Raw genomic sequence first — 114,137 nt, 5'->3', positions numbered from 1 at the left:
ACTTCCATACTCAAAAAAACCATTTTCGAGGTTTTGTCCAGCTTTTTTCGATTTCAGCCCACTGTGCGCCGCCGCGATAGGAGCTCGACTACGACTCCTGGGACGGGATAGGAAAGGAAGAGATGAGGATGAGGAATACCGCACCGTCACAAAGGCGGGCGGGTCCTACCATCCTAGCGAAACCAGGCAAAACCATTAATGTTCTAACGACCTTGGAGGATTATTCTATGAGGAAGAATGATACAACGATCAAATCGTTAGATTTCATCTTAAGGTCTGTTCAGTTATGATATTATTACGCACAAAATGTTTTTTTTCTCTCAAGGTATTGTGTATTTTGGTTCTGTGTTTTTTCATCTCCGCCATTTATGAAATTTGAAGTTGGCCTAAACACAGGCTTATTGCCTTGCAAGCTTCCTTACTTCCTTGAATGGATACAACAATCTGCAAAAAAATATTTATGCATGGAAGAATAAATTATATTATATTATTATTACCTAACTCTGTTGAGAAAAAAATCACTCGCACCCTTTGGCTTCCAACCCACTAAAATATTAAGCTTTCCTTCGATTTTTTTGTGAATCAGGAAAAGTCATAATAGGGTAGTTTCCTTCATCAAAGAAAACGAAAGGCATTGATTGCGATTCGTTACCAACCATTAGTGTATTCATAATATACAAATTGTTTGGTTTTAGAAATCCCAGTTTAGACGAATGTTGATACTCAATTTTTATCCTCATTTGAAAAAGGCCAGATTGGCGCCCATGCGATTCCACTCCAAGTGACGTCACAGGGACCTAGTTTCTCTACGAGTAGATAGGAGTTATATATCGTATGAGATTACCAATGCATGCATGAGGCACAGAGCTCACGGAAACATGTCTTAATAATCACATGTTAAAACAGGCTAAGGTCGGAAAGTTTTCTTCGTTTGATAAGGTATTAATAATCCTCATTTAAGCCAAGCGCTACCAGCTAGCAGGGTACTCTGCTACCTGCTAGCATCCTGCATCATATATCATCGCCCCAAGGCCACCTCACACGGCGGAGCCGGGAACCATAATGACGTCACACGGGCTTTTCCCAGCATTCATACTTAGCTGTCGCGTTTTCGCGCGCTTGAAAATTTTCACTTTTCATTTAATCGCGAAAAATAGACATCGTCATTAAAATACCTGAAAGCGTCAAACTCGCACTGCAGGAGTAATAAATTTTCGATTTAGGCAATAAAAAATTATAGGAAACTACCCTATTGTTGGGCGAGACGGATTGTTTATATAGCGACGGCGAGCTCTCTCGAACTCCGCGCCGGAACTTTCTGGAACATTCTGGATTTTCCCCGAAAAGGCCGGCGCCGGGAATCGAACGCGGGTCGGCCGATTGGTAGTCGAACAGTGTTGTGGCGGATACTGCGCCACATATATGATGATCATTGCACTATAGTAGGCGTACTACTAGGGTCTACCAGAGTCCTCTAGATTGCTCTCTCAACACTACTCTCTCATCATGTCGAGTCGTCGCATAGGCTTCCACTATGGCAACCACGACGTCCGCCATTTTCAGTACAAATACCCCGTTTTCCCATAAGGAGATGTGGGCAGATTTCTTCGTTGTTTTGGTATGCGAAGAATGTTGGTAATTTTAGGATAGTTGATATTAATTCCCGAAACCTTCGGTAACATAAATACAAATTTTCTAGACATGACAACAATGGAAACGGCGAAAATAGAAATAAAACCACAGCAAAGAGTAAACGTATTACGACCTAATAGAACCCTTCTTTTAATGGGTTGACATTCAGATGCGCTAAATGATCTATTATATATTATAAATTATTATATTTTTACAGTCAAGGACCACCAAAACAGCTTAACACAAGAGCAACCAGTGACTCCGTTTAATTACTCCAGGAGTATTTTGAAAACCATTTTTCAATGTAAAGTAGCAAGGCGGATGCTATGGAAGTAATGAAAAATGGTATAACTGAAAATTTTCCAGGATATAAACAAAGGCAATATGAAATAAAAAAACTTGTAATGGATAGTTCAACCTTACATTAAAACAAACACGTCAATTTGAGAATCTACCTTATTTGATAGATGATAAGCATTAACAAAGATTTCGTGTCTATTTTTCAACAACTGTGCTGATTTCTCAAAAAATAATAGATAAATGATAATGTTAACAAATACCTCATTTAAAAATATACATATGTAGTCATATCTCAGCAAAATACCAAGTGCAGGTGACACGTATGGAATATGAGAAAGAAATGACTTATACCACCTAAAGACACTAAAATGAGGCGTATTAGGAAAAGACAAACTACAAGAGATTTTAGAATTCCATGACTCAGGCTTAGTGTTGCCGCGAGACTCGAGACTTTCTCGTCTCGTCTCGAGTCTCGTCTCGTTTTCGAGACGAGACTCGAGACGAGACCGTAGGGTAGAATTCGAGACGAGACCACCTTTTGACGAGACGAGACGATACTACCTCCACGAGACTCTCGAAAGTCTCGAAATTTAGATACACGTCCTTAATTGATATTTGGTATAGTTTTATGCCTAGAGGTTTATAGGTTTATGCCTAAAACTATATCCTTCAGTTAGGACGAAATACATTTTACGTTTTTCTTAAGCATTATATTTTAAATACAGCTGAATAATAACTTTTCGATAGATGATCAAACTATAAACTAGAATATTTGCTGAAAAACCGATTTCTAAATGCATGAGCGACACTTATGGAGCCAAGTAAGGGAGTGTTAATGGCTGACTACTTTTCCTTGTTTCCCGGGATAATTAACTTGGAAAATTGGAGCCTTATTTTAATGTAAAAAAGTTCTGGCTAAACTTTCGAGAGCCACAGCCTTGTGTTACAAAAATGTGTTACGTTGGGTGGTCAGCCCCTCGCTCGGTATCTTTTGCTTTGGGTAATTCCTGCAATTATTTCCCCTTGATTTCTTCAGGGTTCAAAGGTCTTTCCTCATTCTGCATTTGTGAAAGCATCGGTGTATCGTAAACAAAAGACTGCATTATACAAATATAAAATTAGGACGCATGACGAGACTTATTCCGCGTCGGTAAGCGATACTGCACAGTATAATAGATCGTAACGAGAACGCCAGAAATCGTGTATGGCTTTCGTAAATTGCAGTTTCCTTTTTCTTTCTACCATTTTTTTTGTAGCAATCCATCACAAAATTCACGTTTATATTACTTCAGTAATAAATATTACTGCGCCCTTCATATCTAAATTTTTCCTAAGATTGCAACGACAGTATAATTTTTATTACAGCTGAGAGGAATCCTAAATTACCTCAATTTCATAAGAGACATAAACGTGTTTATAATTATATTCATTAAAATTCTTATATAGTTATTCAAGCTGAACTCCCCAGGGATCCTGCCAACTTCATTTTTTTCTTAACTAGGAAGTCTGTGGTGCTGTCATCGGCACTAAAATCTCAGTAGGCTGAAGAGTCATAGTATCCTCAATTTTTATCTCACTCATTTGAAGATACTCGGAGAAAATGAAAGTCGTGCGTCAGCATTTTAACTTTTCTGAAAGAAAAACTTCGAATCGGTTCATAATCGGTAGAGGGTATTTCGAGGTGGTATTAGTACCTTCGTGTATTGCGATCTCATTACCCTATTGGAGTTCCATCTCTAAGGCTATGTCCGGAAACATTTCACCCGCATGTTATTGCAAAACAATGTGGCTCGCGTGGATGTTAGCTAATAATTATTTCAATGTATTGCATATTGTAAGAACTTATGGAGAGAAAGTCGTACTTAAATATGTTACAATTATAATTAATTTTTAAAATTTATGGTGAAAAAATGTGTCCTACACAGTTATTCCACACTTGAGATAATCCGGAAAAAGCCTGTGGCGAGGGCAGGAGGCTGCTGTTGGCCGCACCGCGATATACAGGGATATATATGTCACCATATTTTGTCTCCGGAAGGCGTGTAGGCAAGGATAAATATCTGAGAGGAAATTGTTGGTTCAAATGAAAAAACATCAACTCGGTACAATTATTTACTATAACCTGATGCCTTCTGGAATAGTTTGCGCATCATAGAGCTCACGTAAAACTCCTTTAATTTTACCATCATTTCTTTGGCCCAAAAATGATTTTCCCTCAGTATTCAATTAAAATACCATAAGGATACCACCAAATAAAATCAAAATATTTTTATTAGATATTTCTAGCTGTCTGCACTTGGTAGAAATATCTTCTTCTTCTGCGTAGCTTATAATTTCCTTCTTGTATTTCCATAAAGGTAACTTTTATTTTCAACTTCTTCCTCAGGAGTAATATTTGTACGACCAAGACCTCGCCATCAAATATTATCCCATCAGGACTAGCAGCCAAAAAAGTGCATTTTAATCAACAAAGACACCTCCGGGCAAACCTCTATTTTTGCTTGATCTTTCATATTCCCTGATGGCAGATTTTTCATTGGCATTCCCCCAATCGGTTGCCTAGATTCCTCTAAAGGAAGGAAGCAAAACATCGTCAGCCAATTTTGATGTTTGATTTCCTAAGATTACACATACGACCAAAGGAAGAGGCTTGAACCTCTTCCACTTTTCTGACTGCCACGTCCCATTGAGCATTTGATCTCTAGTTTCCTTCTCTTAATTTTCACGCCACCTTTGTTTCATTTTTACTAATGAAAGGAAATCACTCATTGAATCGTGGTTGGACAATGTTACGTCACTTTGAGCATCACGAAATCACGAATGAGTCAATAATGATTGTCTGATCCCTCTATTCGATGACGTTTATTTTTGGATGTTGCAGATAACTCCATACACGTTTCCTCATATATTCCTTATCCCTTTCTGAGAAAACAAATTTTTTTGTAAATTCTCCTCGGCTCTTGCCCATTAGTTCTTTGTGAAAAATGCACATTGTCTTTCACATTGGAAGTTACTGATGCAATGGGGCACCTAGTTTCGTAGGACCCCTTAGACATAAATTTACTCTCTTCCCTCTTATGTACTTTGCCACGTAAGAGTTGTAGAACTCCGCAAGATTGTTATTGACATTATATATAATAAAAAAATAGGGGACTGACTAGATAAGAGACTGTTAGCATAAGCGATATCCTCCCATAAAAACTGATGAAATGAGGGATCAAGTTTTCCTCTCCTTCTTTGGGCCCTTTGCAATAATATATATCACATTTACCATGGTTTTCGAGGGTTATATTTCCTTTTCTTTAGCCGGTTACTCTCCGATATCTCCACTTCACGTAAATAGTCGGTTGTTCCATTTTCTACTTTCCCAGAATCAAATCACATTCGACATCAAGGTGGAAAAACAAAAGGGCCTCTCTTAGAGGTTGAGGAAAAAATACCCATAGGTAGTACCGAGAGTCCGGTAGTACTTGGCAGTATTTAAATGCGGTAATACCTTATCGATACTAGAAATACCGGTACTTGTATAGAGGTACTTCGACAGATTTGTCATTTTATGTTTTATCAATCAGCTAACTACTAAAGTAATTGAGTGTTGATAATATTACAAGCGAAAATAATCTTGAAGAACATAGCTATTAACAATGACGGCATAATTTACAGTACCTATTCATGACGATTTGATTACATGATTTAGATTTTTTCTGCATGTATGTTAAATGACCTTAAAGTATCAATTATAAATGAAAATATTCGCATTAAATATGACTTGCAAAGTCATTTTACGAGAATTTCAGCCAAATATCCAGTTCAAAATTATTACGTGTTTTGACCATGGCTACATGCTTCACTGCTTTGACTGTTTATCACTATGGCCATAAAAGATTTTTTAGCCACAGAAGGCAAGAGAATCAATGTTATTGAATCGTACAATGTATATATTTTTCTAAACTGAACAGAAATGTGACCTACATATCTAATTTTATTCGATCGCAGTATTTTAGGCATAACTTATTCCTATTCTAGAGATGTAAAAACTACTATACCTTTACATGAGACAAGTGTAAAAATATTTTTACACACATAAATACAGCAGAAATTAAAATGACAAAAGCTTTCTCGGGCACCAAGTGAGTGGTTGTTATATAAGTAGCCAAAGTTTGTGTCGTATTGCCACCATCGGGTGTTTGAATAAGAAGACGTTCTGCTGTCAGTGTCTGACTCTTGTCTGAGAGAACTTCAAATTTATCATTCGCTAGGAAAACAACAAAAATTAAAACGCGTACTCCGAAATCGTTTGTATAACGTTGCCTTTGACAACTACATCGCTATCACAGTTCCACAATTAGATTATCGAGCCTACGATAAAGTTTTCCGATGGATTTTCGTATAAATGCCTGTGAATGACTTTTTCAGTGTAATCCTCCTGTATAATAATCTAATTTTCGGAAACACCTGATAATTATAATAGATTAATACGAAAGTTTATTTTCAACTTATTAACAAATTTTATAAATTACGAATGTACCAGTATACCGGTATTTTTTCGCCGGTGCAAACGAGGGAGTACTATTATTGTTATTTAACCCCTCAAGCGTGACTTTAAATGCCCGTGGTTGTTCACTCAGCGTGCGCAAAACCAACGTCTGCGTCTTCTGAATGCCAAGCCTCAAGCGTGAAAGACACACAGTATGAGTTTGAAAGTTTCATTAGGTATTCATATCTCTTAATCTTCCATGTATGTACTTCCAGTGAGTATATATGTGAGACATATCTGCCTGATTTCGTTCTGTGCCTATTAATTGCCTCTGTGTGCTCGAATTTTTTAAGAATATTTTTTCCAGCTGATGCCAGGATGGAGCGGCGTCTAGTGGACACGTATGGAAGATAGTCTTCCACTTACGCTCCGATTTATGTGCTTTCTTAGCGATTGTGTGTTCCATGTGGGGATGCTGAATGCCTTACTCTGTGGTTCATTATCATCTCATCTTCTGTCTCATCTTTTCCTTTCTCTTTCATCGAGGCAATTATAGTGAAGGCTTGGACCGTCCAGGCATTGTCACTCAATAGTTCTTGGAGCCTCGAAGGCCTGCCAGCATCTGGTATCTTATTTATGACGTTGGAAGCTGAGGGTTGGAGTTTTTTTCACGCTTACGTTTGCTTTGGTGGTTTTATTTTTTTAGGCCTTGGGCCCCTTCCGTACATGAACCCCTTCTTAGTTGAGCATGCCTTCTAGCTCTCGTGAGTGGTCCGATCAGTGTGTGCTTGACTTTCTGGAACAAAAGAGTGCAGAATGTTCTGATACGACTTCGTAAGTTTCAATTGGATACTCCCTTGACTCCAGGTTCGAAGATTTATAACATCTCATTTTTCTGTGAATTTTCAAGAAAACAATTGGGAAGATATCGGCTGTGAAGTCGCGCCTGTAACCTTTGCGTGTGATTTAGTTGAAAAGAAATATCGCCTATTCGTGTAAAAAGGATCCTTGGAATTGGAGTTATTTTTCGAAGATGGAATAATTACAATTATAGTTACAGAGACAAACCGCTACGTGGCATAGTTTCTTTAAATTTACAAAGAAAATTCCAAAGCAAAAAATGCGCTTTTAAAAGTGGGTTCCCACAACTCTGGTGGAAATAAAATTATTTCTAGGGTTGCTCATATTGATGAGAATAAATAAGAAACCAACCTTAGAATGTATTTTATCGGAAAACATGTATTCGAGACTCAATTTTTCTCAATGTAATGGGAAAGGAAAGGTTTTCATTGCTCACCAACTTTCTCTGTTTTGTAGATAGAAAGAGGAAGGAAGTTGTAAAAAAGATCCTTACCACTATAACATTTCGCCCATTATTGAATATTTGAATCTTAGTGAACAAAATTATAGCGGGACAGAATTTAGAACAGCACAAAGGACGGCTCTCGGATACCGATACGGAATGTGCTCGATTGACCAGATGGCATATTTTGTTCAAAAAACCCACAAATTGAAACATATAGGGTTGAAAGAAGAAAAAGTGTAGTGAGTGAGATAAACATAAAGAGATACGAGACAAGATACAGATGTAAAACTGCCCAGGAACCTGTGTTTTGAGTAACCCCACAGACTTTTCAGCTACTAATCACGGCATACAGGGAGCAGGCAAAAGAAATCGGCGCTGAAAATGGTAAGTACGTATTAATAATAATCAAGTTCAAACAATGTTTAAGAGAATATAATTTAAATTGAATGGTTTGCGGCGTAACTTCGTGAAATTTCCTCATAATGGAATGAAAAAACTTTGTAAATTTCACATGAATTTTATTGGCACGACCAGTTTCATCGCTGCGCGACATCATCAGGTGCATATACAGGAGAGCACGGCCTTAAATACCCTGGGATACAAGGGAACGGGTGTTGGACAAGAGGTGGGTGGTTGAGTGAGGGCGAGGGAAGGTGGGGGGAAAAACCCAGGAAGAGGAAGGCTGGGAAGGCGGTGCGGTGTGTCACACTAAGTCGTTAGGTGGGGGGTGGGATAAGGGTTAGGATTATGGTCAGTAATGACGGGTGTGAGAGGTAGGTTGAGTAATGGGGAGTGGGAAAGGAAAATGACATCGTTAAGTAGCAACTCTTTGTCATGACGTACCGTTTTTAAAATTTCCATGGACTCTAAGGCGTCCAGCTTGGGTCCTTTTCTCTCCACATGGAGGATCTCCGGCTCAAAAGTGCTGGCATGATTGTTCATTCCCTCATCATCCAGACATCATTTTTCTCATAAGATGGCTGCTTTTCACTCCCTCATACACAGACTGCTCAACATCCCCATGTCACAGGCCAACATACAAAAAGAACTCAACACCATTAAACTAATAGCCGCCAACAACGGATACTCCACCAATCTAGTTGAAAACCTCTATAAAAAGAAACGCCGTAAATTAACAATGAAAAACATCTTCCCATCCCTCCTTCCAGAAGAAAATAGCAAAAAATGGCGTAGTATCCAATTTTTGGGAAACATTTCCCATAAAATAACCTCTTTATTTCCCAAAGACAGAATAAATCCGGCCTTCTACAACAAAAATTCACTACGTCACTTCATTAGTCACGCAAAAGACAAAACAGACCCACTACTCAAGAGCGGAGTGTATAAACTCACGTGCAATACTTGCCAAAAATTTTACATTGGGCAAACAGGGAGGAAATTCCAAACACGCATCAGTGAACATAAAGCATGTTTCAAAAATAACAACCCCACCTCGCTGTTCGCCAAACATTTACTCGAGAACAATCATGCCAGCACTTTTGAGCCGGAGATCCTCCATGTGGAGAGAAAAGGACCCAAGCTGGACGCCTTAGAGTCCATGGAAATTTTAAAAACGGTACGTCATGACAAAGAGTTGCTACTTAACGATGTCATTTTCCTTTCCCACTCCCCATTACTCAACCTACCTCTCACACCCGTCATTACTGACCATAATCCTAACCCTTATCCCACCCCCCACCTAACGACTTAGTGTGACACACCGCACCGCCTTCCCAGCCTTCCTCTTCCTGGGTTTTTCCCCCCACCTTCCCTCGCCCTCACTCAACCACCCACCTCTTGTCCAACACCCGTTCCCTTGTATCCCAGGGTATTTAAGGCCGTGCTCTCCTGTATATGCACCTGATGATGTCGCGCAGCGATGAAACTGGTCGTGCCAATAAAATTCATGTGAAATTTACAAAGTTTTTTCATTCCATTAGAATATAATTTGTTGAATTTTTTTCGGTGATCGATTACGATTATGTCTACATTTCATTTTTAGAATTTTTTAGTTTTATGTTACTATTTTATTCATTGATTATCAATAAAATCAATGATTTTAGCACCAGTTTGATTCAATTGGTGTCCAGATAAATATGTGTTTGCAATTTTTATTAATGGCTCTCCTATTTTTAAGACCTTCGATTCAGCGAATAAGCACGCAATGGAAACGACGCTAAATTTATTATGGGGTAAACGAGACGAGACGAGAGTCTCGTACGAGACTCGAGACCGAGACGAGACTGGGGTTCACGAGACGAGACTTGAGACGATACCAGAGGTCAGGAAACGAGACTGAGACGAGACTGGCGAAAGTCTCGTCTCGTCTCGCGGCAACACTACTCAGGCTAATAGGTGCTTGTGACATGAATAAAAGCACAAATAAAGACATGCTCAATATCTCCAGCTCCTAAGACTGTATGCAGCCTTCAAAAACACTCAACACCTCCAAGAAACCTGGGATTCATCCAGCCATTGACTATGCCAAATATGAATTACACACAGGTGATTTTTTCCAACGAACACTATCGAGAAACCACTGGTCAATGCTTTTGGTTTCATACAAAAAATTTGTAACATTTCACATTTTAATACAACATACTCTCTTAAAGAAGTAACCAAATAGGACCTTTAACAATGAAAATACCAATTAGGTACTTCTTAATTAATTACTAAAAAGGCCTCTTTTTTAATTTTAGCCGCAGATAGTTCAAATGTGGTACCACAAAATGAAGGTAGTTTCAGCACCATTCGATTTGTCAATATCAGCAATGTTTTTGATTTGTAAATTAGTTCACAGTCCCCAAAAATACAATGAAGCTATGAAGGGAAAGTCGAGATATCACTGGCTTGTGCATGCTTGCCACTTTTTACTTAGTACAAACGTGAACGAATAATTAAATAGTATGTTTAAATACCACTTTATTTTACTTATAATACTTCAGACTGCGCCTAACAATGACAACCTAAACTATTGAATGAACGATGAGGATACATGATAGCTTTGTCGATGCCATTCCCTAATAAATGCCCCGGCATCACTTTATCAATCCACCAGTTGTTTGATACGAAACATTTCCAATGAGCCCATTCATAAAGAAATCGAAATTGTACAATCATATCTAATAGGTAATTGTCTCTCAGGCTGGTTAATAATCTAAACGGGACAGCCTTTAGCGCTACTATTGAATAACTCCAAAATTTAGTCAGCATTAGAAGAGATAAGTGGGCAATAAAATTGTGCTACCTGTTGAGCGAAGGTATGTTGGTGAAAGCAAATGATGACAGAATTAAAAATGCTACTCAAGATGAACAAAAGAAAACAAAGCCCAACAACCAGATTACTTAAAGACAATAACCCAATAGAACGGTGCCACAATACTTCGTTATTACCTATAATAATACCTTTCATCACAATGCACTAACACTGATAACAACATAAACACACTCTCCCAGCAAATGCCAAGGATGGAATGAATAACAGTACAAACTTAATATGTACACACCACACTCGATGGCTCTTCTACTTCAGCTAAGGAAAAGACTTCAGGCGACACCAGTGGCACGTCCTTATCAGCCGGCAATCGAATGTGAGAGGTCTCCTCTTTGGTGTAATAGGCTTAGGACACTTGGCGACGCCGAAAATCGTCGGAACATCATCGGGCTTTTAATTTTTTCCAGCCGTCCTTCCGAGTGATTTCAAATTTTGATTCGTATAAGTGAACCTGTGGCAAGGAAAATGAAGATAACTCGCACGAAAATGTTTTCATAACGATAAAATGGCTAAATAATTACGGGCATGTAATGTATGTTGCCTTTCCCTGGCCTACAACCTTGTCACAGTGGAAAGGCTTACGCGTTCCTACGACTCCTAGAGCTGCACTGGCGGGATTTATTCTAAATTATTCCCGGTAGGGCTACCCATGACAGATATGTGGAATGGTAGGAGCCAGACGAAATGTAGTCCACGTGATGGTGTCACGTGAAAAACACTGTTGCAATGGAAGTGGGAAACCCTACCAACTATCTCTTCCCTGAAAACATGGAGTACAATCAAATGAGCCTCGGAATCTCATTGAACGGGACCCATCCGCAAAGGGCGGGTGTCAGTCACGGCAGCGAGGTCGGCAAGATAAGGTAAGAAAAGATTTTTCGAAATAGTACGCAGGACATATGAGGAGGGATGTTGGCCGGAGGATTTCGTGAAGACGGTTTTTATTCCGCTACCGAAAAAGAAGAAAGCTGTGGAATGCGGAGATTACAGGACTATTAGCTTAATATCGCACGCGACGAAAGTGGTACTGAGGACATTGAACAGACGAATGGAGGCGAGGGCAAACGAGACGAGTATTTGGGCGAAGATCAGTTTAGTTTCAGAAAAGGGAAGTCAATTCGTGATGCAATAGCAGTAATGAGGACCCTCGTCGAGAGGAACCTAGAATATGAGCAGGACGTGTATGCGTGTTTCGTGGATTTGGAAAAAGCGTTTGATAGGGTGAACTGGGTAAAGTTAATGGATATTCTCAATAGAAAAGGTCTAGATTGAGGGATAGACGACTGATTCGTAATCTGTACATGACCCAGACTGCGCAAGCGAGGGTAGCGGACGGAGAATCTGGGTGGGCAAGCATGGGCCGAGGAGTGAGGAAAGGCTGTCCTCTATCGCCGCTGCTATTTAACGTGTACGCTGAGGAGATGGTACGGGAAGCGAGGGATGAGTTAGAAGCTGGAATAAAAGTGGGAGGAATGATGTTCAAATCAGTGAGATTTGCGGATTATCAGGCGTTGATTAGCCAGTCAGCGAGGGGGCTTCAGGCTCTAGTGGATGGGTTAAATGAGCTTTGCGAGGAGTATGGGATGAGGATTAATCACAAGAAAACTAAGGTTATGCGGTTTTGTAAAGCATCACGAGCGAGGAATGTGAGACTCAAGATAAAGGTGGGTGGGGAAAAACTTGAGCAGGTTGAGCAGTTCAACAATTTAGGCAGTACTTTAGAGGAAAACGGATACAGTAGTAAGGACATTAGGAAGAGAATTGCATGAGCAAAGGAGGCGTTCATGAACAGGAAGGAGCTTCTGAGAGGATCGTTATGTAAGTGTTTAGAGAAAAGGTTAGTGAAGATTTTGATCTGTAGAGCATCTCTCTACGGTGCGGAAACGTGGACACTGAGGAAAGAAGACGAGAGAAGATTGGAGGCATTCGAGATGTGGGTATGGAGAAGAATGGAGAGGGTGAAATGGAGGGAGAGGAAAAGGAACGACGAAGTGCTGGATATGGTTGGCGAGGAGAGACAGCTTTTAGATGAGATACGGAGGAGACAGAAGGTATGGATGGAGTTAGTGCTTAGCGGTGAGGGGATGTTGAAAATGGTGTTAGAGGGTAGAATGTTAGGGAAACGAGGGAGGGGAAGGAATAGAATAGGATTTTTAGATAGATTGAAAGGGAGTAGGCCTTACTGTGAATTAAAGAAGGCATCGCTGGAAGGAAAGGGAGGCTCCCAGATCACTTCTTGCGTACTCCATGGAAACCTACCTTAATCGGTAGAATACTATAATAATAATAATACCTTTTAAGGCCTTAATAATACCTTTTTTGGAGTGTAGCTCTCTACGGTGCGGAAACGTTGACACTGAGGAAAGAAGACGAGAGAAGATTGGAGGCATTCGAGATGTGGGTATGGAGAAGAATGGAGAGGGTGAAATGGAGGGAGAGGAAAAGGAGCGACGAAGTGCTGGATATGGTTGGCGAGGCGAGGCAGCTTTTAGATGAGATACCTACGGAGGAGACAGAAGGTATGGATGGTGTTGATAGTGTTGATGAGTTAGTGCTTTACGGTGAGGGGATGTTGAAAATGGTGTTAGATGGTAGAATGTTAAGGAAACGAGGGAGGGGATGGAAAAAGAATAGGATTTTTAGATAAATTGAAAAGGAGTAGGCCTTACAGTGAATTGAAGAAGGCAGCGCTGGAAGGATAGGGAGTCTCCCAAATCACTTCATTAGTACTCCATGGAAACCTACCTTAATAGGTAGAATGCTATAATTATAAACAGTATGTTGACTATTATTTTAATTAAGGAAGGTTTCGCTTTTTAAAAATCGTATGTAATTACAAGGTGTAAAATCCAACATGAATTCGAATACAATTACCTGCAAACATTCGTTACCAATAACGTAGTTTAAAAAGGGACATTAAATATTACATGATTTCAGTAAGTCCTATCTATATACAGCCCTTGTGGTGACTGACTGACTGATGGATACAAATTCCCGACCACTTCTAGAAGTGCTGGAGTGCTGAAATTTGGCACGCGTGCGGGGAACCCGAAATGATTCGGAGGAAAAATCCGAAAACCGGAAGTTTCCGCCACGTGTCGTCGCTAGGACGACAAAATGGCCGAAATCGGGCTTTTTTCGGGGACCATCTTTCGGTTTTTATTTTACTGCGCGCGAATGGTGTGTGCCACACGGATCGCTAATGCATTTTCTGAAAGCTGATGAACGTTGGCACGTAATAACGTAATGTTGTAAATTTCTTTTTCAGAAAATTGCAGCCAAAATGGCGTCCAAAAATTCGTTTTTCTATTAAAATTTCATAACTTCCGCTCCCTTCGACTTAATTTAAGGTATAGGATAACAAAAATGATTATTATATATGCTTATATCATCATCTACGAAATGTAGGTAACAATTTTCTTTCGTCGTCCTTGGTTACTGAGAAAAAAATTAAAATATTCCGAAAATCACCGAAAATTACGATTTCCAAAAGATTAACACAAGATTATGTCAATTTTAACCTGACCGATTTCTTTCAAACTTTGTAGTTACATACACCTATTTATTGTTTTTCAGAAAACATGAACGTTTAATAAATGATTCAATATATTAAACAGCGAAAAAATAAAAATGGCGGGCACTACTCACTTTTTTCAGGGACTGGTTTGCTTTTTATTGTATTACTCTCGAAATATAGATGTCATAGGGCACACTTCTGTTACATATGGCAGTAAATGAATGTGACCATATATTATCGTCATCTTTAAACCCCCCGAAACCCCCTAAAAAATTAAAATTTGCACATAAGTAGCTTTTTCGGGTACTTTTCGTCACAATTCCGCCGCTTTTCCAATCCTTACCACTCATCGCTACGGAATTGATGTGGACGATTGATGACCGCTGGCAGTAAAAACCTATAAACCCCCGGTAAACCCTCATACACCCCCCCAAAAAATAAAATTTTGCATATAAGTCTACTTTTTGGATACTTTTCGTGACTATTCCACCGCCCCAACGACTCATCCCCACGGAATTTATGTAAATGGATGGTGACCGCCAGGAGTACACAAATTTAAACCCTTGCTATCTCCCTGAAATCCCTCCCAAACGTAAAATGTGTCATTTAGTCTCCTATTTGGGTACTTCTCGCAAACATTACGCCACACTACCCGTCCCCTCTGAGCTCAAGATCCGGAATATTTGGTGAGGGCGAGCAGCCGTAAACCATACGGGAAAATACACCAGAAACCCCCGATCACCTCCTGGAACATCGCTGAAAAAAAAATTAATGAATTTTAAAGTCGCCTTTCCGAGTAGTTTTCGTCACAATTTAACCGGTGCCCAAACCACTTATTAAAACCCCCGATAACCCCGTGAAACCTCCCAAAATATTCTAATAAATCGCCTCTCCAGGTAAAAGAATCGTCAGACAACTGCTCCGGACCCCTAGGACTTATCGGCACGGAATTTATGAGAACGATTTGTGACCACTGGTTTAACACAAGTATACCCCCGGTATTCCGTTGGAACCCCCCGCAAAAAAATAAAAAACTTGCCTTTAAGTCTTCTTTTATGCGTATTTGTCGCCACTATTACTCAGCATTGCACTTACCCTTTAAAATCATCGCTACGTGATCACTGTGGACGATTGGTGACCGCATACATAACACATTAAAACCCCCGAATCCCCCTGGGCACCCTTCCAGGTGGGGAAGAGCATTAATGAGGACTAAGCGGAGCAGCCGCGGGGGGGCTCCTCAACCTCAAGGCGGCGAAGCCGCCCCAAAACGAGGAACGGCGAAGCCGTTCCGAGGAGTTGCTGGCGTCAGCGAGGGGGAGCTTCAGTAACCCTCGGGCGGCGAAGCCGCCCCGATGTTCAAGCGGCGCAGCCGCTGTGGACTCCCCCCATCTCTGGGCGGCGAAGCCGCCCCTCAAACGGATAACGGTGAAACTGTTCCGAAATGCCCTCGCCCTCTGGGCGGCAATGGCAACCCCAGACGAGGAACGGCGAAGCCGTTCCGAGTATTAAGCAGGGTAGCCCCGGGGGGGCACACTCAATCCCTGGGCGGCGAAGCCGCCCTTCAGTGAGGAACGGCGAAGCTGTTCCCAGGAATGAGTGGGGTGCCTCCCTACCCCCTGGCCGGCTAAGCCGGCTAGCTGAGATGAGATTATTTGAACTTCAAAAGTCTTCGAACGACCAAAAATAAAGACGGCGAAGCCGGAACCGGGGTTTTTAAGGGGCGGAGCCCCTTAACGAGCGCGCGGAGCGTGCGAGTCTTTAATATAAAAATGATTGATTGCATCTCACGTAAAAGTTCCTCATGGTATTTCAAACGTGAGAGCACTTATATAGTTACAGGTATAGCTTTCAAGGACACTTACAAGTATAACTTTCACGCGACGAAATAATAACAATTAACCACATTCCATCCTGTGAATAGGTTGCGTATTCTGATGTTTATTATTTAAATTAATCACTTGAATTTATATCGGGTTACTTGTATCAGTTTTAAGACACTATCAACGTTTAAAAACCATCTCCACAAATAACCATATAAGCATGAAAATCTCTCAAAAATAGCAGGAATTATTAATCATTCTTTTCTGTTTACATTACGTACAACGTGAAACTGAGTACCAAAGGTATTAAAATTTGAAATAAATCACAGCCTTTCATGAACTTAAGCCAAAACTAAGTAAGAACATGATCTTCATATGAATACTTACCCAATACATTGAATTAAATCAACTTCTAACTCACCCCACAAACAGGGTAGTTTCCTTCATCAAAGAAAACGAAAGGCATTGATTGCGATTCGTTACCCACCATTGGTGTATTCATAATATACAAATTATTTTGTTTTAGAAATCCCAGTTAAGACGAATGAAAATATACGAGTAGATAGGAGTTTTACATTGTCTGAGATTACCAATGCATGCATGAGGCACAGAGCTCAGGGAAACGTCTCTTAATAATCACCTATGAAAACTGCCTATGGTCGGAAAGTTTCCTTCGTTTGATAAGGTATTTATAATCCTTATTTAAGCCAAGCGCTACCTGCTAGCATCCTGCGTCGTATCAACGCTCAAAGCCTTGCTCAAAGTTCACCTCACTTGGCGGCAGCGGGAACTAGAACGACGTCACACGGGGTTTTCCCAGAATTCATACTTAGGTGTCGCGTTTTCGCGCCCTTGAAAATTTTCGCTTTTCATTTAATCGCGAAAAATAGATATCGTCATTTAAAAATCTAAAAGCGTGAAATACGTACTCCAGGAGTAATAATCTTTCGATTTAGGCATTAAAAAAATTATAGGAAACCACCCTATTGTGGACGACGGCTACGGTTGCCACTTATCCATCCCGCACATTTGTAACCATTTTGCCCTTACCTCAGGATTACAAGGAAAAACAATAACACAGAACCCATCCCTGCAACTAATGGAACAGTTTGGTGCAGAAGAACCGCCCATCTCTTTTATTAATCAATTACACAAATGGGAAAAACTGCACCAACTTGACGTTACGCCTATGCTACAACACAGCCCGCCACTAATGATTTGACTAACAATGGCGGATTGCCACGACTCAACTTCGTAGTTATTATATGGCAATATAGAGGACTCTGGGGTCTACTAGGGACTGATCATCTGATCAATTTAAATTGCCTCGCGAATTAGTCGTCGGTGATAAAATTTTTCTTGGCCTTATACTTGCGTTTTCGATTAAAGTATAACGAGCGTGCTACGCCCGCTCCCAGCGCGGGCTTCCCCCGCTCTTTACAATGCAGGTCCACTTGAGGGATAGGCGCGTTTCTAATTTTAAAATGTAGAAAAAAAGGCAGGGTCTTATGTACAAATTCAATTGGAATGTTCATGTACAAATTGAGGTCAGAGGACTCTTTAAACACAACATTGGAAGTAATTACAAGTAACTAACCTCTGTTAAACGCACATGATGACTCATACTTACGTATCAACAGGAGACCTGAATGTGGAATCAGCCGCAATTTGATAAAAGTTATTTGAAGAATGCCATATAAGGTTGCAAATGAACAAATGTATTAGTTTGTGCGCCGTTTACGTCAGGAATATTTACCATTTTTTTAATTATTTAAAAACCAATTTTATGAAACAATAGCAATATTTAGGAAGTAAGATAAGCCGTCGCATGTTTTCTGATAAATTCTGCGAATTTTGGTACCTCATTTGTAGAGTTTGGTTGCGTATGAGTTGAGAAAAAGGTATCTATACTTACAGTATAAATAATATAGAAGATGTCCTTCTTCAGAAAAGGACTAATAGCTGAAATCAATCGAGTACAGCGCAGAGCGGCCATATTTGTGATGAATTGTTAAGAAAAAAAAGTGCAGCGTTTACAGTATGTTACACGTGAGTTAGGATGGGAATCTTTACAGGAGCGTAGATCGAAGTATAGGCTTAACTTACTTAGAAAATTCGGCGAAGATATTTTCTCAGACGACGTGAATCATATCCTTCGTTAACCGCAGTACTATGGTAGACGTGATCATGAGAATAAAGTAAAAGAAATAGACCGCAAAACAGAGAGATTTACAATGTCATTCTTCCCTCGTACTATTAAGGATAGCAACGTTGTCTCAATTGATAGGATTAATGGCGTCGCTCGCTAGGATCACTCAATGCATGTTTTTTCATAGTTCTAACCTTGCATGTATTTGCTCTAGAATTTACTAACCATCATCAATTTTTTAATGAATAAGCACGTATATTTTACTAGTATGCGTAATATTTCTATGACCGTGCGGTGTGCATGTGGCGATCCTCTTGCATGCTGCATGTTGGTGATTGGTCACCCCCTGCCAAACACCCTCGAGGTGGCTCGCAGGGTATTATGTAGATGTTTTTTCTGGGTGATCGGAGATTGAAAACTACTACTACTACTTCCTTGGCACTACAGCCCGGTATGGGCTTTGGCCTCCCTCAAGACGCCTGTCCATTCTCTCCTGTTCTGCACTTTCTCCCACCATCTGACACCCCCTCGCTGGTATCTCTATCTTGTCGTGATGAGGGGGCTTGCGTGCCTAAGTGAACCTGAGAGCTATGCCGGCGGGAGCGATAGCTCCTGGCAGGGCCACCCAAGCCGGACAGGTCGAAGGGGATAGGCCCGACAAAAAGAGATACCCCGGTCCTCCAGGTTGGGGGTTGGGCGTGGGGCTAACAATCCCACACCGTAAAAAAAATGTTCTGTTACGATACCCATAAAGAAGATTGAAAAAAAGCCCTCGTAAAATCTCACCAAAGGGACAAAAGCACTCATGTCCACTAATTTTTGCAATAATTTTCAACAAATTTATCGAGAAGTTTTCTTCATTTTCCCATCTTCAAAAAAAAAACACAAATCATCAACAGATTTAAGTACAAAAAGTCCCATGGCTAAAAAAATGACGAAACTCATGGGAGAAAATAAGAATATTGCACATTACATCTTACAATAATAGCAGTGATACAGTGTCAGTCTTAGAAACATCAGCTTATTGGGTTCCCAAAAAAATGGAAAACCCTTACACATACGAGGTGTGTTCAAAAAATATCGCGACTTTTGTGTTTTTTCAAAAATTATTTATTTATTCATGAATATCTATGAGTTCTTGCCACAGGGTAGAACGGTCAATAAGGAATATTACCTGCAAGTTATGCGCAATTTGCGCGAAGCAATCCGCCAGAAACGCCCGGATTTGTGGAAGAAGAAAAATTGGCTTTTGCACCACGATAACGCCCCTGCTCACACATCGTTGCTTGTGCGCGACTTTTTGGCCAAAAACAACACACTGATGATGCCGCAGCCACCGTATTCCCCAGATCTGGCCCCCTGTGACTTTTTCTTGTTCCCTAAACTGAAGAGACCCATGAAAGGACGACGTTACGCTACGATTGACGAGATAAAGACGGCATCGAAGGAGGAGCTGAACAAGATAAAAAAAATGATTTTTTGAAGTGCTTCGAAGATTGGAAAAACCGTTGGCACAAGTGTATAATATCTCATGGGGATTACTTTGAAGGGGACATTCATGAATAAATAAATAATTTTTGAAAAAAAAAACACAAAAGTCGCGATATTTTTTGAACACACCTCGTATATGTAGTACTATCTCAGATTGTCCTCTTTGTTAAAATACATATTATAGCAATGTTATCTGTTAAAAGGTGCTTTCTAATTTCACAGATAATAATACTGATGGTAAACAACTTGTGATTAATAGGCCTATAATAAGGCATCACACAATCATAATCCAAAAGGGGAAATTAAAAATTATACTTTAACTTAAGTATACTTTAGTACATACTTTGTATTTGCTAGTTTTCGCGCTCTTGAAAATTTTCACTTTTACTATTATTCACTTCCACTTTTCACTAGCATATACAAACTAGAAATACTCTAGCCACATATTAATTGGGTCATTATTAACAAATTAGATTAAAATAATCTGATATTCTACTAGCAACTAGAATTGGTGATGAATGTAGGTGATGTAATGTAGGTGATGTTTGATATTTTAAAAATGTGTGAACTGCGATAAGATGTTTTACTAATGTGATGCTGGATAGGCTTCTGACATTGTATTTTCTGTTTTTTTTTCTGATTATCAGTGACAAGACATCAATTAATTAGTACCTTCAAGCTAAGAAAAAAATAAATGCGATGCCATTAAATCATTTTTTTAGCTTCTTTTCAATTAAAGAATTGAAGCATTTTGACTTTTTTCATTTCTTAAATTAGAATTTTTTATTAAATTTTTGATGCATTATTCTGATTTATCATGTTCTTTGTTTAATAAAGTTTAATCCACGGAAATGGTTATCATAGCCACTTAAATAATACTGATAGCTCACTGTACGTAATCAATTGTCCACTGTGGGGGAAAATAGCTCCTTGATCATTTTTTTTTCATCAGAATGGCATTATCTGTTCAAAACCTGAAACTTCAAGGGTACCTATAAACCATTTATAATATAATATCAAATAAAATTTAAAAGAAAGCTGTAAGAATCACATTAAAACTAAATTATAGAGAATCCTGTCAACCTCATTTCAACGCCGAAAACATTTTTACCTTGCCTTCACATTATACTTGAAACCTTATGCTGTTTATAAAAAAGCATAAGGAGGGCTTTTATAAAAACTTTCGTTATAATTATTTTCTACTTCACTTATGATATCATATTTCATGTTTATACTTATAAGGGTTTTTCCCACAAGAAATGAAGACATTATGCCACGAATAAATATGAAATATGAGTCCAGGCATGAGTGATCAATGTGTAGGGGAGATCGGGGCAAGTTTTCGCATGGGGCACGTTTTCGAATTGACTTTACCTCCTAAACTATCCGCTATAGTGCATCACCAATCATACTCGAATGATGCGCCTATGCATCAACGGCTGTTTTGTGAGTTTCAAGAACAGGGACGCAAGTGCTGTGGAGGAGTGTCACCTTTTGTTGATTTTCGCTCAAGTGAGTAACTTTTTATGTCCTACTTTAATCTAAAAACAAACATACCGTTTCAGTTGTGCCTTGTTTTAATAATATATTTCGATTGAGCATTAACTGATATGTTTAACGATATAAGTATTGGACAAAGAATTATTTATTATCACCATTTTAAGTTGGTTTAAGTAAAATAATGGCGACGGGGCAGGTTTTCGAATACGATGCGGGGCAAGTTTTCGCAAACGTGCCCCGTCCTTTTTCACAAACATTGAAAAATAGATATATTTGCTGATGTTTTAGATTATTTTTAAGACAATGGAGTGACTTTGCTGTCATTTTCCCCACACTGCACTGCCCCTAGCACTGACTCGAACCAATATTATGGCTGCTTTTAAAACATCGGGTATATGCCCTTTGAATCATTTGGTGTTTACTGACACCGACTTCATACTAAGTTATTTCACAGATAGGCCTGACCCAACTGGGATCAATGTTGATAACTGTTCCACTGAATCTAATTTGGATCAGTTGGCTGAAAACATCTCTTCAACAACTGCTGCCTCTTGTATATCGCCAGAGGATGTCAGGAAGTTCGAAAAAGCTCGACCCCGAAAGGAAACCAGGTAAGGGTGAAAGGAAGAAATTCGGCTATTTTGACGGACACCCCTGTTAATAAACAGGAAAAAATATGGAACAGGAACAAGCTAGGCAGAATAGGCAAAGGTTCTAGCAAGGAAAGAAGAAACAGAAAAAGGTTAACAAAGAGACCATGAAGAACGACGGAAGAATGGCAAAGATAGTAAACAAAAATCTGTTTCAAAGCCATTCCAGTGATGAAGATGAGACCGGCTGTACGTGCATTTACTGCTTTAAAAAATTCAGCAATTCCAAATCTAGCGGGCAGTGGGTCAAATGTACTCGCTGCAAAAGATGGGCACATGATTCTTGCATCAATGGGGAATAATTATTTTTTGCTTGCCTTAGATGTGCCAGCGACGATGATTCTTGAGTTTTATTAAACTTTTTTAATGTATTTGTATTAAATATACAACTATTTCCTAACATATGTGTTATTATTTTTCCATGAAGTTATATTTTACCATATGCGAAAACTTGCCCCAGTATAACATATTGCTATGCGAAAACATGCCTCGGCCACGGGGCACGTTTTCGCACGCGACTTACATTTATATTTTTACTAACAAGTATTTACATTTCATAAGTTACACTACTTTCAAATTGTAGCTGATACACTACTAATTGTTACGGCACGCCTTTGGTAATCGTAAATATGCAGGGGAATAAAATAAAAAAATAAATGTGAAAAAATGCGAAAACCTGCCCCGGTCTCCCCTACTCTCTTAAGCACGCAAAAAGGAAAGATATATTCGCACTTTTCAAGAGGAAGAAGAAATAAATCAGCACAGCAGGTTTCCGTGAACATGTTGCATGTAGTAATTCAGGAGCGAAGGTAATTGTCGCCGTAATCTAAATTTAGCTTCCACCGGACCATACTTGGCTATCATGGATGGCACTGCGACGATCATTAAAGTCTCCCGCGCCCTAGACGTTTTCCAAGTCATGGCGCTGTTGATATACTCATCCAGATTCTCCTTCTTTCGATAACTCTCCACCTCTTTCACAATCACTTTGAACCTCTTCTCGTGTTCCACATCGCCAACTGCGTACGGCCTGCCTCCGTTCTTGAACAAGTGGAACATTGTCATCTCCGCAAAGCAAACTGTCAGATTCCTCAAAAAAGTCCTGCCCCCGGTACGTCCCAGGAGGCGACCACCGAGGTATACGTACTGATTGTCGAAATCGACGATGAGGGAATATTTCCGACAGTCGTCTTCGATGCCGTCTAGGTTTTTCAACCCGAACACCATCTCCCCCACGTGAGAACGGTTACAGTCTATGAAAACTTTCGCGTCCGTACGGAACAACATGTACAACAATATAGACGTCGTGTCGTTGCTCAGTTTCAGGAGTTTTTTGTAGCACTGTCTAGCATTCGAAACTTTCTCGGGGTTATCCCCGAACAATGTTGTCCTCTTCATCATTTCTTCGGCCAAAACCTCAACTCGAAAATCTCCACCGACCGTTTCCGCAACGCTTGGCTTTTTCACGTCGCCGACTGGTGAGTTCTGCCTCGTGGACTCAACCGCGGATGCATATGTCGTCTTCGTTTCCGTTTTCCGATGATTCAACGCGGCGCACGTATCAGTAACCCCCGGAAGGACATCCGCCGACACAGAATTTGTCATTCGCATGGATTCTTGTGGAGACGACGGGTCTACAGTTGAATTCTGGTCTTGCTCCGTAACCACTTCCACTCCCATCGATAACTCCGCCACGAGATCTGAGAGAACGTCGACTTTTTGCAGGATTTCTCCGAGTTGTGCACTGCCCGAGGCTCGAAACGAAGAAAAGTCTTCAGACAGTCTGCAGAGTGATGAGGCTACCTTCTCACCATATCCCTCCCTGAAACCTGTTAACGAGAAAAAAATGCTTCAATTTCATTTTCATTTATTTGTCCAAAGCTTTGAGATACAGGGTGAGACCCGAAAAAGACCAGACTGATGTTAGATAAAAAGGTGAGCTCTACAACCTCATGGTCAACTGAGACATGAAAAAAACTCCAATGGCCGTAACAAGGGGACCTCGTCATAGGTATAAACAAAACACTGTGTTATACTCTGTTCGTTTTATCTTTGCGGGTGAGCTGGTGTGGCCAAAGCAGGCGGAGATGAGGGGAGGGAAAGTTTCTCGACTCGTGACTCTGCCATTGCCAATCAGCAAACAGCAGGCGTGGCCTCAGTGAGTCGCTCTCAGACCTCCGCCGAGTGAATATCGTGAATCTGCTCGTGGAGCAGTGTTGCCAAACCTCACGCGTTCTCTTGTTATGTAACTAAATATGCCTTCCACCAACGGTGCCTCATTCAGCGCAGCATGACAATGTCATGGGCTTCTGTGATAGGATTATCCACCAATGCCTTCCAAATGAGTAGGTATGAGCCGGGGCCAGAATACCTTTGGCCACCCATGACTCACACGTTTTCAGTGACAAAGTAGGGCGGCTATGTACATTTGGCTACGTTATATTCGCTCCTCCTCTCTCTCTCGGTACTACCCCTCCCCTATCAGCGAAGCCATCCGAGAGTGTCCAGGCTCTCACGAAAGCTCACCCGCAGACATAAAGTGAACAGACTATAGTATGCTGGAAAGGGAAGATTCGCAGCAGTGACCCACCCCAGCCTCTCAACCGGAAACGCTTCACAAACACCAGTTCAACAGTGAAGATCATCACGCAACCTATATTCTGTTCATTTTATCTCTGCGGATGAGCTAGTGTGGCCAAAGCAAGTGGAGATGAGGGGGAGGGAAAGTTTCTCGACATGTGACTTTGCCTTTGCCAAACAGCAAAAAGTAGGCGCGGCCTTTGTCAGTCGCTCTCAGACCTCCGCCGAGTGAACATCGTGAATCTGCCCGTGGAGCAGTGTTGCCAAACCTCACGCGACCTCCTTGTATGTGACTAAGTATGCCCTCCACCAACGGTGCCTCATTCAGCGCGGTAGCTGACAATGTCATGGGCTTCTGTGAAAGGATTATCCCCAATACCTTCCAAATTAGTAGGTATATTTTCTCGGCGCCAGATCCGAAATACCTGTGGTCACCTATGACTCACACGTTTTAGTGACAAGGTAGGGCGGCTATGCACATTTGGCAACGCTATGTTCGCTCTCTCTCGCGGTAATACCCCTCCCATATCAGCGAAGCCATCCGAGAGTGTCCGGGCTCTCACGAAAGCTCACCCGCAGACATAAAGTGAACAGACTATAGTTGAAGTGAAGCTTAAAACCTCAGTTGCGTTGAGAAGGGAATCTTGGATTCCGAAACCGGTACGCTTCTCCCGTCCAGGTGGCAGTTCCATCGCTCATTTTCGAGCAATATCTCCCGGAGTATAACCCACGAAGTAAGTGTTGTGTGTGTGTGATTCCTTAACTGAAGCAGCCTTATGCCTCATTCACATTACGATTGTTCCAGCAATCGTTGGAACTATCGTGCATTCACACAACGATGGTTAAAACCTGTGCTGCTCTCTAGTGCTGACATCTAAAGTGAACGAGAAATTGACGGTTAGCAAAGCTGTTGATGTATGCATGTACAAGATATTACTGTGTTCAACGTGTATTTACCGAATATTTTTTCTTCCACCCGTATTCTTCCTTCCTATGACAAATCCATGAAAAAATAGAGCTACACGAGCTTTTCATCTTTCTCTTGTCGCTTCCGTTTCCGGTCTCCCAGTGCCTAATGCCCCGTTCACATTACGATCGTCCGAGCCGTCGTCCTAACGATAGTTGACCGAACTAGCCGTGTGAATGCAAGTTCTGACTATAGTTGACGTAGTTCCGAACGTTGCCACTTTACTATGGTTAGGCGCTGGGAGACCGGAAACGGAAGCGACAAGAGAAGGACGAAAAGCTCGTTAAGCTCTATTATTTTCATGGATTTGTCCTAGGAAGGAAGAATATGAGCGGAAGAAAAATTATTCGGTAAATACACGTTGAAAACAGTAACATCTTGTCAATGCAAACCTCAACAGCTTTGCTAATCATCAATTTCCCGTTCACTTTAGATGTCAGCACTAGAGAGTAGCACAGGTTTCAACCATCGTCGTGTGAATGCACGATAGTTCCGACGACGGCTCGGACGATCGTAATGTGAACGAGGCATAACCATCGTAAAGTGGCAACGTTCGGAACTGCGTCAACTATAGTCAGGACTTGCATTCACACGGCTAGTTCGGTCAACTATCGTTAGGACGATGGCTCGGACGATCGTAATGTGAACGAGGCATTAGCGAGGTCCCCCAAAACCCTCGCGAAGGCTTCTTCACTGTTGAAGGGGTGTTTGTGAAGGGTTTCCGGTAGAGAGGCTGGGGTTGGTCACTGCTGCGAATAGACCTTTTTATAAAGTAGATGGCGCTTTCCCCTAGCCCCAATGCCTGTTCTACACGCTCGAATCAGCTCATCCGGCTTAGCTCAGCCAAATCGCTCAGCGCGAACCCATTCTTAACGAGGGGCTTAAGTCGACCCCTTGCCATCTGATGGCAATAACTGAAAGCTTAAGAACACTTGAAAAACGGCGAGCGCTGAAGCATTTTATGGAAAGTTTTCCAGCAAAGCACATAATTACCAGATTTATTTTGGCAGATCAGTGTATTCCCGAGTTATTATCAGTGGTACTTCTACGGAAGGAGATGAATTTACAATAATTAAGATGATTTTTCGTCGGCTAGGGCGATAATACCTTTTCAGGTTTTGTTACATGTTAAGTAGAGAATTTTGAAGTTTTTACATCGAAAAAAATCCTAAATATATATATGGTACATTATGACTCTGTTAATTAAATATTACGACTGTTTTGGATCATCAAGGGAATGGTTATGAAGGTGACCAGGGGAAGATGGCAAGAACGCTGACGAGAAGGCTACGACGGTAAAGGCTTTCAAATTTCTTGTTCACTGGGAACGTATTATAATATTCCAGTAAGAAAGTGTGTGACCATTTACTTTGTCATTTATGGGCTCAGAGAGAAGAACCACACTCAGAAGAAAACCGAACGCAACCAAATACACGCGCCATGTGAGAGAGAGTTGATGACAACAGCGCAGCGCTTAACTTAAGCTGGGGGTCCCAGGCGAGATGATCCGACCACCTCGGCTGAGCCGTGCCAACGTCTCTACACGGTAAGATCAGCCGCCAGGACGGCTGATCCTAAGGTCTGTTCACTTTATCTTTGCGGGTGAGCTGGTGTGGCTTAACCGAGTTGGGGTGAGAGGAGGGAAAGTTTATCTACACTTGACTTTCCCTCTTCCAATCAGCAGACAGTAGGCGTGGCCTAGCACTTCGGAATTTCAGTCGCTCTCAGACCTCCGTCGCGTCAACTTCGTGAATCTGCTAGCTGTGTTGCCAAATCTCGCGCGTTCTCTTGGTGCTCTTCGAGTCTTCCATTTAAATTCAACTTATAACTTACTGTTCCTTATTCTTCCACATCAATCCCCTCTAAATAAGTAGCTATACATTGTATGCATTGTTTCGCCGCCGGGGCCAAAATATCTGTGCCCACGTATGAGTCACACCTTTTCAGTGGGACACTAGGGCGCCTGTGTACATTTGGCAACGTTAAGGTCGCTCCTGCTCTCTCTCTCTCTCGGTACTACCCCTTCCCCTTCAGCGAGGCCCCTCCCCCTTCAGCGAGGCCCTCCGAGAGTGTCGGGGATCTCACGAAAGCTGACCCGCAGAGATAAAATGAACAGATAATAGGCGCTGAGCCGAGCGTGTAGAACAGGCATTACGGCCGGAGCGCGTAGCCAACATGTAGCCAACATGCCGCCCCCCTTTCGCTCTCGGAGTCACGTGGTTCGGGTCAAATTAATGGCGGCGTTTGAATTCTCTGTTGTGAATATCGTTCCCGCTCCGGTAAAAGGCATGTTACTTTTACTTACAGCGCTAGGGAAGTACGTGTCTATTTCGCTACTTATTTTTATTTAAGTATTGCTGTATTATATATGAACCTGATAGCAAAATAGAGTTCATATCAATTCAGTTCAGTCCTTAAGATGGAATAAGGTTTAAAAGCCAAGCGGAATTAAGCGAGACTGATCGTTAAATGCAAGGACCATATAGACCGATTGGATAGATGTGGAGTATATTCTTTGAAATACAGCGATTGCAATGGTGTATACGTGGGACAGACAGGAAGAAGTTTTGAAATCAGGAAAAAAGAACATTTAAGTGCTTACAAACATAATAAAGATGAAAAGAATAATTTTGCTAAGCACTTAATATGTAACTGCCAAAGAAGCGATTTTAAAATGAATATTTTAAATTTTTGCAATGACCGCCGAGAACTGGATTCTAGGGAACAGTTAGAAATTTTAAAAATTATTGAAAATCAAGATAGTACCCTTATAAATGAATACCTCTACCCATCATTTTCACCTATTCTGGCGTCCGTTTTAAAATTCATCAAGTAACTAGGTAACAACAAGATTAACAAATTATAATTAGCGCCTGATGATGATGATTACTCATTGAAACTCGGGTCGCGCTCTTATAAAATAAGTGGTATAAGTAACTGTCTATATCCAGGAAAGAAGCTCCATGGAATGCCTGGTTTCGAAAACGACACATCTGTGGCTGTGTGATAACGGATACAGAAAAGTGGTTTGCACGAATGCTTATAAACCACTGCTCGACGACGTAATCTACACTGTCAGGCACCACGCCACGTAGTCTCGTCTGGCACTAGTTGCCTGGGTTGCAACTGCTGTGGGAAGTGTATCAGTGATCTTAAGGGCCATTTTGTATTTCACATATATTATTAGGGTTTAAGAAGCAACTAGATGTTATAAAAATCGCCAGTTATAAAATTATTTTGACAGGACATGAATTTTCATCAGTGCTTGCAGAGAGTGAAATTCATAACTAAAAAAGAGAAATTTAAAGTTAAAGCTTCTTCCATGGTTAAGGCATCTCACAAAAGTTACAAAAATTGGTTTGAAAACCAATATCCACCTCTTAACTCACATTCAGAGAAGTGAGCCAGGGGCCGTTTTAGGAGGAAATGCAGCTACTGCTTCCCATGCATGTGAGAAAAGAAAGAGATAAAAAACTTAATGTAGCAGACTCCCGATTATCCGGCTGCGGTTTATCCGTGTTGCGGCTTATCCGTGGATCGATGTACTTCATCGATGTTTTCCGCGATCTTTATAAAAAAATTAATCGGACGAATAAGCATCAATATATTTGTGTTTTAATTCAAGGTTACAATTGGATTGCTTCTTCCATTAGAATCCTCTTCGTAAAGGGAATTATTTTATTTACTATTAGACAAGAAATGTTTCGAGTTAACATGGACATCAGCCCTAGCATGCAGACGATGATCAGCGGCGGGAAAAACTCTTGATTAATTTTAGAAGATTATTCAATGATTAACCAATAGGGTGGTTTCCTATTATTTTTTATGGCCTAAATCGAAAGATTATTATTCCTGGAGTACGTATTTCACGCTTTTAGATTTTTAAATGACGATATCTATTTTTCGCGATTAAATGAAAAGTGAAAAATTTCAAGCGCGCGAAAACGCGACGCGTAAGTATGAATGCCGGGAAATTTGCCCCTGTGAGGTGACCTTGAGGCGAAGCTTAGCGCTGATACGACGCAGGCTGCTAGCGGGTAGCTGAGTACCCTGCTGGCTGGTAGCGCTTGGCTTAAATAAGGATTATTAATACCTTATCAAACGAAGAAAATTTTCCGACCTTAGCCAGTTTTAATAAGTGATTGTTAAGACATGTTTCCCTGAGCTCTACGCCTCATGTATGCATTGGTAATCGCAGACAACGTAAAACTCTTATCTAATCGTATAGAAACTAGGTCCCTGTGACGTCACGTGGAGTGGCATCGCATGGGCGCCAATCTGGCCTTTTTCAGATGAGGTTAAAATTGACCATTGCCATCCGTCTAAACCGGTATTTCTAAAACCAAATAATTTGTATACTATGAATACACTAATGGCGGGTAAGGAATCGCAATCAAAGCCTTTCATTTTCTTTGATGAAGGAAACTACTATTGCAAATTAAGAGATGTGATGTTCTATGGTTAATCATTCGTTAATTCACACAAATGCTACTTACGATCTATAAATCTTACGATCTTACATAAATTCGGATGGGAATCTCTGTCAGACCGTAGATTGAAAAATAGACATAACCTTTTAGATAAATTCAAGAGCAGTGTCTTTTCTAACGAAGTTAGCCATATCTTACGGACGCCAACATACTACGGAAGATCAGATCATATAAATAAAATAAGAGAGATAGATTGTAGAACAGACAGGTTCAGAATGTCATTTTTTCCACGATCAATAAGAGATTATAACGGCAGCGATAGAACACACTATTCGATTTGATGAACTGTAGTGTAGCCTACCAACCTATGTAAAACTTAATGCATGTTTCTTAATTTTATTATTATTTCTAACAACATATGGTAGTATAACTTGTTAGTATGCGTGACGTGTTTTTTACGGTGTGGTGTGCATGTGGGAGTCCAAATGCATGCTGCATGCTTGTGATTGAGCACCCCCTGCCAAATACCCTAGAGGTGGTTCGCAGGGTATTTTGTAGATGTAGATAATTGTATATTTCATATCGTAATTGCGCAATTATTACCAAGGCCTCGCATTCGGTTGAATACGACCCAAAGGAACCAGAGATTTCGTCGCACTCGGACATATCTACGCCGTGACCAGTCCGACACTGGCAGTCCGTTCCGGCACTGGCTATCAAAAGACACAATAGTCAAATGACACTTTTATCGATTTTTTCGTTTAGTTTAGTTTTTTAGTTCTTAAATTTCTAATACAGTTGATTACCTAAAATCCGGTATACAGAAAACCCGGAAAACCAGAAATCCGGAACGTCTGAAAATTCCTCTGTGTAGTGTTTCCACTTGCCACATCGTGGCACCACTCTCTGAACCTTGTTCTGGGACGAGTAGGAAGTTAGCACACGCTATGAACATGATGTAATGATGATGGCTAATGATGAAGAGAGACGGTACGAATGATCGGAAAACACGGATAACCCAAACTTTCACTTCAATGTCTTGTAATGTAAATAATTTACCTAAAACAAACAATACATTATTATTTATGCAGTTATTCTTTTATTTTAAAGTGCTTCCCGGACTCATTGAGAGCTTTCTTCACAAGTTCGCGATCTTTTTTGCGGCGATAACATGGTTGTACTCGTATTGTTAATGCTCCGTGTAAGGCTTTGGTTTTGAAAACCACACATCCGTGGCCGTGTGATCACGGATACAGGAAAGTGATTTGCACGAATGCTTCAAAACCACTGCTCGATGTCGGAAACTACCCCGTCAGGCACCACGCCACGTAGTCGCGTCTCTCACGATCTGCCCGGGTTGTAACTGCTGCGGGACGTGTATCCGTGATCACGGTGCGCAGTCGCGCACTGCGAGGCTTGAAAAACGGAGACGCGGTGCTCCCGTGAATGCAGCTAGTTCGCGATCGCTTCAGATTTACGAAGGGGATTCTAACGGAAATAAGAAGCCCTGTGTATCCTAGCATTAAAATGGAGTAATTCCTGTTATTTTGAGTCCTATTTTAGTTTTTTAAGATATCGCGGAAAATATTGAGGGAGAGTGAAAAATCATGCACGGATAATCCGCAACACGGATAAAGGGCGGCCGGATAATCGGGAGTCTGCTGTATTATTATTAATATCGTTTCAAAGTATCATTATAGTTATAGATGACTCACCGATTAACTCTCTGCCTGCATCCGGCGAAGAAAACACACCCTCCACCATTCCAGCATCAACCTGTAGCCCTTTCCTGTCGACGCCGGGTTGCATCAAACCAGCCTTACTGGAAATCACGTCCAACTGCGCGGAAACAGACCTCCGGAACGCGGACATATCCTGAGACATTCTCGAAAGCAACGAAACCAGCAGGAAACTGTCGCTGGACCCCCCACCAGCCGCCTTACATCCAATCTTCGACGAAACTTCATCGAGTCGGGTCACAATGGATCGCAGCGACGAATCCATCGCGCACGACATTTCGTTCAGGAGCGAAGAAAGCGAGACGACATTTCCGTCTTCGGCCCGAGCATCCATCAGCTTCTCGCGGTCGTCCGCCACTTGAATCATGCGTAGGATAACCATGCGATCCGAACTGTCGGGGTACTTGGTGCACATTTCCTTAGCCGACTGAAGTGCCGTCCGTCCCGACTTGTCTTCGATCGAAAGGCTAGCTGCGAGTCGGAGAAACCTCTCGGCCCAATCGGCTTTCCCGATCCTCACGGCGACGTGGAGGGGCGTTCGACCGCTGGCATTGTTGAAGTCGACGTTGGTCACCCTTGACAACAAGTCTTCGCTTTTCTCGACGGAAGTTTCCAGCAACGCGTGGAACAGCTGTTCCTCTATGTCCAGTTCTTCCAAGGTTACGCGGCCAGCCATTTTAACGAGTGGTACCGCCGCCTCGTTCTGCAATGCTGACAGATTTCCGCTTCATTCACTCATGAACAACCCTTGACTCCGCTGGCAAGGTTTATGGTAAGTTGCTTCACCTGAAGAATAAAAGATTATGCAAGATTTAACACTTTCCCGGCGAACAACTCTTGAAAACTCTTCCCAGGATACCGCGCGGGTAAGATTATATGAGAGCGCCGACTTTTCGTGTACCGGTAAAACGGGGTGAATAGAAACAATTTACAACTTTGGTATGAAATTTTGCATATTTGTAGTTGTTCCATATAAACAATTTTTTGCCCAATAACAGGTCTCTGTTGGACCTATTTGTCTATAGTATTTAATTTTTTAAATTTTATTTGAATTTAAAGAAAAAAATTAAAACATGGTGTTTCTATTCACCCCGAAAATGGGGGTGAATAGAAACAGTACTTCAATTTCATGTTTTTTTCTATTGAAACGAATCGGGGGTAAATGGAAACAGTTGAATATGGTATTTTTAATTTGTAATGGATAAATACAAATTTATTTCTCAACATAATGATTTAATTCAGTGCATAAACAAAAGAAGTTACATAACTGTAAGTAAACAAATTGAATAGGTAGACAATTACCGTATTTAACTAGATTAAATTATGATAAATAAATTGTGAATCCGACCGGTCATCCTTGAAAAAATTTTCTTGCGGGGTGATAAAAACACTAAAAATGATTTGTTTCTATTCACCCCATAAATTCTGAACACCTAACCTAAAAAATATGAATAATTTTTGAAATAATTACGTTAAAGTTAACGCTTAAAATAAGCCTGAATCTTTTATATGAATAATTAGACTGTTTTTTTTACAGCTATATACTTTTAAGAACACTACGTATTCTGACTTACCTGGAAAGTTCAAAGTGGATAAAAAAAACAAGAATCACGTGGTAAAATTCAACATGACAAACAAACAGGAACCAGTGCTGCCAACCAAACAAACCATTATTTCACTTTCAGCCAAAAGTGTACCAACCTTAAAAAATAATAATAGTTGCCGCTATTTACCCATAGTTATGTAGGAAATAGATTATGCATAAAAAAGAAGTTTCGTTTCCATTCACCCCAATGTTTCTTTTCACCCCGTTCTACGGTACCGACTCGCTAACCATTCTCAGTAGCCGTGAGAATGGTTAGCGAGTCGATACCCGAAACGTCGGCGCTCTCATATCATCTTACCCGCGCGGTATCCCTAGAAGAGTTTTCAAAAAAATGTAAAATATTAATTTAACACGTTGCGTACACGGATGGCGAGAATAGTCCGTGACGTCATCGACTAATCTGCGAAAGGGATCATGCCGTCGCTACTAGTACGTGGAATAGGGTAGTTTCCTTCATGAAAGAAAACGAAAGGCATTGATTGCGATTCGTTACCCACCATTAGTGTATTCATAATACACAAATTATTTGGTTTTAGAAATCCCAGTTTTTGACGAATGGCAATGGTCAATTTTATCCTCATTTGAAAAAGGCCAGATTGGCGCCCATGCGATGCCACTCCGCATGACGTCACAGGGACCTAGTTTCTACACGAGAGGATAGTAGTTATGCATCGTCTGAGATTACCAATGCATGCATGAGGCACAGAGCTCAGGGAAACATGTCTTAATAATCACCTATTAAAACTGGCTAAGGTCGGAAAGTTTTCTTCGCTTGATAAGGTATTAATAAACCTTTTTTAAGCCATGCGCTACCATACAGGAAGGTACTCAGCTATCCGCTAGCATCCTGCGACGTATCAGCGCTAAGCCTCGCCTCAAGGTCACCTCACCGGGCGGGAGGGGGAACCAGAAATACGACGTACGGAGATATTTCCCGGCATTCATACTTAAGCGTCGCGTTTTCGCGCGATTGAAAATTTTCACTTTTCATTTAATCGCGAAAAATAGATATTGTCATTTAAAAATCTAAAAGCGTGAAATACGTACTCCAGGAGTAATAATCTTTCGATTAAGGCAATAAAAAAATAATAGGAAACCACCCTATTCTCGTCATCTTTCTCCCGAACGTTCCGGACGGATGACGAAGATTCTCGTCACTTAGGCGCGTCAACCTAAACAATTTTAAAGCATAACAATACGTATTCGTTAGTACGTTTTCAGTTGTTGTTCGTTATTCATAATGAATTGATGCATCATAACGTTTGATTGGGTAAAGTTATATTCTTAACATTAGCTTTTTAACCCATTAATTCCCAGCGTAGCGTTAACGCAACATTATTGAATTCTAATTCTCAGAACAAGTTTCTATTTCAGTATTTTTTTTCTTCGATTTACTGACATTTTTTTAAGTATCTCTAGTTCCAAATTTGTATTTTCCACCAACATTTTCATTCATAAAATTGTATTTTAATGACTGATGGCGTTTGGCATAAAAATCGATGCGCACATACGAGACACCCTGAGAAAAATGACATACCCCCAGCATGTCCGTTGAAAGGCAGAATGGGGCATTTCCTCCAAAGGAATACTGATAACTCCCGGCGAAGATGTCGAGTGTTGAAATCAAGTTAAAAAATAAAAGATGTAACCTAATTTAAAAAAAATTACTTTTCCTATATTTATTTACCGGAGTTTTCCCAGCGTTGCGTATACGCAGCATCATGAAAATCATATTATAAGATGAAAATATTTTTTTCTATAAAAATTCATCTTAATTAGGCCAAAATAAATCGGATAGTGCGAAACAACAGAAGTTAAAAGCCCTGAATACAGTCTGGGGAATTATGGATTAAGCGCTCGCTCCAACACCGCCTTTACTCTCTGCTAAATCCATTATGTAAGGAATAGAAGGAATAATAACTTTGCTATTTCCACATGGTAATTTACTGAGACAGACCATGGGCTGGTCAAAAAGTAAAAAATAGCGTTATTTAAACCCACTTACTTGACAAGTCCACCAGCTCACTCCTATCTTCTCTATTAATCACTGATCTCTGCCAATAAAGGATTAAAAGAGATTTAAAAGTTATGTATTTACATTTATTCTAAATTGACACATTTAAAGATGTAACCTAATTTTCAAAGAATTAATTTTCTCATATTTATTTACCGGAGTTTTCCCAGCGTTGCGTATACGCAGCATTTTGAAAATCATACAATATGAAAATATTTATCCAAAAATTCATCTTAATTTGGCCAAAATAAAACGGAAAATGCGAAGCAACCGAAGTTAAAATCCCGGAATACAGTCTGCGGAATAATGGGTTAACAATGATTAAACCAAAGGCATTACGCCCTAATAGGCACATATTCCCAATTTCGGCGTTGCTAGGATTTTAAACACCCCGGCGCGCAACGTAGGGATAGGTGCTTTTCGATCTCGAGTCGAGATCGAAAGTTTTCAACTCCAGTTTTCAACTGCGAGTAGTTTTCATCTCGAATCGAGTTGAAAACCACTCGCGAGTATCGAGTCGAGTCGCATCTGGACACGTCTGGATCTGGCAATATGATAAGCACTTAATATGCAACTGCAATCGGAGGGATTTCAAAATGAATATTTTACTTCAATTTTCATTCATCTTTGAAGTGTCATTTGAAAGTCCCATAAGCACTATTGGAATGAATTAACCTCTAATGTAATATGTGGTCAATAGGGTGGTTTCCTATTATTTTTTAAATTGCCTACTTCGAAAGATTATTACTCCTGGAGTACGTATTTCACGCTTTTAGATTTTTAAATGACGATATCTATTTTCCGCGATTAAATGAAAAGTGAAAAATTTCACGCGCGCGAAAACGCGACGGGTGAGTATGAATGCCGGGTTATCTCCGTGTGACGTCGTTCTGGTTCCCGCTGCCGCAAGTGAGGTGACCTTGGGGCGAGGCTCTGAGCGCTGAATCGACGCAGGATGCTAGCAGGTAGCAGAGTACCCTGCCAGCTGGTAACGCTTGGCTTAAATAAAGATTATTAATACCTTATCAAACGAAGGAAGCTTTCCGAGCTTAGGTAATTTTAATGGGTGATTATTATTAGATGTTTCCCTGGGCTCTGTGCCTCATGCATGCATTGATTACCTCAGACGATGTATAACTCCTATCTACTCGTATAGAAACTAGGTTCCTGTGACGTCACGTGGAGTGGCATCGCATGGGCGCCAATATGGCCTTTTTCAAATGAGGATAAAATTGACCCTTGCCATTCGTCGAAACCGGTATTTCTAAAACCAAATAATTTGTATATTATGAATACACTAATGGTGGTTAACGAATTGCAATCAATGCCTTTCGTTTTCTTTGATGAAGGAAACTACCCTACTCTCGCCGATTACACTGTAAAGCCGATGTCCCACCGTCAAATTTGCATCAAATTTTGATACATCTGACGCGCACCGTCTCCCACGGTCAAAATTCATCCAACTGGCTTTTGGTCCTATCGTTTGGACCAAACTCAGTTTTGCCCGAATGTATAGGACAGGTTCTAAAGTTTCATCCAATTGTATGAAACCAACCAATCACAGGGCCTTTGACAAAAAAGCATCGCCAAGCGCTGACTCACAGGTTTAACTTATTTATCGTCTGCATAAATAATGAACACAAAAATAAACTTTGTTGTATTCCACACAGTATGCATAAAAAGCCAACCGGTTTCGACCTTTTCAGGTCATTATCATTATCGTTCACCTCTAGATAAAGACCTGAAAAGCTCCAAACCGGTTCAGTTTTTTCACAAATACTGTATGAATACTAAAAGGTTTAGTTTTGAATCTATAATGTCACCATACCACGAAGTGAACTCGAAAAACATTATTTCAAATATACACACGTTCATGATCGTCTATTTAATCGCCTGGTGTGGTCCTGAAAGTAAAAATGAGCAAAAATTGGTCTCGAAAGGCGATGGAAACTCTCAACTTGGAAATCCCTAAAATGAGTTCATTTTTAATAAGAAGGAAGCGATCTTTTATCACTATGATTATAGGACAAGGACCTATATTTTAGCAACAGGGTAGTTTCCTTCATCAAAGAAAATGAAAGGCATTGATTGCGATTCGTTACCCACTATCAGTGTATTCATAATATACAAATTATTTGGTTTTAGAAAAACTAGTTTAGACGAATGTTAATGATTAATTTTATCCTCATTTGAAAAAGGCCAGATTGGCGCCCATGCGATGCCACTCCACGTGACGTCATAGGGACCTAGTTTCTATACGAGTAGATAGGAGTTTTACATCGTCTGAGGTTACCAATGCATGCATGAGGCACAGAGCTCAGGGAAACATGTCTTAATAATCACCTATTAAAACTGGCCAAGGTCCGAAAGTTTCCTTCGTTTGTTAGGATATTCATAATCCTTAATTAAGCCAAGCACTACCTGCTAGCAGGGCACTCTGTTACCTGCTAGCATCCTACATCGTATCGTCGCTCATAGCCTCACACCAAGGTCACCTCACTTGCGGCAGCGGGAACCAGAACGACGTCACACGAAGATTTCCCAGCATTCATACTATTGCCGCCGCGTATTCGTGTGCTTGAAAATTTTCGCTTTTCATTTAATGGTGAAAAACAGATATCGTCATTTAAACATCTAAAAGCGTGAAATACGTACTCCAGGAGTAATAATCTTTCGATTTAGGCAATAAAAAAATTATAGGTTACCACCCTACTGCTCGATTAGGAGAGAAAAAATGTGACTTCAATACACGTTTACAGCACTATTCATAACATCATCTCTACTGCAATGTCCATCATTTATTAATGACATTTTCTTTGCGGGAATAAAGTGCATCACGTTCGTATCCTGGCGTTTTATTCTGCTCTCAACCTTGCTGATAAAAGACATGTAAATATCCTCACTCATCGTCAATTAATGTCGATTATTTACTGGAACTTCGGCAACCAACTACTTCTCCAACATTATTAGCAACATTATTTATTCCAACGCTTTCATATCCCCTTTCCAGCGAAAGCCAAGTTCAGCGTTCCTTCTGTTTTCTTTTTTTCGCCTCTTTAATGTTCAAGAGGCCTGCGCAGACAATTTTGCCAGCTAAAAAAAAGACAGAATCCTCCACTTCACAAGCTTACACATTTGTTTACATAAATATCGTCTTTCGTTTGTTTTTCGTCCAAACAAATGCATCGTGGGAGACTCCCATCCATGGCTCTTATAAGGACCATGCTCCCATCCCGTTGCATCAAAACTTTTAGTCCAAAAATTTTGATGCAATAATTTTGATGCGAATTTGACCGTGGGACACCGTGCGACTCAAACCGTATATCCTCCTGATGCGTAGGCACACTCAATACATAACGGCTTACTTGTAGTCTAACTACTAAGGATAATAAAGATCTTTGTGATAAAGTCATCATTTTATTAACGCTAGAGTTCCGTTTAAAATTTGGAACCGATCAGCAAAACATCCAGAATGTATTTCTTGGCATTGCTTTTCAAAAAATGCAACATTTACGTTTTTAGTTATTCCACCTTATAAACAAATAAGTGACCATGAGCACCTTCCTTGAGTGGGTCACTAACTGCCGGGATGGGCCGAGATAATCCTCACGCGGACAATAAGAAAGGGTCGGACCTCTCGCACCGAGGGACCCTAATGGCGGTTGGGACCCACTTGGCATGCTTGACCGCTAAACCGTGAAAAAACGGCCTTTGGCCTTTTGCTTAGAAAAATTCAAGCCGTGAAAACCCGGCCTTCATCCTTTAGCATCGGAAAATTCAGGCCGTGAAATCACGCCCTGCGTAGGGAAAAAGGTTAACTTTAGACTTTAAAAAAAATTCAGATCTTATTTTCCTGTCATCTGCATACATTATGTTGATTTTCAGGACGTCTCTTTTAAAAAGTGAAAAAGTATAATATATTCGGAATCGAACCCTCCCAGAACTTTACCTCAAATGCCGCCCACATTGTAGACCTACTCGGCTACGAAACCACGTATTGGTAAGAGATAAACGGTGAGTCCAAATATGAATCTAAAGATAGGAAAACCTCACCACGGAGCCCGAAAGAAAACACTCCGACGGCCCAACGTGAGTGTGGACGAGAGTTACCCCAGGGCATTCCATCCGCTAATCTTAATTCTGATTGGGCTTATGCTCCTGTATTTTGACTCCAGCTTCGTTAGCTAGGTCGCGTCCACCTCCGTCATCGTCAGCTCTTGGTGGCATACGAGTGAGGGATGCAGGTCGCTTTATGTGACAACCTCACAAGTTTTCACCGACCCGGCCCCATCAGTTAAGTGGGACTCCTGGTTGTCCACATACTTTTGAAAACGATAGTACATCTGCTTTAATAATTACCCTAATTTCACTAAGCCAAAAGAAATAAGAAATTATTAAGAATGGGGTGGTTTCCTGATATTTTTTTAATTGCCTAAATCGAAAGATTATTACTCCTGGAGTACGCATTTGACGCTATTAGGTATTTAAATGACGATATCTATTTTTCGCGATTAAATGAAAAGTGAAAAATTTCAAGCGCGCGAAAACGCGACGGCTAAGTATAAATGCTGGGAAAATCCCGTTTGACGTCATTCTGATTCCCGCTGTCGCCATGTGAGGTGACCTTGGGGCGAGGATATGTACGCCGCTGCGATGCAGACTGCTAGCAGGTAGCAGAGTAACCTGCTAGCTGGTAGCGCTTGGCTTAAATGAGGATTATTAATACCTTATCAAAAGAAGAAAACTTTCCGACCACAGGTAGTTTTAATAGGTGATTATTAAGACATGTTTCCCTGAGCTCTGTGCCTCATGCATGCATTGGTAACCTCAGACGATGTATAACTCCTATCTTCTCGTATAGAAACTAGGTCCCTGTGACGTCTCGTTGAGTGGAATCACATGGGCGCCAATCTGGTCTTTATCAATTGAGGTTAAAATGGACCCATGCCATTCGTCTAAACCGGTATTTCTAAAACCAAATAATTTGCATATTATGAATACACTAATGGTCTGTAAGGAATCGCAATCAATGCCTTTCGTTTTCTTTGATGAAGGAAACTACCCTATTCGCGGTGGTCATTGCAAAATTTTAAAATTTTCATTTTAAGATCGCTCCTATTGCAGTTGCATTGTAAGTGTTTAGCGAAATTACTTTTTTCATCTTCGTTATTTCTGTAAGCATTTAAATGTTCTTTCTTCCTGATTACAAAACTTCTTCCTGTCTGCCCTACGTATACACCATCGTAATCCCTGCATTTCAATGAATATACTCCGCATCTATCCAATTGGTCTAACTGATCATTACATTTAAAAATAAGTTTGCACAGAGTGGCATAAGGTTTAAAAGCCACGCGGAATTTGTCCTCGGGTAAATGATGAGCCGTTTTCAGAGAAAGTGCATCGATCACTATGTGCACCACTGTTTCTTTTTATCTTCGTCCGCCGAAAACATTTGGTTGATAGCCAATCTTCTGTTTTTTTCCTTATATCTCTCTGGCTTTTTTCTCTTTTGAATATCTTTACCCATCCTTTTCCCCTATTCTGGCGTCCGTTTTAAAATTCATATCGTCCTCCGCTTGATAACTAGGCTAAAATAATAATTATGATAAATACATCATATTTTCAAGTGCATCGAAGGTACGTCACTGTGCACCACTGTTTCTTTTTATCCTTGTTCGCCGAAAACATTTGTTTGATAGACAATCTTCTCTGTTTTAAAAAAATCAGTTTGTCCATTAAATTTAAGTGAATTCAATTCTTAGTTTATATTTTTTGAGAAAGGAACTTCTTCCATGGTATGACCTCACATCATATGATCCCCCAATGTTGGGCCGTGGTTGGGCCGTGGTTGGGCACAGTGGCGCAGCGAGGGGAATCATGAGCACTCATTTCTGTGGTTTGTGGCCCTAAATTTGTTGCCACTCAGGCATTTGTATTTATTCAAAGTGCTCAAATTGTTTTATGCCAGAAGTGGTATTATGCCACGTGGATGTGATAAATATAAATATAACTTAAGGACTGAGTCATTTATAGTAGCAAACAGACCCAAGTTAACTTTATATAAACGATGTTTTCTTTACATGGGGCCAAAGATGTATCGATGTTTTGGGGGATAAACCCCCCTCCAGACCTCAGAGAAATTTTTGTTCAGTCCATTTTACTTAATTGGATTGATATCGATAATAGAATAGTGTAAGGATTAATAAAATATCTCTCAGAAAGCAGTAAAACTCACAATTTTGAACCATTTATCTTATAATTCCGCAGCAATTTATTAATCTCGCTCCTACCGCTTATCCTGGTGGGTATTCCATACCCCCACACACACCGGTATTAGTTGCACCTAAACCCCCCCCCCCCCCAACCATAATTCCTAGCTCCTCCCTGGTTGGGCAAGTGGTAATCCCTATCGTAGGGCCATAATGAGGGATTTTGATTGGGCAAATAGTAATACATAATTGTTTTGTTGGGTCCTTGCAAAGGTGTATTAATAAATTTACATTTCTGAAGGCAAGTCAATGACATTTAAGAATAAAGGAAATTTCACTATCCTCAGAAACTCGACTTTTCACCAACTAACACCACACACAAAATCCCAAAAATGTAATTAATCGTAGAGGGCGTAACTTGGTGGAAATCCATAATAGCACGAATACAAGGATCAAGAACTTTGCTATTTCCACATAATATTTTATTAGCACCGACCATGGTTTCGTTACAGAGTAACATTATCAAGGTCTTGATAATACCACCTTGATAATGTTACTCTGTAACGAAACCATGGTCGGTGCTAATAAAATATTATGTGGAAAAAGCAAAGTTCTTGATCCTTGTATTCGCCCAAAAATGTGTTAAAACGTAACGTAAACAATGTGGTCTCCAACGGCAGCCAGCACGTCAGGGCCAAAGCCGATTAATTAACGATGTAACATTACAATCAGCGTTCATTCAAAAAAAATAAGTTCCGAAAAAGGTGCCAGCATAAAAATGGAATTATAGGTCAGACATAAATCTCAGTATTAAATGATTATTACCTGAATATTTATTCAGGAATAATAGAGGCGATGATGACTTCATTCTTGCGTAATTCGGCAGCATTTATAACTATGTATAAAGGGGTGGTTTCCTATTATTTTTCATTGCCTAATTCGAAAGATTATTACTCCTGGAGTACGTATTTCAGGCTTTTAGATTTTTAAATGACGATATCTATTTTTCACGATTAAATGAAAAGTGAAAATTTTCAAGTGCGCGAAAACACGACAGCTAAGTATGAATGCCGGGAAAACTCCGTGTGACCTCCTTCTGGTTCCCACTGCCGCAAGTGAGGTGACCTTGGGGCGAGGCTCTGAGCGCTGATACGAAGCAGAATGCTAGCAGGTAGCAGAGTACCATGCTAGCTGGTAGCGCTTAAGTATGGATTATTAATACCTTATCAAACAAAGAAAACTTTCCGACCTTAGCCAGTTTTAATAGGTGATTATTGAGACATGTTTCCCTGAGCTCTGTGCCTCATGCATGCATTTGTAATCTCAGACGATGTTAAACTCCTATCTACTCGTATAGCAACTAGGTCCTTGTGACGTCACGTGGAGTGGCATCGCATGGGCGCCAATCTGACCTTTTTCAAATGAGGATAAAAATTGACCATTGCCATTCGTCTTAACTGGGATTTCTAAAACCAAATAATATGTATATTATGAATACACTAATGGTGGGTAACGAATCACAATCAATGCCTATCGTTTTCTTTGATGAAGGAAACAACCCTATTGCTATATTTATACAACTGTATTACATGTGAATTATTTCCACACGAATAATACATATGTAATACAGCTGTACATATACATGGATACAAGAAAAATACAGGTGTATTACAGATATGTGTGCTATCTGGTTAAGGGGGTGAGGGGCACATGCCCTCTGCCCCCCCAGTCGCTTAAAAAATAGTCCAGATTTCTAACATGGTCCTGTTCTCATTACGTTCCTTTTGATTTGCATATTAAGGAGCCTCAATCATCTAAGCCAAACTCAAGAGGACAGGTCGTTGGTCATTCGCTAGTCAGCACTGGAAAAGAAATATATCGCCCAAGTCGGAAAGGGCTCAAGAACTGTTATTATTACATATGTAACTAATTAATATTGTAATATTAATCAATTTTATACTAAAAAATAAAGATTATATTTTATACAGTAATTTTTTTACACTGTTTTTAATCTGAGAAGATCATTTGCATACCAGACCCTCGTGTTTTTCCCATTGGGCCAAGGCCGTAGCCAGAAAATATTTTCGGGAGGGAGGGAAAATATTTTCGGGTTTATGGAAAAGTAGACAAACATAAAATTATTTAAATAAGATAAATAAAATAGCTTAAACGGTTAAATATACATATTCATTATAAACCCTTAAAGGAAAATATAAAAATAATATTATAAAATTTAATTTTGCCTTATAGCTTTTTTTTGCAGCGACCAAATGAATTGACTCCTCGGTGTCGATGTCAATTCTGCGGTCCCTCAGGAGAGGCTCATAAGTCACTCACCTCTCTACTTATTCACAGCACTATTATTTCACACACTGCACTACAACTACACACACTGCACCTACAAATTCGCTTAGATAATTATTGACTTGAGTCGCATTGGACTACTAGATGTCCCTGCGCCGCTATATAATATCGTCGTGTGAGCACCAAGCGAGCATAAAGTATCTAGTATTTAATTTTTTTCATTTCAGGGGGGATCAAGCGCCCTTGATCCCTCCCCTGGCTACGGCCTTGCATTGGGCCAATAATATTTGGGTCATTCTACCATAATCGTACAATATTATGTCCATGGAATGCCATGAAAAAACTATTAAATCAAAACTAAATTGGCATATCATCTTGTGTACTTTTCTACTAATTTTAGTGACAAATATGTAAAGAAAAAAATATATTCCCTAAATTTAATGTCCACATACTATGATTCAAAATCACTGTACGTATTGAGGAAGCTAAGCTTTCTAATCCCCTCAGAACATCTCAAGTCCATTTACTATGCTCTTTTCAACAGTCACTTGAGTTATGGGCTAGAGATCTGGGGTAATGCCCCAGCTACAAAATCTGTTTTTCTGTTACAGAAAGAAGCCATAAGAATAATAACTCATTCTCCCTGTACTGAACATTGTAGTACATTATTCAGGAAACTGAATATACTGACTGTCTACAGTCTGTGTGTATAGAGTACTTGTACATACGAAAGACAATCTCCAGTCTTTCACAATTAGATCCGACATACATGACCACGACACTTGAAGAAACAATCACCTATTTGCAGGTCAAATGAGACTAAATATAACACAAAATTCCTTTTCAAACATGGGCATTAAGCTCTTCAATCACTTACCTGCGTCTGCAAGACGAAGCAACAGTACTAAATTTAAATCTGTTGTACTTTCCTGGCTAGCATCTAAAGCACTGTACTCCTTGAATGAGTTTTTTACTCAGGAAGCAGATATGGTTTTCTAAATAATCCTGTCCTTTATTTAAGTTGCAAATTGTAATTATATGTATGTAACAGTGAACTGACGAGGTCAAGTGTAAATTATTTACTTAACGACCAATAAATCTATTATTATTATTCATGTCCGTGGACAGTCCTGCATAGATTTTCGAAGAGGTGTTCATTGTATTAACAACCTTTGCTAAATAACTCTTTATAAAATCCATCATCAAAATAGAATTGTTTTTTCGTTGAGCCAGTCTATAGGCAGATTTAGGGGAGGGGAGGAGCACATGCCCCCCCTCAGTAATAAAATAAACTCAAAAAATAGTCCAGATTTTTAACATGGTCCCATTCTCTTTACGTTCCTTTTGCTTTGCGTATTACTGAGCCTCAATCATCTAAGTCAAACTCAAGGAAACCGGTCATTGGTCATTCGCTAGTCAGCACTCGAATAAAAACATCGCCAAGTGGGAAAGGGCTCCAAAACTGTCATTATTACACATGTAAGTTATTGCGAAAAATCCACAGAGGAAAAATCATTCGCCTTGACCGGGATTCGAACCCGGATCCCTCGATTTCCGGCCGAGTGCTTTAGCCAGTTAAGCTACCGAAGCGTCATTCTCCCCTGTGGAAATTTGTGGACTATACCGGACAAGGTGGTATGGACTGCTGAGCATATGATGCGACTAGCAGTCCAGGTCGTGCGCATGGCGCCACAGCCGGAGAGCAAAGCCCGAACTTTGAACACAAGAGGTGTTCGCTCTGGACTTATTAAAGTGTACCGGGACTAGCCACGGTGATAACTTTTTACGGAGTCACCCGCAATGCACAAATAGTGCGAAAAATCCGTGAGGGATGGGTGGGAGAAAAGCGTGGGAGGGGTGAGGGAAAAGCGTGAGGGATCCGGGTTCGAATCCAGGTCAAGGCGAATGATTTTTCCTCTGCGGATTTTTCGCACTATTTGTGCATTGCGGGTGACTCCGTAAAAAGTTATCACCGTGGCTAGTCCCGGTACACTTTAATAAATGTAAGTTATTAGTATTTTAAAAATCAAGAATAATACTTTTCACTTTTCCAAGTAAAAACTTTTTAATTTTAACAGAGTTGACATGTTTAACTGCTCTGACTAACCCTGGCCAATCCGGATGAAGAATTCATTCGTACGTTGACAAATTTCGGGATAAGTTTTTTGATAGACAACCACTGCAAAATGTATGTTTATCATGACGAATCTCCACAAAGTATCTGCCTCTCCAATTCAATTTAAAACTTTAAGCAGATGCAGATATTATGTATATCATAACTATGCACGCATTAGTGAAGATGTATTTATTAATTAATATAAACAGAAAGCGAGCATTATCGTGTGATTTTTACTATGATTCAAGACGTGAAGAATGAGTAAAGAGTCTCTAAATTCAACAGTCACTTAAAATGGTTGGGATAGTAGGATACCTATTTTATTATTTACTGTTAGGCATGCTCTCTTATGGAACAAAATGGCCATAACTAATGGTTTACGTGAAAATTACAGCATATTAAAGGTGTACAAGAAAAAGATAAGCGTGAAACATTTATCGCTGAAAATGTCATTCGATATAGGTAATCATGGCTGCATTAACGGTCTCTAGTTGTCTCGGTACGATTTGCGGAGGTAGTTGCAGTCTTGGGGGTGTCTCCTTGATATGATAAGTGGAGGTTTTACGATATAAAGAGGTTTACTACAAAGAGGTTTGCCCATAAATTTATATGTAAATCTGACGGGACCATAGGGCTGGTATGAAGTATGGAGGTTTATGAAGTAAAAGGTGTTCACTACATAGAGATGATGATTACTTCGTCATCTTGTAATGGCATTTGAATTTCCGTATGAGGGAAGATAAAGAAATCGTAGAGCAGAGGGATTCCCAGTCATCGGGCCATTGTGAAGAATTCCCATTGGGCCGAAGATATTTGGGTCATTCTCCCATAATCGTACAAAATTATGTCGATGGACTGCCATAAAAAACCAAAACTGTCAAATCAAAGCTAAACTGGGTTATTATTTTATGTACCCTTTTACTAACAGTTAAGTGACAAATTAGTAAAAAAAAAATTATACTATCCAAATTTAATCCCCACAGACAATATGATTCGTCATGCCCGTGGACAGTTCCACAAAGATTTTCAAGGTGTTTTTTGCATTATAAACCTTACTAAATAATTTATCATGAAATCTATTATTAAACAAGTTACAACATTATAAACAATCCAAAACAGCCTTTTTGGGTTGCTTTTATTTCATAACATTTATTAAAAATAAAAAAATTGTCCCAACGAAAAAAAGCAATGTCCGTGGACACAGGAAAAAGTGGGAGTTATTCATAGGAGAAGTTGGCAGCCCTGAACAACCAGTGTGTAGAGAAAAATATTGTCAGCTATAATGTGTTGTTTGAGTTTACACTTGGTTTACGAATGTTTGAACGCTGGAAGAAAAATTTTAGTTCAGTTTTTTGAAAGAACTAAGATCATCAGTCATGTCCGTTGACAAGTAAAAATTAGTAGAAGTAAAATCTTTTTATCTAATTACAATTGAGATGTCTTTTACAGCTATAAGATGCAAGTTCAATGTTGTAAGGGGTGCCCTAACTTATTGTAAGTCCCAACTATAAATTAATTTAGAGGAAATCGCCATGTCTGTGGACGTCATGTCCATGGACATAATGTTCGTGAACTTAGGAGTCCATGATGACATGACAGATGGTAATGGACATGATGATACCCTATGACTATAGTCATAATGTATCATAGTCATAGTGCTAAGGCAACTGTACTGTGACTGTGCTATGACAACTCCACTGTGACTGTGCTATGGCAACTGCACTGTGGCCGTGCTATAGCTGTACTGTGATGTTTCAATTCAAGTGCAGTCTAAGTAGAGTTACAGTACAGTCCTTTTCTCACAGTTACAGTGCAGCTTTAGTACAGCCACAGCACAGATTTTTTTGTATGACTAGTAACAGAGTCTCCAATGGCAAATAAAACAAACTTTTTCCCTTGAGTCGAAACACAATATTCCTCTTCTGCTGTGCCCGTGGACTTATATACATATCATGTCCGAAAACAACACAGAAGTGATAATTTAAAAAAGTGTGTATATCGCTATAATGAACCTGATAAAAATAAACTCACCCATGGTGGGTAAAGGAAGGGTAGAGGAAAGGTAGTACCCATCATGGCGGGTATAGTTACCCTTGCACAACCCATGCCCTACCCACCATTAAGGGTAAGGGAAGGGTACGAATAATCCTTCGTCTACCCTTCCTAGGAACTCCTTCCCTTACCATCAGTCTACCCTTCCTCTACACACCGTTAAGGGTGAGGGAAGGGTAGGAATATCCTTCGTGTACCCTTCCTTGGAACTCCTTCCCTTACCATCCGTGTACCCTTCCTCTACCCACCATTAGGGGAAGGGAAGGATAGAAAAATCCTTCGTGTACCCTTCCTAGGAACTCCTTCCCTTACCATCCGTGTACCCTTCCTCTACCCACCATTAAGGGTAAGGGAAGGATAGAAAAATCCTTCGTGTACCCTTCCTAGGAACTCCTTCCCTTACGTAAGTCCTCAATCTCCTCAATCATTAGATTGTATTATCGACAAACTTCAACTAAACAATTTCGGTTCTTATATATACAAAAATTAATTTTTTTTTAATTTCACCTGTAGAAAATGCGTGCTTTTTCGGGATTGGCCCGTTAATAGTTTCGTTGGGCTGATGGCTCACGTCTCTGTTGGACCAGGTGGACATATTCATCCATACTGAGCCAAATATGCCTACACTTCCTCAACCGTGGGTCAATGGTCAACGTTACTCGGATAAGAATAATCTAGACTACTCTTTTCCTTGCAAACTTATGACATCAGATCTTGGAGAAACTTTGATATACCTATGCCGACGACTGAAATCGACAGTCATACAAATACTTAGGGCCTAAATTATTTAGTATGTTGCCAAGTAATGAGGCAAACTCAGAAAAAAGATGGGGATTTGCATCCGCTGTAAAAAGATGGCTTATGAGGTATGCGGAAGTAGAGTTTCTACTAAGAAAGGTGGCGTAAAAAGTTTATAATAAAAGGTATATTACGTATATTCTATGTATTTAATTATGCATTTATATAAGAAAGATAGTTATCCTTGTGTAAATATTTGAAATATCATATTATAATAGTGAATGCAATCGGTAAGATAACAAATAACTGAATGCAAAGAAATAAATTTACTTCTCATGATATGTTAGCACCAGACCTGTGCAAAAAGTGTAAGATGGTAGCCCCATAACTATTCAATAAGGGGTACCTATATATTCCACAATTATTTAAGTGTTTTCTAATGTAATATATTTGAATGTAAATGGAATAAAGTTATGTTATTATTATTATTAATATAAAGCTTAGGTATCAAAGGGTACTGATCAGTAGTTCAGTTCTTCAAAACTTCAGTTCGATTCAAGGAACTGGATCATATACCTCAATCATATGTAATCTGCATTCTTATTTTAGCAAAAATTCCAACCTAAAATGGATGCTGACGCATTATAACAACACTTTCACCATAAGAAACGAAACCAAACAATTAACTTGAAAGCAACGAAAGTGGATGATACATTGATCCCCGAGTATAGAAATTGTGGAAAAACATTTTGTCATTACTGCAGTATTTGTGTCCATTTATTTAGAGCGTTTAATCACCGACTTCATTAATTCATACTAAAAGTAGCAATCTCTGGCAAGACAGATATCAAGGCACAACAAGATGTTGGTACGATCTACTCCTCTTTATTTTTATCATTTTATTGATTACTAAAAAACCTAAATAGATTGGAAAAGATTGCTTTCTGGATATCCAAATATGCAACAGATATCACGAAGTAATGCAGAAAATATGACACAGAAAACATTTTACAATGCGGCGATGTAAATTTTGAAAGTAATTTTTAAAATGTACACACCTTTCATTCGAAGTTCTGTCAACTCAAAACTACTCGAGATAAGTATATAAATCAACTGCAAACTTCGGTAACAAATTAGTTGCCATATCTTCCTCATCTTACAAACAAAAATATTACATAATGCATATTCCTTTACGTTGATCTTCAACAAAAATACCAATATAAAATACATGTTCTTCCCGCTGTCATTACCATTAAAACACCTTTCAAATGCAAAACAGGAATTAATGAAGGACACAATATATGAACAAAGTGAAGATTTTGAAGTCACCCTCAAAGGATAAGAGAAATACTTACAGAGACACGCCCAACAGTACTAGCCAGCAACGCTGTCACGAAGTCTGTCATCAACTGACAATGAAATCGCATCACCAGCAGTTTTTCATGGTCCAGACTGCTTATCAAGTAAAGTAGGTATGGGATTAGTCATCGCCGGTAATTCTAGCACATTTGTCATAGAAGAATTAATCGGATCCACAAATTGCTAAGGTTGACTACGGGCAAAGTTTCTGTTTCTGAGGAACAAATAAATTTTTCACACATCGCCACAACAAATACAAATAACTTTTGAACATGGCAGTCCCGCTATCACCGCTTCTCTTCTCATAAAGTTCGATTAATCACCGTGACTGACGTGATGGCAGCACAGTCAATGAACAGCGGAAAAGCGGCAAAAATAATTTCACTTACTCAAATGGTATTCGAAATAAACCGTGAATTATCCCTTTACGCTAACGGTGAACGTAATTATGACTATAATTTCTGATTAAAAAAATGACTGAATGCTTCGAGAAAACTCGCCAATCCAGTCAATTTTCGCAGAATTTGCGACATGCTTAAATATGCATTGAAAATACTTGATGAACACCTAAAATCGACTTTTCTACGCATATTGGAAATCAGGGGGTCTATTCTCTAACTCGAAGCTCCCGTCGTGGTAGCTTCGAACTAGCTACCAGAATTGGCTACCAACCTTATTCTCTAACAGGGAGTAGCTTTCTCAGACCGAGAATTTCTGGTAGCTTTCTCAGACCGGATATGGGGTATGAGAAATATTTCGTGCGAACTCAGATTTTACTCTTAGAACCAATGAAATCGCTCGTTTCATTTCGTAACCTGCGGGAAAATCATAATGTAGTCGTTCTCGGCTGACTTTTTCTTCTAGTTGAAATTAATGTGCTTTGTAAATTACGAAATGCTGAGTGCCTTCAGCTTTCATAATAATAGAAATACGTAGAAATAATTATATTTGGCTAAGCGGCTTTTATATCAATTCAATAGTTTCGATCGATGCAGCAGTTTATGTCACGATTGATAATCATGTAGGCCATGTAAATATAATGAAGAGAAAATGTTAATAAACTACCAACACATTAAACCAATGCTATCACATTGTCGTTCTAATTCCCGAGAACTTTACACTCAGCGCTCCTTATGCTTATGCCTGTTTGATGCAAAAATTTTGATGACCAACTGTTTCTGTGCAGAGATTGTTCCTTCTTGCACTGCGAGAGAATATCGCAATAACATGTGCATACGATAAGTGTATATTATTTCGGGAATATCTTCAACAAAGTTAATGGGAAGGTGGAGAAAATTATGTTTGAAAGTTACGTCATTTCACCCAGATTGGCCTAAGCAATCATTTTAGGCTCACAATATGCTTCAATCGATATATACACAAAACTCTACTGTCGTGCCGTTCTCACGACGGCTAAATTAATATTTAAATGGTTTTATGAACAAGTGTTATATGCCAACCGCCAAGCTTGCACTATTGCAAGCGAGGGCGATTCATTAGAACTTGACCATCATTGTGAAAAAACAACCTATTAAACGTAGTTCCTTCTCCCAATATTAAAGCCATATTATATTATTGTTTTTGTGATGACTTCCTCCGTGGGCTTCTGGAATATCCATGGCTACACTTTCTCAAAATTCAAAACAAATACACCAACTTAACTACCGGCACTGAAATTAAATTCGTATATACGGCCAAAGACACACAAATGAAAGCAGAATGATATCATGAACACATTTATTCATTGGAAGAGCAAAAAATTTATTAATAACTATCATGAAACACCTTACATTGCATTATAACACAATAATATATCCACCTCTCTACGGTCTGCATCTATGTAACTTTAAACTCTCTTCACACAATCACTTCACAACAAAGATCGTTGCTAATAATGCACGGTAAAGTTAATCATAAATGTATGAACACTTGCAAAAATAAGACATCCATCTCTGTGCAGTGGATACATTGGCATTGGTAATGATTTCAACGCATCAATTTGTACCGTCACTACAACAGTCTCTCGCAACATCAATAATAATCACTGTTTTCGGGGTTTTTCTTCTCACTAGTAATGACTTCATGCAAAATAAGATTTCACGTGATATAAAATGATTGAAAGCAACATTTTTCTTCTCCATTAAATGAAATCAACTAGTTAACGCGATCGATAGTTCACTCCGAAACATATATGTTTAGTCACGAAATTTGTCACTCATGCCCACTACTTTGTTAAGAATACAATAATTGAAGGCTTCAAATAATTTACGCAGCATTCCCGACCTCATTAAAGAAAATAATTACGCAAAACAACAAAAATAGTCAACACTTTTCTTGTTTACCACTCAATCGCTAGCCGTGTCAAGAAAGACTGATGGGATAGAACAAAAGATTAGCGACACGCGCCACTTGGTTCACGGCGGTTCATAGGAATTCCCATGGCCCTATGGGAATTCCCTATGTATTTTATGGTAGCTAGCTGAAGCGCGGGGTTCGAGGGCGCGCTTCGCGAAGCTACCGCCCTGCCGATCTTTTGCACATTTTCCCAAGAGGAATGCAAGAAGTGGGATAATAAAAGCAAAGTACTTTACATATATTCGCAGGATTTAGTGAGAATAAGAAAGCTTATAAATTTAGGGATCTTACTTCATTATATGAAAGTATAGTCTATGCTAGAGACATTGTCTTCTTAGAAAACAAATTTACCGGTGAAAGCTGTGTTGATGTTCAAATGCTATTGGATTCTCACATTGAAAATGGCTGCGACTGCCTTTCAAATTCCAATGGATTGTGAAAATACATATTCAAAGAAGATTGACGCTGAATCTGATGTTAAAGAAACTGATAAAAGTCCTAGATATCCACAAAGGGTAAGTAGAAAGATACAGTTTCCTGATTATGTTGTCTCACAAGATAAACAGAGAACAAAGAGAAAATGGTAATGTAAGTGTAGAAATTGTCACCACTGAGGAAATGACAGCAGACATGATTACCAAGGGATTAAATCACATAAAAAATAAAAAGTCATCTATGAGTTCTACACGTTTTGCCGATGTATGCCTGGCCGCAACCATACTTCACCTCATATGCTTCGTGGATGCTTTCGGGCAGTTTGTCTTTGCTATTGCTGAGTAAATCCGCTGTCTTGGTGACGGAGGCATATCTGGTCACCACATCGTGTCTCCTGAGTATTCTCATGGTGTTTTCCGTGGTTCCAGCCACGTAAGGCAGTGGCACATCTAGAGCTCTTAGATTCCGCCTTCAAGAGCACCAGAGAGCCATTAAAAACAGGCAGTACACTATTATCCGAGACTCATCAGAGAACAGTGGCGCAGCGAGGGGGGTGTTTTGGGGGATAAAATACCTCCAAGCTCAAAGAAATTTTTAAGTTTAATCCATTTCACTTAATTGGATTGATATTACTAATAGAATTGTGTAAGGATCAATAGAATATCCCTCAGAAAGCCGTAAAACTCACCATTTTGAACCATTTATCTTAACATTCCTCAATTTATTAATCTCGCACCTACTGCTTATCCTGGTGGGTATTCCATACCCCCACACACCCCAGTATAAGTTGCACCTGAACCAGGGACCTGGAGCGCTCCTCCGCTCCGCTATACTCCGGCTCCATTGTCGGAGCGGAGCAGTTCAATTCCTGCTGCTCCGCTCCGGAGTGGAGCGACGACAATGGGACCTAGGTGCTCCACTCCGGAGCGGAGCATTTCTTGCGAGAACTCCACTCCAGCAGGAATGGAACTGCTTCGCTCTGACAGGTCCAGGTTCAGGTCCTGAACCATCTCAAGCCTTAATTCATAATTGCGCCCCTGACAGAGAAGTCATTGAAATAAAGAAAAACCCAAATGATTTAAATAGAGCAGATGGCTACACACTGCCCAGCTGTTGGAAACGAGTTTTCAGTGAAAACAAGAAAGCGCACCAATACGAACCGGCCCACTGGCCGAAGGAAAGGTATATAAGGAAATCACCAACCGCATCCTACACTTCAGACCTGAATAAGGAAACTGCAACGTTTGCGAAACATGTCGTCGCCTGAGATGAACAGAAGCGGGAGAGATCCTGAAAGCAGCCAATCATCGTCACCACTCCGCGGAAGCCTTCTTTCCAACATACTTACAAAAGGTTTAAATCGCATCAAACATAAAAAGTGTATGCAAGGTTTAAGCATGTTTCAATAATAGGGTAGTTTCCTACAATCAACTTTCAAACAAGGGGTGCCCATCCCTTACCCCGGCCAATGGACTTCACCCTCTTGCCCTATCATAGCACGAATCGACAGTACTCTTACTGCGTTAACAGTGTTTTTTTTCAACCAAAAATTGTATTTGATTTTCAATAATTTACTCTCCTAAAAGAATTACTAACTTTTTCTTCAGCATTGTGGAATTTTAAACAGGTTTCTAGCATTAATAACAACAAAGTTAATAAATACAAGGTAATGAGGCTGTAAGTCTGGAAGTCTGTTATTTTTAACACTAAAATTTAGCTTAAAAATTTCATACGCACAGAACAAAATGAAGAATTCATTTCAAAGTATAAAAAAATGTGGTATGCACAAAATATTTCATTGAAAAAAATAATTTGACAATGTAACCATCTCGCAACGGAGTCCTGCAGTGAGGATGATCATAAATGAGTGGAAGGGTCGGGTCTTTATTGCCTACGAGTAGACCTAAGGACTCGCTAATCTGGGTCTCAGGCCGGGCCTGAATGCATCCGACAATAGGGTGGTTTCCTATTATTTTTTTATTGCCTTAATCGAAAGATTATTACTCCTGGAGTACGCATTTCACGCTTTTAGATTTTTAAATGACGATATATATTTTTTGTGATTAAATGAAAAGAGAAAAATTTCACGTGAGTGAAAACGCAACGGATAAGTATGAATGCCGGAAAAACCCTGTGTGAAATCATTCTGGTTCCCACTGTTGCCGTGTGAGATGACCTTGGGGCGAGGGTATGCGCGACGCTACGATGAAGGCTGCTAGCAGGTAGCAGAGTACCCTGCTAGCTGGTAGCGCTTGGCTTAAATAAGGATTATTAATACCTTATCAAGCGAAGGAAACTTTCCGACCTTAGATTAGCAAGTGTTGAATAGGATAGATGAGAAAAGAAAGTTGGTGGACAAAATAAATCTAAGGAAGGGTAACTGGCTGGGACATTTGATGACAGGGAATGGAATTTTGAAAGTTTATTTGGAGGAATCGGTGTAAGGGGTCAGAAGAAGGGGAAGGCTGAAGTTTATCGACAACGTAAAAATTGGAAGATATTGAGACTTCAAGGAGATGGCTGGAGACAGGATAGAATGGAGACAGCATTGGCACAGGGGACTTGCCGACGGGCAGAACACCACAAGATGATGATGATATTACACAAGTTTACAAAAACTTTCAACGATACTTATTGTATGTTGTGAAAGTTATAAATTATTGAATGACAGCAGTGGCGCCAACTCCATGGGGCCTGAGGGGGCCTGGGCCCCCCAAAAATTCGTTACAGATGTGAGGAAAAAATGTGTCAGGCTTGTCGATTTTCCCCGGAGTGTCCAGATATCGAGATTATCTAAATTGCTTGATAAACTTAAAACTCAATACTTATAAAATTTTCTGGGGCAAGATACCCGGTTTGGGCCCCCCCCCCCAATTATGTATTGTAAGTCGGCATCCCTGCATAAGTGATGACATAATTATGCTGCTTCTAGGGGCTTTTTTCACGAGATATTGAGTAATGGGTATGAGGAAAAAATGTGTCAGGCTTGTCGATTTTCCCCAGTGTGTCCAGATATCGAGATTTGAGTGATCAGGGTTCTAATGTTGATCATATGACTCTTCTAAAATGCTTAAAAAACTTAAAATCCACTACTTATTAAATTTACCGGGGCAAGGTCCCCAGTTTGCCCCCCCCCCCTATACTTTTTGTAAGTTGGCACCCCTGAATGATAGTATGCCAAAATGGCGAAGACATTTAAATCTCATCCGGCCCCAGGGATGGGATTTAACACGTTGCGTACGGATGGCGAGAATTCTCGTCATTTTTTTCCCGAACATTCCGGACGGATGACGAAGATTCTCGTTACTTAGGCGCGTCAACCTAAACAATTTTAAAGCGTACAATACGTATTCGTTAGTACGTTTTCAGTTGTTGTTCGTTATTCGTAATGAATAGATGCATCATAACGTTTCATTGGGTAAAGTCATATTCTAAACATTAGCTTTTTAACCATGTTTAAACCAAAGGCATTACGCCCTAATAGGCACATATTTCCAACCTCAGTGTTCCTAGGAGTTGAAATATCCCGGTACGCAACGTGTTAATTAAATGGCCGCCGCACTTGAGGGGTTAACGACTGGGAAAAGGTGACACAACGAAATTCAAACGAACGAAGGAATAAAAACACACGATTTTGTTACCAAATTTGTTTGCCTTTATTTACAGAAAAACCCAAAACATGAAAAAATTAACACAAGATTCCTTCTGCAAATGTCACAGACGAGAAGTTGATCAAAGTTTTCGTTCAACACCTTTTTGTCTCTCTGTCGAGGTTCTTCGGCCAGAATAATTGTTACAAGAGGCAGGTCGCACACTGGCTAGGATCAATGAAGATTTCTCGACATTAATTCACGGGTAAACAGTATGCTAAGGGAAGGTTATGAAGAACAGTTGGTACATTAGGTTTCAAGAGAACTGAATTCCCAACAGGGGAACGATCATTTACCTATGAATTGTTCGAGAATTCACATTAAAAAGAGATCATTCTTATGAGCTTAACACGGAGAAAATATGCCCCATTTTAGCGATAAGCGCACTGGATTCAATGCTTCCTATTGGCCGGACAATATGCATAGACAAGAGATCAGACAGCAGTTAAATCAATCAGAGAAATATGGCATAGGGAGATCTCAAGATAGCTGAAAAATTGAGAAGCAAAGGTTTGACCACTCATTCCAGTGATTGCTCTACTTCTCAAATAACAAGTCTTTAGCAGTTGAAAACAAACTGAAATGTTACATGAAACCTACAAAATTCATTAAAATAATAGGATACTAACTAAAAACGTTCGACCCATTATGAGAATACAGGAAGTCACACTGTCTACTGAGGAGCAATATTCTGACAATCAAATTGGTCACAAGAATGAAACCAATTTGACGAGCCTGTAAAAATCAATTTAAATAAGATCGGTATTAACTATAATATCTGTGCAAACGAGGTAATTCATCGAGAGTTAATATTGAAGATTACAGTCTGCTGTAATCGCAATGTGTTTGGTGTCAAAATCTATGGTTGTAATGCAGAATAATTTTCATATAACAATAAATTTTGAATGAATTCAATCAGGTGAATCGATTTTACATATATTTCCCAGTACTTGAATAACAAAGTTAAGCCAATGAACTGATTAATGTCGGATTGTCGGTGATATTACCACACTCTGCAGCGAATGGTCCATTTAACATTCACGAATAAAATTCACTGAATAGTGACGGAAAATGTCGCAAAATGTACGATAAATATAACAACAACAACTTTGCAATTGTATATTTTTAACATTCTTTGAAGTTTGAATGACCAGCAGCTGTTAAAACGTGAACCATTTCAACTGAGATTTCCATTGAGATTTCAAAGCCACTTTCATTATGCAATCCTGCCTCTTTCGTTACAAATCTTAATACTGATGAAATCGTCAATCACTCAATACCATGTACACATCCCACTCATCTAAAATCAAATCGTCCGCAGTCACATCAACCGCGATCTCGCGCAAAATAGATCATACCATGCATTTCTTCAAGCAATCACGCGCACCCTGGCATTCCAAGCCAATCTTAACTCCTGAATTGCTTATTTAAGGCATACATGTTTTGATACCATTAAAGATCACGAAGGAAACGAAAGAGAGTCGTTAAATTAGGTTATCTCCATGTTCCCAAGATTCATTAACCACAGTATTTCACAATGAGCCAACTAAGAAAAGGCCTCCAGTCTTTGTAGATTTATTTTTAAAAATGAAAAATCAATTCCGTAAGTTGGTTAGTTTCAGCAGACAATAACAGCCTTATTTAGGACAGACCTCTCTTAATTTTCAGGACCAAAAAGAATTAATGTTATTGTTGTTAAATTCAAAGTCGTACGAAGTAATAATAAAGTTCCACAAGTACTCTTTCTTTGAATTGAAAATAATTATGTCAAATTTGCTGAGATTAATGATTTCTCGAGATAAGATTAATATATAAACTTCAAGGCTAGCTAAAAATTAGGAAATTTTTTTATAATTTCTAATTATCGCCTTATTTCACAAATACGATGATAACTAGAAGCCCAGAAGTAGAATTGAACAATCTCTCATTGAAGAACGTAATAAATGACTGTGTCAATGTCAACAATGCAGTGTAGTCAATGACAGACTCGCAAGACAGTGTAATACAGTTTCGTGCTGAGAATTATCTTACTTAAGCAATTCCTCAAAGGATAGATGCAGGAATAAGTGAATTCAATGCGACGAGGATAGAATTTGCGTGTTTGAGGTTCGATTGTAGTGGTACCGAAATTTCAAAAAGCGTGTGAAAATTAGAAAAAAAATTTAAACGTGTCCGCTAGGGACTGATCTACGTGTTGAATTCAGAGAACATTGAAAAACTATAGGAGAAACGTGAAAAATTATGCTATCAGAAAAAAACAGCCATTTGGGACGTGGTCGAAATGGAAATACTTAACACTTTGTGTGCCATGGACATAATATTGCGTCCCGTTAATCTTCCTGAAGATAGCCATGCACCTAATATATTACATCTCTTTATTTAATTGACTTTGTATGCGAGACGCTGTAATATTTCGCCCGTGGTACTTTTCCAGTTTACTACTAAGTGGTTCTGTTACTTCAAAAATCAACTGCTCGATGGAAAAAAAGAGTTAAGCTTTATGTCTTGAGGATGAAAATTCCTCTGTAGCTACCGGCACCCTTATCTTAGCCCACTCTGTGATAAAATTCTTTTGCGGAAAGAACCGTTTGTTGAGGGTGCAGTGACCCTTTTTGTCATCCAGGGTTTTGAATGATTTGCTTGGAACAATGCTTTTGTATTATTTCCTCGGTTCAAATTGTTGATATTGAAAGTAATAAAAAATTATAATGCATTTAATTTTGTACATAATTTGTTGCAACTTTTTATTTTTGAAAAAAAAACAGTAGGTTTCTATTGTTAAATTATATATTTAAAAATTAGAAATAAATTTTAATCAACTCATTCATTAACACGAGCAAAGTTGATTTTTCAATGGAGTACACATGGTTATAAATATTAGTTTTGATGCTTATGTGTTAAAAAATGTACGACTTTCGTAAAAACGGCTGGATTTTTCGATGGGGCTTTTAAATTGGCGACCGGCTCTTGAGTTAATGAGGATAAAAAGTGACAGTGCAAAATTCAAAAAAGCCGAATTCTTCTATTGGTACACCTTGCACAACATTACAACACCATTTCCTCCACTGAATTTGTGTCCTAAACAAAAAATTTTCGCGAGGGGAATACCAATGTATATTTTCCTCAGATAGGCTAGAACTCCTACGCGTACGGATGATCACCAAGACAGATTCTAGTGTTTCGCTCGATAAGGTGGAAATGTATGACAAAAGTCTCAATATTTTAATTCTGAACTTGATGAAAATCCACGCATAGTAGTGTATATCATGACTGATAAGCGTAACAATTTTGTTAAACAATACAGGAAAAATTATTCTAAATTAGATGGTCCGGAGAAATTAGCCACAAAATGCCCTTTTCTTCCCTGAAATATAACGTACGAATCTATTCCATTAAGAACTGTTTTATGTAACCAAATTGGCTACGAGAAACATTATTATCCTTCAAGAAAGTCACAAGCTCCACGTCTAATCACATAACGGGAAGGTAGCAAGGACAAGAATAAGGAAGAGAAATCGAACAAGATTTAATCAGGCTTGATTGTTATCCAAGGCTGCCACAAAAGCTTTACAACTTCCTCGTACGAATTCTCGGAAAGTAGGAAAACCATACTATTTTCACTTAACTTTGAAACTTAACTCCTGAATTGCTTATTTAAGGCATACCTGTTTTGATACCATTAAAGATCATGAAAGAAGCGAAAGAAAGTCGTTAAATTTGGTTATCTCAACGTTCCCAAGATTCATTAACCACAGTATTTCACAATGAGCCAAGAAAGAAAAGACCTCCAGTCCTTTTAGATTTATTTTAAAAAATGAAAAATCAATTCCATAAGTTGGTTAGTTTCAGCAAACAATAACATCCTTATTCAGGACAGTCCTCCTGTAATTTTCGGCACCAAAAAGAATAAATGTTATTGTTGTTAAATTCAACGTCGTCCGAAGTAATAATGAAGTTCCACTAATACTTTTTCTTTGAACTGAAAATAATAATGTCAAATTTACTGGGATTAATCATTCCTCGAGAAGAGATTAATATTTAAACTTCAAAGCCGGCTCAAATTCGGAAAATTTTTACTTTTAACTTTGAAAAGGCTTAACTGTTTTCAAATAGCACAAACTACAAAAAAATACTCGCACAACTTCCTCGTACGAGTTTACAGAGAGTAGGGAAACCATCTTGCACCTTGACTGGTGGAAGTTAATAAGAAATGCTTGGAGAAGAGAATTCATCGCATCAACTTTGAAAAAGGCTGAAATGTCTCCACAGATTGCACCAACTATGAAAAAAAAAATGTCCGTTACCTCCCACAAATTTGCGGTTCGCGGGGAGACCAAATTCTTTCCGACCGTACCTCGGGCGTAGATCAACTTTGCGTAAGAGTGCTGAAAAATTTCGATCAAAAAAAAAAAAGCAACCAGACATTAGGTTAACGTTTGGGTTTAATTTCCACAAAAAAAAAATATCATCATCCAGAATAGATAAGTTATAGAGAAAATGCAGAAGGTTTTTTTTTTTTTAAAGAGAACCATCAACAACCTACAATTATATTATTATTATTATATATAATATACGTTCACACTTTCATTTATAAAAAAACTCTTATCATTTCCTTCAGAAATTAAAAAAATACGCCTACAACATTGAGGATTGGAGGTGGAACTTCTTGTCAAATGGAGTCTTCGATGCAAAACCCTCCACGACTTCCCTTTAAGACAACTTCTTCGCCTTCTGATAGAGTGTGTCGACCACCTTTCCCATGTTGTGAATCGTCTCGAGGGCTTTCTCGTACGTCTTGTCGACGGGGGTCTCTTCAAATACGACCAGCACGCCGTCGCCCTGATCCAGGATGCCGTGGAATTTGCGGTCCAAGATCATCTGTGACAGCTTCATCTCCACCTGGGCGACGGGCAGCCGAATGGACTGCGATATGTAGTCAACCTGGTCGGCATTCGACGGAGAGAAGAGAATACGACAGTTATAGTAAAACCTCTATGAAGTGAACCTCTTTACATGCGTTGAAACCATGGCAGTGATCTAATAAATATTTTACGTGGAAAAACGTAGTTTAATCTTCATTCAAGTAGTTTTCAACTAGATACTCAACTCAAGGACTTGGGTATGGAGAAGAATGGAGAAGGTGAAGTGGGCAGAGAGGAAAAGGAACGACAAAGTGCTGGACACGGTGGGTGAGGAGAGGCAGCTTCTAGATGAGAGGCAGCTTTTAGATGAGATACGGAGGAGAAAGAAGGTATGGATGGAGGGAGTACTTAGCAGGGAGGGGATGTTGAAGACGGTGTCAGAGGGTAGAATGTTGGGAGGATAAACGAAGTGCTGGACATGGTGGGTGAGGAGAAGCAACTTTAAGATGAAATACGGAGGAGACAGAAGGTATGGATGGAGGGAGTACTTAGCGGTGAGGGGATGTTGAAAACAGTGTTATAGAGGGAAGAATGTTAGGGAAACGAGGGAGGGGAAGGAAAAGAATAGTATTTTTAGATAGATTGAAAGGGAGTAGGCCTTACAGTGAATTGAAGAAGGCAGTGCAGGAAGGAAAGGGAGGCACCTAGATTACTTCTTTAGTATTCCATGGAAACCTATCTTAATCGGTAGAATACTATAATAAATAAATATTTTTATACAACCTGGTCGGCATTCGACGGAGAGAAGAGAATACGACAGTTATAGTAAAACCTCCATGAAGTGAACCTCTTTACATCTTTTTACATGCGTTGAAACCATGGTAGTGATCTAATAAATATTTTATGTGGAAAAACGTCGTTTAAGCTTCATTCAAGTAGTTTTCAACTCGATACTTGACTCGAGAACAAAAAGTACTACTCACACATCAATAGTCATCTGTTTTTTTTAAATGTTTTTTTCATTTTAAATGCCCAGGTGACCACGGCGGATGGTTTACCCTCAACAATCTGCGACAACTGCCAGGAGATTGTGACGGAATTCAAATACTTCAAGACAACGTGTATCAATTCACATCGGCCCCTGGCAATTTTCGCTCAACCCGCGAGGGCAGATATATCGGCCCGGTGGCAGTATAAGGGTTACAATTTTGACATATTACTAGGGGTTAATTCATTTAAACTGTGCTTACACTGTTTAAATGACACAATTAATTCTTCGTTAAAACTTTCGCGGGTGCCTGTCATTATGATTAAAAACATTTGGGCTATGTCGCCGCGTCAATTCTTTGGGTGGCCCCAACGTTTCCCGCCTGATGCTGGTTGCTTTTTCAAGGGATTCTGAAGAGTTGAGAATTTAAATTCTTATCTATAGGTATCTGTGTCAGTTGGTAGGAGGAGGGGAGCCGGAGGTCGGGGGAGTGGGTTGCCGATTGTTTTTTCTCACTACGGGTTGCCAAGTACGGCTAATTCCCATCCCCTAATAAATCCCCTAAGCCTTCTCGCATTACCGAGAGACATTTTCCTGATGCTGTTCCCCCAACAACCAAAAAGTGCCCCACAAAAAGATGTGTTGTGTGCTTCAAAGAGGGGAAAAGGAAGGAAACAAAATATTGTTGTCCAGATTGTTCTGTTGGCTTGTGCCCTGCTCCATGCTCCAGATTATATCATGTTCAAAATGATTTCTAAAAATATATATTCATTGAATTTTTAAATAAATGTTCTTTTGTAAGACAGATGCACTATAAAAATAGGTGTGGAGCTAATTTGAAGCAATGGTCATGATTTACCGCACCATTTATTTATAAATTCATTTTTCTTCGTTTATACTTCAAACATTTTCATTTTTCAGCGTTTATTTGATATTAATGTAAAGTGTGAAGTGTTTTTTGAGTAGAGATGAAGTATTGTAATCATTGAAAAAATTTTACCATAGAAGAGGAAAGAGTAAAAAAAATATGTGTAAGGTGTGGTTGTCTACATTGCCCCTTGATATGAAAAATTTTCGAACATTGTAATTTACTTGTTGACATTTTTCTAAAAATTCTGCTACCACTATGTTTACAAAAATTGTTAATATTCATTCTATGCGAATGTGTTCATCACTTGTACGAATAATTCTGGAGTTACCCTTTGTAGCTTTTTTAAACAATTAATGTTTATCATTAAAATTAATTTTTAATCCAGAAATGTTCAACATTTCAAACGAATACTGAAAATATTAATACTATAGTGAAAAAAATAATGAAATGTTTGTGCTTAATCTTCTTACTGCAAAAATAAAACTTAAAGTTCAGTGTAAAATTAAATACCCACCGTAGGTTGGACATGGGAAAATTAAACACCCAGATTAGTGGTTAAACAAACATGCATGGATTAGTGAACATATATTTATTACCTATATACATAATAATTACAGAAAGCGTGTGCTATCACATGATTTTTACTACGATTTGAGAGAAAATTATGAGATCTCTCTTAATCAGTGGCGGCGCGTGCGTATACGCATGTTAGCAAGTGCACACCCAAAGATGAATAAATTATAAAAGAAAACTATTCCTTTGCAACGCGAAGGACAAAAGTACTGTCTGCATATGCAAGAAACATGAGCCTTCGAACGCTACAGCTATCTCCTTTTCGAATTCACCGCTCTACAAGTGTGCGATCCCGTGGCATCATGCCGGGTGCATTTTCGGTCTGTGCGATCGCTTGAGAGTGCTCTGGCGGGACGAGGTAAGTGGGGGGGGTATGTGCTTTTCAAAGGGGCGATGGGAGCAGACTCATAACCATGCGAATGCGCACGCGCATGTTTTTGGTGACTGACTAGCAGGTAGTGTAGTGGTGTAGCCGCCACCTACACTACCTGCGCCCAGGATCCTAGTCCGTCTACAGAGCCATCTGTATAGCCGTTTTCTACACTACTTCCACATAGGGTGTAAGGAAAAGAGAATGAATTTCAACTACTGTCACTTGTAAACTTGTGTTGAGAATAATTATTTTCATACATGCTAATATTATTTCGGTTCATGCAATTTTAAGGGTAGAGTGTACCAGTGATATGTTTTGCTTGCTATGTATTCTATTACGATGAAATTGACGCTCATGGATTAGGATTAACATAATATAATTAAATCATCGTATATCTGCTCTAATGCACACCCTAGATAAATTACCACCAGCCGCCACTGCTCTTAATTCAACAGTCATTTAAAATGATCAGGATAGTTAGATACCTTTGTTCTTATTTACTGTTAGGTATGCTCTCATTTGGAACAAAATGGCCACAACTAATGATTAACGTGAAAATTACGGCATATTAAAGGTTTATTAGAAAAAAACTAAACGTGAAACATTTATTGCTGAAAATGTCATTCCACGTACGTGATCGCAGCTGCATTGATGGTCCCTAGTTGTCTCGGTACGATTTGCGGTGGTAGTTAGGCCGTCTTGGGGGTATCTCCTTGGTATGAAAAGTGGAGGTTTTACGAGATAAAGAGGTTCACTACAAAGAGCTTTGCCTATAAATTTACATGTAAATCTGACGGGACCATAGGGGTGGTATGAAGTATGGAGGTTTATGATGTAAATAGAGGTTCACTTCATAGAGGTTTTACTGTAATTAGAGGGTCGACTAGGAATATGGGTGGGGAATGTAAGTTTTGAAAAAAAAAAAGAAGCCACGCTTCCGCCGCACCCTGTACTGTGGGGGCGTGAGCTAGTAGCACTGACCTGCACCCTTGAGTAACCAACCGTGTCAAACCATAGGTTTTAATGGGTGCCAAAGTCAGTTAGGCAGTTCATAGATCCATATTGTTGACTTTTGACCTCCATGGGTCACAATGGGGGTCATAGAGTTAAACGTCGAGCCATCATGACAACCAAGGTGTCAAACCATAGGTTTCGAAGGGTGCCAAAGTCGGTTTTTCAGTTCATAGATCCGAATAACAGATTGCGTACAGTGCAACCTCAATATAACGACACCCCACGGTGCACTAATAAACACTCGCTATAGCGAATTGTCGCTTTACCGGAGGTAAAGCAAATAATAGCCAATATACCTGTTGCGAACAGATATACAGGAACAGGAGTGGTGCGGCGACAGATAAACATCTATCCGATAAACGTAAGCATAAATCCAGGCGAAAGGCGATGTTTTTTTGCATCACTAAATTTCCTTACTCAAATAACGACTAACTATTCAAACAATTTATAAGCGCCACACTGAATAAAAATCATGCAAAGCACTGTTTCGTCAATCATTATATTTATTGAACGACAGTTTACCACATAAATTTGAGACTGAGCACTCCATTAACTTCATTTCTGACAGATTGCTAGCAATTACAGAGGTTAAGGAGTCTTGATGAAAGTCTTCCGGCGGTGAAACCCTCGCTATGGCGAGAGCCAACTACGAAAGGGTCTCGTAAAAACGAATTTTTTAACACGCTTATTATAGGGTCAATTGATGGTGCATTGGCTATCTCTCGTAATAGCGGGGGTGTCGCTATAGCCCGTACTCGCTTTAACGAGGTTCCACTGTATATAATTAGAGGGTCGACTAGGAATATGGGTGGGGAATATAAGTTTTGAAAAAAAAAGAAGTCTCGCTTCCGCACCCTTGAGTGTAGGGGCCTGAGCGAGTAGCACTCACCTGCACCCTTGAGTATGGTTCGATGATGCGACACAGGTTCTGCTCCAGCATTGTGTCGTATAGCGTGTCGAGATGCGCCCTCACTATGGGATCCTCCTCCAACTCAGCCTTGAACGTCTTCACCGCCTGGAAAAAAGGATGAATTGAATTCAGTAAGTGCGTAAGCCTAAACAAAAAAACACAACTGCGCTATTAATTGATAGTAGCGGGAGTAACTTACAAGGGGAGACCACGTATCGCACCTTGAATATGCGTATGGGATCCGGTGCAGAAAGAATTACCGTATTCCTCCGAATATAGTCCCCCCCCCTAATTTTGAGGGTTGAGTTTAGGGAAAAAATTTTAAAAATGGGTTTGAATGTAGTTCCCCCCTTAACTTTTATCACGGGCATTTTTGGAAAAAAAAGGGGGACTATATTCAGACATATACGGTAATACATGAACTGAACAAAATACAAAGGAAGGCTACGTGGTTCGTCAAAAACTGTTACGGGTGTACAGACACCGTTACCCAGATGTTAAGCGAATTAGGATGGGAGCCGCTTGTGACTCGGAGGCTGCGCGCTAGGCTTAGATTGCTCCAACAATTGAGAATGGATATCTTTAAGAGCGACACAGAGAACATAATATTAGAGCCACACTATATTTCCAGGTCTGATCGAAGCGATAAATTAAGAGAGATGTTTTGCCGAACGGATAGATGTGGGAATTCGTTTTTCCCCCGAACCATAAAGGACTTTAATAAACGCTAGTCCCAACTTTGTTAGAGCACTTCATTTTTTGTGTGTATATAGCTGGTATCCTAACACCCCCTGCCACACGCCTTTTAGGCGGCTTGCGGGGTATTATGTAGATGTAGATGTATCTTAATAAAAGTAATTAATTTTCATGGGGTTTTTTTAAAATGCCTTATACAGAAGACTCTCGTTATTATGATGTTCCCGGGACTGAAAAACCAGAGGTTCGCAATAACGAAGTTCGTATAAACATTTGTTTTAGGAATCTTCCAAAGAAAAAAACATACTTTGTAAAAATTTCTTGTCTCTTTAAACTCCCGAACCGATAATCTTCAGAGTCAACTTTATAATATACACGATTAAATTATGTGCAAGCTCTCAACATATGAAGATGCGCTCCGAGACCTTGTTCGTTAGTTGATAAACGTATACAAGGCATCGAGGAGAGTAGCTATCCTGCAGAATGCAACACTGCATCACAATCTTGAGTTAACACGTTGCGTACCGGGGTATTTCAATTCCTAGGAACGCCGAGGTTGGAAATATGTGCCCATTAGGGCGTAATGCTCTTTGGTTTAAACATGGTTAAAAAGAAGCTAATGTTTAGAATGTAACTTTATCCAATCAAACGTTATGGTGCATCAATTCATTATGAATAACGAACAACAGCTGAAAATGTACTAACGAATACGTATTGTATGCTTTAAAATTGTTTAGGTTGACGCGCCTGAATGACGAGAATCTTCATCATCCGTCCGGAATGTTCGGGAAAAAAATGACGAGAATTCTCGCCATCCGTATACGCAACGTGTTAACTCACGATTGTGATGGGCTTATATAGCTTGCAACGTACCCGGAGCCGAAAAAAAATAACTGAGATCGGAGAGATGAGAAACTTCATTAAAACAATGGTGAGAAGACGGAACAACCTTATAGGCAATACATCTTCAGACATGATGGCGTGATGAAGACAATCCTCGAGGGACAAGTGGAATGCAAGAACGGAAAAGGAAGACCTCGGGCAAAATATATGGAACAGGATGGAGAACAGGAGAAGGATGGGTAAGAGAAGAAATACGTAGATTTGTAAAGATTTGCTGATGGGAGAATTGAATGGAGAGCTGCGTCAAAGCGATCCTAGATGCAACCAGTGATGAAAATAGAAGATGATGATGAACAAATGGATCGACAGAGTTAGTAATGAGGAAGTCCTAGGAAAAGTAGAAGAGAAGAGAAGTCTCATGAAAACCTTGATAAGAAGATGGAAAAATCTTATCGGCAAATACAGTGGAACTTGTTTAGTACGTTTCTGAAGGGACCACGAAAAATGAACGTACTAACCAGGAAAACGTACTAACGAGGAAAGTAAATAATAGCAGTCGGGGTTATTGCAATCAGTGAAAAAGTCGTCATAATTACAATTACTATCAGTAGTTCTCATAGGATCGCCTTCCTGAACTCTTTTCACATTTAAAATTAAGAAAATGAGCGCTACCATGAAAAACAATACCATGTGAATAAAAATCGCAATTTTTCATAGACATCCCGGAGAGGATTTCATGATTACGGCGTCTATCTCCCGTGATTTATCCTATATATATATTTACAGAACGAGGACGAGTGAAGCTCAGACAAGTCATTTTTCTTTCTCACAGCGTACTCTGAGAATATAACAACAACCCGGAGTAAGTCAACTGGTTTTTTAAACATCATAAAAATTGGGCAAAATTATATTGACTTTCAAATTACGGCAACAGCCGTAGACATTCGCTTCTGGAACGATACCATTTCGATTGTAAAATCGATCGATATATCAACTGATGGCACGCAAGATTATTAGATTACGACGTAATTACAAGAAAATTTTATATTAAACAGTTGAAATTTACTTTCAAAATTTGTCTAATGTCGTCTGCTTTCGTTCCCGAGATCAAGTATTTTTAAGCTAAGCTTCGCGTGGAGATCCAGAGGATCGTCTGCTCCCGCAACAGTAGTCAAGTAAATACGCACGACGTCGAGTTTATGGAGCAGTACTGTTTTAGATAATGTGGGAATTGTCTAATACCGTTAAGACTCATTTCTTCATCATGATAACTCGTGCAATAGCAACAATTGCCCACTCACGAACTTTGTGCGCAGCAGTGGGCACTCCCAGGCTCCAAAGGCAACAGAAGGTGAGGAGCTCGGGGTGGGGAAAATTGGGGCTTCTTATTGGCTGTAGTTTTTCATAGTCAGACATTCCCAAAAAATGGCCGCATTTTATTTTTCATCACGTCACAAGAATTTAGAAATGCATTTGGATAAATTACGGTAGAAGAAAGAGATGTGGAATGAATGGAAGAATGTTAATGGCTAATAATAATAAATTAAATCATGAATTCAGACGTTTGCGACCCTTAAGAAGACACTAGAGAACGAATTGCGGGTTGCGTCACGGCAAGCAATTGAGCATACTAACCAGGAAAGCGCAATTTTTTCAAACGTACTAACCAAATTCTTTTACCTGTATTTTGTTCGGATGGTACCGGGACCGAGGAAAATCGCCGTACTAAGGAGGAAAACGTACTAAGGAGGAACGTACTAACCAAGTTCCACTGTATATCATGAGATGTAATGGCATGATGAAGACAATCTTCGAGTGCAAGTGGATGGCACGAATAAGAAAGGAAGAACTCGAACAAAATATATGGAACAGGTTTAGAAGGATGTGAAAGAAATACATGGGTGTTAAAAGTTTATAGGTGATAGGAGAATTGAGTTGGGAGCTGCGTCACACTAATCTTAGGATTGTTGACCACTGATGATATAGAAGGGGATTAGGATAAAACGGATGACCGAGTTAGTAATGAGGAAGTCTTAAGAAGAGTAGGACAGAAGAGAAGCCTCATGAAAACCTTATTAAGAAGATGGAACAGCCTTATAGGCCATAACTTGAGTCATGATAGATTGATGAAGACAATCTTTGAGGAAAAAGTGGATGGCAAGAACAGAAAAGGAAGACCTCGAATGAAATATATTACATTTATAAGTTGAGAGCTGCGTCAAACCAATCTTAGGATTGCTGACATGTGTGGATGATAACTAGAGCGCGGAAATAAAGTCTCCAACTTTTCAAAAAAAGTCGCCTAAAAAGTCGTCAATATTTAAAAAAAGGTCTCTTTAAAAGTCTGAGTCTTTTCCATGAGAAAGTGGCTGGATTTAACTGAATTGATGGAGAAAAGAGGGTAGAGATGCGGATTATTGGGTTTACGTGTTATTTTATGGACTTTTAACACAGGAGATCACCATAATTTACAAAATATTTTTTTTAATCCTGAATAACACTTTCTTAGATGATCTTTTGAAATAGGGAAAACATACAGTGTAGTGCTGTCCCTTGTCAGCAGACCACCCGGGTTCAAATAGGTTGGTTCATAATGTCCCTTTGTGAAGTCTTTGGACTCCCATAGCAAAACAAAGGGAGAGGTGGCCCAGGGAAAGAAACAATATGTGAATTTAACATGCAATTGGATAAGTACGTGGTGAGCTCTACCCTCACATATCCAAACCACCTTCGAGTTGAAGCACTGCATGGGTTTATTTCATGAACGGTGGAGTAATCGAAAAAATTCATTGCAGCTTCCGGAGCTATTAATAAAATTCCGCATTACCAATTGTTGGTAGCTTACATTTTACGGTAAGTATCTGCTCCATGTAGTATGCACTGCATAAAAAACAAGTTTTCCCGAAACAAAAATGAACAAGTGTGGTCACAGCATCCAAATATTAACTTAGGCAGGTATTTTCAATAAAAAGTCCCAAAAAGTCTCTAAGAAAGTCATTAAAAACGGTTTTATTTGATGAGATTGGTGAAGATTTGTACTTAAAACCAAAAAAGTCCCACTTTTACAAAAAGTCGAAAAACATTTTTTCCGCGCTCTAATGATAACTGCTACGTCTATCTCAGGTGACATCATCTCCATCAACACGCTCAACTAATTTGTAGCTGAATCCTGTGGAATTATTAACACTTTGCATGCCATGGACGTAATATTACGTCCCACTAATCCTTCTGAGGATTGCCATGGACGTAATATTACGTCTTTCCATTTAATTGGCTTTGTATGCGTGAAGCCGTAATATTTCGCCCGTGGTACTTTTCCAGTTTACTGCTTAGTGGTTCTGTTTTTTTCAAAAATCAACTGATCGATGGAAAAAGAGTTCAATTTATGTCTTGAGAACGAATAGTCCTCTTTAGCTACCGGCATCCTCATCTTAGGCCACTTAGTGTGAAAATTCTTTGGGCCGTTCGTTGAGGGTGCATTGACCCTTTTTGTCATCCAGGATTTATAATGCTTTGCTTGGAACAATGTTTTTTATGATTTCCGCGCTTTAAATAGTTCAAATTGAGCGCATTAAAAAATTACTATGCATTTTATGACGGTACGTCATATATTGCAACTTTTTTATTTTTCAAAAACAGTAGGTTTTCATCGTTAAATTATATATTTAAAAATTAGCAATAAATGTTTTTCGACTCATTCATAAAGAAGAGCAAAGTCCATTTTTATTGAAATGCACATCGATATAAATATATTTTTGATGCTAATGTTTTAAAAAATGTACGAATATAGTAAAAAATGGCTGGATTTTTCAGTAGGGCTTTGGATTTAGCAGCCGGCACTCAGAGTGTTAAAGAAGCACACTCACCTTTTGGAAATCTGCCAGAGACCTCCTGTGGCTGGCCTGCGCAACTTCCTTCATGGCTTCGATCGCGCTGCCCGCATACTTGAGCGCCAGTTTTCCACTCACTATATGCTGCACATCTTCTGGGCTGCGTTTTCCCACGTACGCAAGTACCACGTGAAAGAAGAGAAACAAGAACAGAGCATTAGCAGACCTCACTAGATGCACTATTGTCCATGCGTGGCAATAGGGTAGTTTCCTTCATCAAAGAAAACGAAAGGCATTGATTGCGATTCGTTACCCACCATTAGTGTATTCATAATATACAAATTATTTTGTTTTAGAAATCCCTGTTTAGATGAATTTTAATGGTCAATTTTAACCTCATTTGAAAAAGGCCAGATTGGCGCCCATGCGATGCCACTCCACGTGACGTCACAGGGACCTAGTTTCTATACGAGTAGATAGGAGTTTTACATCGTCTTAGATCACCAATTCATGCATGAGGTACAGAGCTCAGGGAAACATGTCTTAATAATCTCCTACTAAAACTGGCTAAGTTCGGAAAGTTTTCCTCGTTTGATAAGTTATTAATAATCCTTATTTAAGCCAAGCGCTACCAGTCAGCAGGGTACTAGGCTAGCCGCTAGCAGCCTGCGACGTATCACCGCTAAGCCTCGCCTCAAGGTCACCTCGCAGGGCGGGAGGGGGAACCAGAAATACGTCACGCGGAGAGACTTCCCGACATTCATACTTAAGCGTCACGTTTTCGCGCGCTTGAAAATTTTCACTTTTCATTTAATCGCGAAAAATAGATATCGTCATTTAAAAATCTAAAAGCGTGAAATACGTACTCCAGGAGTAATAATCTTTCGATTTAGGCAGTAAAAAAATAATAGGAAACCACCATATTATGAAAAAAAATTTCAAATAAATTAAGAAGTGTTTCCAGCAATTTTATTTTTTCTTTCAGGGCAAAATTTAGGACTAGATAGAACAATGTAGTGTTTATGACATAGAAACCAATTTTAAGAAAAGATTATTTAAAGAAATGTTTTACATATCAAAATCAAATAACAGTTGCAATAAAAGATCGGACATCGAACACCTAAGTAAAATTTATTATTATTTAATTCATCGAAATTAGAATTGTTTAGTATAATTTAGATACCATTTGTTAACAAATGAATCAATATTTATTAGTAACCATGATTAGCCTAGTAACGAAAATTTTCTATCACAGGTATGTTGTTTAATTCTGTTCACAATTTTTAATTTACCAATGAATTTGTACTGCACAATTGTATTCAAAATTTTTGTAACCACTTAATTAATTTATTTTCTTTATTTTCTTTGTAAACATTCATCATAATTAAGAGCCCTGAGGAAGGAGAATAAATCTCAGAAACGTTGGCAAAAAGTGTATTTAATTTAAATCATGACCTATACTCCAAAATCATAAACACTACATTGTTGTAATAATAAGGAAGGTCAGGAGAAGAAACTGTATTCATTGGACTAGATAGAGTTTAAACATTTTCGTCATTTTACAACAAAATATGCGTTATAACAATACACAAAAGCCATTTTATACATATTAATTAATGCTTGCAACTTATGGTGGAAGATGAATGTTGTAGACCGAGTAGTTTTCCCTAGGTTGAGTAACAAAGTTCATGAAGTGGACTAAACGGTTAATTTTACGGTGCGCGGAGTCATTTATTGCACTTGCTTGTATTGATAATAGAATTTTTTGTAAAACAAAAAATAAATCGGTACTGAAAATAAAATTTCCTATAAAATGATGTATTATTCATTATTATGGCATGCACTGAAGTCCAGATATAAATTTGCAAAGTACAGCGGCACATCATTTTGACGCAGACAGTAGATGCACAATTGTCCATGCTTTGCAATTGAACAATATTATAAATTATTTAAAAACGTTTAAATTATTATTTTTATTTTAAATTCTTTTATTAAAAAACATTTAAAAACGTTTTTCTCGCCGATTAAAAAGAAAATAAATTTCTCTGTCCATATTGGAGATTCCTCTGTCATATACTTCACATGTAACTGCTATAGGAGCGATTTAAAAAATAATATTATTAATTAAAAAAAGATATAAGTGAAGACAGTTATATCGATACTTCTGAATATTGAATGAACTGGAGGATTACCTGATGGAATATGGGGAAAAGGATGGGAAAAGATATTCGTTTATCAGAACGCTGTCCTTGCTTTCAATAATTTTAAAAATTTCCAATTGCTCTCCAGAGGTAAATTCACGGCGGTAAACACTTACGGCCGTATTCATAGATTTCCGCTAAAACACGCTAGTAGGGCGACTAACTTAGTCGGCTACTAAGACCTTTTAGTCGCCTACTAAGATATGGTATTCATGGATTGTATTACGTGAGCTAATAAGAGCTACTAACTTAGTATGCTACTAGCCAGCTCAGCAGCCGATACTCGGTAGCGATTTGGGTTCAACCCGCTAGGCTACGCTTGACAACACTGCATCTGACTCCTCCGCGGCGCGGAAAATTCGTAACACTATCAAACAAAAGAAATTGATTCAGCAAAATGCATTGAAATTTTTACTTCATAATGGATAATTCGATGTGATATCGCATCTCAGACATATTTTTTGATTGCTGTACACAAACATTATGCAATACCTTTGGGAAAGGGTAGATATATGAGTAATACCGAAGCATTTGTATGTTTGAGATGCAGTTATTGCTTTACAAACGGCCGTATATTTATTGATCATATACATTGCGTATTGTTTGCACTTCTGATATTTGTTTCCATTAGTGTATGCGTGATTAGTATGGAAAAACATAACTAGCAACGTCAGTACTATACATATATGTATTCGGAAAGCAGAAATACACCTCAATGTCGGAGTAGAAACGAAAACTTTTGCAATGCAGAAATGAATCGTTAAGAAAATAACGTTGAGATAAATGTGTGAATGATACGCATTTATTACGTTACAAACACCTACGTGCGAGCAATTAGTAACATATGTTTGCAACTCCTAAAATGTTAGTCAAGGAAACAACAATCTGCTTCGCTACATTTAAATATTTCAAATATTGACAGCGTGCGGAAATATACGGCATATAGTTTACTAGAGGTGGTTAATGTAAAAAACAAAGCATAATTAACGTAACTTGTTTTACTTATTTATTGCTGATCATATCACAAATAGCACTTCAACACACACAACATTTCACTTCACATTTCACGAGCTGTCTTTATGACACTTATAATCCGTACATTCTGAATCAACTGGTTCAATGAAAAGCTTGACTCACACTTAATTTAAAACACTATAACATAACTCTAGTAAACAATGATAATCAGTTTTCCAATCACTCTGCACACACCAAAAGAATTTGCACTCGTTGACGTTCGAAAGAATTCTTCACATCTCACTTCCCACTCATCACTAATGATTTAGAATCAGTTGTTGTTATTTAAAATTACCATTACGTAGACAATGAAATAAATAGGCTGAAACAAATGTTTAAACCAGAAATTGTAACATCAACAAACTTCCAATCTCACTCTCCACTATCACTCGTACCGTAACCAAAACAAAAACAACAGCGCAACGAAATACGCGAAATGTAAACACTGCCGAAAGCTCACGATAGTGACTAGAATAAGTAATATAATCAAACACAAATTATAAGCGTACAAACGAATGAAAATTTATAAGCGTTTGCTGTATCCCTAAAGAACAACTGCTTCAAATATGAAACATATCCCCTTCGCAACAGCTAGTAGATACCTTTGATCGAAATGGTTAAACCAGTTTGAAAGAAATAAATAATTTTGTCGAAGCTCATACACTCACAAATCACTTCACTTGTCGCTTCACTCTTTACTTCATCGTCTATATGCAATCAATTCACTTAGGGTCGCATTGAATGTACAAATTGTGTTCACTTACACTAGAGGCACAAGTTCACTGCAAGTCGTAGCTTCCTCGCAGCTACGAAAAACTTTCAATTCCTGCCTACAATTACACTACATACGTTGCCTGCCTTACTTGAAGAATTGATTCTCGTATTCCATTTTGGCACAAATTCATAAAAACTCTATAACAGTATACAAATAAAACCGGAGTTCGATCATCCACAACGGTCCGCCATATTTAGTAGCTCCCTTAAACAAGGCCGAAGGGCGACTAAGAACCGGCTACTAAGATAGTAGCATACTAAGCTTAGTAGCCCTTACTAACGATCTATGAATACCATTTTGCTAGTATGCTACTAGTTAGAACGCTACTTGGGCGTTAGTAGCTTACTAAGGAAACTATGAATACGGCCGCTAATTTTTAAATCACTTAATTTTATTTTTTTTAAACAAATAATTTTTGCGAAATACTCAATATGTAACATAACATATGCCATAGGAGGGATTTTAAAATAATATTAGAAATTAAAAAATTTAAAAACACAGTTTTTCTCGCCGACTAAAAAGAAGAAAATAAATTTCTCTATCCAAATCTGAGTCTCCATATGAAATGTTACACAAATGGTGACATAATTTATGACAATCATTATGACCATAACGAAAAATGTTGGGTGCATGTGAGGTTACATTCAGTGTTTGCAAAAAAATATGAATTTGGATTATTGTCATTAACAGTTGGGTTTGCCATAGTAATGTAAATTTAAAGCATCTGCTACTATTTGATACTACTCACTATGGTTAAGGTTATTTAAAATTCAGTTTATATTGAATGTGAGGGAAATGCTCAGTACTTAACATCTGAGCGTATTAGAAATTAGCACCTAATGAGTTGATTGATTAATGTTAATATTCAAGTAGTTATCAGTTAATGCTTCAGTATTCAGTAATTATGCATGACTTCGTTATGGCCTGACACGCAATGTTTGAAGATTTAATATCTGAGCATTTATTATTCTGTTTTAGTTCCCAAAGATCAGTTAAGTCTTAAACTATGCCAATGTGTTGATTTAAAATAAGAATATGGTTGGTAAATCAAATCGCAGTTAAGTAAGAATTTTTAACACGTTGCGTACCAGGGTATTTAAGTTCCTAGGAACGCTGAATTGGAAATATGTGCCTATTAGGGCGTAACGCCTTTGGTTTAAACATGGTTAAAAAGCTAATGTTTAGAATACAACTTTACCCAATCAAACGTTATGATGCATCAATTCATTATGAATAACGAACAACAACTGAAAACATACTGACGAATAGGTATTGTACGCTTTAAAATTGTTTAGGTTGACGCACTTAAATGACGAGAATATTCGTCATCCGTCCGGAACGTTCGGGAAAAAAATTACAAGCATTCTCGCTATCCGTACGCAACGTGTTAAGAGTAATGTCACCTATTGCAAACACTAAATGCAACCTTACATACACCCAACGTTTTTCGTTTTGGTCGTAATGATTGTCATAAATTATGTCACCATTTGAGTAACAATTCATATCGAGAGTTTTTCCCGATAACTGAACACTATATAAACTGAGCAGTTCAGTTTTTCCAGGACAGCAGGCAACCCGGACTTCAACACAATCCACAGGGTACTTACGAGTTGAGCATTATCTTGGAGAGGAGCATGTACTTGAGTGCCGTGAGTGCCTTGGGACTTTCGACACTGTCGTACCCCTCAAACGCCTCGTAGAAGTACGAGTAGGCAGTCTTGAAGTCTCGCTCGTCGGCTGCGTGCAGGATTCCTGCGATTGGGAGAAGATGGAGACGAAAGATTACGTGGGAACTAAGCACAGGTATGGAATTTGGAGGAGGCGACCGACAGCCGAGGTCATTTGCGCCACGAGGGTGGGGTATGGAAGGAAGGGTCACAAACTCCTAATCATGAGTTTGTGACCCATAATTTTACTCTTCCAAATTCCAAATTAAAAAAGAAAAATGATTCCAATGAAGGAAAAAAATCAAAATTTTAAGAATTTCGCAACATTGATATACACAACATAGTTTCAGCATATCAACTATTAAAAAAAAAATAAAAAAAAAAATTTCTGTTAGGTACAAAAAAAAATTCATTAAAAATTAAATAAATTAATGACTTCATCAGACCATCATGTGTCAAGATATGTCCTATTGGGTTGTTCAATCTTCTTATTAAGGGTTTCATGAGGCCTATCTTGGTAAGGTATTTGAAGGAGGCAACCGACAGCTGAGGTCATTTATGTCATGAGGGAAGGGTATGGAAGGAAGGGTGGAGAGAAACCCAGTGTCGGCATTAGCCTGCTCTTAACAAAAGGCGCCAAGGGGACCACGGCTTAACGTACCATCCGACGGATGGGGTGTTGCACTTGAAATATCCTCCACACATTATTCAAGCAGGGATCTGAAGGTCTCTGAAAATTCTCCGCCACAGCCGGGATTTGAACCCGGGCCCACCGGGTGGGAAGCAAACACTCTAGCCACCACACCAACCCGATCCCCGAACTAAGCACAACAGATCCAAGATGAGAGGAGAAGTGTCTAAAAGTTGGTTTGCACCACTTTTTATTGATATTTTAGAAATGCGAGGTGAGTTCAACAAGTCATGCAACGACGTTTATACGATAAAAAAAATGCTTTAAATTGTCTCCCCAAATACCTCCTGAAGTATTTGTGATTTCTCCCTTCAAGAAGCCAAACTATTGACTGGAGATAACGCTGAAAAATAGTGTCGCATACCTACAAGATTAAGGAATAATATGGTATATTTAAATGCTGCATAAAACAACCCGTATAAAAAAAAGTGTTACATTACATACTGAACTCCCTATGTATTTAAATAAATGAAAGATCGTAGCACTTTTCCACAAAATTTTTTACTGCGTACAAAGCGCTTCGGCTCACTGAGCCATCATCTGGTACATGACTGTCTTGTGGGAGATGATGGCTCTGTGAGCCAAAACGTGTTGTACGCAGTATAAAAATTTTGTGGAAAAGTGCTACGATCTTTTATTTATTTAAATATGTCTAACTTCCTCCGATTGAAGCCTGAATCTGTTGAAGTTATTCCCTATGTATATTGCCAAGTTGATTGTTACACTTGGTTTTGCTTGCCTATGTGGAGTTTTAATTTTGTGTCAATGACAGGTGGTAAAATTTCTTGTCCTCGACAGGGTGAACACTGATAACGTCCCGTATGAAGACAACCGAATCCCGTTTCTGGATATCCTTATCCATAGAAAGAACGACGGCACGCTCGGTCACAGCGTCTACCCCAAGCCGACCAACACGGACCTCTATTTAAATGGGCGAAGCCATCACCACCCCGCCCAACGGAGAGCAGTTTTGTCCACCCTTTTCTATCGAGCCAAAGCCATAGCGGACCAAGAAAGCCTGCCAAAAGAGATAAGACATCTGAAAACCACCTTCAAGCAAAATGGCTACAGTAATGAGGAGATACACTCGGCCCTAAAAAGGAGCATTAAAAATCTAGGCTCATTACAGGAGGAAGAAAGACCAAAGCCCATCGCTATAGCCAAAATTCCCTATGTGTCTACGGTGTCCGGGAAAATTTCAAGGATCCTCAAAAAACAAAGTATTGACACCGTTTTCCAACCATGCTCCAAACTAAGAGATCTACTCCTTAAAGCGAAGGATCCTTGTGGTACCATTCTCTCAGCTCCCGTTGAATCCAGGTTCTCCTTGCTGCGTTCACTGCATGACGAGCTGCTTTTGATGTGGATCTAGTTGTGATGTTCACGTATTTCGGAGACAGGTTCGACTTGAGGCACTTCTGGTTGAAGACGATGTTTAATTCCGCTTTACGGAATTTCACTGACAAATCCAGGTAGAGTTTCGCCTGATATGCTATGCGCTCCCACCCCCCCCCCCCCATCCTCAAAGATGTCAAATCCTCTCCTTCTCCAATACTCTCCTCTCTCAAGGGTATAAAAGGGATCTTCACATGTGTTCAAGCGTCTTGTACCACCATTAGCCCTGAGGATGGAACCCGAATCGTGTTCTGAAATGTCGGCAGAATGGAGGGAGACCACCCGGCTGGAAGCCCCAATAGCCTTTTTTGAACATATTCGCCGGGAAAGCATCAGATTTTACTTCACTGATAACCTCCCGTTTGAAAAAGTTACAACACAACGTGGACTTACCTGACTGCAGGTCTAGAGCAGCTTGCAATTTCGGTGGGCAGTAGATGGCGTTGGCTGTGGTACGAGCAGAGGTGAGGGCGGCGCGGGCCTTTGGAAGATTGCTCAGGGCGTGGTATGTCTTGCTTTCAAGTAGCTGCACCTATAACGAAATGAGCCAGAAAAGGTATAGACACGGCTTTCGTCTTTATTTTTATTTTTCAAGCTCTCTTACAATCAACCTGATGGACAAACACAAACATCCATGCCCAGGATGGTGGTTAATCCACCCAGGCGGGATTCGAACCCGTGACCTCTAGGTTAGCAGTGGGGAACTTTACCCCGGCACTACCAAGGCCGACATCTACATACAACAGACTCCCGATTATCTGTCTGTGGCATATCCATGTTGCGGATTATCCATGCATGATTTTCACTCTCATCCAACGTTTTCTGCTATCTTTATAAAAAATTAAACCGGACACAAAATCACCGGAATAGGGTAGTTTCCTTCATCAAAGGTATTGATTGCGATTCGTAACCCACAAATTATTTGGTTTCAGAAATCCCAGTTTAGACAAATGTCAACGGCCAATTTTAACCTCATTTAAAAAGGTCAGATTGGCGCCCATGCGATACCACTCCACGTGATGTCACAGGGACCTAGTTTCTCTACAAGTAGATAGGAGTTTTACATCGTCTGAGATTACCAATGCATGCATGAGGCACAGAGCTCAGGGAAACATCTCTTAATAACCACCTATTCAAATGCCTATGATTCGAAAGTTTCCTTCGTTTGATAAGGTATTAATAATCCTTATTTAAGCCAAGCGCTACCTGCTAGCAGGGTACTCTGCCACCTGCTAGCATCCTGCGTCGCATCAGCGCTCAGAGCCTCGCCCCAAGGTAACCTCACTTGCGGCAGCGGGAACCAGAACGACGTCACACGGGAGTTTTTCCCAGCATTCATATTTAGCCGTCGCGTTTTCGCTTGCTTGAAAATTTTCACTTTTCATTTAATCGCAAAAAATAGATATCGTCATTTAATAATCTAAAAGCGTGAAAAACGTACTCCAGGAGTTTCGATTTAGGCAATAAAAAAAATAGGAAACCACCCTATTTTGCCATTTCAGCGCCCATTTTTCTGGTCTAAAATGTGATTGTCTTAATTTAAAATGGGATATCTTGTAAGAATTTTTATAGCCGCATTGAAACGTGGAATGTCAGACTAGGCAACACTAGCACTCTTTGACTCGAGTAAGATGAAAAAACATGAAGAATAGAATTCCAAGTGATGTCAACATCTACTTATGACAGGGTTCCCACTCAGCTGTGAGAACCTTAAAACCGTGAATGAGCTGTGAATATCGTGAAATAAACCTGGAAAAAGCCGTTAATTAAAAAACCTTAAAACCTTAAAAACCTCTCACACTTGATTGTAGATCGTGTGCGAAAAATAGATACAGGCGGTCCTCGACTTTCATACACTCGACTTTCGTACTTTTCGCACTTTCGTACGTTCAAAATTGACACCTTTTACTTGACTTCCGTACGCTAAATTCGGACTTTCGGACGTTGGTCTGTAATTTTTTAAAATTCCCGCGATGTTTAATGCGCATCCCAATATTCAATTGTTTCAAATGGCAGTCTCTTCTTCTTCTTCATCCTAGCGTTTGTCCCGCGCTATTGCAGGGTCCGCTTTTCTGCAAAGCCTTCTCCACTTGACTCGATCCAGGGCGTCTACTGGCGTGGCGTTGATGGTCTTCATGTCCGCCTTAATTTTGTCGAGCCAGCGCATCTTTGGTCGTCCTCGTGGTCGGCATCCTTCAGTATTCAGCCGCATTGCTGTTTTGGCCACGGAGTTCTCATCACTACGCACCACATGCCTAATAATACGCATGTTAATTGTTTCAAATGGCAGTATTTGCAAATAATACGAATGTATACAATGAAGGGAATTGTTGGTAATTGACTCTAATCTTTGGTAATTTATTTGGGAGAGAGACTGCCTGCTATAGGATGCTTTATCAAGAGAAGAAGAAAGCCTTCATTGGAGAGATTTTTCAAAAGAAGTTGACTAGACATCATCAAATAGCTTTCAATAAAACTAGTGACATCTTCTTTCTAATTGTGTTTTTTTGTTTGAGTGCTGTTTAATTTATGTACACCTTCAGCAACGATATTGCACGAAATATCACCCGAATTCAGTTTGTCTTTTGTCTTTTTTGAATAGCATGCGAGATATACGCGATCACGAATGTCACCTGCCGAATGTCGAATTTTGGTGTGAAAAATAAAAGGTATCCAGAGTGCGGGTTAAACAATTACATTTTGTTATGATTCTTGATATGTCTTTTTATTTATAGTGGACGTAATAAGTGGAATGTCAACTTAAACGACAAGAGGAAGTTTCACTCGATAGCCAACGGAGTTCTTGTTTTTTAAAACTTTTATTTACATTTTCTGCGTATTTTCGAAATAAATCAGATGATTTGAGGAATTTTATTAACATATTATTAAGATTTAGTGAATTGAAATAAAATCCGTGAAAAAAAAATTTTTTGTAGGTATATTCCGCTCTTTTGGAACGTAACCCCTAATTAGTATGGAAGTAAATGGTTCGACTTTCGTACATTCGACTTTCGTAAGTTTTCGGGAACGCATTGTGTGCGAAAGTCAGGGACCGCTTGTATCGTCATTTTAAAATCTAAAACGTGAAATACGTACTCCAGGAGTAATAATCTTTCGATTTAGGCAACAAAAAATAATAGGAAACCGCCCTATTAGGAACAGCGACCAATAGACGTAGAGAATTAAAAAGAAGCTCTCACCTCCACAAGCAGATTCTTGTCGTCCAACTTCTTCAGCTCTTTGAGGAGTGCTGAACCCAGCTGCAGAGCCTGTGGAAACATTCCCGTGTCGAAGTAGAGGGACACGAGCCTCGCTTCCAGCGACTGTCTCAAGAACGTCCTCCTCTCCTGTTTGGCCCAGTCAATACACTCCTGGGAAACAAATGAAAGGTGTTAGCAAAACAACAACAGGGTGGAAGCAATATTCAACAGGGATAACTAGCAAAAAAACAATACCATCTACAGTGAGTCCTCGTTCAACGTCACCCCGTTTAACGTCATTTCGCGATAACGTCACGAAAATTTTGAGACCGTCATTCGTTTATCGCACCTTCGCTTCGCGATAACGTCAAGGCCTTTAAATTTCGCGCGAGAAAAAAAACGCGAAGCGGCATATCAGGCTGTTTGTTTTGTGGGCGGTAATACAGTCAGTCTAAACGACGTGTAAGACAGTGTGTTTATTGTTAATTGCGATTACGGTTTTAGCAAATTTTCTGCATAATGAATTCTTAGGTAGGTGCGGAAGGTTTTACTTGACATAATGGTTTTCAGGAACCTAAAAAGTGATTTCAAGGAATTTTTCCGTGTAGAACTCGGAGTTTTTGTCGTCACTTTTTTGCCGTGTTCACAATAATTTTGGTTCCCGTTAACTGCAACGATGTTTCAGCGATGATGATGCCCAGGCGATGCTCGCCCGGGCGACCACCATAGCGAAGCCGAAAAGCAAATGCGGGAAGATACAAAAATGGAGAAGGATTTACGTCACTGCTGCTATTGTCGTCGATGAAGACAGGAACTCATATTTATGCCATAGCTTGGGATTCCCATCGTAAAAAATGCCCCAGATATGAAACACTAAAATTTTTTTGGCGTAGGAATTGTGAGGTCTTGGAGCCGATATTCACTTTTTACATGGTTTCTTATGGGATATTATGTTTCAATTAACATCATTTTGTTTATCGTCACATTTTTCAGGAACGGTAAGTGACGTTAAACGAGGACTCACTGTACATCTAAAGATACCCCACGAGCCGCCTAAAAGGCATGTGGTAGGGGGTGTTTGGACACCAGCTGTTTACAACTGAAAAAAAAATGAAGTGCTCTAACGAGGTTGGTACTAGCGTTTATTTAAAGTCCTTTATGGTTCAGGGGAAAAACGAATTCCCATATCTATCCGTTCGGCAAAACATCTCTCTTAATTTATCGCTTCTAACGGACCTGAAATTATAGTATGGCTTTAATATTATGTTCTCTATGTCGCTCTTAAAGATATCCATTCTCAATTGTTCAAGCAGTCTAAGCCTAGGGCGCAGCGTCCGAGTCTCCAACGGCTCCCAGCCTAATTCACTTAACATCTGGGTAACACTGTCTGTACGCCCGTAGCAGTTTTTGACGAAACGTGCAGCACCATAGAACTTCTCACCTATTTTCAAGGTGTCTAGCCAATCAATGCAGAAAAATAGATGCAATCTTCAAGATATTGCCTCAGGTCAAAATTTGATGTTTAATAGAACCATGTTTCTGACGAAAAATTTTCTAAAATCTTATAAAACTTATGAGTTCAGAGAATTTCCAATATCCCTTAGGATATTCTTCAATCAGTTTTTGGAATTCTCATGACTTCTATAGAAAAACTGCAAATTTTCATAGGAATCGGATGAAAACTATGGCTGAGACAAATTATTTCCCTCTGGAGGTACAAGTGCCTCTGGAGACCGCATTCATTGAAAAACTGCAGTTTCACCCAAACTTCAAATGGCCGTGACAAAAACACCATTAGAGATAGCCAAGAAATATTTTACACAGTTTCATTCCTACACGGAAGGATGAATATTTTCAAGATTCATCAAAATCCGAGTCGGTGGGTGTCATGCCTGGATGAACTGACATGGAATGACCCATGCACGTTAGAGAAGAACTTCTTTCACTATACACCCAGGTCTCGTAAAGCGCAATTTCGATTAGCGCAATTTCGATATAGCGCAAATTCGTTCCTCGGGGAAACATTTCAACGCAGTGTAGCCTAATTAAAAATCTTAAACGCTCTCGTGATAAAACGTGAACTTGCGCTAAGTACACACGAAATTTCTATCATTTTACGCATATTAATATTATTGCTTGCCTCAAATCTTCTTTTTAGTTTATATATTCATCGAAATCCATTGCTGCGCAATGGCCAAAAGTATTACTCGTCATTGGGTCCAGATGGCCGGCCTACCGAAGTAATTTATCTCGTCTCCTTAACAGAATGAGTTAATTTAGATCATTAAGGAGCGTCAAAGCGATATTGCGCAGAAGTTTAAACGCACGATGCCTTATTCTGAATAAAGACGAAGTTAAAACATCAGTGACCTCAGCCGCACCAACTTCAACCAAGCGGTCTACACATACGGAAAATTAATAGTGAATCAGGACAAAAAGACGAGAGTGGTAATCGCTCCGAGACATTTAGTGAAAGCTTCGGTTGGTTTCAGAATTTAAACGGCAAGCAGGTATTTTCAGTGCGGCGATATCAGGTGAATCTGCAAGTGTTGATAGCGCAGTCACCGCAGCATTTTCTGATGAACTCCAAGCTGTGATTGAAAGTGGCTCCTTTCCCCCTCAACCAGTTTTTAGTGTTGACGAGACGATATTGTTTTGGAAAAGAATGCAATCTCGTTCATTCATTTTCAGGGAAGGAAAACCTGGGTCAGGTTTCAAGGCATTTAAAGACTGTTTCACGTAGCTGCTAATGACTCGGATGACTTCAAATTAAAATTATTTATCATTCATAAACATAGCTATGAAATGGCATTCAAAGTAGCATTTGCCTGTCATTTCGATGAGCGACAAAAGGGCCTGGGTGACACAATAGTTGTTTTTAGACAAGTTTGAAAAATCGTCAACTGCCGGCAACGCATTACGATCCCCTGAGATAGCAGATGTTAGCCCACCCGCACGACAGGAGGGAATTTCAAAAGCCCGTAAGAATTTTTTTTAACGTGAATAAAAGTCTTTGAATGCGGGCATACTATCTTTAAAGATGTTTTAAACTATAAACATTTATATAAATAATGTTTTCTAAGGCTTTTTATGGGAATATAGATGTTTTAGAGGAAATTCAATACCCAAGACCTATGCTACCAGGAACGCATCCCTGTCTTCCCAATGTTAAAACGCTCTCGTATAACGCAAATTCGTATAGCGCAAAGACCCCAAGGAACGCATCCCTTGCGCTATACGAGACATGGGTGTAATTTCTACTGTGGAGGATATTTTTTTGTCGCATAATCACCCATTTTCAGTGGAATTCCCAATTCCTGATTCTACAGGAATCCCCGTACACTGGACGAAATATTCCGCAGCATGCTCAGTCACAAGTTTTCCATTCATTTCATTTCGGATGACGAAAAATTAAAACATCATCGCATGCATGTCTATCTTTATGGTTCGGCTACTGAACCACCAATTTTTTTCTTTTGCTGAAGAAGAAAGAATTTGCGGCATTTTTTAAAATCCTATCGTGCGGTGCTACAGACGTATGCCTGGACTTTCGACAGTTATCAAATTTTCCTCTTCCAACACTAAAAATATAAGTGGCATTTTTTAGCTAAATTTACACGGTACTAAGAGTTTAAAGAAAAGGCTGGTGAAGAGTTTGATTTGGAGTGTAGCTCTCTACGGTGCGGAAACGTGGACACTGAGGAAAGAAGACGAGAGAAGATTGGAGGCATTCGAGATGTGGGTATGGAGAAGAATGGAGAGGGTGAAATGGACGAAGAGGAAAAGGAACGACGAAGTGCTGGATATGGTTGGCGAGGAGAGGCAGCTTTTAGATGAGATACGGAGGAGACAGAAGGTATGGATGGAGTTAGTGCTTAGTGGTGAGGGGATGCTGAAAATGGTGTTGGAGGGTAGAATGTTAGGTAAACGAGGGAGGGGAAGGAAAAGAATAGGATTTTTGGATAGATTGAAATAGAGTAGGCCTTACAGTGAATTAAAGAAGGCAGTGCTGGAAGGAAAGGGAGGCTCCCAGATCGCTTCTCGAATACTCCATGGAAACCTACCTTAATCAGTAGAATACTATAATAATAATATGGCACTCGTAGATAAGAAGGTATTCACTTGTAGCCTTAAGGTAAGTATTAAATTAGGAGCGTAAAATAATACAAATATAATTTATTTAAAAGTATTGAAGTAATTTTAGGCATTTTAAAATTCTTATCTATCGCAATAATCACGTACGATTTACCTGGAATTAAGAAATACAGAAAAAACCGAAAAAGAGAGGCACACATTTTACTGAACTTCCTGGAAGATTATCTCTTTAATTGTAATGACCTATTAATAAAAAATGTTAGTTACTGGTATTGTTGTGTTGATGACATTTTATGCTTGTGTTCGGGTAGTTTCCGACAAATAGACAAAATTTTAGAAGCGTTGAACAGCCTTCACGATGCCATTATTTTCACTATGGAAATTGGAGGTAATACTTTTAACTTTATATATTTGACGATAGATATTAACTCTGGGATACATGAATTATCAATCTTTAGGAAACCCACTTACAGTGATGCTGTTAAAGCCTTTTTTACACGGGGCGCCGAATAGCGCAGGCTAGAACAGGGGCTATTTTGCCATCTCACGTCCACGCATTCTAGCATGTGTTCTAGCAATTCACCGCTTTACACGACGCAATTTTGACTGCGCCTTCGTACACACGTCAAATTGTGCAACTATGTGCCCAGTGAAAAACAGCCTTTATACCTAACTAGCTGACCCGGCGAACTTCGTACCGCCTAACATTCAATTAACTTATAGTTTAGTTGCACCATTAATAAATAAAGAGTATGTAGAGCTGTATCGTTTTAATCATACTTGATTTATTATAAATTAAATGAGAAAATATTGATGAAATAAATATTATACGCATTCAGCTGTTGGCTATTTGTGTTATTAACCGTAAAAAAATGCTTTTAGATCCAAGTCTGTTGCGTAAACTTGGCTCGTTCACGGGGCAGGATAACGCAACGCTAGACCGACGATTGACTGATGCTCAAAATAGTGTAAGAAAAGCCCGTATGAAGCAGCATTCGTATCAAATGACTTTAGGTGCGCCAGTTAATGTACCGCCTGGTCGCCATTCCAATGTCAAATAAAAACTTTGACAAGAAATTATCCACCATTAAATTAATTGCAGTTCAAAACAGCTATAAATTTGTTACCATTGACAAAATCCTTGATAGGAAACTTAATAAGCACGCGATAGAGACAATCACAACCATGCCCTCTACATTTCCTAATATTGACAGATCTGCAACCTCTTGGCGGAAAATACCACACCTCAGCCAGTATATCGATGGCTAAATTCTAACCACACATATCTCAAAATTTGGCCTGTTTGAGACAACAGGTACCTGAAACAAAGTGTAATGTCACTCAAAAAATAAAATTCAACCAAAAAAACTCTTTGATCTAGCTGCATTTCTCCAGGGTTTTCTTCTGCGTCAGCTTGTTCGTAGACAACAGTTTCGCTGGCTATCCTGCCAGCATCTTCAGGTCGAAGGTGTCGGCTGTTGGTTTCTGCCTCGCTTATATCCCGTAGGCTGGATGAGAGCTGCACTGTGATTGGCTGTCTGACTGGGCCCTTCCCTCTGATGGGCTCTCTCTTTGATGACACTATTCCAGGCGCTGTGAAGGAAGTATCCATCTTCTCTATTGAAATTCAAAGGTGTTTTTTGAATTCCTATTGCTTCCCTGATTTGTCTTGGGAAGTATCGGCACTCCTTAACTAAAAGTTTCTTCTCCTCAAATTTGATGTCGTGGCCAGGTTCCGACCATGCTTGTTCGGTGATGGCGGAGAGCTGAAACTTCCCAGACACCTTCGACCTTCCCAGGCAGCCGACACCTTCGACTTGACGATGCTGGCAGGATGGCCAGCAAAACTGTTGTCTACATGCTGACGCGGAAGAAAACCCTAAAGAAATGCAGCTAGATCAAACCATCGCCGCGGAAACCTACGTTCAAACAAAAAAAAACTCTTCGTTTGCAAATGTATGCTTCTTTATCAGTTTTATGATTTTTTGGTTTTTAATTTCAGCGTAAAATTTAAAATATAAATAGTTTCTTTTGCTCTCCTGAAAAGTTGCTATTTTTGAGATACGTGTTGTTCAAACTTAGCCATCGATTTGCATTGTGCAGGCAGACCTTAGAACTCCGTTTAACCCTTTCGCTGCTGTTCAATCTACGAAAACCTTCTCCTCACATGCGGCGAAAAGGTTAAAATGAGTTTCTTGGGTCCATGGAGCAGGTACTTTTAGGATGGGTGTGGTACACCCTCCGAAGGGTCGCTAATCCACAACCCTATCCTCGACGAGCTCACCCACGCAGGACCGTCTCTTCGACCCTTCCAGCGGGGGCCTACCTCCCGAAAAGTGACCGCTCTGACTGCAACTTGAAAATCAATCAATCAATCCGTTCATCAGAAATTGATTGTTTTCATCGCACTCCTACCAATCAAGCAATGAAGTACGTCTTTTAACCGTGTTTCTACGGTGAAGAATAACGATTTCGTTAACTTTTCTAGAAATGTGACTGCGGACAACTGGAAAAATGGCCATTTTAGCAAAGTTAACAAAACCGTTATTTTTCATCGCAGAAACACGGTTCAAAGACGTACTTGATTGCATGATTGGCAGGAGTGCGATGAAAACAATAAGTTTTTGATGATCGTATTGAGTGATTGATTTTCAAATTGCAGTCAGAGCGGTCACTTTTCGGGAGGTAGGCTGCCTTCTCGTAGGGTCGAGGAGACGGTCCTGCGTGGGTGAGCTGGTCGAGGATAGTGTCGCGGATTAGCGACCCTTCGAAGTGCTTCGGCGAAAGTGCTGACCGCATGGCAAGGAGGAAGAAAAAGTACGTCCACAGCAGTGAAAGGGTTAAAATTTGACAATGCTCAGAATTCAATTCAATATCTGCAATTTGCGTGCAAGCAACAATTATCCATGTGACAAATACACATAAGCATTCCGTAAGTTGACCGTGAACCAATGCCGCAGGTAGGGTCTTAAACCTGGAAAGGAGGAGCACAGCTACTCTCGGAGTCCGAGATAATGCGAAGTCCCCACTGGGAGGGGTCGAAAAAGGTTGGAGCCGAGAGCTTGGGATAATCCGGAAGACCCTTCTTAACGAATGTCTCACAAAACTGCTCCGTACCAGGGGAAAGAAAGGTCTCTTGCGGCTTAGTACAGCAGTCATGCCAAGACGAAAACTCCACCGTCTCGTAAGGGTTAAGAACTTCCATGAAATAAACCAAAACGGCCCAGACTTTAAAGCACATGCTATGCTAAGGTAACAATACGAGTCTTAAGTCTTCTTACCTGGCATAGTTCTACCTCGATACCGATTCCAGCTTCCAGGTCTAGGAACATGTCGACGAGGGCACGCACCAGTTTGGCTGCCTTCGCCTTGCTTATGTATGCAAGAAAGGGTCTGGTGGCTCGGATCAACTCTCCCAGCTCTGAAATTTGGAAAAAATAAACAATGAATACATTAAAAAAATTTTTTTTTAAACATACAGATACATTATTAGCATATACTACAGTGAGTCCTCGCTCTACGTCACCCCGTTTAACGTCATTTCACGATAACGCCAAAAAAAATTTTGAGACCGTCATTCGTTTATCGCTCCTACGCTTCGCGATAACGTCAAGTCTTTTAAATTTCGCGCGAAAAAAAAGGCAAAGCGGCAGGCGTTGCAGGTTGTTCGTTTTGTGGGCGGTAGTACAGTCAGTCTAAGCAAAGTGTAAAACGGTGTGTTTATTCTTAATTGTGATTACGGTTTTAGCATAAATTTCTGTAAAATGAATTCTTGCGTAGGTGCGCAAGGTTTTACTTGACATAATGGTTTCAGGAACCTAAAAAGTGATTTCAAGGCATTTTTATGTGTAGAACTAGGAGTTTTTGTCGTCACTTTTTTCGCAGAGTTCACAATAATTTTGGTTCCTGTAACTGCGACGATGTTTCAGCGATGATGATGCCTTGGATGATGCCCAGGCGACGCTCGCCCGGGCGACCACCATAGCGAAGCCGAAAAGCAAATGCTGGAAGATACAAAAATGGAGAAGGATTTACGTCACTGCTGCTATTGTCGTCGATGAAGACAAGAACTCGTATTTAAGCCATAATTTGGCATTCCCATCGTAAAAAAAGCCCCAGATATGATACGCTAAAATTTTTTCACGTAGGAATTGTGAGGTCTAGGAGCCGATATTCACTTTTTTGCATTGCTTCTTATGGGATATTATGTTTCGATTAACGTCATTTCGTTTATCGTCACATTTTTCAGGAACGGTAAGTGACGTTAAACGAGGACTCACTGTATTAGCTAGTCATAAGGTTACATTTATCCTACACAGTGACACATTGAAAGCATAGGATTTATATAACATTTCATTCAAAAACAATAACATGATACAAAATCAATGTCTCTCATCTTAACCCTTGCGCTGCCGTTCAATCTCCGCAAACCTTCTCCTCACATGCGGCGAAAAGGTTAAAATGCGTTTCGTGGGCCCATTGAGCAGGTACCGTATAAGCACGTGTAAGAGGCGCTTAATAACGATTTTGTTAACTTTGCTAAAAACGTGGCTGCGGACAACCGGGAAATGGCCAGTTAAGCAAAGTTGACAAGATCGTTATTTCTCATCGCAGGAACACGGTTCAGAGACATACTTGATTGCTTGATTGGCAGGAGTACGATGAAAACAATCATTTTTTGATGATCGGATTGATTTATTGATTTTCAAATTGCAGTCAGAGGGGTCACTTTTCGGGAGGGAGGCTGGAAGGGTCGATAAGACAGTCCTGCGTGGGTCAGTTCGTCGAGGATAGGGTCCTGGATTAGGGACCCTTCGTAGTGCTTTTGCGAAAGTGCATGGCAGGGAGGAAGAAAAAGTACATCCACAGCAGTGTAAGGGTTAAATATTTGATATGCTACAATAGGGTGGTTTCCTATTATTTTTTTATTGCCTAAATCGAAAGATTATTACTCCTGGAGTACGTATTTCGCGCTTTTAGATATTCGAATGACGATATCTATTTTTCGCGATTAAATGAAAAGTGAAAAATTTCAAGCGCGCGAAAACGCGACGCGTAAGTAGGAATGATGGGAAAAAGTCCGTGCAACGCATTTCTGGTTCCCCCTCTCTCCTTGTGAAGTGACCTTGATCGAGGCTCTGAGCGCTGATAGGACGCAGGATGCTAGCGGATAGCTGAGTACCTTGCTGAATGGTAGCGCTTGGCTTAAAAAAGGTTTATTAATACCTTATCAAACGAAGAAAACTTTCCGACCTTAGCCAGTTTTAATAGGTGATTATTAAGACATGTTTCCATGAGCTCTGTGCCTCATGCATGCATTGGTAATCTCAGACGATGTAAAACTCCTATCTACTCGTATAGAAACTAGGTCCCTGTGACGTCACGTGGAGTGGCATCGCATGGGCACCAATCTGGCCTTTTTCAAATGAGGATAAAATTTGACCCTTGCCATTCGTCTAAACTGGTATTTCTAAAACCAAATAATTTGTGTATTATGAATACACTAATGGTGGGTAAGGAATGTCAATCAATGCCTATCGTTTTCTTTGATGAAGGAAACTACCCTATTCACATTTTTTTACTTATATTTTCAATGTGGAGGGAAAATTTGAAATGATCATCACTTATCACACAAAGGTAAGTATATTTTTGTACCTGATCCAGTATTGGACAAGTGCAAATTTTATCCAGATCTAACTTATTGTCGTGAATACAACGGTGGGAATGCAGTTTCATCTTGACTTCTTTCCTCACATTATTCATTGAGGTTATATGCAGAGTTAACGTTTTTCCTTCATTCATAATTAATTTATTATCATACGTCCATAGATTTAACATTTTAAAGTCATTCTGTATCCTTATCTGACTTGTATCAAAATTTTTATGCGCGCTTATTAATACGACATCATCAGTATATATTATAATTTTACAATAGCCAAGTACATATCATTTATGGACATTAAAAATAGCAGAGGTCCCACGATGGAGTCTTGAGGAACTCCATGTTTTGCAATATCAGTATCACTATACATACTGCCAATTTTTACTCTCATCTTTCTATTGCAAATATAACTCCGAAACCATGATAAGATATGACCCCTAACACCAAATTTACACTATTTACACAGAAGAATATTAGTATCAAAGGCTGCTATGTTAGGATTTATGATAATAGGGTGGTTTCCTACCATTTTTTTACTGCCTAAATCGATAGATTATTACTCCTGGAGTACATATTTCACGCTTTTAGATTTATAAATGACGATATCTATTTTTCGCAATTAAATGAAAAGTGAAAATCATCAAGCGTGCGAAAATGCGACGGCTAAGTATGAATGCTGGGAATACTCCGTGTGACGTCGTTCTGGTTCCCGCTGCCGCAAGTGAGGTGACCTTGAGGTGAGGCTTTGAGTGCTGATACGAGGCAGGATGCTAGCAGGTAGCAGAGTACCCTGCTAGCTGGTAGCTCTTGGCTTAAATAAGGGTTATTAATACCTTATCAAACGAAGGAAACTTTCCGACCTTAGGCAGTTTTATTAGGTGATTATTAAGACATGTTTCCCTGAGCTCTGTTCCTCATGCATGCATTGGTAACCTCAGACGATGTAAAACTATCTACTCGTGTAGAAACTAGGTCCCTGTGACGTCACGTGGAGTGGAATCGCATGGGCGCCAATCTGGCCTTTTTCAAATGAGGTTTAAATTGACTGTGGCCATTCGTCTAAACCGGTATTTCTAAAACCAAATAATTTGCATATTATGAATACACTAATGGTCGGTAAGGAATCGCAATCAATGCCTTTCGCTTTCTTTGATGAAGTAAACTATCCAATTCCGGAATAAAGTTAAGGCAGCCAAACCCAAAGTGAGTCTGAGACCTGTGAAAAAAATGCAGAATAAGGACAAATTTTCCAGGTTGGCCGATGGTGGGGACTTGCCAAGCTCTATTCGAAGGAATATCAGAAAGCACGGTGATGTCGACTACCCTATTGGCCTTCTGTTGCATGCTCAGTCTGAAGCTGTCCACAGTCGTCAAGTTCGGATGACGAAAAATAAAAACATCATCGCATGCAACGCAAGGCATGGGAAAAGTGAGCTTCCACGAGGGAAGTAGGGGTGGGTGGTGTACCTAGAACATAGTGTACCAAGGAACTCAACTATCGCCGCAATAAGGTAGAACACTGAATAAAATAAAATGGTAAACTTCCACACAATTTTATTTACTAAGTACCGACCCGGTTTCGACACGTAGTGTCATTATCAAGGTAGTAATGTCCTTGATAATGACACTAGGTGTCGAAACCGGGTCACTACTTAGTAAATAAAATTGTGTGGAAGTTAACCATTTTATTTTATTCTCATGGATATAAAACATTTCCACCAGATATCGCCAGACACTGTGAATTATAGAACACTGAACTTTAAGCAAACGTACGAAAAACTGCCGAAGCACCGTAGGGCAGTGTCACATAAAGTTTTACCCATTGTTTCTTCGACCACAACAATTAATCATTAAACATTGTTTGAACATAAAAGTTTAGAATAGAAGATACAGTGTCCGGCGTGATGCGGTGGAAATCTTTGATATTCAGCTTATTAAAACAACTTGTCTGTTTCCACACTCTTTTATTTTCACCGATCATGGTTTCGGCAACTCGTGCCATTGTCAAGGTACATAGCCTTGGGTGACATCACCCAAAGCTATGTACCTTGGTTGATGTCACCCAAGGCAAGTTTGAGTGAGAACCCTGTCATAAGTAGATGTTGACATCACTTGGAATTAATTCTTCATGTTTTTTAATCTTACTCGAGTCAAAGAGTGCTAGCGTTGCCCAGTCTGACATTCCACGTTTCAATGCGGCTATAAAAATTCTTACAAGATATCCCAATTTAAATTAACCCCATCCACTTCGATTAATTTTCCACTTTAATTAATTAGCCAGGAATTTCGTCCGGGGGGGGGGTCCAAAACCAGGGGGGGGAAATTTTTGATAAACAGGGTACTAAGTAATGGGTTTTAAACTAATTTTAACACCTTTCATGATGAAAAACATTAATTTTTTTAAAGATATGTTTCGTAAATTCATGATTTTTTAAATATTTTATTTTCTTTTATGAAGGAAAGCAATTATGTTTTTATATTTCATGGGCGGGGGCGTAACTCATAGGCGTAACCAGGGGGGTGTTCGGACCCCCCTGGTTACGCCTATGAGTTTCTTAAAAAATATTTTTTTAAATCATGATTTTTCGATATTTTGTTTTCTTTAATGAAGGAAAATGATTGTTTTTGTATTTCGGGGGGGGGGGGGGGGGGGGGGGGGGGGGGGGGGGGGGGGGGGGGGGGGGGTCCGAACCCCCTGGACACCCCCTCCCAGGCTACGCCACTGGGTGAAGGAAACTACCCTACCGTATAAAGCAAGTCCTTTTTTCAAATCTTCAAATTCGATTAATTTTTCCGAATATCGTGCCCCTATTCTCCATTTATTTTTTCTATGGTTCTCTTTTAAACGATAGATAATTAAATGATGTTTTGTATACGTAGAACTGTGGAATACAATGTGATTATTAAACATGGAGAAGACAGCTATAGCTGCTGGAATAAAATCAATTTAATCCTTCCAATGCATCATGTTTCATTTGATGTTAATATTTTATGTATACTATGAATGTTTCAACATTTTTAAGCTTCCAAAATATTTATATTGTTCCTCTAAATAGTGCTAAAATTATGATAATCCGATGAGGAGATACCCTTGTACAGGCATCCCCCGAGTTACGTAAGAGATGCGTTCCGGCAGACTATGCGTAAGTCGAAATTTACTTAAGTCGAACCTTTGCGTTGGCGCTTCAGAGATTGCTGCATAACAAGTTGTATCGTACAGGAATGAGCGCAACCACATACGCCACCACATCCATCGCTAGAACTGCAAATTTTCACGTTGATTGCTGACTTGGGATTTATAAGCGATTTTTCTACAGAAATTAATGAAATTTCCTTCGAGGAATGACAAAAATGGGTCACTTTGTTATTTTTAGCACGTAAAAAACTCTATAACTATTCGATATTTTTTCTACCATAGGTTGTACAAGCAAACTTCTTCGCGCTCGCATTCGAAAATTAACGTAATCATTTGAAATACGGTTATCGCTTACGTAAGTACGGATTTACGTAAGTCGAGACATACGTAACTCGGGGGATGCCTGTAATTGAGCGGTTTGTCATCGAAAGTTTATGACGAGCTAGACTTGTCATTACAGAGCAAGGGGTTAAAATTTCTTAAATGTCGCAAATGCACTCGATTGCAATCATTCGAAGGGGTGGAGTTCCTCGTCCCCGTGGTGGAGCATATTCCGTGTAGTCCATAGCGATTGGGGGGGGATGGAGGTGGTGGGGGCAGGCGTTTCCCCTCCGTCTGTCTCCCTCCCCTCCGCGTCTCCATGGTAACGCAGTGCACTCACCTCGACTCAAATTTATTTTTTCGACTCAAAATATTTTTTTCTGCTGCATTGCTCTTTATTTTGTCAATGAAAAGTAATTTACACTAAAAGTATGAAATCGTTTGAGGCTTCATTTTATGGAACATTGCTATATCCATGATAAAAACACAAATGGTAATTTCCACATTATTTAATTTAACATTTAACGACCGACCATGGCTTCGACATCTTTTGTCATTATCTAGCAGGGTTCCCACTTAAACTATATTATAAAATTCACGGCTTTTTCCAGGTTTTTTCACGGTCTAAATATCATCAAATTTACGGTCTGTTGATAAGCCATTTTAGGCAGAAATATTGATGATGTAACAATCACCGCCCGCACGTTAACTAAAAATTTATCAACCGCAACAGGCACCGTGAATTCAAACGTAGCAATGAAAGTGCTATTTCTCATGACGTCACCTATCGATATCAAAATTTAGGTGAAGCTTAAGGTTGTGAGTGGCAAAATGGAGGGAGCAGTGAGGTAGGGAAGTAAAGAAGAGTCTGATTTTTCACCAGGGTTAGTGAACACTGTTTGCCTCTCTTCCAATCACAGGCCCAAGATCAATGTGTCGCCATGGCACAAGGACCAATAATTGCACTTCGAATATACGTGCGGAGATAAATGTGTAGACAGTGTCTGTACGTAGCACGGCCTTGAAACATGATTGAAATAACTTTTTCTTTCTTTTGATCTGTCAATTGTAGTTCTGTTTCTATAAGTTTGAGAGATTTTTAAGGTTTTATACTGAAATTCACGGCTATTTCCAGGTTTTTTTCACGGTAGACAAAATTCACGGCTTATTCACGGTTTTAAGGTTTTCACGGTTGAGTGGAAACCCTGAGATACACTCGTCAGTGCGCGGTTTGGCGTCGAAAGTTCATGACGAGCTATACCATTTTCTTGAACTGAAGGCGGCTGGGTGGAAAATAGAAAGTAGCCAATGGGAAGCACTGCCCCTTCCTCCTCTCCGTTCCCCTCCATCCCCTTCCCTTTTCCCCTCCGCTCCCCTCCATCCGGTCGACCAGTGTTGCCAGCCTTGTGAGGGGGGGACTTTCGGGGGCAGCAGAACGAGCGCTCGGCGATCTCCAAAGATTCGGCTTGGCAACACAGCCAGCTGTCGCTAAATGTCGATGTTCACTGCTCGGAGTTCGGAGAGAGACTGCGGGCTCTTGCACACTTTCTCTCCTGTCGCTCTTCTGTGATTGGCTAGAAGAGTGGGTGGGTTGCGAGCACGCTCAAGGTCAGCCGCCTTCAGTTCGGGAAAATGGTATAGACTCGTCATTACAGCGCAAAGGGGTTAAGATAATCACATTTTAGACCAGAAAAATGGGTGCTGAAATTCAGGGCTGGCTAAAGGTTGTGAGTGAGAAAATGTAGGGTGGCAGAGAAGTGAAGAAACGTCAAATTTATCGTGCACTAATCCTACATCTAATTTATCCCACTCTAACTAAATTATAAAATTAGCGGTTTTTTCCAGGCTTTCACCGACTAAATGTCGCCAAATCCACGGTCTGTTGACAAGCCATTTTGGGCAGAAATATTTCATTGCTGAAATGGCAAAATTACACGTAAAATGACTTCGACATAAAAGTTTTGTAATTTTAAAATAATGTTAAAACATATATATCCGCGGCGATGGTTTGATCTCTGCATTTGTTCAGGGTTTTCTTCCGCGTCAGCTTGTTTGTGGACAACAAAGAGAGAGCCAATCAGAGAGAAGCGCCCAGTCAGACAGCTAATCACTGAGCAGCTCCCAATCAGCCTACGGGATATAAGCGAGGCAGAAACCGACAGCTGACACCTTCGACCTGAAGACGCTGGCAGGATAGCCAGCGAAACTGTTGTCCATAAACAAGCTGACGCGGAAGAAAACCCTTAAGAAATGCAGAGATCATATTAAAATAAATAAAATATCGTAGCACTTTCCCACAAAATTTTTTACTGCGTACAATGCGTTTTGGCTCACTGAGCCATCATCTGGTACAAGACACTGCAAAACTACCCCCCCCCCTTTTTCACTCTTATCAACCCCCTTCCAATTTTTCTGTGGTTCTTCCCATGCGTCGTTATTTTACTGTTATGACTAGGTTCCTCCTTCCAACGTGGGTTCCCCACATCAGTCGTATCTTTTCCCACTGTCTCTACTCTGTACGCCCGTTCCCACCCCCTTCTTCACAGACATCAAATCCTTTTGCACAAATCCCTTTTTACCCTAAAGGCCGGGACACAATCAACGCTAACGTGAGACGCAAGCCGTTAACTGGAATCGGTAAAAAGATGGCGGAAGGGAAAGCTTATGGAAGGGACACAACCACCATTTACGGAGAGTACGTAAACACGAGAGGCAACTTTCATCTCTTCCCGTGTCTCCTACACGGAAAGCCGATCACAGCGATACAGCATTGTTGGCGCCCATTGCTGAATACAGCGGTTGTTGTTGTCGTGTGCAACGTGAGCTGAAGAGAAGTCAGTTAAGGTAAGCCATTACTTGATTTACTTTACGTGCATACTATCCTTGTCGATTTCGAACATTCTTCAAAACTCTTCCTACACAAAAACGAAAAGACTGAAGACCACAAACAAAACCACTGCGCGGGCGTTAGTCAATTTTCTTTCCGGCCACGGGAACGTCAATTGTGACCGCACGGTGGCGTTCCCCGTCTCGCATTCTCCCGGATCCCGTATACCATCTCACATTAGCGTTAATTGTGCCCCAGCCTAACTCCCCCCCTTTTTTCAATCTTCCCTGCCCCCCCCTCATTTTCTATGGTTCTTTCCCACGCATCGTTATTTTACAGACATGACTTAAGTCGTCCTTCCAACGTGGGTTCCCCACATCCCAGAGTTGTATCTTTTCCCACTGTCTCTACTATGTACGCCCGTTCCCACCCCCCTATCCTCAAAGATGTAAAATCCTCTCCTACTCCTTTCTCAAGGGTATAAAAACAAACCCAAGAGGAAATCACAATCTTGTTATACCTCATCACCGAACTGTCATTTACGACAAATCATTTACCGTTACTGCATGTAGGGAATGGAATAATCTTAACCTTTCAATTAGGAACTATCATCATTGGCATCTTTTAAGAGGAGGCTACACAAAGCACTTTTCACTTCACAACTAACTGGTAAAAATACATGACACTTAGCAGTGCCTGCGAAAAAGTGATATGTACCACTGAATGCTTTGTATATATATGTTATATTTTGTATCTTTATTGCATGTGTAATATTTGCGTATACTTTGTACCTCATTGATTATGTTGCATTTTGCTTTTACATGACATTAGCTTTCACTCAGTAGGTTTTCGCAGGTTTTTCACGCCCACCCTTCTTGTGTGGCGTTTTCCTTCTGTGGGCTATGGTTCTTCCCCACGTGTCGTAACTTTACAGTTAGGACTAGAACCCTCCCTCCAACGCGGGTTCTCCATATCCCGTAGTTGTATCTTTTCCCACTGTCTCTACTCTGTACCCCCGTTCCCACCCTCATCTTCAAAGACGTCAAATCCTCCCCAACCCCCCTTTCTTAAGTGTATAAAGGTGATTTTCAAATGTTTGAAGTGTCTTGTACCAGATGATGGCTCAGTGAGCCGAAACGCGTTGTACGCATTAAAAATTATTGTGTAAAAGTGCTACGATCTTTTATTTATTTAAATATGTCTAACTTCCACCAATTGAAGCCTGAAGCTGTTGAAATTATTCGGTTTTGTAATTTCAGGTCGGAGCAAAAATTCATTTATCCCTTAACCTGTGACGTGCGGTCTGAGAGTTCTGAATTTCAACAGTTGCTGCTCTCTATCCATTCTTTGGGCTTTCGTAAACAAACAAGCCACAAGCAGAAACGTTCATGCGTGCGCATGCGCAATCGTGGCGTCGGCCGCAATGTGTGATGGGGTGCAGCCGCAGCCGAAATCGCGGTCGCAGCGGCGGTCGTAGTCGCTAGTGTGATACGGCCTTAAGGTGTCGATTATTGGGTTTTAAAGGGTGCCCAAGTCAATGGCATTGTCCTATACCCTATTAATCCACTAATTGACCCCCAAGGTTAATACGGAGGATATGTAGGGACGGATATGTAGGGTCGACTAAGAATACGGCCCAGATAAGTGCATTTTTTTGTAAACCTTTGGTTATACTACAGGCTGTCCCATAGGTTGTGTGTCATTTTTGACCTCTAATTTAAGTAACTTCGCCTCCAGAAATATTAATAAAAATTGGCACACTTATGGGGAAAGGTCCTTAGTTTTGTTGAGTGTAAGCAAAATGTTACAATTTCGTCCTTTGACCTCACAATGTGGGTCCAAACTGAAATATTGAATTCGCTTTACGGGATATCAGTGTTAAAAAAATCGAGATAGAAAAAGGTCTGAATTTTATTGACCAAGATTTTATTTATTTATTTCCAACTTCACCGTAGGTTTCCTTCGGTTTTCGGACACGGGAAACCGTAAACAAACTTTTTTAACGAAAATTCAACCATTGACCCAGTACACTCACCGTCAAGTTCATAAGGGTGGCAAAAAGAATAGCATAGCAACAAAGGTGTCGATCCATGGGTTTGATAGGGTGCTCAAGTCATTGGTATTGTCCAAACACCCGTATTATTCATTAATTGATTTCCAAGCTCAATACGGAGGTCAAAGGTCATAGAGATAAACGTCGGGGCATCATGACAACCAGCGTGTCGAACCATAGGTTTTAAAGGGTGCCCAAGTCAGTTTTGCAGTTACCGTAGAACTTCACCGTAGGTTTCCTCAGGTTTTCGGACACGGGAAGCCGAAAACAAAACTTTTTTTTAACGAAAATTCAACCATTGACCCAGTAAGGTCACCGTCAAGGTCATAAGGGTGGCAAAAAGAATAGCATATAAACAAAGGTGAGATAGGGCCTTAACACTGCAAAGGTCCCTTTACACTTGTATCGCCATTTTACCCCGATTGCGCACTTTGCATAAATTCATCACCGCTGAAGGGGTGGTATATATACTAACCGGCAGTTGGACCATCCGCGGGTATATAAGCCCGTCGATTTTGAGGTGGAGGAGGAGGAGGATAGAACGTCAGGTGGTAACGAGGTTAATGGGAAGGGGAGGAGAAGGATTTTCAAGGAATAAGTTAGATTTTAACCCTTAAGCCCGGTGACGTACGGTCTGAGAGACCGCTGCGCTTCTAAAATTATGAATATTTTCAAAATTGCTATTTCAAAATATCCACAATCCTCGTGAGCATCATAATTTTGTATAATGAGGACATTGAGCACTCATAAAATTTAACGTTCTTTCTTTACTTATTTCTGAAAATTTGCAACTGAATTTTAGTAGCGGTCTTTAGAGACCTCACGTCACTAAATTCGAAATCCAATAAACGAAATGCTGGTGGAAATGATTCAAAAGTTGTTAAAAAAAATCATAGTGATTTTTGTCGAATAATAATAATAATTAACAATTTATAAGGAAGCATTTCTAGTTGCATTACGTGGATAATAGGGTAGTTTCCTTCATCAAAGAAACCGAAAGGCATTGATTGCGATTTGTTACCCACCATTACTGTATTCATAATATACAAATTATTTCGTTTTAGAAATACCGGTTTAGACGAATGGCAATGGTCCATTTTTATCCTCATTTGAAAAAGGCCAGATTGGTGCCCATGCGATGCCACTCCACGTGACGTCACAGGGACCTAGTTTCTATAGGAGAAGATAGGAGTTATACATTGTCTGAGATTACCAATGCATGCATGAGGCGCAGAGCTCAGGGAAATATGTCTTAATAATCACCTATTAAAACTGGCTAAGGTCGGAAAGTTTTCTTCGTTTAATAAGGTATAAATAAACCTTTTTTAAGCCAAGCGCTACCAGCCAGCAAGGCACTCAGCTACCCTCTAGCAGCCTGCGTCGTATCAGCGCTCAGACCCTCGATCAAGGTCACCTCACAAGACGGGAGGGGGAACCAGAAATACGTCACACGGAGAGATTTCCTTACCCGTCGCGTTTTCGCGCGCTTGAAAATTTTCACTTTTCATTTAATCGCGAAAAATAGATATCGTCATTTAAAAATCTAAAAGCGTGAAATACGTACTCCAGGAGTAATAATCTTCCGATATAGGCAATAAAAAAATAATAGGAAACCACCCTATTAAGTACTTCATTAAAAAAGTACCACAGTAAAAATAATAACTCAAGTGTTTTTGATATCAGTTTTTTAATCCTGTTTCAAATAATAATTTTTACTGAAAAAGTTGGTTCGTATTTGGAATGCATAATATAAAATATAAGTTTTATAATAGTTGAGAAGTCAAAGAAACAGTAAATTACGCAATAAAAATGACTTTGCAACGTTTTACAAATTTTTGTTTTATTGCGGTCTCCCAGACCGCACGTCACTGGAAGTGTATCAAATATTTTACGTCACTGATTAAGGGTTATAATTCATGCCTTACTCCAAGGACTAAAATTCACGCACGATCCCTGATTTTTCCCAGTTGCTGGACCCCCTCACAAGTGCGTATTACCTAGTAGACTGTTTTGATGGAAATAGAAATAATGTAGGCAATTAAATAGTTATTTTAAAAAACACTAAAATTCCCATTACTTTCCGAACAAATCTCGTATAATCAATACCAGACTAAAGTGAAAAATACGAGGATGGATCGTTAAGTAACGCACAACATATTTTTTCCGCCATTTCATAATGACTGGGGAGTTGAAATTTTGCATACATTTAGTTTGAAGGTTTGCGCCAGAGCAGCCACATTTAGATAATGTATAGCTCTTGCGGCAGGAGCGTGAACTACTAAGCCAAAATGGCGTGCATGTTAGCATCGTCAACCCGCGAAGAGCCACGAAGTGTAGGTCGTTTTTTGTGGGCTAAAGGACTAAACGCGAGTGACATACGCTGCTGAAAAATATGGATAAACATTGTCAAAGTTTCATCGTGCCATTTGCGACAAACGCAACAGGCCAAATGTGACACTGCTCCACGACAATGCTCGTCCCCATATTGCTGCTTCTGTTCGTGAAAAAATTGACCACTTTGGCTGGGAGGTACTCCAACACCCACCATACAGTCCACACCTTCGGACTTGCATTTGTTTTGTCATTTGAAGAAATCCCTGGGGGGCGTGGGCAACATTTCGACGCTGATGAAGAAGTCAAATCGACTCTGCGGAGATGGTTGTATTCTCAAAAAAACGGACTTCTACGAACGGGATATTTCCAAACTAGTGTCACGATGGGAGAAATACGTCAAGGGACTCGGATCTTATGTTGAAAAATAGGTAAAATGGGGATCGGGTTGGTGTGGTGGCTAGAGTGTTGGCTTCCCACCCGGCGGACTCGGGTTCAAATCCCGGTAGGGCAGAGAATTTTCAGAGACTGCCCGATCCCTGCTTGATTGCTGTGTGGAGGACATTTCAAGCGCAACACTCTGTCTGAAGATACGTCTCTTTCGGGTAATACACCGCGTGGGTCCATTGTTCTCGGACGACAGTTTCGCCGGCATTACAGTCGGCTTCTTCAGGACGCCGGCGAAACTGTCGTCCGAGAACAATGGACCCACGCGGTGTATTACCCGAAAGAGACGTATCTTCATACTCATCGACCCGCGGAAGCCTGCATAAGGAAGCAACACTCTGTCCGTCGGATGGGACGTTAAGCCGTGGTCCCCTTGGTGCCTTTCGTTAAGAGCAGGCTAACGCTGACGCCGGGTTTCTCTCCACCCTTCCTTACCTACCCCTTCCCTCATGGCGCAAATGACCTCGGCTGTCGGTCGCCTCCTCCAAATACCATACCATAATAGGTAAAACATGTATCTTCAATGCTATAAAATTTATATTGCCTAACTGATTAAACTTTCTGTTTAAAAAAATTTGTGCGTTACTCATCGATCCACCCTCGTTTAATTCATTCAGCGTTTCATATCATTATTATGCATTGTAACTTTTTCCTCCTAGACGTCCCATGACTTGCCTTACGGTGATATAAAAGGGATTCATTCAAGGGGATGGTTGGGTTTTATTGAATGCTTAATAGGGTGATTTCCTTCATCAAAGAAAACGAAAGGCATTGATTGCGATTCGTTACCCACCATTAGTGTATTCATAATATACAAATTATTTTGTTTTAGAAATACCGGGTTAGACGAATGGCAATGGTCCATTTTTATCCTCATTTGAAAAGGGCCAGATTGGCGCCCATGCGATGCCACTCCACGTGACGTCACAGGGACCTAGTTTCTATACGAGAAGATAGGAGTTATACGTCGTCTGAGGTTACCATTGCATGCATGAGGCGCAGAGCTCAGGGAAACATGTCTTAACAATCACTTATTAAAACTGGCTAAGGTCGGAAAGTTTTCCTCGTTTGATAAGTTATTAATAATCCTTATTTAAGCCAAGCGCTACCAGACAGCAGGGTACTAGGCTAGCCGCTAGCAGCCTGCGTCGTATCAGCGCTAAGCCTCGCCTCAAGGTCACCTCGCAGGGCGGGAATGGGAACCAGAAATACGTCACGCGGAGAGACTTCCCGACATTCATACTTAAGCGTCGCGTTTTCGCGCGCTTGAAAATTTTCACTTTTCATTTAATCGCGAAAAATAGATATCGTCATTTAAAAATCTAAAAGCGTGAAATACGTACTCCAGGAGTAATAATCTTTCGATTTAGGCAATAAAAAAATAATAGGAAACCACCCTATTATCCACCGATGTTCACCAAATTTAAGATTTATGACTTATTTAACATTATAAATAATGTTTCCAGGTAGGCTTCCGCGGAGATTACGATGAAATCTGTTGATTTTTCCGGGTATTCTTCCACGTTTATCCATTTGTAGGACGATATTTCGCCAACGTTCCAGTAGGCTCCCTAAGGTCCACTGAAGTGTCGATGGAGAAATTTGTTCATCTTATATACACCCCATTTGCCGCCTTTTTTCTCGAGGTGTGCCCTGATTGGTCAGGATCTCTGAAGACCCTTTTCCACGCACTGGCGAGATTGTAGCCATCCTCACGGTTGAAGTTCTTTGTCGTTATGGCGATTTCAATTGCCTCCCTGATTATTCTCGGGTAGTAGCGACCTTCTTTGTTCAAAAGAGAGGCATTGTCAAAATCAATATTGTGTGTCGGTCCACTCCGTTGGTGTTCCGCCACCGCTGACTGGGTGAAACGTCTATTTTTTACTGCCCTTCTGTGCTCTTGGACTCGGCATTTCAGTGCTCGTGATGTTTGGCCAATGTAGGACTCACCGCAGCTGCATTTAATTTGATAAACTCCTCCACAGATGTCTTTAGGGTGGCGGTCTTTCGTGTTGACGAGGATATTCGACATCTTGGTGACGCATTTGAATCTGGTCATGATGTTGTATTTCTGGAGGGCACATATAAGATGAACAACTTTCTGCATCGACACTTCAGTGGACCTGAGGAAGCCGACTGGAACGTTGGCGAAATATCGTCCTACAAATAGATAAATGCGGAAGAATACCCGGAAAAAACAACAGATTTCATCATAAATAATCTTAGGCGTGGAAAAAAGCACTAGCATAACTATTTAAATATGATAAATACGGTACATATCTTCATTAGGAAGTAGCAACTTTTACGAGGAGGCAGCCATCTTTTTGACAGAAGACGATCGAAAACAAATGATATTAATTAGTGATGGCAGGGAAATTTGGATATTTTAATCAGCGGTGAACAAGGTAACGGGCCTGTGGAGTGAGACAGGGGTGCTGGGGTGGGACAGTACTCAGGCGGGATATGGGCAATTATGAGGGGAAATCTTTCGGTCCAGGGCACTCCTACAAAAAGACATTTTGGAAACCATTGATAAAACGATTCCCTGTTCCTTTTCATACAACCCGTCCTACCCAACCCGCCCGGGCTATCTTCCGTGTGGGTACTCCTGCGAAAAAACATTATCGAAACAATAGGGTGGTTTCCTATTATTTTTTTATTGCCTAAATCGAAAGATTATTACTCCTGGAGAACGTTTTTCACGCTTTTAGATTTTTAAACGACGATATCTATTTTTCGCGATGAAATGAAAAGTGAAAATTTTCAAGCGCGCGAAAACGCAACGCATAAGTAGGAATGATGGGAAAAAGTCCGTGCGACACATTTCTGGTTCCCCCCTCCCGCCTTGTGAGGTGACCTTGATCGAGGCTCTGAGCGCTGATAGGACGCAGGATGCTAGCGGGTAGCTGAGTACCTTGCTGGCTGGTAGCGCTTGGCTTAAAAAAGGTTTATTAATACCTTATCAAACGAAGAAAACTTTCCAACCTAAGCCAGTTTTAATAGGTTATTATTAAGACATGTTTCCCTGAGCTCTGTGCCTCATGCATGCATTGGTAACCTCAGACGATGTATAACTCCTATCCTCTCGTGTAGAAACTAGGTCCCTGTGACGTCACGTGGAGTGGAATCCCATGGGTGCCAATCTGGCCTTTTTCAAATGAGGATAAAATTTGACCCTTGCCATTCGTCAAAACCGGTATTTCAAAAACCAAATAATGTGTATATTATGAAGACACTAATGGTGGGTAACGAATCGCAATCAACGCCTTTCGTTTCTTTTATGAAGTGAACTACCCTATTGATAAAACGATTCCCCGTTCCTATTAGTACAACCTGTCCTACCCAACCCGCCAAGACAATCTTCCGTTTGGCCACTCCTGCGAAAAACATTATTATTATCCATCTCAAATCTCCATTGTTCAAACTCCAAATAACGTTTGAAAAGGCTCGTCTCTGTTTACGATTGTCTTTTGTCAAACAAGATGACTGCCTACTCGTAAAAGTAGCCACTTCCTAATCAAGATATTTACCGTACATATCAAGTTGTGCTAGCAATTTTTTCCATGCCTAAGATTGTTTATAATGTTAAATAATTAATAAATCCTAAATTTGGTGAAGATCGGATAATTAAGCATTCGATAAAACCCGACCATAGCCTCATTCAATTCCCAGCTTGTCAACTAAATATTAATTACAACCCCAATACTTCAATATTAATTCGACTCCATAGACTCAAACACCAATTTAAACACACTCTCCTCTCTTCCCTTCCTCAAGGTCCACATCTACGCAGCATGTATCACTTGCGAACCATAAAAGGCTATTCACTAGTTGGACTCAAGGTTTCTCTGAACAACTTTGTCCATTAGAGCATTTTTCTTCAGTGCCGCGTCTTATAATTAGTTTCTCGATTGCACTCTCTTTAATAAGAACTAAATTAATGCACACGAAGCATAAGAAATAAATGAAAAGACAAAATTTGGCAAAACCATCGTGACTATTACCTCTTTAGGATGATGACCTCATGAAGAAAAATGGCTACCCTGCATATTTATTTCCAAATTCACAATGAGTATGCATTACCTGCGACTCGTTAATAGCGCCATCACAATTCTCTAAAGATACGCGCATTCCACAAAGGCGAAAATCGACAATGGAAATGATGAGATTCTAGTGGCCATGACCCAAATAATCATGTTGCAAAAACTGGCAAGTAAACAGCGCTTCACTACAACATAAACTCAGTACATGAAAAATTACGCCACCTTATGAGAACAAACTAGATAGGATAATCGATCAGTAAAACTCCTTAACCATTATATTTTGACACTTCTACGTCCATTGTTACCTTTTGCTTTCTTTTCCTTCTTGTAGGTTTGGGCAAGCTGTAATATCTCCTGCTCCTTCTGATGAATAGATTCCTCGTCCCCATCTTCCTCGCAGCGTTCTAGGAACAAATGAAAACAAACTTTGGAGAAATAAATTCACTTAAAATGTCAAAACTCACTCCTACCCGTGTACACCATGAAATCATAACACGTAATTTAGAATAATTCCCACCGTCACTCCCATTAAAATTGTGCATTGTAATTAACCAAACCAAAATGAAATCATGAATTTATTAAATTTAGAGAAAACAGGCTAACAACAACAGTATTTAGGACTACAAAAATTATAAATAAACCTTAAAACATGTGACAGTCGGTATGACGGTGCAGTATCGCGCCTTGTAATTCCAATCCATTACCGACAGAAAATCAAGAAATTTGATTTGAATGGTACGACAAACAATGTACTTACTAATTTCTTCCAATGCATTGCGTCCTACACTCTCGTCAGCATGAGCAATGTCAATTTTTCTCTCTACCATTGTAGCACCGGCCATGACTGCGGTTGGAGTGCTTTCCTCGATTGTTCTCGAATCGTTTTGCAAACCGACAGCAGCGCCAACCAGCGCCGATAGGCCGTAACGAAAACTATTTTCTATATTTCTGTTAACTATCGTGATGTAATTATATGTTAATTACTACCCAAATGATCTATTATACAGTTTTAAATGAAAATGATAAATATTGAGAGATAATTTGTGAAATACAATTCAAGTGCAAAAAAAATGTTTCAGTGTATTCGTAGAATAGATTATATTTGCATATCTCACGCCATCTGTGACAAAAAAAGCTTTTCATGACGCCTAATCGAAGCAAATCACCTTTTAGGCCACGCTAATCAAGAAAAACGTCGTAAAAGACATATATAAACTAACTGGATAGGTACTTCATTGGGAAACACGAATAAAACATTCTCACAAGATGCCTTCTATGATAAGTTTGAGACAAAAAATAACTTCTTATCTTCTGCGTACTTCCTTGATGAACTTAAAGAGCGAAATTCAAATTACGTCTTTCACGGGATTCAACAATTTATTAAGCATTTCGAATAAATTCTTATTTGATCTATTCCATTAACTTAATATAAAAATATTATTCTGTTAAATACTCAAAGCAAATGGTGATAGAATTTTCTAAAATAATATTTAAGCTCAAAGATATACTTGGTTATGCTCTTTCTCGTTACAGTTTCTTAAATTCAATGCCATTTCCCCCATGACGTAACTATTGAAATATTACCAATTTAAGTATTTCTTTCCATATTTTGAGTTAAACATGCCCGTTATTGTTGCTGCACTCTTCCAACTAGCACAATTCGTTTTGACATATTTTTAAATATTTTTTCTCGCTCAAAACTTCATTTTCATGCTTATACATAGTGGTATAATCCAAGTTTTGATAATCTGCTTTGAACGGATGAGGACTGGACTCGATGGGAACTAAGTCACAGGCTCTAGCACGCATAAATTCCTTGTGATAACATTATGCTTATGGCCATATATATCTGGTAGCCAAAAGTTTAAGAATGGCAAAGTGCATTATTAAATTTGAGGGAATTTTTTCAATATGGCATAAGAAATTGAAGATGATATTATGGTTTCATGAAAATATTTCTCATATAGAAATAAAATATGGAAAACATAATAAATTTTATTCGTAATTTTATTAGATTCTTTGTTTCATTTTTATTGTTAAGTGCACCTTAAATTTCCATTCTTGCTGTAGATAGTGTGCCATTTTCTCAAAGATATTCAAGTGTCAAATTTAAGTCTTTGAATTAAATTTATGATTAAGCAAGTAATAAATAGCTAGATAATGTAGTTATGATGGGAAAAACAAGAAGAGATGGGATAAGGAATAAGGCAACCCAGTCAACACAAAAATTATGGCCACAGTGTGGCTGAATTGTGATACATATGTGTGGTAGTTATATGGCAAAAGAATACACATTTCACATGCGTATACGCTTTCGCCAATATTATACGCAAGTCTCACTTTGTTATGAACTATAAAACATTACAGATGCACATCAGCTACCTTTCCATTTCTCGGCATCGAATTTCCGAGCCGACGAAGTCTACAGTTTCACTAAAATACCCTGTTATCATGATGGAATCAGTAACAGGAAGCTTGCTAGGATCAGCCTAAGAATAACCATATGCCTTCATCTTTACGCAATCTATCGCTTTCAATGGAGGAGAAATAGATCAAATAATATCCCTGAAGTCACAATGAACAACTCCGATACGTCTGCACTTCAATAAATGAATCATAACCACGCCGTCGCATGTATTCCAGTGTGCAACCTCTACTATGGCCGTGCCGCCGTGCCTCCTCGTACTGAACTATGACGTCACTTTTCTGCCAGCCAATCATCGGGCGTTTTCGCTTCTCACTTGAATTAGAAAATTCTCGTGAACTTTGATGCATTAAATATCGCAAACCACGTCATAAAATAATAAAAAAAACTTTCACCGAGGTATGCAAACATATATTTTTATATAATTTTGGGGCTATTGATTATATCTGAAATATATGCAAGTTCCCTATTATGAATTGTGGAGACACATTAATGACTAAATATGTGTTATTATGGAGGCTTCTGCAGGGAGTTGATTGTTGATTGTTTTTTGGGTTCACCAAGCTTGAAATAATATTATGTCGGTTGTATGTCTCCTTCTCCCTAATGCTTTCCTCCACCGCCTCTTCCAATGCAGAAAATTCTTTCACCCTCCTTCGTTTGCCCGGGCTCTCCCGTATGCTTGCCTGGGAAGACAGGTAGATGGGGCAATAGGGAAGTAAGGATGGCTCAGCGTCTCGGTCGTGACCATTTCAATGGAGCGGAAAGTAATCTCGCTGTCCTCTCAGCATACTTCTCTAATTCACGAATTATGCCATGAGGAGTAAAATTATCTTCACACACCTGTAAAAGTAATGCAATTCACTATTTAGGTCTCAGTGCAACAATCAAATTAAATATTTTACATCTTTACACTCATATAAAAATGTAATCCCTCACTTTCCATTACACGATATTTTGGATGACTATTAATTTATTTTACAGCCTTTTTAATTCTCTAGTCTGCTCTGTCTTTCTATTCTACCCCTCATGTCTTCAATTTTTAACCAAGAGAAAACTAAGGAGTGTGTCGGGACACCAATGCCAACAATATTTATTACGGAGGCTTCCATGGTGAGTTAATTGGTGACTGTTTTTCGGGTTCATTCCGCGTTGACACATATTTCGCAGACGACAGTTTCGGGGGTGTTCCAGCTCTCATCTTCGGGACACGAAGATGGGAGCTGGAACGCGCCAGAAACTGTCAACCACAAAATATGAGTAAACGTGGAATGAACCCGAAAAACAATTACCGACAAAATATCTGTTACAGATTGGCCTATTGGTCAAGTTAAAATATCTGGAGGTGGACGTTAAACATGTTCCTGTCTCAAAATCCATATGCGGTAATGGTAGTGGTAGGTGTGGGGGCCCTCCGCCAGAAAAAATTTAAGATAAATGGTTCAAAATGTTGAGTTTTACGGCCTTATGAGGGATATTTTGTTAATGCTCACAATAATCTATCAGCAATATTAATCCCTTTAAGTCAAATAGATTTAACTTAAAAATTTCTCTGAGCTCTGGGGGGGGGGTTTAACCCCCAAAACCCCTTGCTGCATCACTGTGGACATGGACATCACTGTGCTTTCTGATATTTCTTGGAATAGAGCTTGGCAAGTCCCCACCATCAGCCAACCTGGAAAATTTGTCCTTATTCTGCATTTTTTTCACATAGGTCTCAGACTCACTTTGAGTTTTGCTGCCTTAACTTTATTCCGGAATCGGATAGTTTCCTTCATCAAAGAAAGCGAAAGGCATTGATTGCGATTCGTTACCCACCATTACTTTATTCATAATGTACAAATTATTTGGTTTTAGAAATACCAGTTCAGACGAATGGCAATGGTCAATTTTAACCTCATTTGAAAAAGGCCAGATTGGCGCCCATGCGATGCCACTCCACAAGACGTCACAGTGACCTAGTTCCTATACGAGTAGATGCCTTTTGTTTTCTTTGACCAAGGAAACTACCCTATTGTAACTTTTTTTTTAACATCGCGAGGTGGCATTGTCTTGTATGAGTGTATAATCAGTTTAAATAAAATTTTCTTAAAATTTGCATGCAACTTATTTTTTATTATGATAAAAGTAAATGTTGCTAAAGAAATACTATGAGCCGCAGCCTTGAGCTTTTTCTGTATCCACTACATACTTCTAAGAGGGGACCCAGGATTTTTTCTGGGAGATACTACACAATTGCATTTTCCCTCACTGTCGGGATTAGAGGCGCAGTAAGGGGAGGTTCGCTTCCGACCATTAGTCTATTCATAGTATATAATTTATTTGGTTTTAGAAATCCCAGGTTAGATGAATGTTAATGGTCAATTTTAACCTCATTTGAAAAAGGCCAGATTGGCACCCATACAAGTAGATAGGAGTTTTACATCGTCTGAGGTTACCAATGCATGCATGAGGCACAGAGCTCAGGGAAACATGTCTTATTAATCACCTATTGAAACTACCTACGGTCAGAAAGTTTCCTTGGTTTGAGGGAGTTTTAATAATCCTTATTTAAGCCAACTGCTACCTGCTAGCAGCCTTCATCGTAGCAGCGCTCATAGCCTCGCACCAAAGGTGGCGTCAAACGGTGGCAGCCGGAGCCAGAAAGATGTCACACTGGCTTTTCCCAGCATTGATACCTAGCTGTAGCATTTTCGCTCTTGCCTAAGAATTTTTACTTTTAATTTAATTGCAAAAAATAGAGGTCGCAATTTAAAACTCTAAAAGGGTGAAATATGTACTCCAGGAGTAATAATATTTCAATTTAGGCAATAAAAAAAATAGGAAAGCACCCTATTTTTGTGTTGACTGGGTACCCACAATCAAACCAGGGGATCCATCTCAGTCATAGGCGGATTTAGGAGGGCGGATAAACTCATTTTAAAATTGGACATCTTGTGGTATTTTACATTAAAACAGTAGGTGTGTATAATAGGGTGGTTTCCTACTACTTTTTATTGCCTAAATCGAAAGATTATTACTCCTGGAGTATGTATTTCACCAGGGGCGGATCCAGGATTTCTTTCTGGAGGGGGCACAAGCAAAACCGTATCCAGGATTTTGTTCTGGGGGGGGCACAAGGATATTTCATAATACAAAACGAACGCAATGATAATGGGACCGTATGAAAAATCTTGCATATTTTAAAGACCTGTTCACACGGTACATTAACACGTACGGGTTAATGTCTGAATGTATGAATGCGAAAATGAACGCTAAAATGTACCGTGTAACCACCCAACTTGTGCGAATGCATGCACAGAAAATAAAACCTGTTCTTGTTTGGTTCATGCATTCGTACGTGTTCCGTTCCGGTCCACCAAAATTTCACTCAAACATTCACGCAAACGTACATTAACTGGTACGTGTTAATGTATCGTGCAAACAGGCCTTTAGGGTCTGGGGGGGGCACGTGCCCCCGTGCCCCCCCCCTGGATCCGCCTATGTATTTCACGCTTTTAGATTTTCAAATGACGATATCTATTTTTCGCGATTAAATGAAAAGTGAAAATTTTCAAGCGTGCGAAAACGCGATGGATAAGTATGAATGCTGGGAAAAGCCCGTGCGAAGTCATTCTGGTTCCCTCTGCTGCCTGTGTGAGGCCACCTCCTTGGTGCGAGGCTCAGGGCCCCATTACGCTACAGGCTGGTAGCAGGTAGCAGAGTACCCTGCTAGCAGGCAAGGATTATTAATACCCTACCAAACGAAGGAAACTTTCTGATCATAGGCAGTTTTGATAGGTGATTATTAACCCATTAGTGCATAGCATCCGATATATCGGACGGGCATATTTAATTTTTTTACTGGGCTCCAGTAGACATGCGCTACATTGTGATACTACATTAAGTTCAAATGGATGTCTGTCTTCACCACTGCACTAATATTTTTGTTGACTCCTTGAATTTATCAACTTGAGAAGCATTTATGTGACACATGGCATTGAAATAATTTTCAGTCACCCACACGGGATAAATAAATTATTTTTTATTGAAGTATTTTGCTCAATATATTGATAACTTTTATCTTATTTTTGTTCTATAGGTTGATCTTTCTATTTCTCATTTTCTCAAGTTTTTCTCCGCTATTTTGTATTTGTTATCAACAATGAAAACTGACCGTCCAATACATCGGATGCCATGCAGCTAATCAGTTCTCATCTCAGCTAATCATAATCAGTTCTT

The 114,137-nt window shown here is 39.7% G+C and overlaps 2 protein-coding genes across 2 annotated transcripts; both read right to left on the bottom strand.

The window, feature by feature from the left end:
* Positions 1-20,067: 20,067 nt before the first annotated feature.
* On the bottom strand, positions 20,068-50,515 carry LOC124172919. The gene is made up of 3 exons (XM_046552436.1): positions 50,230-50,515; positions 31,812-32,621; positions 20,068-23,948 (listed from the first exon to the last, which is right to left on the bottom strand). Exons 2-3 carry the CDS (start codon positions 32,509-32,511, stop codon positions 22,876-22,878), a joined length of 1,773 nt encoding a protein of 590 aa, XP_046408392.1. The 5' UTR covers positions 32,512-32,621; positions 50,230-50,515; the 3' UTR covers positions 20,068-22,875.
* A 9,096-nt stretch (positions 50,516-59,611) lies between these two features.
* Positions 59,612-108,384, bottom strand: LOC124172827 (26S proteasome non-ATPase regulatory subunit 11). Its single transcript, XM_046552320.1, has 9 exons — positions 108,249-108,384; positions 107,797-107,895; positions 89,953-90,092; positions 82,577-82,747; positions 79,770-79,908; positions 77,231-77,375; positions 71,670-71,793; positions 66,244-66,369; positions 59,612-61,614 (listed from the first exon to the last, which is right to left on the bottom strand). The coding sequence occupies exons 1-9, from the start codon at positions 108,331-108,333 to the stop codon at positions 61,384-61,386; spliced, it is 1,260 nt and encodes a 419-aa protein (XP_046408276.1). The 5' UTR covers positions 108,334-108,384; the 3' UTR covers positions 59,612-61,383.
* Positions 108,385-114,137: the final 5,753 nt, after the last annotated feature.

The sequence above is a fragment of the Ischnura elegans genome (assembly GCF_921293095.1).
Source record: "Ischnura elegans chromosome 13 unlocalized genomic scaffold, ioIscEleg1.1 SUPER_13_unloc_3, whole genome shotgun sequence".
Taxonomy (NCBI): Eukaryota; Metazoa; Arthropoda; class Insecta; order Odonata; family Coenagrionidae; genus Ischnura; species Ischnura elegans.
The sequence above is the reverse complement of the archived record's forward strand: the minus strand, read 5'-3'. Positions and strand labels throughout refer to the sequence as shown.

Excerpts from the sequence above, each read along its gene's own strand:
- LOC124172919 (XM_046552436.1), bottom strand. The coding sequence starts at position 32,511 with ATGGCTGGCCGCGTAACCTTGGAAGAACTGGACATAGAGGAACAGCTG. Across the intron at positions 23,949-31,811 it reads TGCAGGCAGAGAGTTAATCG|GTTTCAGGGAGGGATATGGT; the intron begins GTGAGTCATCTA and ends TCTCGTTAACAG.
- LOC124172827 (XM_046552320.1), bottom strand. The coding sequence starts at position 108,333 with ATGGCCGGTGCTACAATGGTAGAGAGAAAAATTGACATTGCTCATGCT. Across the intron at positions 107,896-108,248 it reads CAATGCATTGGAAGAAATTA|AACGCTGCGAGGAAGATGGG; the intron begins GTAAGTACATTG and ends ATTTGTTCCTAG. Across the intron at positions 61,615-66,243 it reads AACCATACTCAAGGGTGCAG|GTTGACTACATATCGCAGTC; the intron begins GTGAGTGCTACT and ends AATGCCGACCAG.